We start from the raw sequence: 141,514 nt of genomic DNA on the forward strand, positions 1-141,514 counted from the left end.
CTCTTCAGCCTAGAAAAGAGGCGCCTGAGGGGGGGGCATGATTGAGACATACAAAATTATGCAGGGGATGGACAGAGTGGATAGGGAGATGCTCTTTACACTCTCACATAACACCAGAACCAGGGCACATCCACTAAAATTGAGTGTTGGGAGAGTTAGAACAGACAAAAGAAAATATTTCTTTACTCAGCGTGTGGTTGGTCTGTGGAACTCTTTGCCCCAGGATGTGATGATGGCGACTGGCCTGGACGCCTTTAAAAGGGGATTGGACAAGTTTCTGGAGGAAAAATCCATTATGGGGTACAAGCCATGATGTGTATGCGCAACTTCCTGATTTTAGAAATGGGTTATTTCAGGATGCAAGGGAGGGCACCAGGATGCAGGTCTCTTGTTATCTGGTGTGCTCCCTGGGGCATTTGGTGGGCCACTGTGAGATACAGGAAGCTGGACTAGATGGGCCTATGGCCTGATCCAGGGGGGCTGTTCTTATGTTCTTATGAAGACATTTGTGGTGGATACTGTTTCCATAAATTATCAGCAAACTTGTAAGGAGGTTTGGAGGTAGGTACAGACCCAACAAGAATTATGGAAAGGGGGAGGAAAAGGGGAAGCATAGATAAAGCAGGAGCTATTGCATCATTTCTATGCTCTCCCCCCTGTTCTAGAAAAGGACATCACCATGTCTATGTTTTTATTTCACAGGAAATAGGAAGTTGGTCACTGACTTAATTATATAGCTCAGTTCTGAACATCAGCATTGTAAATTAAGGTCAGATGAAATTCCCATGAAATCCTTAGTCACCACCTTTCTAGGCAGCTAATATGTTGCACAGACCATCCTTATTAACTGAGGATCAGAAGGACTTGTTGCATTTTGGAGGGGTGAGGATGCAATGTCTTTGAAAAGGCATCCTTGGTTTTCCCATCTTCTTGTAGCAAAATGTGAAACAGCACGAATACTGAATTCCACTTCCTTTTATTTTATTGTTTTTATTAATGCCACCATTGTACATCGGAGCAACAGGTATCAATAAGGTGCCATCTCTACTTCCCTTCCTACACGAGGGGTGACAAAACCAAAGATAGCCAAGGTTTTCTCATGCTGTGCCTCTATGAAATCTACTTGCAGCACTGTAGAGAGATTCAATAAGATGCCACCTTCAGACAAGCTTGGGTCTAGGGAAGGTGGAAAAATAATCTTTCCATCCCCCAACTCAGCTTATTTCCAATTTGATCCCTGTCACATACAGTATTTTAGTTTGTATTCTCAATCCTGAGAAATATTCCATCTATTAGGGTGTTCCCACTGTAAACAATCAGCAAGTGCTCAGAGAACAGATTCCAGGGCAGTGGGCTATGCCCAAATTTGCTCTCTGCCTGGGTGTGCAATGACCTTCCCCCTGTTCTGAAGTGCTGTTTTCATTCCAGGCAGCAAATAGCAATCCCCAAACAGGGCACATTCTTTCACATTGATTTTTTTAAACAATCTGGTTTAGAATATAACTGCAAAGAGAAAAAGGTTTAAAAGTTTGTAATTTCCCACCCCACTTTTGTTTTTTACAAATTTTTTCTCAAAGGGCTTCAGAGAAATAGCTCATGGTCACCTGATCTACAGGAGTCCTTATGACTCAGTGTATGTGTGAGGGCGCATACATAAAAGACTCAAGAAGTCATTGGTGCTTTATGACAAATGCCAGGCAACCTTTCAACCACCCAGCAAGGTTGTCTTTAGCTCCTGTCTCTGCCCATCATCTTGGAAGAAGAGCCTGACACTAAAGAGTTCATCTTTAAAATGTCTTAAGAATAGCTAATGTAATCTGCACTTTAGGCAACGGGTGTTAGATAACCTGGACATAAATGACCATACATAGAAGACTGTCTGCTACAAAGAGTGTTTGGCTAATTCATTCTAAGAACTAGTTTCCCCAAGTCACAGTTTAGGAGGAATGAGATCAATGCCTCCTTCTTATGTCCATGCAGATCCTTCTCTTCTGAAACTTGGCGCAACTCATCCCAAACCAATACAGCTCCTTCAATTGGCCAGGACAAAACAAATGTAAGAGGCAATTCAGCTCAGCAAACAAGGAAGATGGAAACAGACAGCTCCCAGACACTTGCATGGTCAAGGCCTTTGTTGGTAGATGTTTGGAACAAGAGGAATACAGTTGCCTTCTGCCTCCACCAGACAAAAGTCTGGATATTAGTCCAAGAGAGCACATCTCCTAGGTTACATCTCCTACCAGGAAATCAGGAATTGTAAGCTCTACACATGTACAAATTACACAGCTCTCCTTTGGAAGCAAATTCTCCAAGATGGCTTGAGTTAGAGCACACTAGCTCCTATCCCAGCGATAAGGGTTTAATCTATTGTTCATACCCACCCCAGATACCTTCCCACCCCAAGTTCTTCTGAACATGTTCCTTAAAAACAAAACAAAAAGCATTGAAGAAGTCCATTAAGAACCTCACTGATGATACCTCATCCTGCAAAGTTCCTTCTCAGCAAGTGTTCTATGTCCCATTTGGACTCAAATTATTGGTACTTCTTAAAAAAAAAATTAAAATATCCCAAAGGAAAAAAGAGGCCCAAATGTCTCCCCTCCCCCACTGTAAGTCATTGCTCCCTTGACACAAGGTAAATGTATAAAAAGATAAGTCTATGGCAGCCATTTCAAGTCATAATAGTATTTCCTATCATGACTCAACCACAAAATGCTCACTCTCCACAGGAAATTAACCCTTCATTTGCAGAGAAACAATATATCCATCCTTCTTTGCAGGAAACATAAATCCTTTCAGATACACCAGGATACAACTCCTGGAACATGCACCAATTCCCAGGGATTTCCATGGGGCCAGAGTGGTTCCAAAGACACTGTGGCTGCCTTGTTGCTCTTCACATGGTCCTGTGGCTCCTAGAGCCTAATTCAAACCAGCCCATCTTCTCCCGTGTCAGATCCAGGTCCCGTAGTCGAATAATGACCTCCCCAAGGAGGATATTCTCCCAGAAACCCTCTTCACTGAGGACACTGAGATGCAGCTCCCGCTGGTGGAGATCTCCTTTGGGAATTCCATCATAGACAAGCTGCAAGATACAAGAAAGTTTTTGAATGTGAGTAGACTTCTTGGAAGACTGGAACACCATCTGTCTGAGAAGATGAGAAAGTGTGACAGCCTTAGGCTTCAAAAACATCAGTCGTCAGTTATCCTGTATATTTTTCAATTATGCATATATCTTGACATACATGCAGTACATGTTTCTAGCATTTAACCCTTGATATGTATCATCTGTCAGACAGACAGACAGAGAGATTGCTTATCCAAAACAGTAAGGAAGTGCCAGAACTTACAGATGTTTTGACACACTGAGTAAATGTGCTTTAAGTGTAAGCTGTAACAAATTCTCCATACATAACCTCCACAGTGAAGCAATAGTTTTTAAGAGATACATACAACACACAGAATCTGTGGGAGATAAGAGATAGATCTCTTTTAGAAATACCCACTGGCCTCATCTTTTTGGACTGAGGTTAGAGTCAGTAAAATAGTACTTTACACCTCTTTTGCCATTGAAGTTGTGCATACCATTCTTGGGTGCATTTAGCTCCAAGCCAGGGGACTTTTAGCCTTACTGGTGGCCCCCTTCCAGACTCCCTACATTTTCAGCAGCCATTTCTTTCTGCCACTCCATGGCTTTAACTACTTTAGCACCTGCCCTTCCTTATCATGTCTCTATTCTGTCCCCATCTTCCCCAACAAGGCAAGATGTGCAGGAGCATACCATTTCATTGTAAGTTGGGTTGCAGGTTTTGCGAGCGACTTTGGTTTTTCTCTTTGTAGTCTTCTGGGGATCAGGCAGAAGATAGATCTTAACATAAGGGTCAGGGTCACTGCCATCTTGAAGAGGCTGCTGAGAGAGAGAAAGAAATGAAGCCAATCCCAGCTGTGAGGTGCTGGCACAACACAAGGTTTCAGAGATCTAAAATCGCAACCACTGGGATAGCCACTGATTAACACTTACCAGACCTCGGATGTGCATCACCATGATAAAGAGCTTGTTGTTCTTGTAAGAAATAGACAACTTGATCTCCCCACCCACTTTTCCAACAGGCCGAGACCATGTTGCATCTAGGGGGAAAAAAAGTTACCAGTGCCAACATTGCAGAATTATCTTGCCAACTGGCAAAAGAGGGACAAGCTACAACACCCCAAACAGAGAGGTTTCTATACCTTTTCATAAAGTGTGTTATGCTTTCTTAAAATTTATTCAAAACTGCCTTCTCCCATAATAACACACTAAACCGCGTGTCAGTTCCTGATAAATGTACAAGCACCACTAAAGCAGGAAGTGGCAGATTTTTTCACATGACTAATACGCTCTAAGCAAAATTGCTGGCAGAGATCTAAGTAGCCCCATGGGGTGGCTGGTCCAGTTGGCCTGCGCTGTTCCAGTGCAAGTTAAGATTGGGATGCCCATTTCTATTCCAGAAAGCATCGTGCTTAAGATGAACAAGACCATTATCTTCCCCTCTTCACCTCCATACTGGCCTCTGTGCAAAGGGAGACTGTCCAAGAATGGTACTCCATTCCAGAATGCTGAATGTCACTCCAAGTGCTTGTGTTCCACAGACACTTACCGGATGCTTTTGGAGCTGGGTTTGTGCCTGCAGCAACTTCATCCCTTGGAAGGGGGTGGAAAAATGTATACACCAAGTCACACTGCAAGAAAAGCACAGCACCAGGCGACTGTTTTACTTTTCCAGTGATTAGTCATCTACTGTACTTCCAATCTCCATTCTAATATGACATACATGATTTGGTTAAGCATCTTGTCTCAATTTATAATATGCATGCTATCTACAAATAATTGACTCACATAATACGAGTAATTAATTCTTCCTGGGACTTCCATCACAAAGTATCCTAAAGCTCCTTGTTACTTACAATGGTTACATATCATAAACACACACCAGCATAACAGGAGGGATTCTATCTCTATTATAGGGATAGATTAATGAGGATACATCACTGGTGAAACCCAGTTGCCAACCCAAGTTCCCTGCAGAGCACAGAATATATCCTGGATGATGGTTCCCTAACCTCAATTCTCTCTAGTACAGTTATTGTGGAAGCTGTCCTGCCTCCTGCATGCTAGATTTTCTCCAGCAGTTTAAGATGGTTCCCAGATGGTCCCCAGACAGTCAGTAAGAAAAAGGGATATTACTAAAGCTTCTGTACAATTTAGCCTGAAGCAGTACAGCAAAGAAGAAGCAAGTAGTGTTTGAGATTTGCAGAATGGCTCTGAGGTAGTTCTGTTATACATGGCAGTTCTACCCACAAGTTCTTCTTAGCCTTGCTGCTGCCACCTCTGACCCTCTCCATTTGAAAAGGTGGTCCTTACCTCAGCCACCTCACGGGCTGCACGGATCAGGTGCCAGATGTAGCCATTTAGTTCCTCTCTCCTCCTCTCAGCCGCTGCCTCTCCTCGTGACCGTCCAATCACAAACCTGCTAGGGAAGCTGGAAAATTGAGTTGGGGTGGGGGAGAAAAGAGGAGACCTTTAAGAGGAGATCCCAGTCATCAAGTGAAGGAAAATTCTTAACCAAAGTAGGGCGCAATCCTAACCCCTTATGTTAGTGCTTTCCAGAACTGACATAAGGACAATGCAGCTCTGAGGTAAGGGAACAGACATTCCCTTACTTTGAGGAGGCCTCCATGAGTGACACCGAACTGCAGGATGCGGCACATGTCCCATTGTCACCGCTATGCCATTGCTGGAAAGCACTGACATAAGGGGTTAGAATTGTGCCCGTAGTCTCTCAATGCTACTGTCCATGGTTAAAAGCTCGTACTCTTTCAGGGAATTTTGGATAATGATTGAAAGTGGTTATTTATTGTCCAATCAGAACTGCAGTTTTACTGGACTATCTAGAGTCCTAGCACACTTAAATCTCCTCAGTTCTGTCACCTTTGAGTAGCTGGCGTACATTATTGTGACAGACAAAACTCTGTCCTCTCTCTCCCTGAGCAAGGTCTGTCAGCAGTAAGGTCCATATAGTTTATCCATTTTCTCACCAGTCTCCACCAGCTTCACTTTCATCCAACAGTATTTTTAAAAAGTTAACTCTGAATCCTATTTCTTCGCAATCTGCATTTTGGAGCTTAAATTTCAGTTAACACTGTGTCATGATGAATACACACAAGTTCAGTTAGTTATGTGACACAGACACCACTTTACGCAACATGGGCTTCTTGACAGGACAGTTCCCTCTTACACACACCCTGCTCTTACAAGGCACAATTACCTGTTTCAGCAGAAAGACAGGCACTACATGAGATATGCACTTTGACGCATGCTGTAGAGCACTGGTTCTCTGCCAGGGTGTGTGTGTGTCATGATCTTCCAGAGGTCTCCTCTGGGTAAGAGGTAACATTTGTGCCCTTACCCAGAGCAAGCCTTCATTTTTGTGGAGGGGTCTACTCAGACCTTCAGGTCCATGTAGACCTGATCTACCCATCCCCCACTCTGTCCTATTCCACCCTCCCCCATCCTCATTCTATACTCCCACTGTCTTACATGCCTTGGCTAGTGGCCAAGTACCTGATGCATGCGAGAAAGCTCTGGCTCCTTTGCACACTGCCAGAAGCATTTTTACAGTTGCTGTAAGGCAAATAGTACTGGTACTATGTTCTGCCAGCACTACGAGCCCATAGGATAAGGCTATCACTTACTCATTCATGTCCAAAGTGAAAGGACTGTTGGGAGGCTTTACCAAAGTGAGACTGGTTGTGTGGCAAAGGAGCCTGTAGCTTGTTAATAAAAACAAGGGTGTCCTTGATTATGCTGAAAGCTGCAAGTCCAGGAAGTAAGAAGCCTTAGTCTAGGGATAGAGGAACCAAGGATACAGGAACCAATTTATACAATCACCATCTGTATCCTCAAGTTTCAACACAAGAGTATGGGGCTGCAGAATTCAGAAGCTTTCATTCAAAAGCTGGTATATATTGCAGGAGATGTCAGTACACAAGCAAGAGTACTGAAACGACCCAAGCAAGAGAACTAAGGGCACAATCCTAACCAGGTCTACTCAGAAGTAAGTCCTATTTTGTTCAATGGGGCTTACTCTCAGGAAAGTGTGGTTAGGATTGCAGCCTAAGTCACATGAGATAGAGAAAGGCAAAAAATACAGTAGGTCACTAGTCAATCTGACCAAAGAGAGAGGAGATTCTTCACTCCTGGTCTCTAGTATGGTGATCATGAGTATGAGCAAAATTGGTGCAACAAGCCTTCCCAAGGGAAACTTTATTTTAGTAAAGAAAAACAGGAGAGTGGAAATAAGCATCCAGTTTAAATGAACTGCTTAAACAGTTTCGTATAATTGCATACCAGTGTAGTTTGCAAAGTAGGACATCCATGGGAAAAGAGGCTTGTCAAGTAATTTGGCTAACCTGGGTAGATGTGAGGAGGGGAAAATGAGGCGCAGCTTGTTGTGCAGCTCCTGGAACTCTTCAAAGGTGCGCTGGATGTAGGTGACCTCAGAAGGGTTCTGCCGCTTCACCTTCACAATGTAAATCTGCAAGGTAAAGTAAGAAGATCTCCTTGCAGTCCAAGTGGAGCCTCCTGAGACTTTGCGCTACAAGTAGGACACACTGCCCCTTGCTTGACACCCTGTTTCTAGAACAGACTCATGATAACTTGTCAATAGTGCCTCTTCCCCACTGCCCACCTGTTGTACCAAAATGGCTTACTGACAGCACTCACATAGCCCTTGCTGGGATTGAAGACTTTTTCATGGCGGCAGAGGTAAACATCAAGGATTTGGCCAGATGTCTTGATTGTGTGGACACGGGGAGCAAAGGAAAGCACTGGTCGCGAGTCTGAGGCTGTGAACTTCATCTGCGCTAGATTGTGAATGAAGAAGTTGAGCTTTGTGGCTACACTGCCCAGGCTGGACTCGATCAACCTGCACCAAGGGATGAAACATCCAGATTGTAAACTGATGTAGCATTAGCTGTTCTAACCCAAACTTTTCAGAAACCACAGTAGATCTCTCACAGAGGATTCCAGAGCATCAAGACTTCCTTGGGTCTCTTTGTGAAAGAGACTGAGTTGGTTGGTGGCTTCCAGCCTGAGTAAAGACCTCTTACCTGGTGAAATAGGTGGTGGCATCTGCCTCAGAGTCCTGTGGTCTCAGTGCATCATAGACATACTTTAGGTCCTCAAGATCAGAGAGTTCAGGGATTCCACAGGACAGCATCTAAGCATCAAAGGACACTAATTAGCATCAGAAAACAAGGCAGTGCAAAAGATCCTAAACTTGAGATGCAAGTTATTCCAACATTCTGGGATGTACCACAAACAATCTGATTGGCTGGGAACCCTGCCTTTCCTTTGAAAACATAAAAAGACCATTTCTAATTCTTGTGCTTGTGGTGACAATGGTCAACGAGTGCCCACTTAAGTCTTAGAAACAAGGCAACAGTAGGGGCTCTGCACTTGTCATTTTCCAAGTTCCTTTCTCGTGTCTTTATCCCAGGGACTCTCAGAAGGAGGTGGTGAAGGAAGTTGGATTTACGTTACATTACTACAGTCTACCATCACTGATTAGGGCCCAATCCTATCCATTTTCCAGTGCCGGTGCAGCCATGCCAATGGGACATGCAGTGCATCCTGTGGTGGGGAGGCAGTCACAGAGGCCTCCTCAAGGTAAAGGAACATTGTTCCCTTATCTTTGGGCTGCATTGAAGCTGCACTTGTATTATTATTATTATTATTATTATTATTATTATTATTAACAGTATTTATATACCGCTTTTCAACAGAAAGTTCACAAAGTGGCTTACAGAGAAAAATCAAACAAACAACTAATGGCTCCCTGTCCAAAAGGGCTCACAATCTAAAAAGATGCAAAAGAACACCTGCAGACAGCCACTAGAAAAGACAGTGCTGGGGTGAGGAGGGCCAGTTACTCTCCCCCTGCTAAATAAAAGAAGAGCACCCACTTAAAAAGTGCCTCTTACCCAGTTAGCAGGGTTAGTACTGGAAAGTACTGGTACTGGAAAGTTGGATAGGATTGGGCCCTTAATCATAAATTGGTTCCAGAGGGACAGTGGCATTAGTCTGTTGTGGCAAATAGTGTCAAAGGTTTTGAGGCACCTTAAAAGACTATCACATTTTTCCCCAATATAAGCTTTCATGGGCTGGAGTGTACTTTGTGCATCTGATGAAGTTTCAATCAATGTAACGTTTATGTTTCATTAATCTTCATGATGTCACAAGGCACTGCTTTTTATTTAGAACGTTCAAAGCATATGTGCAAAGCAGCAAGGGCAAAATGGATCCCCCAACAATCATGAACCCATAGAATTCCTAGCCTGTTTACTATGAGGAGCTTCTGCAGTGGCTTATACATTGCGTACTTATACAATTGCTTGTATACAGGAGCTTATACATTGTGTACTTGTACAATTGCCAGAGTTTAATCCAGAGAACAATGGCTGCCTCTTTTAAAACTCTGTGATTTCAGTAGCAAGAATGCTATGTTCTTGCTCCTGCACCTCCTACCTATTTGCCTCTCTCACCAGCTGTAGCAAGCAGGATTCTAGTTTTACCATACAGCAGGTGGAGAATGGTAGAACAGCAGAAAAAGAAGCATGCTGGCTACATGGTCACAACTGAACACTCAGCAACCCTATTACTTATTTTGGGCTTTCCCACCATGCATTTCGACCCTGCATTATCTGCAGGAAGAATGTAGCCAAAATTCTCCCCTGCTGGCTGGAAACGAACATTAGGTCTCACAAAGACAAACGTGTGTCTTATACCCTTAGGAAGAAAGGTCTAAACCAGGGGTGTCAAACTCGTTTCATACCAAGGGCAGAACAGCATTCATGGTGCCTGCTGGGGGCCGGAAGTGATGTCATTAGGCAGGAAATGATATCATTAAACAGGGCATAACAAAAAATAAGCAATTTTTCTCACTTAGGAACTCACTAACTGCAAATGACAGAAAAGAAAATACACAAATCTTGATTATATTTCAAGATATGGGAGAGCCCAATCTTCATGTGGGCTGTCCTTATAGCAGTAACACCTCAGCACTGCTTAGCAGCTGAGAGCCTGAGGGCCGGATAAAAAGCTTCCGCGGGTCGCATCCGGCCCCGGGCCTTATGTTTGACATCCCTGGTCTAAACCAACTGAGAGTACAAAGGATATAGGGCATGGCTCTTCATGGAAAAACAGCAGGCTTGGATGACAGAGGGCAGTATTTCAGGTCAAGTCTGATCATCACTATGTTCTATCCTCCTATGCAAAACTGTAACTGCAAAGAACTGCTGGATATTTCAGCAATAGCAAAGGGTTTAGCAAATAGAAAGAGTTATGACAGCATTTTTCAACCTTTTTCATCTCACAGCACACTGGAATGGCACTAGAATTGTCTAAATTGCACACCATCAATTTTTTGACAAATTGACAAGGCACACAAATTGATAAAGCACACCACACTCCCAGCCAGAGGATCACATCCCCCAATGCCCTACTAATACATGACACTTCCCCCAAACTCCCATGGTACACCTGCACGTAATCTGCAGCACACCTGCAGACCATTTGTGGTACACCAGTGTACCATAGCACAGTGGATGAAAATTATTTATGATGTGTGGCCTGGACAGCTGCAGTACATTGGGGTCTCACTTACCAGGCCCAACAGATTGAGGAAAAGATGGGTATGTTTGCGGATCAGGTTATAGGCTTGGCAGCAGAGATCAACAAAGTCATGGAAACGACTGGAGGGTTTGTCACCACCATTGATGACATAAGCCATGTCTGAGGTAAAGACAAATGGAGCCCGGTCCCTGAAAAAAGATACATATATATAGATATATCACCAGATGCTACTCTCAGGGACAAAGAGTTGTTGTGCTTTCAGTCTCAAGAACATCACAATCCATTCACTGAGCATTAGGTCCTAGAAGATTCACACAGCACCTTATCTTGAAAGCTCTTGAAACAACTAGTCTCTCATTAAAACAGTCACATGTCTGATGCTGGCTGTGTAACAGCATAAAAAAAAACACACACACAAGAACCCAAGACACTTAATAGGGAAAATGGGTATACTTGTTTTATATTCACAAACAAGGGCTTCACAGTAGGCAAGCAGATGCCTTGTACTCTGTCCCAAACTTTTAGAAATGCTAAATTTACTCACAGCCCCAAAAAGACATTATTGCATTTAAAGTGCATAAATTAGAACTTCTTTACTGACACACATTATTATTAATAATTTTATGATCCAATCCTAACTGGGCCGAGCACTGGTGCAACTTTATGGCAGTCCTTTATGGTAGTTACAAAGAAGCCTCCACTGGCACGTGTGGCCAGACCATTGGTGGGGAATCTGGAGCGGCCTCTCATGTGCTGGCGGACATCTGAAGACCCACTGAAGCAGGTAAGGTTGTGCAGGGGTTGGGACAGGGAGGAAGGAACAAGGTGGTGATGGGGGTAGGAAGGTGGGTGGATTCAGCAGTGGCAGTGCATGCAGAATCCTTTCCCACTTTCCCAAGCCTGATCTACCTGTTCAGATAAATTCGGACTTGGGCCAGCTATTGAGCTGATGCAGGTATGACTGCATCAACTGGTCCACCAGTGTTTAACCTGGGACAAGGGAACAAAACATTCCCTTACCCCAAGGAGGCTCTAGAGGCTGACAGCCCAACCCTATGCTTATCTATTCAGAAGTAAGTCCCATTACAGTCAATGGGGCTTACTCCCAGGAAAGTGTGGATAGGATTGGGCTGTCAGCCCAAGCAGAAACAGTGGTGTAGCTAAGGAGGTGCAGGGGGTAGCAGTTGCATTGGGCATCAAGCTTTAGGGGGGCAACAAGCTGAATTAGACACTAGTGACCAAAATTGTGAAAATCTTGGTATGTATGAATAATACTATCATGTTATATATCATTGGAAAGGTAATTTAATGTAGAATGCAATGAAATGCACTGTATTGGAATATCTGTATTCTATCAAAAGTTATGGCCAATTAACCAGAAAATGAAAACACAACTGCCTTATGGAACAAAAAGTGGATTTGCGTAACTCAAAACTGATCTATGATACTGACTGTTCTGAGAACCAATAACATGTTATTATGTTATTGACATCTTGCAATGACATGTTATTATGATACAGCATGGAACCAATAAGGTATTAATATGAGTCAACTCTCATTTCCATTTATCTTAATATAGTTACTCCTGCTAACTGGGTAAGGATACAATTCTTCAAGTGGTGCTCTTCTTATGTTTCACAAGGGAAGAATAACCACTCCTCTTCACTCAGCACAGTGTCTCAAACTAATCAGAGGCACACTTTTTATTTATTTATTTAATTAAATTTGATTTTGTCTTGGGGGGGCTACAAATCTTCTTTGATCCCAGGTAGCAGATAGATGCCTTAGCTATGCCACTGGCTGGGGGGAGGTGACAGAGCAAGTGGGTGGCAAGCTGCTGGGGGAAGGAGGCAGGATTCTCCCCAAGTTCCACTTTTTTAAAAGTTAGGGTGTGATGGCACTTGCGGTTGTGGCATCACTTCCGGGCCATCATTTTGAGCTTGGCACCTGGTTATTAGCTACACCACTGAGCAGGAGGCCGTCCCGGCTCTGCTGCATCACCATACAGGCAGTTATGGTGGACCGAGCAGTTACACCCTGTGTTTTTAACAAAGTAACACACAGTGTCTTAAAAAAGTACCAATACAATAAAAACAAAAGAAAATCCACATAATACGAACAAGTTCACAACAATTTAAAATAGCAGTGACAGGGCCAAATATTTCTCTCGGGAGACTGTTCCTAATCCTCAACAACATAGCTGGAAAGGCCCACCCCTGGTACCCACCACCATAACTCAGAGGGACCCAAAGGAGGGTCTCTGAAATGGAACAAAGCCGTTATAACCAATTCCCAACTGAACAGATGAATGGGTGCAGTCAGATGTATTGGTGCACCATAATAAGTGACACGTGGCAGGTAAACTCTTGGACTCAAATTCAGAGCTGGTCAAAAAGATACAAATGCCATATAATTATTTTTTTCATAGAAATGGTCATGAAGGTGATGAGATTGATTCCTGAACAAGAAAGAAATATCATGTGAGAATGGAGATGAATGAACTCCAGTATTGTTTCATCTATCCACTCACCAGCGTACTCTGACATTGCTTGCACACAACAAACAGGCATCATACCAATTAAACAGCTACTGCTGGAGGGCATGCATTGGTACAAGTTCCATAGAAATGCCAGTGTATCCAAGCGCATAGCCCACAAGACTCTCCCAACATAAGTAGTCATATTTTTCTGATTAGTTTCCCCAAAGGAATCTGTTTCAGAATTGAGCAATAAGTTGCATTAGATTTTTAATTATTCTATAACATCATATGCACTTAACTGTATGCTACAAATTTGCCACTGTTTTACATTTAATATTTCTGTTCTTTCTTTGCCCAAGTTTCACTATGTTTAATGGAATGTTATTGAATATTTTTATTGAGTTTTCAAGGTATTAGATATTTTAATTGTAAAAGATAAAGATGTGGAAAGAAAAGCAACAACAATGTAACAGCCAAGACAAAGCATTTGTATAATAAGCACATCATAATTCTCTCATCATAATCATAAACATCATAAATTCTCATCATAATCAATGTTAGATTTTCCTCTGGGTGCAACAATTCCAGACCTCATTCTTGGGCACAAACAGTTCAATTAGCAAACTCCACACACCTTTTGATGTTGCCAAACATCTGGGCATGGCCCAAAAATCTGCCAAAGTCAATGTGGAACATGTGGCCAGTGGTCTTGAGCATGATGTTGTCATTGTGCCGATCACAGATTCCTAGCACATAAGTGGCTACACAGCAGCCTGCACATGAGTAGATGAAGTTCTCCACTGCCTGAAAGATGAAGGTAGTGGTTATTGGATCAGCCACAGTTGGAACAGTGGAATAGGGCAGTCGAGCCAGGAGCAAGATGTCAGACAAAAACTTCAGCAGTGTGTCAAAGGATGCTTGGGGAATAACAATAAATACCAGTTTGCTTTCTGGAACAAGTTGTACACTGGGGTGGCAGAATGATAGCTTGAAACAAGATTGTAAACTACCTTGAAGAAAAGCTACTCTCTCTCCTTAGCTATATCTACACTGGCATTTTTTCCTTACAAATTTTTCTTGTGATTTGATATTAGCTGGTGAGTCCTTGTGCCAAGGGTTATCTTTGTCTGAAGTTAGACCTTGTAGTCCTAGGGACACAGCTTTTCCATCAAATGGAAAAGCCTTATATAATTTTAGATAACCAGTGAAAACATGTTTTGTTTACTTAAGCTTCTGAACAGTAGATTTACAGTAGAAACACTTTCTGTTGTCAATTTTCAGCTTGTTAATTTTGTGCTGCTTTTAGAAATTATTGTTAATATTTAAATCCTGCAGCCAAAAAACACAAAATGTTTAAAATGTAACCCAGAAGTTTGCTAAAGAAACAACAACAAATGTTTCAGGTTCTACAAGAAAGGTCAGGTGCACATGCATGTACCTTCATCACAATGCTTCCATTCTGTTTGACTTACATAAGACGCACACAAGTGCGTCACTGCAGGTGCAAGTTTCAAACCAAGTTGGCTTTGACATTAGTGCACTCCCTGAACAGAATTCTGAGGGTTGCTTGGTAATTGACCCTGGGCAAAGAAAGTTACTTTCTCTTTGTTCACCAGACCTTACCTTCTCATATTCATCCTCCTTGGGATTGTGCTTCTGCAGCCAGTCTGCAAGGGGACGGTCCTTGAAGGAACCCGTCACCCCATGCTCCACCTGGATCTTTCGCAGGGTTTCTGCATTGGGAATCATCTCCACCATCCCTGCAAAGCATATTCAAAGGCTGTTAGGCAATGAACTTCTTTGCCTCCACTTCTTAATGTTAACTAACCAAGACGTTTGTTAATCGTGGGCTGGGATTTACCATAAAATTTTGAAACATCTTCCTCTTAAGGATAAAACAATGCTTACAAATCAGGGAGTAAAAGAGTAGCTACTTTCTACAGCTAAGAATTTTTTTGCTAATTTGGTTCCAAGGTCCAGGCTGAATTTCCTATCATGATCTTTCCACATTCTAGAATTCTAGAGACCCTCTCACAGATATCCTAAATGGCACCCCATTGCAGATAAATAAGACACCACTAGCACAAGTACCTGCCCAAAACAATTGCCTTACATCATTTTTTGCTAGCAGATGTTGTGATGGTTACTCACATAGATGGTTTTTTTTTTAAACTGCCTGACTCACATAGATGTTTTTTTAAAACTGCCTGACAAATGTACTGTAGATAGTCACAATTGCTGACATGAAAATTTCATGCTTAGAGATACATAGCACTGATTACCAGATGCTAAGCACTCTAGGGAGACAGACTAGGAAACTAAGCACAAGACTAGGAAACTAAGCACTTTGGTCTGATTCACCAAGAAACTTAATTCTTAGCCTTCACCACTGAGCTGTTTGCTTCCAGATTCTCACATTCCCATCCTTTTCTGCATTCACTGCCTCACCAAATCGTTACAAATTCCACTAATTTGAGAGCATTACAGCTGTAGCAGAGCAAGAGGAATGCAAAGAGAACAGAAAAAGCAGATCAAACTTGGATCTTACCACGACCGCGGCCTGTGGAAAAACAACGGAATATGACCATGCGCATGTCCAAACCTTCTTGCACCCAAATCTTGTTCATTATGCGAATCATCTGCAAGGTTAGCATGTCTTGCCGGAGGTCGTCTCCACACTATGGGGAGCAAAAGAGCACAAGTAAAGATAAGAGGTTTCTAGTGATTTACCATTGTTGATTTGGAGATGTAGGGAAAATCCCCGATTTTTCCCTATTTGGGATCATTCTAACCCTCTCAAAAGCATCTAAGATGCCTCAGCATTTTAAAAGGCTTCTGAGTCATCTCAATGCTGTAGCTGTTATCCTGAAGTGCCACCCTTTATCTGAGCATCTTCATCTTTCCCCTTGACCACTAAACAAAGAAATGTGAATCTGAGCCAGTTCACTGGACTATGAAGCCCACTTGATGTCCAAGCGTAGTAGATTCAGAAACCCAGAAACTTCCAAGTGACCAGAAATGAACCACCAGATTTTTTACTGAAAAGGAAGAAGTGGTGAGGACTTTTGGGCATCCACTTTTCAAGGGGCCCCAGATTTGGAAAGGAAGGGCAGTGACTTCACTAGCAGTGACTTCCTGCTACAGCTGACACTGGTGAACCATGATGTGGTGGGCATGAACTGCCATCATCTCTTCCGGCTCCTTTCCGAAGCTGGAGAAGTCTAGTTATGAGACTAGAATGCAAGCCACAGGAACCCACTATTGCTTTGCTCTCTTGGATGCCCACAGATTCTCACAAGTCTATCTGCCGTAGTCTAAGTAAACTCAAAGCAATTTGTGCTAATCTTGTTTCTTGGAAGACACAAGAGCCAGGGTTGAGGCTGACACATCACAGGTTGAGGCTGACTGGGCACATGCTGAAGGCCCATGTATCTGAATGGGACCACCGCCACGTCTGCCCATACCCAAACTATCTCTGGTGACAGGGACCCTCTGTGGCCACTATTCCTATTGTTTAAAGTATCTCCATCACTGGGCAACAAGGACATAGCAGCAACAATTTGTTCTTTTTCCTGGGTGCTACTTTGTCCCATCTCCCAATGCAGCATTGTTGGTGGGCCATGCAGGAATTTTAAAATAGGGCCTGGGATGACAGTGCTAGAGCAGCAGCAGCTGCTTCCCCACTCATTATCCAGTAAGCCAGGGGAGCCAAGACACTTATGGAGCAATGGGGGGGGGCAGTGGCTGCAGCAGATAGAGTTCTTCTTTGTTTCCTGCTCAGTTTCAAGGTAGATGGGGAAGGGGATAGCTGGCATGTGCACACATCACAAAGTTTGGGCCACCTGAAAGATGGTGTGGATCCTAACAGGAGTAGCTCATAAGATAAAACTATCTGGTCACCAATGCAGCCTGAATGATCACAGCATCTTCAGAAATCTTTGGCAGAGAAGGGTAGGCACAGCCATAACTGAACAAACAACCAGGTTCACCTTAAAAATAACACGGATATTCTCCCCAAGAGGATCAACATTCTGGAAAGAGAGCTTCAGGGGAACAGCGTTGGAGTTGAAATATGAACAATCCTGCAGCAAGAAGAGAAGGAGATGGGCACAGGGAGTCAGACAAGTGCTGTGATCATGCATCCTCTCAACAAGAGAGTTGAGTGCTCCCTGGCAAGAGCCATCAATGAACACAGGCTCAGGGTCATGCTGAAAATACTCATGTTTAATCCCCTTCAGGAAAAATCCAATCCAGTCTAGATACCCAAGTTGCCTTACTTTCAGTTGCTCCTTTTTGAAGAGCTTTAGGATGATGCCCCTTTAAAATGTGGAAAGCCACAGACTGTGTGGCAGGGCTGTCCTCTGTTCTGATAACCTGGTCATGCAATAGTGGGCACGGGCAATATTCTGTAATCACCTCAGTCAGAGCCTGTGATTTCTCCTATGAACTTTATTCAAACCCGCCTAAGACTAAAAACTTGTCTGATAAGCTAACCAAACCACCACTAGCCAAGGAAGACAGTGTCTGAAATGCATGCACTGAGGCTTTTCAGGCTAAGATTTTTGTTGTAAAAAAATTGGTGGCCACTAGAATCCCTGCACAACAAAGCTATTCTCCCTGCTGTAAGGTTCCCACTCCTTCAACCCATTCATTCTGTTGCAACAGGACATTGCAATGGTGAATAGACATTAGAATAATTCAGGTTCAAAAATAATTTGGAAAGGTTCAAAGCCAAGAAGGTAGAGCTGGATGATGACTGGAAGGCTGATGCCAATGCACGGTTGAAGGTCAACAGTGCGTCTGATAATACTGGTCTGGCAAAACAGTGACAGGTGGATTGACTAGCCAAATAGATAACACAGAATCAGTGTGGCAGATTATTGGATTAGGATGCTAATGGATGTAAACCAAAGGTTTACATTCAGCAGAAGCTGGCCAGCTGTGTGGTAGCTTCCTATGGAAGGAGGAAAGCCTAAGCTTATCTATGGAAATTGTGCTGCTAAGTCTGGGCAGCTTCAATATTTGCAACACAGGACAGTTCAACTGAAGGACTCCTGAACTATTAAGGAAAAACAATTCCATTTTGGTAAGCAATTGCAGCCATACCCTGGGCACAATTCCTTTCACCAACAGGCTGGGACTAAGTGGCAGTCGACAGGAGCCATTGACATTGAAAAACTGCTTTACATCCTCCAGCCCCTCACGAAGAATTGCCTGAGAAAAAGCACAAAGATGTCAATGAACAGAAAGTTATTTGATTTTGAGCTTCTGCAGTTGTCTCCAAATGCCTTTCCAACCACTTTCTGCAGCAGGTTGAATCTTACAAACCATCCCAATGTAAGTCATCACATCACCAAAAATCACATCCCAGCAGGTGTGTTCATGCTGTATCAATCAGCTCTTCCAAATTCTGCACCAAGGAGCACCCAAATTCTGTATTTAACTGCGTAGTTAAAGTAAATTGCATCAATTTTGTAGATAACATTCTTTATTTAAATATGCAGTCAGAAGCCCCCATCTTCTGTAGCATTTGCAGCTGTATTTTGGCACCAATTAATTATGATGTCGCAATACAAAAAGAAAAGGCAAGTAGATCTCAGTCTGTTTGCCTTGTAGTTCAAAAGCCTGTAGAAAAAAACACAGACCTCAATGTTGGCTACAGAACTAAACAGGCTCATTGAGACGCATCCCAGAACAAGCATAAGCAATAATTATTATTTAAGAGATAAATCTCAATGACTTGCCATCAGACTCTTGTAACACCAGTGGGGTACCTCCTTTTAGGGAGAGGCTGAAAATTTAATCCAAATCATGGCCATTTGCTCAAAGAATCTGACAGATTTCTAACAATGTTAAATGATGAGCTTAATGGGTCAAGTTAGCCTCCAAAGCCTCTCCTTGCCATTTAGGAAATTCTTCCATCAGCCATTATATTCCATAAACAAACTAGTCTTGAGGCACTGTACAGCTTGCTGCTCTGATCCCCCTCCCCACAACTCCCTTTCCTGATTACAGTGAAAGACACAAGATGTACACAACCACATGTACCTGTCGTGATGACGGGGTAGCCTCACGGACCTGCTGAGCCAACTTAGCCAGGGTATTTACAAGCCAGCACTGGCGGTCAAATTCCTCTCGCAAGCCTTTCCCGCAACAGCACAGCAGAGCTGCTAGTAGGTACTGGTAACGGATGCTGAACTGAGAATCCTTCAGGCCATCCTTCAGCAGCCTGGGGAAGATAGGAACATTGTCACCAGAAGTAACAAGGTTTGTGTATATGGATTCGTGTCCCCTCCATTCACAACACCACAAGTGCTGCTGAGCAAAGGGTCAAAAATTATGTTAAACCTGTGATTAGAGCTGAAGGGGTTTACTTTTTCTTTAAAAACAGCTGCTGGATCAGGAACATGACAGGGGGTTGGGAGCTTTAAATCTACTCTCCTGCCCCATGTCTGATCTAATCTCTAGCCCTGCTGTGGCTTTTTTGACAAAAAAGAAAAAAGTCTCCAGTGTGATCAATGGGAAGTTTTTTCCTTCTCCACTAGCAGCCACAGAGTAAGGGAAGTCAGGATTGGGACCATGCTGAGGGCAGAGTTAAAGCAGCTGCTATCAATCCATCTTCTAGTTTTAAAATAAAAGTTAAGCCTTCAGAACTACATGGACTCAATGAATCATGTACAGTTTAGTCCAAGACCTTTCCTTGCCATCTCTTACTTTGACCAACCAAGGGCCTAACCCTATCCAACTTTTCACTGCTGATGTAGCTGTGCCAATGGGGCATGCCCTGCATCCTGCAGTAGGGAAGCAGTCATAAAGCCTCCTCAAGATAAGAGAACATTTGTTCCCTTACCTGAGGGCTGCAACACCACTGGAAAGTTGTTTAGGATTGGGCCCCAAGTCAACATGCTCTATCTTCCTGACTTAGTCAAAAACTAAATTTCAGATGTTGCCAAAACAAGTCCACCCCCAAAAGCAAAAAAAAAAAAAAAAAAAAAAAAAAATCTGCAAGGAAATATTAATAAGTGAAGGGTAATTTGGCTGTTTGGTTAGTGGAACATGAAAAATAACTCATGAGGGAGAGTCAGGTAGTCATTCAAAGCACTAAGCTTCTGCCTCTTGACACTGACTGTTCATTTTCAAATAGTTAACCAGCAGATGACTAGAGACTTGCTTTAAAATAAAAAAAGAATGAAAGCAGAGATTATTGGCAATGTATTCTGGACCAGGTTATCAGATTTGGTATAGGTGGATCTCTAAACACATACACAGATCAACTAGGAACAACAAACATTCAAACTGGATGTTCATAATTCCTGATCAGGCACTTATAGATGTGCTACACCTCTGAGTAGAATCCATATCATAGATCAACAGCACATGCACCAATATTACCAGAAGAAATAGTGGGTGACCCGAAGGTCACAGATGGCTCGCTTCATGAGAAACCGCACCAGGGGACTGTCCAGGTAGCATTCATATTTGAGGGCCTAGAAGATAAGAAGAGATTATTTCACTACTGGACAGAGATGAGCAGTGCAAAAAGACTACTGGTTTCCTAATTGGTAAATAGTTGGAGAGGCCAGAGAGTAAGTTTCAAAAAACCAGGCAGCCTTGCAGTAAGGATATAGTTGTCCTCTAGGTGAGGGACAAATACCTGTGCTGCACCCAGAGTTGCATTAAGAGACTTCTCTTCAAAAGGTATGTGAGGATGGAAACTGAATGGGAACTGACCCAGTGCTCCAGTAGCTGTTTTGAGACTTTATCAATGCTATACTGACAACAAAAGCCCTATCTAGGTCTTATTGTAACCATGTATAGTGTACCCTAGATGAGAGGTGTTCGAAGTGGGTACAGGAGCACTCTGGAAAGCCTTGTTCCTAGAGTGTACCATAGGATCACCCCACCTGTTCTTTCCCAGGAGACAGAGTGCAGAGGCAGTTTGGGAAAAGAGGTGACTACAGAGGCAAAGAGTTCTTTTCCCAGAATGCATGGGCGTATGGTTAAGAAAGTGAACACTCTGTCCTTGCTTTTTCAGCAAGTCTAGCCAAAGTTCTTCCAGTCCCATTGCAACTCTGAGAATGGCCTCAAGCAAATGAATGAGGAGACAACTATCAACAGAGCCAAGAGAGAACATTCCTACAGGCATGTGCTAAAATGCAAGGCTGGGGAGAGGGACACCTTTTCTCTACTTTCCAATGACCAGCCCATTATGAACAAAACATTCAAACATATATTGGAGTAATTAATCTCTACAATTTAAGCTTGTTTAAAATAATCAACCTAAAACATGGAGAGGTAACTCTAGACAGCATTAATGATAAGACCAAAGGATAGCAATTGTATCCAGCTGCTTGCTGAATTCAAGAGTGTGAGCTCAAGAGCATGACCCATGGCAGCTCTGACCTATGACAGTTCAGAGTTCAATTGGGAGGACTCATTAATGAACCTTGCCCTTTGTTTTAGAGTTCTTCTGTCAATATCATTCTCCTTTAATTATGTATGCACTGTTATCTCTAGCACCTGGGGCTTATGGTCATCCAGCCAGGGTCTGCTGCTGTTCCCAGTAAGGCAGGGCCTATGGGGATGTATCTGCCATGTCTGCCATGACCCCAATGTGTTTTTGTCCAGCTTCAGCTGATCTACCAGCTGCACCCATTTCTAACTCAAACCTGGCTTTGATTATTAATGTCTTACAGCCCAATCTTATGCATGCCTGCTCAAATAAGTTCCATTGTGTTCAATGAAACTTACTCCCAGGAAAGTATGGCTAGGGGTGCGCAGCTGCAGTGGCACAAAAAATGGCTGCTGCCGTATCCTGTGTACTTTGGACAGCCGCTGGCGGCTCTTTGGAAGAAGGGGACTTTTGACCCCTTCCCCCGTGTAAAGAGAGTAGCCCCGCAATAGGGCTACTCGATTCACTGCCAACCAAAAAGTCAAATTCTCTTGCTTCTGTTGCCCCCATAATACAATGTTTATTGTATTATGAGCCAAAATGAGTCTTCAGAGATAGGGTATAACATTTAAAGTAAATAAATTTAAGTTATTGGGTGATTGTTGGGAAGCAGCAGCAGCAGTAAAATGTCTTCTTTTTCCCTCCTGGCACTATTACAAATTCCAGGTGACCCACACCCCCAGTGCAGAATCAGGGGCCAGAACACCTAGGAATCATTAAATGGTACAGGGGAAAGAAAAAGGAGGGTCCACTCCTGCAGTTTGTTCCCAACATTGCCTAAATGGGCAAGAGTCCTCCTTCACTGCAATTGCTGTATCTGCAGGTGGCAACAGGAAGAAGGACCTATCTCCATGTACTGCCTAGCTCCCTGGCACTGGTATCTTATGTATAGGGTTACCAGATACAAACTGGGACAGAGGGCCTATACTTTTAACCATTGTACAGAAGAGGAAATTTTGGCAGGTGCAGCTCAACATGGAAGGGTTTAAAAAGCTACACCTGCCAAAATTCCCTCTTCTATACAATGGTTAAAGGTATAGGCACTCTGTCCCCCTTTGTGTCTAGTACCCCTACTTATGTGTGCACATACTTTCTAAAGCATAGGGGTGGGTAGCATTGGGGGCCTTCAGAGGACTTTTGTCCCAGACCCCTCCCAAACCCCTAGCCACCACTAGTTGCACCCTGAAATAGCAACTTCTTTACAAAGTGCAACTCTGCCTTTAGGACATAAGCCATTGGTATATATGTTCCCAAATTGACCTGAAAGATTCCAGTTAAAACGGCACATCTAAGGACTTTCTCCCACTCAGAGTTACTCACCTGTACCAGCTGAGGCAGATAATCCAGTAGTTCAGCATCAGATATAGAATCAATCCATTGCACAGCTGTTCTTCTTACCTCCTGGTCTGGAAACCTGTAGCCATATGCCAGCAATAGAGGTGAAGCTTACAACAAATGCTCACCTGAGGATCATGCTCCTTTTCCTGTAGTTAAGCACATTTATGGTCTCTGCAGCCAAGGGAATTCTTAGCATCCTTGCAAGCAAATTCTATGCAGTTTTGCTTTCAGCAGGACTTACTTATTTATGCAGAATTACAGCCTCAAGGACTTCTTGCACAGAACTACAGGTTGAGACTAATTATTCCTGTGGGTTCACTAACGTGGATAAAAACGCACTATAGCAAATCAATTTAAAAAACAAAGTTTCTTTGCTCCAGTGATTGAAAAACAGCCTTGTTGACCTTTTGACTCTAAGATAAGAGTCATTAAGAAGATAATCCATCAGCACTTCACTCAGCCCCTGGCTTCACCAATGCAAAATGATCACCTTTCTTTCACATGCTGGGGGAAGGAAGGGGTCCGCAGGAGAGAGAAGGATTGATGGATTGTTAGCCTGCTGCCCCCTCTCTCTCTCATTAAGGAGGCTGTTGTTAAAGGACTGTTCAGTTTTTAAAAACTGATTTTAAAGGGATGCATTTTTCCCCTTCTCCAGGGATCAGCACATTCTCTCTCATTTGCAGGGGCCATTTATATTGAGTCAAATCCGTGTATTAAAAATCCGTGTATAAATAGGCTGGACCTGTATTTTGATCTCGCCACTAGCACTGACAGAAGGCACACAAGAGGAAGATGGAAAAGCTGGAGGATCTAAGTGGCCAATGTACAGTGTTTTAACAAGAATTACATCCTCAGCCCATTGTAGATTTTTCTGTTTTTCATGTTGTATTTTTAAATTGTTTGTTAGCTGCCTTGTGTGCCCGTTGGGCAAAAAGGCGGGGTACAAATTAATAAAATAATAATAATAATAATAATAGATAAGGGTTTCCCACCACAGATTCACATGTAGATAGGAAGACTACTTACGCTGCATGCAGGAGCCCAAGGGCATCCTGATGGTTCATGTGGGTCCATTGCTTCAGCAGGGCATAGATATCAGGCAAGCAGGCCCACTCCCAGCTTGGGGCACTAGCAAGCAGCAAAGGCAAGGAGCCTGGTTCAGAGTGGCAGTAATAACGCTTCTCCCATAGCTGCTTCCGGTCAGCATCTGTTAGCCTAGGGCAAATTGAAACACATGCATAAAACAGCACAAAGGCCATTAGTCATGAAGGGTTAAGCCTAGAGGTGTTTGAAAATTGTGTTACTTATTTAACCCGTTGTGTTCCTTAAGACTTGAGCTGTAAACCTATCTTACTCACTGGAAACAAACACCTCTAGTTATTCCTTGAAATACTACACCCTGCTTGTAAACTTGCTAGAACAATGTTTCTCAAACTGTGGGTCGGGACCCACTAGGTGGGTTGTGAGCCAATTTCAGGTGGGTCCCCATTCAATTCAATATTTTATTTTTAATATTAGACTTGATGCTCCCATGGTATGTGACTGCATTTGGGGAAATGTTATAGATCTGTGCTTTGAACAGGCTACCGTTTATATGCTTTCAACAATGATAGTCAAAGAAACTTACTTCTGGGTAAGTGTGGGTAGGATTACAACCTAGGATTCTTAAAATTTTCCTGCTTGATGATATCACTTCTGGTCATGATATCACTTCTGGTAGGTCCTGGACAGACACTCATTCTAAATTGTGGGTCCCAGTGCTAACTGTGTGAGAACCACTGTGCTAGAAGCATCTGTTTAACCACTGTTGGAAAGATAACATTGAGCAAGAAGAGCCCCTTTGGTGTGATCCATCAAAACTCCTATGTTTTTAGGAACATTTTATGCAGCAGAGGCCAGGAAGTGAGGAGAAAGTGGGAAATCTACTACTATACAATGTGTGCGTATTTCACGTGTGCAAGAAAGAGAGAATATAAAGACAATACATTCAGAGCCTAAGTACACTTCTGTACTGCAGCAAGTCATGGACTCTTCACTCACAACAGAAGAGGAAATTGAACGCTTTCCACATGTGCTGCCTCCGGCACATCCTTGGTATCACCTGGCAGGACAAAGTTCTAAACAAAACAGTCCTGGAACGAGCTGGAATCCCTAGCATGTGTGCACTGCTGAAACAGAGACGCCTGTGTTGGCTCGGTCATGTCGTGAGAATGGATGATGGCTGGATCCCAAAGAATCTCCTCTATGGAGAACTCGTGCAAGGAAAGTGCCCTACAGGTAGACCACAGCTGCAATACATCTGCAAAAGGGATCTGAAGGCCTTAGGAATGGGCCTCAACAGGTGGGAAACCCTGGCCTCTGAGCAGCTCACTTGGAGGCAGGCTGTGCAGCATGGCCTTTCCCAGTTTGAAGAGACGCTTGGCCAACAGTCTGAGGCAAAGAGGCAAAGAAGGAAGGCCCATAGCCAGGGAGACAGACCAGGGACAGACTACACTTGCTCCCAGTGTGGAAGGGATTGTCACTCCCAAATCAGCCTTTTCAGCCACACTAGACGCTGTTCCAGAACCACCATTCAGAGCGCGATACCATAGTCTTTCGAGACTGAAGGTTGCCAACTAGCACATTCTTGTACAGTCACTTCTCTTTATGTGTGAACTTGCTATCCTCGAATTCACTTATCCGCAAGGGGCAGAATTGTCACCTACCTCTCATTATATGTGACTCTGTTCCATTATCTGCAAATTCAATTTGATGATAAGAGTTCTCTGAAAGGCTACCTGAGGGCTGCTGTGGGGCTGGAGCAAGCCAAAGGAAGGAGCCGACAGACAGATGGGAGAGGATGGGTGAAGCAATCCCTTCCCCACTGCTAAACACTGAGGCCTCATCGTTAAGCCAGCAACCTTCAATGAGTTGAAGGATAGCCAGCACAGAGAAATAGCCATGGCCACAACATTAAATGCATCGAGGGATACCAGCGTGGAGGAGGAAGCAACAGATATTGGAGATGTTGATGAGCCCTTGCTATCACCCAGCCCATAGACTTCAAGTTAAGATTTAGGTTCATAAGGTTCATAGAGTGTATGATGAAGAGGGTCCCCTGGAACCTAACACCATTTTCCTCAGTTTCTATGATTCAGTATCAGCTAATTCAGTATCTGCTAGGTTTTCCAGGAACCTAACCCTAGCACAGGGTGTCCAAACTTTTTGGCAGGAGGGCCACATCATCTCTCTGACATTGTGTCAGGGGCCGGGGGAAAAAAGAATTAATTTACATTTCAAATTTGAATAAATTTACATAAATCAATATATTAGAGATGGAACTTACTAGAATGAATGAAGGTCTTGCAATAGCTGAAGGCCTATAAATGGCCTTGCACAAAGCAAGACAAACCTTTCCTTCACTGCTGCTGCATCACAGACATGAAACAACAAGCAGTGGAGGGAGCCCTCGTCCCACAGCTCACGCAAGAGGTCGAACAGCTGACAGAGCTGAGAGCAGTTGCATCAGGCCAGCGCGGGCTTCAGCAAGTCTCTGGAGGGCCAGAGGCTCACTGGAGACTCCCTGAGGGCCGCATTGGAGTCCTTGAGGGCTGCAAGTGGCCCCAGGGTCAGGGTTTGGGCACCCCTAGTGGATAATTACTATATATAGCCACTATAAAGGAGCCTTGCACTTTGAAATAGGTTTGAAATAGGTTGCAGGTTCCCATCTGGCTACCTTCCACAAAAAGACTGTTGCTTTATGTAGCCACCAGAGAGCAGTACAATCACTGCAAAACCACCAGTTAATCTCATATGACAGGACAATGCTGGGTGTTTCAATTATCAGTCAATTCGTTTTTCTCCATGCAGAGGATGAGATCAGGTGGCTAATGAGGAAACCTGAAGCAGTTCCACTACCCAAGTCTAATGGGATCAAAGGGTCTCCTGCCCAAAGGCAATAAGAAGACTAGAAGCTTCAACCAGTGATAAAGTGTCGAAACAATGGGAAGGGCCATCTCCCATTAGGAGTGAAGGACTTCTGTTGTTACTTCAAAACAAAACGCTCCTTGCATTCTCCCACTCCATAATCAGGCTACATGGGAAGTGCAGAGGTTAGATTTTCTGAAAACGTGTTTCACATACAAATAAAGTGCAGTATTAGCCTAAAACGTCTGGGATTTAAACCAAGATGCCTGGAAACAACAGAAGGAAAGAATAAAATAGCAGTGGTTAATTCCAAAATAATGAAGTAATGGGGCTCAAGAATGTCTGGAAACCAAACCCTCTGGTCCCCTAATTCCAGATGTGTGGCAAAGAGCTGCAGTACTCAGTGATGAAGAGTGCTCTATACATGCTCAGAGACAGCACTGCTTTACACACTGGAGATATGAAAACAGGGCTAAGACAGTGAGCTGAGAAAAAGGGGCTTGGTTGCCCAAGCCCTAACCTGAAAATTAGGCTTCCTCAGTTGTTTTTGCTCCAGTGTGAAATGTGTTTTTCCATTCTGCTGATCAATTAAATGAGCAGCTCAGGAGGTAATTAAACTGGACTAGCTGAAAGGTCAGAAAGCAAGCCCTCTGGGAAGATGGAAGTAGTGGACAGGCTCAAAAGAAATCTGAATGGGAGTGGTTCCCCCATTTGGTGGCAGAGAAGAGAGAGAGACTCATTAGCCTATCTGCAGGGAAGAGGCATGAGGTCAGGGAAGAGGAGCAACTGGAAGTACCCAGGACAGGAACAATACAGGGAAAAAACTTTTGTTGTCTTGAAGAATGTGGGAGGGAGATGTTCAGAAGAAGTGAAGAGGTGAAATTTGCAGAGGAAGTAGGTAGGGAATCCAAACAATCAAAGACTGGAGCACAAAGATCAGTTTCTAGAGACAAAGATGTGTTCGGAAATGAGCTGCCTGGGAGCCACACTTCTAATCCTAGGTACATGGAAGTGGTCTACAGTTACTCAGTGCTAAAGAAAAGACACTGTCTTCTTATTACCTACTGATACATGTTGAAACTTAGGAGCAAAACACAGTTTCTAGAGCAGAGGCCTGGCTCAAATCAAGACCTGCTCGGCAGGGCAGTGCAAGATGTTCAGCAATGTGTCAAAGGGAAATGGTTGTGTGAGAGGCTACAGGGAGGACCTAGGGCCATCAGGATCAGTCCAGCTGCACTTTCACCCAACTAGCAGGGTGTGGCGACATTGGCATTGCTGGACGGGAGAGGCACTTGCATAATAGGACTAGCTCCATTCCCACAGATTTCCTTTAGCCACCCCCAGGGAATCAATTCATTCGGATCAGAACAAAGCTGCCAGAGTGTGAAAGTGCTGCCCGCCCGTGGGAACCTCCCACCCTAGCAATGACCCAGTGCAGACAGGAAAGAAACTGGCACTGCCTCCCAGACAATGCCAGGAAGGGCCTGCCTGCCACTTTATAGCACTGAATAGCAAGAAGGCGTTCTTGCTTGCCAGGCAACTGCCAGAGATGAAGGAAAGGGTGTGAGAGGGCAGCCTGACGCCTGATCTAGTTACATCATAAAACCAGCACACAGAATGCAATTGGAGATAGTCCAAAAAATTAATGGACAACATTAATTTTCAAAATTTTCACCTCTTTCAAAAAGCACAAAACGTAGCAGTTGTGCAGGCTATGGAAACAGAATTAAAACTTTCTTCTGTTTTTATTTGCTTACAGAGAAAGGAATAGTTTTAATATTTTTAAATATAATATAGATGTGGGTATAGCCTGACTGCAGGCCCTACTAGCACTTTTGGAATTCAGTTACATTTTACCACCCTAATTGCCACTGCAAGTCATATAAGATTTTCACTATGGAGACACCAGTGATAGAGGAACATTACCTTGCATATGAAGGCTCCAATTACTACAATGCAGACAGTCATCTTAGCAGAACTCCAGTAAGCTGTTTCCCAGACAACAGGAGACAAATAACTCTCCTTAAACCTTAAAATAGCCACACAGTTTTGATTATGTAGTACTACGCTCTCCAGCCCTGAAAGTTATTTTTCAAACAGCTTCTGACAAGCAGCAGAAGGTACAGGGGTGTACTGTGAAGAGGATGACATCACTACTACTACTACTACTACTACATAGTATTTATATTAGGGCTTAGAGCAGTGATTTTCAGCCTTTTTCTCATGGCACACTGACAAGGGTGCTAAAACTGTCAAGGCACACCATCATTTTTTTGACAACTGACAAGGCACACCATGCTGCCAGTGGGGGGCTCACATCCCCTAATGGCCCTATTAATAAATGACCACCACCAAACTCCTGCAGCACACCTGCAGACCATTTGCAGCACAGTGGTTGAAAACTACTGGTTTAGAGAATTTAAAGAGCTTCGCATATATTGTAAATATTCCTGCTACCCCACTGAAGATGCCAGGAGGCAACACTGAGAGAAGCATGGCTTGTCTGTGGTCACCAAATGAATTCATGGCTGAGGTGGGCTTCCAGCCAGCCATCACATGCATATAGCCTGTGCCCAGCGGGTGTTCCTCCACCTCTTGACATAGTTCTGCATCATGCTTTGTAGTTTTCCTTTCATCTGGTCCTTTTCCCAGCACAGAGCACATGGTTGCAGAAAGGTTCTTCAGAACAGAGCTCCAGCTCCTACACTACTTCCACTGCCCTGATGGTACCCATTCACTGAAGGTTCTTTGCTGCTCCAGATAATCTGAGCACTTTGGTTTTAGGCTTAATATAGAGAAGGATTACAGTTATGTGCCAACAAAGCCCCTTTTAAGTACTAGGGGCAAAGTACTAGAGCATATGAAGTTATATCAAGGAAACGGAGCTCATGTCCCACCCTTGGAACCATAACCTTTCCCCATAATTTAGGCTTAAAGAGTAGGGCTTCCAAAGAAGGTAGCATGATAGCCAGGAAAACTGGAGTCTTTTTATATAGCTACAGGTGCAATCTATTTATCCACAGATTTTTTATCTTCATAAAAAAGATCTGAAGATTTTTTATCTTCATAAACAACACTTTATCTTTTTATCTTCTATCTTGGATTTGTCTCAGTCCAAATGGGTGGGGGGGAACTGAAAGTCACACACACCTTTGCCGGCTTATTGCTCAGTTTCAAGGCAGCCCAAAACACTGCAAAAAGGCTCCACCTCACCCAGGCAGGGAAATAGCCCTGGGGCCCTGCAAGAGATTCCCCTTGCAAAGGAACAGTAACACCCTTGGAGCCCCAAGCCGGGGAAGGGGGGTGGGGCGGAAAACCTCTGTAGCCAGAGCACATGCAGCAAGGTGGAGCATACTCACACACACACACACACAGGGGCAGGTACAGTAGGAACAGAGGGGATTGCTTTAAAAAACCCAGGGAGTGTTTGCCAAATTCCCCCCTATGGTACAGGCTCTCCTGCTCCAGCCGACACAAACAAAACAGCCCAGCAAGCCAAAGCATGAGATTTAGGCTACAATCTTCTCCAGACTTTCCTGGAAATAAGCCCCATTGACGAGAATGGGACTTACTTCTGAGTAGGATTGGACTCTTAAAAGCTCAGCATCCCACCTATGAAAGGGAGAGGAGAGGGGAGGCAAGGGGGTTGATAACAGCTGCCTTAGTTTCCTTTCAGCCCCAAGTGTCAGGCTGCAGTGTATCTGCTTAACTCTATGGAATTTAGCACAATGCGGTTTTTGTTAATTGCTTGGAAAGGAACCAAGGTGTATAAATAGGCTTCACCTGTATTAACTTTTTAAATAAGTTTTGAATATACAACTCGGTACCTCTGGTGATACAGGAATAGCACCAGCAGAGATGTCTAGACTTCTGGAAGAAGATATCAGAGGAGCTGTAGCTTTGCCTGACATAGCAGTAAGACTGCTGATAATGATCCCCAGCACTGTTTGTGGGCATGTTCCCTTATACAAGTTAATGGTTGTTTTACTAACTGGTTGTATACAACAGGTCATATGTCAGCACAAGAACTCTCTTCTGCATTATGGCACTTTGTGCATGAACTACGGTATTACAACTATTGTCATGAGCAGACTGTATACGTGAGGCTAGAATTATACTACCTTGCTACCCTATTTCCATTGGGCAGATTAGACCAGCAAAGTTGCTTATTTATTTATCATATTTTTATACCACCTTTCCTGTAAGGAGCTCAGGGTACATAGTTCCTCCCCTCCTTTTGCCCTCACAACAGCCCTGTGAGGTAGGAGACATAGGGCACAATCCTAACCAGGTCTACTCAAAAGTAAGTCTTATTTTGTTCAATGGGGCTTACTCTCAGGAAAGTGTGGTTAGGATTGCAGCCATAGAGACAGTAACTGGTCCAAGGTCACCCAGGTATCTTCATGGCTGAGTGGGAATTTGAAAGCTGAATCTTCCATGTCAAACTCCCAAACCACTACACCAGTGGTTCTCACACATTTAGCACAAGGACCCACTTTTTAGAATGAGAATCTGTCAGGACCCATCAGAAATGATGTCAGGACTGGAAGTGACATCATCCAGCAGGAAAATTTTTAACAATCCTATGCTGCAATCCTAGCCACACTTACCCAGGAGTAAGTCCCATTCACTATCATTGTTAAAAGAATATTATTATTATTATTATTATTATTATTATTATTATTATTATTATTATTATTATTATTATTAACAGTATTTATATACCACTTTTCAACTAAAGTAAAGCATAGTAGTATAGTAACTTGATAAAAGTACAGGTCTGTAACATTTCCCCAAATGCAGGCACATACCATGGGAGCATCAAGTCTAATATATTAAAAATAAAATATTGAATGGGGTCCCACCTGAAATTGGCTCTGGGTCCCGACCCACAGTTTGAGAAACACTGCACTACACAATCCTAGCTCTCAGGCTCTTATCCAAGGCCACATAGAGTGTATGCATTAAAGAAAGAAATAATCTCAGTGTCCCATTGGTCCTTGAACCATAACTCTTGGATCTTTCTTCTCACTATTTGCATCACATTATACAGATGCAAGGAAGTTAACTACCTTGAGAGCCTGAGAAACTGGCCTCTTAAGTGTTGAGATGTCCCCTGTTCTTATTTGACATAGTTTAGGTTAGGGCCAGAAATATCTCTGTGCTGACAGAAGGTTAGGTATGCAGAAAATGGATAATAACAATTGGTAGAGCTGTGACTACAGCAGTTACCCGCAAAAGAGTATATTGTCTATTGGAAAACATATTCTGAACCAAGACATCTGGATGAAGATTCCATGTCTGGGAATGGTTATACACCAGTTGTAGCAGAGAGTGCTTGAAATTAACAGAGGCAAGCCCAAGAGATAAGAAGCCTAGATGAGATTTGGGACTCCCACAGGAATAGGAAAGGGGCAAAGTGTACATGACTGCAGAAGCAATTATTTAAACAAGAACGATAGCTGATGAGTCCAGCACTTTTCTCTCTTTCACTGCTACCCTTGCCTTTCTCTTTTGTCCTTTCCTTACTCTACTATCAAATTTTGGACTGCATTCTCCTTGGAGCAGGGAAATGCCCTTTTACTTATGCTACTTGATAAAATTCTGTGTACAAATATAAACAATCTTCTGTCATGGAAGGTAAGAGGGAGACACAGTAGATGGGTGGAAGATCAGTGACTTAAGCCCATGATTAGAGAATGAATGGATCCTTTGGATTCTGTTTAGTGGATATTTATTTTCTCAAATATACAGCTTGAGAGGGAAGGGTTACTACCTGATTCAGATATACTAAGTGAACTGGCAGGGATGGCCACACATGCAGCCAACATCACCGGATCCTACATATTTACAGTTACAATTGGAAGACCATGATGCTGCAAGACTGAGATGGATTGGCCCCTTGCCTTGGGTTTGACTGAGGATAAGCTACACAGATGAGAAAAGCACTTACTGGGAAGGAAGCTTCTTCTACGTCAGCTGTGCTTGTAAACACAGTCAATGAAAGGATGGCACACATTCAAAGCCCAACTATACTTTATCTTTGCGCATCATTGGTCCTTGTGTGCTTGGTTTTAAGTTTTCTAAATAGCAGCTGCACAGTGGGTGGTGGGAGATCAGAATCGGAATGCAATGGGGAGGGAGGGAAAGAGGAGATTTAACCCTTTCGTGCCAATAGCAACTTCCCTGCCAGGGCAAAGAGGAGCAAGATGGGGAGAGACAAGTTGGGGGTGGAGCAAGATAGGGGTGACTTGGATCAAGACTATAGGAGGGTCAAAGGCTTGAATTCCCTCTCACCCCACACTGTGGTCCTGCTGTTATTTAGATAGCAAAAACCAAAAGGGTTAAGTACCATGCATAACACAAAACTTCAATCAATGAACCTTAGAAAACTTACAATCTAGCACTACAAGATTCTGAATACTGATGCTACAGAGATCTGGTCCAGTGAATGGCATTAACAAGGATCAAGCCTTAGATTCCTCACAATTTCTGTGGTAAGAACAGAACACACCACATGACTATAAGCTGGCCATCTGAACCAGTTGAAGGGCCTCCTCAACAGCAAGACAGACATGCAAGGCCTGATTTTTAGGAACCAACAAACTGAACAAAAAACTAGTGCCACTGTCAATTTAAATTGGTCTAGTGGTTCATACATGATGCTTGAAAAAGACAAAGCTCAACCAGGGTTAAAATGTGTAGTTTTGCATGGACCTGCCTAACTACCACTCAGAGATTCTTTTCAGTAAATAAAGTTAACTGTTTATTTATAACAATGCAACAGTAAGAGGACACTGACCAGAGGACAATATGAACGGCTACTTATGAACATATGGAGTCACCTTATACCTAGTCAGTCAATGGGTTCATACATCTCTGCACTGTCTAACATGACTGGCAGAAGCTCTCAGGGAAAGGGTTTGCTTATGTCCTTTTAACAGAGGACCGAACCTGGTACCTCACACAGGATGACAAGTATGTGATCTGATGCTAAACTGAGAAGGGTTGCCAACTAGTCAAAGAAAAAAACATGTTTTTTCCCTCCCTTTGGGCTTGTCACCAGGCAAGCAAGGGAAAAGACTTTCTTGCCAGCTCTTCACTTTTGTTCAGCTTGGGGTCAACAGATTTTATACTGGACTCCATCCCTAGACCTGCCTAGACACATGGGCTTGCTCTTTATATTTTACAATTTTAAGTTACAATTAGGAGCGTGGTTCTCCTTTTCCCCTTAACCTTTCCCACTGAGGTGCTCCTCTTGGTCACATTGGAGGGGGTCAATGGCCAGCAGTCTTCACCACTCAGCATCATTGCTCCAGTAAAACAAAAGGTATGTGCACACCCTATCCTCTCACCAGTAGAGTGATTCCTTCTGCATCACCTCCTTCAGCTTCCGCTGATCTCCTTCAAAGAGGCTATTGAAGTTGTATGTGGGACTGAACTCTGCTGCAGGTGGGCTGGTAAATTTGACTTCAAAGGCTGAGCTAGGGAAATCAATCTGGAAGAAAACAGAAGACAACAACAGCCTTTCAAACACAGCTTTTACCACAATCCTGAATGGGCAGGCAGATACTGGGGAATATCTTATCGTACATCTCCATGTGGAACTAGTTACTAGCCTGAAGGAGTCTTAGTGTCCCAGTTGTACCTATATTATTCATGAGACTGATGCCCAACTCAGACATTACACAAAAGCAGAGGCTTGTGTGATTCACATTTCTGGTTTTCCCCACATCTGTGTCATGAGTGAACCTGCTAACTAGCCAAGATTTTAGGGCCATTTGTGTGATGGTGTGTATTTTTTTAGTAGTGAAAGCAATATGGTTTTCCTTCCACTGCAAGGGTCAACAACTGCCAAATCATTGGGGCAGTGGCAAGGACCTATCAGACCACTGAATCATACCATAGACTCACATACAGTGATTTGCATTATCATCACACAAGCTCCAAAAGTGAGCTGAGCAATGGTGTGCCAAACCACAATCCGAATTCAGTGCAGAACCTTCGGATTAGCCTTTTTTGCACTATGTTCAGCACTCACCCCTAGCCAAATATTCCACCCCATGCTGTGCTAAAAAGGGAATCTGAATCAGCCCTCAGTGAGGTTCTCACAGAACTGGCTCCAAGCTAGATGCAAACCTTATTCCACACCCTCAATAGTTCCTATAGGGCTGGTCACAAATCTACAGTTTATTACTTTGCTGCATGTCTTAGATGCCATGAAGTATTATGAGTTTCCAAAAATATGCACCATTCCTGAGCAATACAGCTTCTAGAGAGTAGCTTAGGCATTAGATGCATTACTGTGTGTTTTACACACACAAAATACATCCATGTCACCAGTTAAAACAGAGGCATCTCAACTGGGCCCAGAATGAAAGGGTGGTTCAAACTATGGTATATCCCAGTGGCTTTCAAACCCTCTGGGAGAGTTTGATCCACTCGAAGTCCTTGTGGGGACGGGGGGAAGGCACCAAGCGATCCCCAAGATCGTGTCACTCAGGGGGCTGCAGGAGCTTGGCTGTACTTACCAGAGCCTCCTGCAGCCTCCCGGGGGTGCAGGGAGTCCTGTGCAACCATCTTCAGGGCTCCCCGAAGCTTAAGAAGTGAAAGTGGAGCAATAGTGCCCTGCCTAAGCAAAACCAGAAATGGAGCATGATCATTCCGCTTTCACTTCTTAAGCTTCGGGGAGCCCTGCAGTCTGTTGCGCAGGGCTCCCCACACCCTCCTGGGAGCCTGCAGGAGGCTCCGGTAAGTACAGTCAAGCCCCTGCAGCCCTCAGGCTGGGGCGTTGCGACGCCCCAGTTTGAAAAGCCCTAGTATATCCATAAGTATGTGAAGCAAAGGAGCAGTGCTGCTTTCTTGCAGTCTTCCACAATGACCTCAAAATTCTGGAAGAATCTGTACTTATTAATCCATGATTTTTAACAGAGGTTGAAGTCATAAAGCAGTTAACTGGCTACTTTCTTTAAACACTGCAAGTGGAAAGATTGAAGTCAAGTATCTTGAGCTTTAAAAGTTACAACCACACCCAAACCTTGGACAGGAAAGGCCAAGGTGGTAGAGGAAGCACAGGCACAGACATCATTCAAATAAATGCAGTCTCCTTGCAACAGCAATGCTCAGGGGATCACCAGCCATCAGAGTCTTTTTTTCCCTTCATTAAAAACATGTGATGGATTTGTAAGTGGGTTTGGAAAAGAAAACCAGCCTTTTGATTGCACGCCAAAGAAATCAGTAGTGTATAAGCAGGTCAGAGAACTGCAGCAGAAACAGGGAGAGACCAGAGAGAAGTAATTGGAGATCAGGCAGGGCTGGGATGTTCAGTAATAATCCTCCTTCCTGCTCCAAGTCAGCAGAGAAAAAGGATGTGCACCCAATATGACCCACGGGAGAAGATTCCCAAATCCAGCCCCAGCTTGATTGCTACCCTCCTCCCCAGTCTCCATTTAAGCTTCACTCTCTCCATCCCTTCCTTTAGCCCACACCCTAAGCAGCAGCCTTGGGGTCTTGCCATCTACTCTGATATTCAAAGCACTATTAGTAAGTGTAGAGAAGGGTGGAGAAAAGCTGAGCAAAGCCAGTGGAATTAGAAGAAAACATATAATGGAACCGTAGACCAAGGAAAATTATCTCATGTGCAGCGCAATTCTATCTTGCACTGTATCCAGCCCAAGATAGATACAGTGGCTCAGCTCCAAAGTGGCTCAGCTGAAGGTAAGAGGAAACTCTTCCCCTTACCCCCGGATAAGCCACTGCAGCCTCTATGGGTCTCCTCAGACCTGCACCATCTCAAGAGGTGGCATAAGTCTGAGGAGAACAGAGAGTCTTTAAGCCGGTCCACGCTGTTCAGGAATGCGGGTTGGTATCTGGCATAACCGTGGGTCCCAGCCCTGCCTACTGCTCCCCGCCCACCCCCGGGACCGCCAGCCCTCCACCCGCCCCAGAACACCACCCTCCCAGCTCCTCTCCACTTCCCCCCCGCCCACCCCAGAGCCTTGCGTCGGCCGAGCTTGGCTAATGCAAAACTCCCACCCCATGTCAGCATGGAGTCCGGATTCAGCCTTCATGTGCTGGCCCAGCCGACTCTCAAGGAGGCGTTTGTGACCCTTACGGCATGTTTGTGACCTTCCTGGGCCAGTGCAAGGGACTTGCACCAGGCCAGGGTGCTGTTAGGATTGCATCCTTACTCTATACTGGGACCAGGTAAGTGGTTGAGGTTGCAAGAACCTTTATTTAACAGCACCTATAAATTCAAGAATTTGAATCCAATTGCAAAGGATTGCTGTGAAAGTAAATAAAACTCTCCAAATCTTTCCAGCTGTAGAGTGCACATTGTAGAAGTTTATATTTTTAAACAAGAGCAATCAGTGAACAACTGTGATCCCATGCATTAGTGCTACCCTTCCATAATGAGACTATTCTCTTCCCAATCCATTATGTGGGTCCAGAAAGTTGCATCACCAGCAGTGGACTGGAACCAATAGGCTCAAATATCTGTTGCTCAGAAATCAATTTGGCCCTGACTCAATGCATATTGAAAGAACAGCCTAAGCAGAACTGCCTCAACCAGTGCTGGATCTCCCATCTCCAGACAAACATTATGAAGTTCATTAAGAGTTGTTGACCATCTCCAAGTATGTACGTCAGATATTAGACATCTCAACATTGCTTCTTGCAGCCTGAACGTTCACAGAGAAAGGATCCAAAGGAGGGAACTCACCTGCAGAATAACACTATCAGGCTGGTTGAAGTTGGGAGCACTTGACCTGGCGCTAGAGGGGTCTTGAGTTGCTGGCCACAAACCCAGGAGTTTCCGTCCACAGGTCAGGACCCTGCACAAAAGGTAGAGAGAAACCTTCAGTGCCAGCACCAGGTTCTAAAACTAATTAATGATACCAGTAAGCAAAAGCAGTGTTCCAAGAGAAGCCAATGATCTGGTACACAAAGAGCCAGTAGAATACTGGGATTGTCTTCCATTACCACACTCATCTCTTCAGGAACAATACCACAATATGGAAGAAGTTTGTTAGTAGCTAGCAAAAGTTTTAACTAAGATCAGATGAGCAAAATTCTTACTAGACTGTAAGGAAAAGAGCATTGCAAGGCAACACTATAGATGCTTGTTAAACATAATTGTGCTTGTATTACCAAGAAAGTGGGCAAACCGCTTCCACAAGAGCTCACTCTACAGATTGGGGGCAGAACCTATTTTTACAACTCTCTAGCAACTTTTCTGGGCAACTTTATTTTTCTTAAAGGGACTCTTAAAAGACCCACAGAGTGGACTAAATGTTAAGTATATAATGACTAACACCTCTACACAGCCCCTGGGATGAGTTATGAGTAAGTTTGGTTCTGTTTCTTGGGACTGCATTGAGATCAATGTTTATATCTCTCATTACAGGTGTTAAATTAGCACTGCAAAGTTAATAAGAAAGAGCTATCACTAACTGTTATTGTGAATGGTTAAGGTGCTTATCTTGCCTACAATTATTCCTGGAACGGGCTGTGGCAGAGCACATAGTTCGCATGTACAAAGTCCCAGAGTCAATCCTAGATCTCTCTAGGTAGGGAAAGTATTATTATTATTATTATTATTATTATTATTATTATTAACAGTATTTATATAAGTATTTATATTAACAGTATTTATATAAGTATGTGAGAGGCAAGGTTCTGGTCTGCAAACCTTAATAGCCAGTGCTAGTCGGTATTGACAACATTGAATTTAGATGTACCAATGGAAGAAGGCAGTTTTTTAGATACATTTAAGATTTCTGCATAAGAATATCACAGGCTGCACAAAACTGGTGACTTCTTTAGCAGCAGCACCACCAAGAATATGGAATCTCCACCCCTGGGAAATCTGTTGGCCCAGTCATGCCCAGTCTTCTAGGAGGCAGGCCAGCAAGTACACATTTTGTCTAGTCTTTCTTTGATTCTGTTCTGTTACCCTCAGTTTCTGTTTACTTGCCCAACTCCGACACTGAATTTTTAAATTTTGTTCTGGCTTGTTTGCTGTCTTTGTTTTTACTTCGCTGTAATTCTTAATTGTATTCTTGGAGGGGGGGGGGGCGGGGAGATTTTAGTGATATTTTACATACATTGTCGTTAGCTGCCCTGATTGGCTTTTAAATGGAATGGAAGCTTGCAGGATACAAATAATATTTTTTTTAAAAATCAGCCAACAGATATTGCATTTCACAGACTTTTGGCTCCACTGCACACAATTTTCTCTCTAAACTAAAGTGCTTGTATAACTATCAAATGAAATGGTGAAGTGTGGCATGGCTGGTGTCAGGGACTGGGAGTACTGGGTGGCAGACTGAGGCCTTCAGAAGGTCCCGCTGCTGATTCCCAAGACCATCTCAGTGCCCACAGCCTTGGTGTAGTGGTGACAGAGAAATTCTCTTGTGGCCCACTCAGGTCCAATGGAGACAATTTACCAAGGATCCCCTAAGACCTGGAGCTAACCCTGAAGTGGGCTCCAGTCCACAAAAGGAAATGGCATCATAAATCTGTTTGGCTTCAGGGGCCACAAATCTCTTTTTTTGTGTTTGCTGCAAAAGACTAACATGGTTACCCATCTGGAATTAATCCAAAACAGATGTTCTGAAAAGCAGCATTGTTTATTCTCTGTATTGAGAGCGCTATTCTCCCACACACAATGACAAGAGCAGGCACACGTACTGCCGAAAGTTGAAGAGCGGGGTGGTGACCCAGCCCAAAGCCTCTGGGACCCGGCGCTGCTTGTTGGTTTCTGAAGAACTCCCAGGAGGTGGGATTGGAGTGGCGTAGAGCGTGGCTGTCAGAAGAGTCTCTCGTGGAAGGCGGTTCACTTGAACCGGGAAGCAGATCCTACAAGAAGTTACAGAGAATCAGCTATAATGTTGGCTCTACTATTTCCCACTCATGAAATACAACATATGTTATAGCACTTTCAGTATGCAAAGTTTTCTAAAATAGTTATTTCATTCACCATCCACAACACCATTCTGTAAGGTAGACCATGGCGATTTCTATTTTGCTGACATTAAGCAGACAATGCCACTTGCATGCACATCTCTGAGGTTTGAGTCTCATACTTTATATAGCAAAAACATCGGCTCTTCTCTTTTCAGGAGCCCACATAGACAACACTCAACTTGGAGCTGACAGAAGATGTTCTCTCCCCCTGCCCCCCCCTGTCTTCCCTTATTCTGTTTAGTCTTCAGCAGCTACCTGAAACCTTCCAGATCCAATCAGAAGTAGTACAAACAATTCAAATATGCACAATAATCATTAATCTTTCTCACACTGCTAATTGTTAAAGGGAAAAAGCTCCCACTAGCACCAATGGGAGCTTTTGTTCCCTTGATAAATAGCAGCCACTGCAGAAGGTCTATTAAACCTTTAGAATCAGCAGTGTAAATATGCCCTATAGGCTTAGACTGCAGTGAGCCATTCTCCTCCACTTCCTTCTCCACCCTAGATTCTTCTCAGTAACAGCCCTACTTAGTCTCTGTTTTGTGTTTGTGCATTTCATTTCTTCCTTCATGCAAAAATGGACAAAAAAGCAGCAGGATACCAACCCAGGACCCCTTTCCTAGGATCATATTATTTCTCTGCTTGCTAAAGCAAGTTGCTTTTCTGGAAAGACCTTGGAATGGAGAAACAGCCAAAGGAGAACTAGGTCAAGCTGAAAGACTATCACCGCCTTAACTTTCAGCATCTCATTTGAACTCCTGCTGTACAGCAATGGAAAGAAAAACTAATGCAATGACACGTAAGCCTCTGGCTCAAATCATTTCTGGCAAGGGAAAGAAGAATGCTGGTCTTCCATATGGAGAGAGGGAGAAAAAGAAGACTAGGGCCTAGGACTTCCTATTTCAAGAGAGGCTCAAGAGATACCAAAGGAAAAGCACAAATGAGGCGGACATCAGGGTCCTACAGAAGGAGCAGAAAGGTGGAGTTTTGTCTTTGGGTGCCTGTTGATGGCTAAACATTTTTTAATTCATCAAAAAACATTAGCGGTTTTCAAATTTTATGGCCGGTATACACAGAGATTTTAACTATGAGAGCAGAAAGGCAGTCAAGGTACCATGTCTATCACAAGTCTGTTCTGAGTTAAGAGTGAAGACTTCTCTCCCTAGACCAGTGGTTCTCAAACTGGTGGGTCGCGACCCACTAGTTCGAGTAACAATGCACCGTTCCCTTTAAGGGGTGGGGGCAGGGGGCAGAGGCAGCAAAGCGATCCCCAGGATCGCGCCCCTGCAGGGGAAGGGGGGCTATTTTTCAACTAACCTTACCTGTCCCAGGGTCCAGGGGGTGTGGGGAGCCCTGCGGAGTGCTTTCGGGGTTCCCCGTGGCTTCTAAACAGCGAAAATTCCAGGCGTGACGAAACTGGAAATTCCACTTCTGGTTAATCGCGCTTGGAACTTTCACTGTTTAGAAGCCTTGGGGAACCCCGAAAGTGCTCTGCAGGGCTCCGCACACCCCCTGGACCCTGCGAGCACGTAGGTTAGTTGAAAAATAGCCCCCCCTTCCCCCACAGGGGCGCGATCCTGGGGATCACTTTGCTGCCTTGGCCCCCGCAAAGACTTACCCCAGGAGTAAATCTCCCGGGAAGTTTGAGAAACAATGCCCTAGATACTTTATACCCTAAAGTTCTGAAATCTACAGGGAGCATTTATGAAGAAGGGCAGGAAATCAAGCCAATGGGCCTCTGTTATAAATTCCAACAATAGCTAATATTTATTATTTGTTTAATTTAGTAAATTCCAAGGCCACTTTTCTATTAGGGAAAAAAAAGAAAGAAATACTGTACAGCTAGCAGCATACAATAAAAGAACCAGATATAGAGTAAAAGTAACCACAGATTTAAATGGTACTATGAAAAATTTAGTTCTAAAAAAGGTCTGGTAGGTGTCTTTGCCTGATGCCTAAAGGACAACAATATAAGTACCAGGCAATCCTCCCTGGAGAGATAATTCCATAGGTGGGCCTCTTCCCAATGGCCACCTATCTCAGCTCTGAATGCACCTAAGAGGACAACCCCTGAAGATTACCTTAACACTATATAAAACAGTTTAATAGCTGCTTCACTACAGTTTCTGAAACAAATGCCTCCTCATCCCACAAACCCATTCTCCCATGTATTATTTGTTTAATATATTTAGACACTGTATCATCACAAAGATTTTCAAGGCAGCTATAGTTTTACTACGCATCATGTGTGAAAACACCTTTAAAGTTAAAAGGGATTTAGATCTCTCTTGTTTATTCTCACAACAGTCCTGTGAGCAAGGCTGATGGAGTTGGAGACACTGGGTACAAATTACTGGGGTACAGTGGTCAGGAAGGGGCCTGGGGTACACGGCATATTTTTAGCCAGTCCACCCTTGCTGGGGCCCCTGAAAAAAATTGTTCACTGGGGCCCAAACCCATTCTTGGAGGCCCAGTCCGTGAGACAGATCAATAGGACCACTCCAGGAAAGTCTGTGGCTAAATAGGTTGAATCTAGGTTGTTCTCACTCAAAATCTAATAGTCTGCCTACTGAACCACACAGGTATTAAATTTCTAAAATTAGAGGTGCTCGGGCCCTGATTCAGTTGGGCTCTGATTCAGAGGAAGCCCTCCAAGGGAGTCTCTAGTTGCAAGAGTGAGCATAACTGCCCTGCTTCCAAATTTCCATCTAGAGCTTTCCTGGCTAGAAGGGGAGTGGGGGAGACAAGCATACACTAACCTTGTCTAAGGTCTTTCCCCCTTTATATACAGCCACCAGCTGTATACAAATGCAACCAGCTGAACCTTGTGCCGATCCCGTAGTAGCAGAGCTGGAGATTTTGTCAGATCTTTGCAGCCTCATGCCCACACAGACTGCTTCAAAGGTGCCATACAAATCTCTCATGACTGGAAGCCCTTCTTGCTGCTAGCTAAGGGCCTACAGGAACAGCTACATGGCGGACTCCTCGCGCAGGTTGTCCCCAAAACTAGGGTTTGATCCATTTTGGTTCACAGCATGAAATGATCACTAAGAAGAGTTTAGGCTGTACTCTCCATGTCGTTTCACTTGGCATCTCCTGGCGTCCTTCTGCGAGAGAGGCAACATCTAAAATTATCCCTTTCCCACCCCCCTCCTTGGCCTAGTAAAATGCCAAGTGTTACTGCAGCTCAGAAGAGGGCAGCAGCCTTCCTGCTGCCCAGGCTATTTTAGGATCAGGTTCCCTCCCCTGTCCCCACAGCAAATACACAGCACTGAGTATGAGTTTAGGAGAAGAGATCCTCCTCCCCTGCTTTGGAATCCAACACCGATCGGAAGTTATTTTGTCAGGATCTCCAGTTCAGACTTTCGCCCATGGAGGGAGGAACTTGTCCAGGCATGCAGGGCTTGTTCTATTGGAGTCACAAAAGTGGTGAGGGTTGAGTTACATTTGACATAGGAGATGAGCCTGCTGCTTTCCCACCACTTGTCTCCCAAGGAACAGCAACAAACAAAGAAGGGGATCAAAGACAGCTGTACTCTCACAAAAAAGAACAGGCAAGATAGGTGTCATGTTGGGCATTTCCAACCCATTTCAATATAATTCCTTACTAAGGAAATATTCAAGTCAATTATGAACCAGCTGAATAGAAATGCACTGTGGTGACTGTAGTTTCATTGAGCTGGTTTCACAATCAACTTAAATATTGCCTTGATACAGTTTTATTTTAAAATGTATTGGTAAACAACAACCCTGTTTCACAATGAACCCCCATAAGGGCAGAAAAGCAGTTACAAGTGTATCCACACACAATGGACACAAGCCAGGGAGCCACAGTCAGTTCTCAGTCACTTTTTTAGTGATATTGGTCACTAGTATTGTGCCTTTTTAGATATAATTTATTTTTATTGCATTGTTATTGGTATGCATTTTAAGCTGTTCCTTTTTGAGACTATTTGTGTTCAGAAGCTACTTACAAATATTTGAAATACTAAATTGGCTGATGGTACTTTAAAAATAAACTCAAAAATAAGAACAGGAAGAATCAAGAAGATTCAAGAAGAATCTAATTTGATCAGGAAAGTGGGAGGCAGAAGGGGATCTAGTCTGCTTCAATTCCTTCCATCCCCCACCCCCAGGAGGGTTTCACATGTGTACTAGCCATGTGCTGGTCACGATTTGGAGTGGGAAAATGATGTGAAAGGAATGGATTTAGCACTTCTCTCCCCTCCCACAGCATTTCTCCACTCCCTATTTTCCTCCTATTGGTTGGCAACCTTTCAGTCCGAATTTCCTATTTAAGAAACGATGCATGAGATTCAAGTTAGCATTATTTTCATTTGTATGCAATGGAAAGGTGTTCACCAAGGCTGCAATCCTACACACATTTGCTTAAGAGTATGTTCCACTGAACACAGTAGGACTTGCTTCTGAGTAAACAAGTATAGGATTATGCTTTACAGGTAGGAAGGCAGGAAGGTTTCTGCTAAAGGTCAGTTTATACGATGATATTTTATTTATTTATATTCTGCCTTTCCCATGCCAAAGTAAATGCCCAAGACGGCTAACAAAGCTTATAAACAGGTACAAAGTTTAGTAACAGGTAAAAACATCAATTAAATTTTCACATTACGTAGTGGAACGTAACAGAACTACCAAGTCCAGGGAGGCAGTCTAGTTACAGTAGTATTATTAGAGGCACAGAGGGCAGTATCCATTCAGCAGCCAAATGCCAGACAAAACAGCTATGTTCAGTTTAATACGTAGGAAGAAAGTGCACATAGTCATGTAACCAATATATGTGTCTGTTTTGCCATACATGTACACAATGAGAAGTCACAGCCAACAACAACATATGTACATATGGCTAAATAGATACATGTGTGTTTGTAATGCATGGGCTGAACATGCTTTTTCTATGAAAGTGGTATCGTACATCAGTGGTTCTCACATTTAGCGCTGGGACCCACTTTTTGGAATGAGAATCGCTCAAGACCCACCGGAAGTGATGTCATGACTGGAAGTGACATCATCAAGCAGGGAAATGTTTAACCATCCTAGGCTGCAATCCTACCCCCACTTACCCAGGAGTAAGTCCCATTTACTATCATTGTTAAAATAATATACATAGTAGCTTGTTAAAAGCACAGGTCTATAACATTTCCCCAAATGTAGTCACATACCATGGTAGCATCAAGTCTAATATATTAAAAATAAAACATTGAAATGAATCGGGACCCACCTGAAATTGGCTCACAACCCACCTAGTGGGTCCCGACCCACAGGTTGAGAAACACTGTCATACATAAAAGCTGTCACGTGTGAAGCGACACCATGACACACTATCAGGTACATAGTGGAGATCTTCTGGAGCAAACCAGGAAGTTGAGAGAAAAAATGGTGGAAAGGCCAATTCAACAATCAGGGAAACCTGAGATTATCTTAGGTTAATAATTAATAATTATTATTAATTTTAAATAATAATAATAATAATAATAATAATAATAATAATAATAATAATAATAATAATAATAATAATAATAATAATAATAATAATAATAATAAAGGTTATTATGGTGGAGGGTGTCACAAATGTGACATAAGGAATATTGCGACACCCAGAGAGTACCACAAGTAGTGCTAGTGGGGAGGCCTGCACCCCCCCCCCGCGCGATGCTCCATTCAAGTCCCTGGACACCAGCGAAGGTAAGTGAAGCAGCAAGGTAAGGTGAGCGAAGCACCAAGTGGCACAGGTGAAGACAGGGTGATTTGGAAATGAGAAGGGGGCGTTTCTGTGCAGAGGAGGGCGGAACGGGGATGGATTGAACCTGGGAGAGGGCAGGATCAGTGAAGCAGGCCTCCGCCATATATTAACCTCTTTCCTGGGCCTGCCAGTCTTACACAGGGCTGCTTGGACTTGCGCCTGCTATTTGCAATCACAGATCCGAGTAGCCTCATAGTGCAGGCTGGGATGTTACCTGGCGTAAGGGGAAATATATATCCCAAGGAGACCTCTAGCCTGCTCAGAAGCTACAGCGGATACAGTGGATACATTGGATACTCACTGCGCCAGCACACCTTAGAATTGGGCTGCCCAATTCTAAGCAAGATACCAGATTCCCTCTTTCCAGCTACCTTCCCATCCTTTCTTCTTATATACCCACCCCAACATAGATAGGGGAGATGCCTTACTGCTGGTCCCAGATGATGAGATGGAAGAGGTACTTGTACACATGAGCCTTTCTGGTTTGCAGGGGGGTGCAGAGCTCCTTGCCACCATGGCTGAGAGAGCAAGAGAGGTAGAAATCTTCATAGCTGCAAAAGACAAAATAATTGGAAAGGTGAGATGGAAAAATTCTTGTATCTCACAGCACAGAAAGAAAAGGCCTAGATTTCCAAAAAAACTGAAGACAGAAACTGGAAGCAGCCTGCTGTCATTCCTAGCTGCATAGCGAACAGGAGGAACACATGAAAGGAATACTTTGACTTGATTTATTTCGTACTCAGCAGCTGATTCACTGGTGAGAATCTGTTTTAATCCCAGGCCTGAAAAAGACTTATCCAGTTTCTTCCCCCAAGGGGAATGAATGAATGACAGGCAAACCCCAGATGGTCTAGGTCTGGTTTATATGCTCAAGCCTTGTCCATGCAGCTAAGGTATTCTAACTTGGCAAATCCCCCCCCCACTCACTATTTTAAAAAAAACCTGTACCAAATATTCATGAAAACCAAGGATTTTTCAGAAGCTTTGTAAAACCTCTTCTCTATGCTGGATAGTGGTGGTGGGGGGAATAGACAGATAGGGTTTTAGCATTTGTTCTGCTTAGTTTTTTCAATATAATTTTAACATGAGATTTTATGTTTGCAATTTGATCCATTGCTAGCCACCCTTGAATCTTTGTCTTTGAGCAGGGTCTTGTCTCCATGTTAGAAAAAACTTTGCTCCTGGTCTGCCTAGGTGCTGGGTATGGCCAAGGGAAAGGCCAAGCAGAAAGACAAAATTTGGGAGTTTTAGCCCACTGTTCAAAAGTGTTCCAACTTTACCTATTTACATCACTAAAAGACTTGAGAAAATTCAGATGTAGCCATTTTTTGGGCAGAACTCACCAGACTTCTATAGATGTGTAAGTTCTTAATCACCTTCATCAGATCCCTGGGAATTCCAAAAGTTCATTTCCTGCCACCCAATAAGCTTTGGACTGAAGTTACATGAATCAAGCTCTTCTTAAAACCCAGGTTGCAGACAAGATTGAAATTTGCAGTTAGTCTAGTGTCTAAAGCTGATTAAGAGCTGAATCATAGTAACAACCCCTCTGTCTCAGACAGAAATCAAGTTTTCACTGCCAATTCACATTGTTACCCCTGCTAACTGGGTAAGAGGCACTTTTTCAAGTGGGTGCTCCTCTTTTTAGCAGGGGGAGAGTAACTGGCCCACCTCACCCCAGCAGTGTCTTTTCTAGTGGCTGTCTGCTGGTGTTCTTTCGCATCTTTTTAGATTGTGAGCCCTTTTGGGACAGGGAGCCATTAGTTATTTGATTTTTCTCTGTAAACTGCTTTGTGAACTTTTAGTTGAAAAGCGGTTGTTAATAATAATAATAATAATAATAATAATAATAATAATAATAATAATAATAATAATAATAATAATAATAATAATAGTTAATCAATGGGGGAGGACAGACCAGAAGAAGATAGTTCTGCTACAGATTTCCACCCCTACCAAGAGATCAAACATGGGATCTTTTCTACAGGCTGTTATCTTTTTTTAGAGAAACACTCCCTGTTTCCTTCCGAGCCAGCTGGATGGACATACGCAACTTAGAATGCCATCACATGGCGCTCTGTCAGAAGGGCTGGCCATGTGACAGGTGCCAAGCTATGATGCAGGGAGGGCTACGGGTCAACAAAGGTCAAGACAGTCCTGGATTTCCCAGGCTATTGCCTTTGTTCAGAGTCACTCACACATTGGAATACATTAAGGATGGGACAAAGGCAAGAGGTCCCTGGAGGGGTGGCAGCTAATGTTGCCATCACATCCCCAACCACCCCCCTCCTGTGTTCCTGCTGCTGGGGATGTGGATTACCAATGGGTACCTCCCAGACATTGCCTCCCTGCCTTTTGTGAAACACAAACACACAAGCAAAGACAGTTTACAAAGGAATGTCCCCTCCCTGCCCAGACTTCTTATTGTCTCTACATCCATTAAGTGATTCCTCTCCACCAGCAATCATTGGCTGAAGGGGCATGAGCCAAGGCTGTGAAGCAGCCATCTGTCACTGTCTAGAGGCGTGAGCCAGAGAGGCAGGGTGCCTAGACCAATGGACTCTCCTGGAGCATTCCAGGGAACCTACAGAATCCGCATAGAGAGAGGCAGAATGTTGTTTAGCCAGATCAGCTAACTCCCTGATGTAGACTCCTTCTAGCAGGGCCTAGGAGAGGGGGGGTACAAGGGGTAATTTGTACCCGGGTCCAGGGTCAGAAAGGGGGCCCAGGAGCCAAAGGAGGGGGCCCAGAAATTTCCTGGGATCTTACATTTTCTAATCTCACCCCATCTTACATTTTCTCACTCACTGTCCACACGGTATGCTGGGGGCATTACCATGGGCACATGGCAGCAACTACAGCCACAAGACATACACACACCAGGCCCAGGAATGCATACATTCCTTAACAGTATCACTTCTGGGAGGAAACTGACCTACCACAGTAGCTCTTTGGTTTGTGGATCCACTTACATGAAGGAGTGTAGAGGAGCTCAGTGATACAGTTGCAGGCCTGCAGCTGCTTTGGTATACACAGGACATTTTCCATTCTAGTGTGAGCCTAAATACAATGATACTAATCTCTTGCAATGATTTTCTATATTTGAAAGATTTTAGAGAGACTTAGGAGTGTGTTTGGTTTTCCATATTACTGTATCTAGCTGTCAACGTCGGGCAGGCAGGTCGACCTGAGCTCTGCATTGGGAAAACTGGTAAACCTGGGCTCCAAAGACCATTCCAGCTGTTGCCACTTTCCCCCTGCCTATTTTGCCCCCATTTTGGCCACCCCCCAAATCTGTGGTAAGGGGCCCAAAAGGAACTTTGTACCCCCGATAAAATTCCTCTCAGAGGCCCTGCCTTCTATGTACGGAGCCTTCCAGACTCATTCCTTCAAGAGAAAATTCTTTATTATACAAAGTGTTGCTTTCCGTACTTACATACCCTGTTTCCTAAAATGTATCTTCATTAGGAGGAAAGCATATGCTATTCAATGCATGTAGCTGACATTAAAATCCCAGCAAGCAAAGGGCAGCTCCTCAGTCAAGTTGACTTTGACTCGCTAAACTGTATTTGAAGTTTAACAAAGGAGTCATAATGTTCTTATAAGGAGCATGGACAGAGTGGCATAGTACTTGCTAGGAGATCATTCCAGGTTAGCTCCCTGGGGTGAAGACACACCACTTGTGAATCACCCATCTTCATGCTTGGTTTCAGCACAAAATGAGACTTCTCACCTGCCTTTTTCAAACAAAGGCAATCTACTTGCCAATTCATTTTAGTAGTTAAACGACTCCACTTCTATAGGGGAACCTACAAGGCAAATAGCCAGTGGTAGCGGTGGGGAGGGGGAAGAAGGGCAGAAGAGGAGGAAAAGAGCACAGGGGGAAAAGGGTTAAACCCTCCTTCCCAGCACTGCAGACCTGATCCAAATCCCTCTTCCCCATAGTGACTACTAACCACATTAAAAAAAAAAGAAAAAAAGAGGGTAGCCACCAATTCCTTCCATCATGTCTGGTCTGACCCTCAGCGTTCATAATATAAATGTAATATATTACACCTAAACCCTACACACATCCAATACAAAGTGTCAGGTGTTCTCTGCCACAGAAAAGGTGTTGCTGCTTACCTTGCAGCCCAAGTGATGGGTATACGATGAGTAGCATAGACAGTGAAGGCGAGGGGACAGGTGAGGAGTCGGGCCTCTTGGGAAAAGTAATGCTTCCTGTTCCCATGTACCACCGTCTGGAAGTCTGCATTGAATGTGTTGCAGTAGAGCTCCACTAGATCTAAGATGGAGGCTGTCAAGGCCTCCACAACCTTCTCTGTAAGACAAAAGAATCAACACAGTCACCAATAAACCCCTAAAGAACACACATGCACGGGAGAGCCCTGATCATAGCTAAGCCTTGCCAAGTTTGGTCTCCAATGCTCCTGACCCATCATGGACATTCTCTATTACTCCTAGAGAACATACACAGAATTGTGTGTTACCCTGTGCTTAACACCCCCACCCCTTAAAAACCAGAATTCAGTACAAGGAAAAGTTGAATCTCAAGTCCTATACAGATTATGCAGACTCAGCTATTTGTATATATTTACTTATTCTGCATAATTTATTCTGATTCTGTTATTCATAGGAAGCGCAGGGCTACAAGTCACTGATGCTCTGCTTCCTATTCCCTGAAAACCCTGCTCAGATCCCTGCCTTTAGGTTTTTGGGATGTCTCTGTGAATTGCCTACACACTGTTCTGTTTTCCAGCAGGTTTATTGCTTGAAAATTTGCTTTAGAAAATAATAAAGCAGCTTAGCTTCCATAACTGATACAAGATTCAGAATTCAGTGTTTCTTGAAGTAGAATTTGGATTAATTTAGCAAAGAATTTTGGTGTGTATAATGTAGGGGGAGCATACAAAGCATGAACTGCTCTGCTAATATACATAATTGATAATGATTATCAGTTCAATCAATGTACAATAACAAAGCAGAATTAGAGAAGTGCTGTAGAAAGAGAGCAGAACAAAAACAGCCCCAAGAGGTTAAGAACAATTGTGGAAGCAGAAAAATTACCTCTATTTTCCCTCATGGCTAGAATGTTTGGATCCTGTTCAGGAAAGAGAAACCAGAATAGAAATATTTTATGATAGTCAGACAGAACTAAATGCAGCTCCCAGAGCCAAGCACCTTATATAACTTCATGGCGAGTTTCCACTCCCTGCAGCTCAAGTCCCTCCAAATGCGGAAAGAAAGAAGAAGCAACTACATTTTCTTAGCTTTTTAGGAATTCTAACACTTCAAGTAAGGTAATAATGGAACATGACCCATACAAATAGCTATATATTAAAAACTTAGGGCCCAATCCTATCCAACTTTCCAGCACCGGTGCAGCTGCAATGCAGCCCTGAGGTAAGGGAACAAAAGTTCCCACACCTTGAGGAGGTCTCTGTGACTGCCTCCCCACCAAAGGATGCAGTGCACGCCCCATTGGTACAGTTGCACTGGGACTGGAAAATTGGATAGGATTTGGCCCTTACATAGGTACTGTATATATCTAAATACATACTTTCAGCATGCAGCAGTCACATGGTTCATTGTGAAAATGAACAGTGGGTTCTGTACTTTTCTAATACATGAACAGTCCTTATTCTATTTTTTTTTCTTTTCTAAATTTAGGGCTTGGGGAGTTTTACAATAAAGCAGACAAATAAAAAACTGTGCTTAAGCTTATATATGAATCTACACACTTGCCTCAATCATCTTGTCTCACCCAATGCCTCGACTCTGAAATTGCATACTAAAGGACCAGAAAACTTTCTAGCCACATATGCATCCCGTCTATACAGCAAATGTAGGTGAAGGGAGAGAAAATGGGGTGGGAGAATCACAATTATAAAAAACATTAAATAAATTGTATTCTGGGCCAAATCATGGTAATAATCTGAAGCTCAGGCTTCACCAATGTCAATAGTACTGTTTTAAAGTAAGTGACTTGGGAAGAATGACTTCAGCAGTACAAGTGATGGGATGCTCTCATTCTTTCTTACTTTGTCATTCCACACATTGGATTCCCTACAGAAACATATGTAACAATTTATTATTTGGTTTATTTTTTTAATGCATTCTCTGTTTTTATCCCAAAGGAAACAAACTGGCTTACAAACATAACCAGCTATCAATCAAATCAAATTACACAAAGATACACACAAACTCCCCTAAAAGTTGCAAAAGCAGCGTCCAGTTTCCAAAATGAAATTGGCAGAAAAATATCATTAAAATCTTTTTGGAAAAGGAAAAACCTTGAAGTGTTTTCTGAAGAGGAGATGCATAAGATGCAGAGTGTACAAAAAAGTGGGGGCCACCACCAAAAGTGCTTTCTTCAAGCTCTAATTTGAGGAACAGCTTCTTTCTGAGATCATGTGGGATGAGAAGGGCCATTTAGAAAAAAGCATTGTCCACATATCCCAGAAACACACAAGAGAAAGCTCTTTCAAATAAAGATTTGACTATTTATTTATTTTAGAAATTTATATCCTGCCTTTCTATCCAATGAAGGACACTCAAGGTGATATTCCAGTGATGAGAACTGCAAGAGACTAATATCCTGCCATCACTAACCCCGTTTCAATGTGGTTTTCTGCCATGGAGATAACAGTTCAGTTACCCTCACTGTAAATTCCTTTTTTTTTCCAGTTCCCACCCTGACTCCGAGGTGCAGATAATGTGATGATTCCAATTTATCATCACTAACCCTCAAAACAATCAAGACAGCTCAGGGTTGCATTATCCACCCCATGTCTGATCCAGCACTCAAAGTCTTTGAAGTAGATATTGCACCCGTTGTTTACGGTCTTGCCTGAGTTGAATGACCGCTGGAGACTGGGCTGTGACCCATTTTATCAATCCATTTGCCACAGGGGGTGCACAAAATTCTTTCTTCTTCACCTTCCCTACCACATTGAACTTGGGAACTTGTAATACTATTTAACCAATATCATACCAGTTCCTTCAGTCTAAAGTAGGCAAAACAAACAAACAAACAAACAAACAAACAAACAAAAATCTCCTCTACCACAAGCCACTCAGGAGAGGAGTAGTAGTAATAATAATCTTACCTTCTGGATTTTTGGTTGCATACGAGATGGGCAGGGTGGTAACTGATTCAGGGCTCCTGTGATCTCTTGGGACTCCACAGCAGCCAAAGCATTGCAAATGGCCATGACAGACTGGATCACCCGCTCAGCCTTCAGCTGGAAGTCTCCCTGAACAAGAAGCGGAAGAAGGAGCCACGTCTTAGGATAGCAGAAGATGGAGCAATTCAACAATGCAGTCTTACCTATTGCTGAAAGCACTTATGGCCTGCAAGCATTTTTCAAACTGGTAGCATCGATAAAGCAAAGCACATCTCATACCCCACACACACATGGACCACTATCTTCAGCTCTGTACAGTCCCAACCCTATCCAACTTTCCAGCACCAATGCAGTCTTACTGACGGAGTTTGTGCTACATCCTGTGGAAGAAGGGCAGACACAGAGGTCTCTTCAAGGTAAAGGAATGTTGATTCCCTTACTTCTGGAGACATTGCAACTGCATCAATGCTAGAAAGTTGGATAGGATTGGGCCTTTAGTTTGAACAATGTTTGGGGAGTGGATATGGTTGGCAGTGCAGGCTCTTCTTAAACGCTCACCAAGGTTAGCAGAAATGATAGAATTAGCTTAATCAAAACCCTTTTTCAAAATATGACTTGCCACATCTCTGTGCCCTAGAGACTGCTCTCTCCCGGTTATGAAGCTGTCAGGAGAAAAACGCTTCTTCCAAAGTAGTATCAGCAACATCTGTGGATTGACGGCAAACCAAGCATGACCAGTTTGAGAAATGAATGAAAATGAAGGTGCTATCGCTTATCTACTCATACAGTTCTCATCAGTTGTAGGTCTTGATCCTGGTCAAAAATTGCTGCTGAATGGTTCTTGACTCTGAGCATCCTCTTCTTTCCAGGAAGCTTCGCTCTTGCTGAACTTGGCTTTCTCAGTGAAAAGCTGAGTGACTATTCAAGCAGGTGAAATGCCCTGGGAGCTTGATCAAGGAGAGAATAAAGATCATCCTAATAACTCCAGCAAATAAGAGCTGCTCAAGACCTTGGTCTTCCATGTTGCTTATTCTGTAAACTTGGCAGTTGTCCATCAGAGCTGAAAATATGTGGTTTTTTACATTTCTGATTAATCTTCTGGTCATAATCTCTGACTTGGCATTCAAGATAACAGGAGTTATCTTGAAGCCATTAAAGATGCTTCTCTGAATTCAAGCATGCCTAACTGCTAATGCACCAAACACACACACACACACACACACACACACACACACACACACAGAGAGAGAGAGAGAGAGAGAGAGAGAGAGAGAGAGAGAGAGAGAGAGAGAGAGAACCAAAACCTTGGAACCTAGAAACTTTGATAAGGCCAACTCCTTCCATCAATATAGTTCTACTCTTAATGCCTTGGAATATGCAGATGGCACTGCCACTAAGGGGCACTGTTGCTCATTGTGTGCAGTCTATAAAATACAAGCAATCAATTGGAAAGGAACCATGAGACGGTTCTACAGAATATGGTTCAGAGAAGGTGGGGAAGTTATGGTCAGCCACAAATGCAGGTGGTGGGGAAAATGGGACCTACATTTTAACTTTACAGCACAGAAGGGACAGTGCTGAAGGAACAGAAATCCACTATGCAATTGAGTCAAGCTCCAATGGAGGATGGATTCTGTAGGGAGGAATAAAGTGAGTGGGGAGGGGGAAAAAAAAGAGACCTTGGAGGTAGATGTAGAGGTTTTCAAAGATGAAAATAAGAAAAGTTTTGCGTGACTACTGGATTCCCCCCACGGGCAATTTCTGAACCCAACCCAATTTCATAGCCCAGTCCTATTGAGAACTGGACTGTCATACGGAGCCCACTGCGACAACGGAAGCTATTTCCACTGTTGTAAAATGGCCATTGATGAAGCACACAACGCTCCAGCAGTGGCCATTTTGAGCATGTAATTGCAAAATGCAGTTGCATCACAGTTCTGCCACCAGACCCTGCCACCCCCACTAGACCAGGTAAGGCAGTAGTGGGGGTGGGGAGGGGGCAAGGAAGTGGTGGATCCAGCAGCAATGGCACTAAGTGAATGCTATCCCCTCCATTCAGAAGCTCCCTGCTCCTTTCTACTCCTCAGACTTGCAGTGACTAGTCTAAAGAGCTAGCACAGGTTTATGGAGACCCACTGATGAGTTAAAAGGCATTGGAGGGGTAAGGGGAAATAATTCTGCTATGCCATTGCTCAGGTGGCTCCACTGGTTGCCTATTCCTTACCAAGCCGAATTCAAGGGGTTGGTGATGACCTTTAAAGCCCTATACAGCATAGGACCAGGATATCTCAAGGATCGTCTTCTCCCAGATATTCCTGCATGTTCCCTGAGGTCATCAGTGAGGGCCCATGATACCACCACCATCTGAAGCCAGAGGGATGGTGGCAAGGAGTAGGGCCTTCTTGGTTATGGCACAGTATATGGTTTCAGGCGGGGTTTGAAGACCCATCTATTTCACCTGGCCTTTGGGGAGGGAGGTAGTCCCTAGGAATCCCTTAATTTTTAATTCTTATGCTGGTATACATTTTATCTGCTATCTGCTCTTTTATAATTATTTTTCAATTGTTTTACTATTCATTTATTAAAGCATTTTTCTGCCTAATTTCCATGAGATATAACAATTTGCTCTTTTAGAAAATGAAACTTGAGATTTTCTGAATTCTGTACACATTCTGAGATTATGCACTAGAACAGTGTTTCTCAAACTGTGGGTCAGGACCCACTAGGTGGGTTGCGAGCCAATTTCAGGTGGGTCCCCATTCATTTGAATATTTTAATATATTATTTTTATTTTTAATGCTACATGGTATGTGACTGTTACATACCAGGGGGAAATGTTACAGCTCTGTACTTTTAACAAGTGACCATGTATATGCTTTTACCAATGATAGTAAATGGAACTTACTCCTGGGTAAGCATGGGTAGGATTGCAGCCTAGGATTGTTAAATTTTCCTGCTTGATGATGTCACTTCTGGTCACGACGGAAGCGAGAGCCAGGGTGGTGTAGTGGTTTGGGAGGTGGACTTAGACCTAGATGATCCAGGTTCAAATCCCCCCTCAGCCACCAAGCTTCCTGGGTGATCTTGGGCCAGTCACTTTCTCTCAGCCTCACCTACCTCACATTTTCTAAAATGTAACCTTCACAGTCCTTGTAGATGTAACTTTTTCACTATTGTACATATCAAAAGGCAGGGAAACTGAAACAAAGAGTGGAAAAACTTCTTAGGAACTTGCAATCAAAAGCTGCTGACCATGCCAAGAATAGAACTTGGGGATCACTTCAATACGCCCAGTTTGTTTTCTGATCAGACTGATAGCATATGCCGTTCTGCAGGCCAGCCTCTTGGCTGTTATCCCAAGCACACTTGTGGCTAGCCTTATCCTCACCTTATGTTGGGAAATCTGATTCTGATGAACAAGACTGGAATGAGGAAGAGGAGCAGCAAGCAAGCACTGAACTGCCAGATGAAGTGGGGCAATGCAAGGTTCAAGTACCGTTCAAAATATTTCTGGTTTAATAGGTAGTACCAGCCCTAGTGAAGCAGCAGAAACTCCCATCAGCTTCAAGCAGGAAACTAAACAATATGTGAGCTTGGGAAGGGCTCAGTGGAAACTGCAGCAGAGACAAATACTTGCTTCGTGTTTTCATTCTAACTGATGGGCTCATGTAAACTGAAGACTATAGTATCATTATTACATTACAGTAATACTATTTTCAGCATCTTCTGAAGCAACTGCAAAACACAACAGGTGTTGGGTTGCCACACCATATTTATTTACATTCATTTTTAAAAGATTTCTACACTGCTTTCCCCAGAACTCAAAGCAGTGCTTTTATGGAGGCTTTTATATCAAAGGGGATGCAGGAAGAATAACTGTAAACTAGCAAGCTTTTTATTTTGCTGTTGGTAAGCTCAAGACAAACTGTGATGGGAACTGGGGGCCCAATCCTATCCAATGTTCCACTGCTGATGCAGCTGTGCTAATGGGGTATGTGCTTTATCCTGTAGTGGCAGTGAGGCAGTCACGGAGGCTTCCTCCAGGTAAGGGAACATTTGTTCCCTTACCTCAGGGCTGCATGGCAGCTGCATCAGCGCTGGGAAGTTGGATAGGATTGGGCCCTGGGAGTTGCAGTCTTGAGAACTTGTGGCAACTGTACAGGTTACAAGAGGAACAGAAGGGCTTGTTCTGGTAGAATAAGAAAGTCAGTGGATTAGCAACAGTGAAATAGGATTGCCAGAATTCCAACCACAAAGTCTTTTGGATTAAAGTTATTTTATGTCTTAAGAGGTGCATTACTTACACCTACTAATACTCAACAATACAAATGTATGTGCACATACATACAAACACACCACAGTCCAGTGTCATGTGTTGTTCTAGATCAGGGGTCTCCAAACTTTTTGGCCAGAGGGCCGCATCAAATATCTGGCATGGTGTGGAGGGCCGGAAAAAAAAATTAAATATAAAATTTAAATAAATTAGAGATGGAACTTCTAATAATGAATGAGTGAATAAATGAATGAATGGGCTCATTCATTCAACCTCTCTGGCCCTCAGAACACCCTACAGACACAATCGGAGCACAGTTCTGATCATGTTCAGTTGAGTGAACCAGAGGCTTTCAGGGGACAACAGGTTGGCCACTGGACGGAAAGAGGCTGGCTGTGGGCCACATCTGGCCCCCGGGCCAGGGTTTGGAGACCCCTGTTCTAGACACACTAAAAGTACCCTCTTAGGACCCTGTCCACCCACTCCCACATACAACATCAATCCCAATACTGCCCTCTCACCTCTGCTGCTAGGAACGCATCAACCTCATTGTGGAAAGTATCAAAGAGAAGGCTGAGGGCCTGCCTGTTGGAAGAAAGAGCAGCAAAAAGTTCAGTACAGAAAATCAAAAGCAGGCCATAAGTAGGGCTTCTTTTCCTAAATAAAAGGAAAATTTTATTAGAGTTCTAAATTATGAATTCCAAATGCTGGGTTTATTATGTGGTTCTTCATTATTTGGCAATACCTTGCATATGTGGTAAAAATCTCTAATTATTTTCAGTCTCTTTTTCTCTATTTCTGGACTCCTATAATCCCTACAGATACTTTGCTGATGTCTCGGCATCTAAAAGCTACTGACTCCTGAAATAGCCTGTTCTTTTTTCAATTCAGCGCCATTGCAAAAGGATCCTAAGGCATCCCAGACAAGTAGTTGGGTTTCCTCATGGCTGGATCTTCCTCAAATGAAGGATTCTGGCCAACCTTCCTGCCGAAATTGGCATGTGCATTACAAAGTGGGCAGCCAAGCCTACTTTGTCAGGTTAAAGAGTGGGATGAGATGTCCAAGTAGTCCTAATTCATGCAGACAACACTATGACATCAGGAAATCGAGGTTTCATAAATTAATGCTCAGGGATGCTCTGGGTTGTTTCTCCACTGATATGCCATGTTCTTGCATTAACAAGGGACTTATCACAGGAACCAAACCCCAGTCCTCTTTTCCTGGAAAGAGTAAATAGCTAGGATAGGTCAGTATCCAGCAATTTGCATTCAAGGAATTCATTTTATATTTTTATGTATTTTATGTCTTTTAAAAACTTTGTGACCACTTTTTGCCAAGCACCTGCCTTGCAGAACCTGTTTTATTTTTGACATGAGTCTTGTAGTGTGCGTGTGTTTCGTCTTGTTTCTTTAGTCCTTTTAATAAACTCCTTTGTACTGTTCTTGGTTACCTGCCTGGTCCCAGTTCCCATGGGATGGGTTGACCACATTTCTCCAGTCTGCCCAGATCTCACTTTTGGCTTCAGTGAAAGTAGATTCTGGGAACCCCTTTTTGGATCAGGGAGATAAATAATGTGGCCACTTTCTGTCTGGATTCCCAGGCTAGATGATGGCAGCAGAGACCTAACAAAACTCCATACAACCCCAGACCTCTAGGAGAAGAAAGAACGAAAACAAGGGTGAGAGGGCTATCACTAGATGGTAGGTTTTATATTCGTTTCACCCTTCACCAGCGCTTCCTGCCCATGCTCTCTTCCACCACAACCTATGGGAGAAGGTCTGTGGCTCAGTGGTAAAGTCCATGTTCAATCCTCAGCATTTCCAGGGTGGCAGATACAAATTCCTGTGTGAAACTTTGGAGGACAGCTAGGCTGCATTAACAATACCGATCTGATTGGATCTATGGCTTGACTCAGCAAAAGACAGATTCTTACAATCCTGCATTCCATGAAAGCAATCGGAACACCTCCCCCACTCCCACATTTGTACTTTTCTCATCCATTTTTACCTGGTGATGGTCTGCTTAATTGGCCTCTCTTGAATGTGAACATAATGGTTGAGTGTAGAAGGACTCTGATCATCATTCACCTGCACAGAGGAAGGCAATTGCTTAATTGCATCTAATGTGTCATGGTTAACCCTGCTGACTCTGGCTGGTGCCAAGATGCTTGTGTTCACTAGTGATGTTGTGTGCACTTTATCAAAAATAGTATCTGGATTAAAATCTGTCCTATTAACAGAAAATGGGGAATAGGCACCAAACTCTTCTCTGCCTGTTCCCTCCCTTGTTTCCCTTATCCTGAATACAGTTCCCACTTAATATCCTGAGTGGTCTCTTAGGTACAAACTGAAAACCAAATCAAAGGTTACATTGCCCAATGAATGTGATGGCTTCTCCAAATGACCCTATAATATATGAATGTATTATAGACATGAAACAATTTTCAAACCACGAACTGCAGGTTTTCAGATCCAGCATAGATTAGCAAAGAAGCAATTTGCCTGCTTGCCTGAAGCAATATAACCTGTTTGCAGGCTATGTTTCCTTGGCAATCCAGACATCCTGGATCCAGGAGCAATCCTGTTCCTAAGAAACAGAGCTTCTGAATTCAAGCCTAGACCGCTACAGGGAGTACACTAGGCCTCCTGCAGCACCACTACCAAGACAGGTCCCTGACTACTTGGTATCTTAGGACAATCTGCTCAGCATCTTGTCATCTGCTATGCAGAGGTATTAAGGCACAGGATCTAATATGCAGCTCCTAGAGCTAAGAAAGGGCGTACCAGCAGTGGCAATTAGCCTCATCCATTTTGTCAAAGCAGCACTGCAAGAAAAACAGGTTTTTTCATAGTAGAGTTGGTAAGGGGCACCCTGTACTAAGGGCCTTCAGTTCCCATGGTTGGTACAGCCTGCAGTAGCCAGGAGCTTCAGCAAGGCCAACACCTTGTATGTATCATCAAGTTGCCTTACACAGGATGTCTCTGTAGCAGTTTCAGTATAAATAGGAGCTTTCACCTCTTAAACAATTACAGTCAAGGATAGAAGGCGGTTAACTTACAGTAGGAGTGATCGTCTCAAAATCCAGATCAGCTACCAAATACTGCTTACTCCCCATGCACCTAAAAGTTATTTTTGCTACCCCATACCATTCATCACTGCATCTAGCAGAAGAAATATTAGATGTCAGATTTGGGGTCTGAATCAAAGGAGGTATTGCTGCAAATCTTACAGTAAAAATGAATAAGGCAACAGCTGTGAACCGAGCTTTACAGTAGGACTAGCAACAGCTTTGAGTGCTGTTCTCATGAAATACAAACAGAAGTACAAATGCAAATGACAATGGAAAATGACATGTTGGTAGGGTACAATCCTATTTCTTTAATAAGGCAAATAGCACAAGATGATTGAGAGATACAGGGCACAATCCTAACCAGGTCTACTCAGAAGCAAGTCCTATTTTATTCAATGGGGCTTACTCTCAGGAAAGTGTGGTTAGGATTGCAGCCACAGTCAAAGTTTCTGCCTCATTTCCAACATACAAGCATTTTTGCACCCTTCACACCATGGTAGCAACCAAAGATCAGACAGAGCATATACTCCATCTGAAAGAGCAATAGCATAGATAACAACCAGTTGGATAACTGACCATATCTGGTGCTCATTGCTACTTACTGTCCTAGCCAAGTCACTGCGCACAGCCTTCCTCTTCATCAGCTGCAACCGGATATCAGTGTCAAACTTCCTGCAATACTGGATGTATTCGTGGCTTCCCAGTGGGTGTTTGCTGGAAGGATGCAAACAAATGAAGAGTAAATAATTCAAGGCTACTCAAGCCTCTAGTATCCTGCACAGGAGAACTATAATATCCCAGCTCTGCGATCTTTATTAGCCTCCACTGACCCTAACATCATTTTCCAGATAGCTACATTTATTTCACAAATAGTGGCGTCCACCTTGAAGCGTGTCCTTAGTTCCTGAAGTGCGTGCTTTATAATTGTCAATTTTAGTTTGGTATGTTATGGTTCTCTAGTCAGCTCTTTTAAGTTTTTTTTTTTCTTGTATATATAAGTGTGTATGTATTGTAACTGTATGCCAATAAAGGTACTGAAACTGAAACTGTAATATCCCAGCTCTGCAACTGGTTTAGAGACATCTGTACACCTGTTTTTCTCCTGAGAAACAGCAATTAGCAAATTCCTTAGTTGGGCTTCAGAAAACATGCAAAACCATCAACCAGATAAAGCCCTTTTCACTCATTGAAAAAAGTCCATAGAATATTTAAGAGCATCACAATGAAAGCTTGCAAGCATCATGAGTTCTTTGCATCTGTCTTCACGGTAGAAGACCTCGGGCAGATACTGCTGCCTGAACGGCCCCTCCTGACCAAGGAATTAAGTCAGAGAGGTTAAAAGAAAAGATGTTTCAGACCTCATTGATAAATTAAAGATCAATAAATCACCGGCCTGGATGGCATTCACCCAAGAGTTATTAAGGAATTGAAGAATGAAGTTGCTGATCTCTTGATATGCAACTTGTCCCTCAAAACAGCCATGGTGCCAGAGGATAGCAAATGTCACACCAATTTTTGAAAAGGGAAAGAGGGGAGACCCGGGAAACTATAGGCCAGTCAGCCTAACATCTATACCGGGTAAGATGGTGGAATGCCTCACCAAAGAGAGAATCTCAAAACACATAGACAAACAGGCCTTGCTGAGGGAAAATCAGCATAGCTTCTGTAGGGGTAAGTTTTACCCCTCACGAACCTTTTAGAATTCTTTGAAAAGGTCAATAGGCATGTGGATGTGGGAGGACCCGTGGACATTATATAGCTGGACTTTCAGAAGGCGTTCGACACGGTCCCTCACCAAAGGTTACTGAGAAAACTCCAGTCAGGGAATTAGAGGACAGGTCCTCTGAGACCTGGCTGAAGACCAGGAAACAGAGAGTTGGTGTTAATGGGTAATTTCACAATGGAGGTGAAAATCGGTGTACCCCAAGGATCTATCCTGGGACTGGTGCTCTTCAACTTCTGAATAAATGATCTGGAGGCAGGGTGAGGAGTGAGGTGGTTAGTTTGCAGACAACACCAAACTTTTCCAAGTGGTGACCAGAAGTGATTATGAGGAGCTCCAGAAGGATCTCTCCAAACTGGCAGAATGGGCGGCAAAATGGCAGATGCGCTTCAGTGTAAGTAAGTGTAAAGTCATGCACACTGGGGCATAAAATCAAAACTTTACATATAGGCTAATGGGTTCTGAGCTGTCTGTGACAGATCAGGAGAGAGATCTTGGGGTGGTGGTGAACAGCTCGATGAAAGTGTTGACCGAATGTGTGACGGCAGTGAAGAAGGCCAATTCTATGTTTGGGATCATTAGAAAAGGTATTGAGAACAAAACAGTTAATATTATAATGCCGTTGTACAAATCTATGGTAAGACCATACCTGGAGTATTGTGTCCAGTTCTGGTTGCCACATCTCAAAAAGAACATAGTGGAAATGGAAAAGGTGCAAAAGAGAGCGACTAAGATGATTACGGGGCTGGGGCACCTTCCTTATGAGGAAAGGCTACGGCGTTTGGGCCTCTTCAACCTAGAAAAGAGGCACCTGAAGGGGGACATGATTGAGACATACAAAATTATGCAGGGGAAGGATAAAGTGGATAGAGAGATGCTCTTTACACTCTCACATAACACCAGAACCAGGGGGAATCCAGTAAAATTGAGTGGTTTTTTTTACTCAGAGCCCAATCCTGTGGTCCACACCGCGCCTCCACAGCGTGGACCACAGTCGCAAACGTGCCATAAGGCACGTTTGCGGGTTTACCGTCGGGCTCCCACCAGAGTTGGCTCATCGCTGGCTGGCACTGAGCCACTGCCCGGCGGGTGCCCGAGTTCTGTAGCTCGGCGGTGCCTGCGACCACTGGGCTGCGGAATGAGGAATGGGGGCGTTCCTGTGGGTGTGGTGGAGGTGTTCCAGGTAGTTGGAGCCGTTCCCAGGGGCGGGGGAGAGGCAGGTCCCTGGGCTCCCCGTAAGGCACGTTTGTGGGGCTTACCGCCGGGCTCTGGTGGCTTAGCCACCAGACGTGGCTCATTGCCGGCCGGTGCTGAGCTACTGCCCGGCAGGCGCCCGAGTTCCACAGCTCTGCGGTGCCTGCCACCGCTGGGCTGAGAAACGGGGAATGGGGGCGTTCCCAGGGGCATGGGGAAGGCATTCTCAGGGGCGGGGGAGAGGCAGGTCTGTGGGGTCGAGCTCCGCAGGATCCCAGGCACTCATGGAGGGCTGTGCACCCTACACGAGCGCCTTCACTTTAGTGGCGACCAAACAGTCATCACTAAAGTGAGTAGTCCCATTGTGGGACTGCTTCCCTTACTCGGGGGAAGGGGACGAACGTCCCCTTCTCCTGAGGAGTCTCCCATGGTAGCGTGGGAGGCTCGGGATCCGGCAGGAGCCCTTTGTGGAGCCGCCAGGTCCCGCAGCTCCGGGCAGCTCAGGATTGGGCTGCCCACCTGTAGTTGGTCTGTGGAGCTCCTTGCCACAGGATGTGGTGACAGCATCTGGCCTGGATGCCTTTAAAAGGAGATTGGACAAGTTTCTGGAGGAAAAATCTATTATGGGTTACAAGCCATGATGTGCATGTGCAACCTCCTGATTTTAGAAATGGGCTATGTCAGAATGCCAGATGCAAGGGAGGGCACCAGGATGAGGTCTCTTGTTATCTGGTGTGCTCCCTGGGGCATTTGGTGGGCTGCTGTGAGATACAGGAAGCTGGACTAGATGGGCTTATGGCTTGATCCAGTGGGGCTGTTCTTATGAATGAAAAACAGGATGGCAGAGGAGTATTTAAGGAAATGCAAATTTCATTTTTATCATCTAGCTTTTAAAAAGTGTTTCTTACTGAACTGTAACAATCAGCATGACACACTGAAGTGAAAGGCTTTCTGGAAGTAGGTTAACCCAGGCATCACCTGGACAGCCTGCCTGTCCCTAATGGCATAATACCCCTGTAGCTTCTGATCTGTCAGCACAGCCTAATGATGTCTATCCACACATTTCTACTGTAAATTCAAGCCAATACTGTACAGTATACACACTGAAGCCAAAGTCTGAGCCACTCCTGTGATCCTAATGGAACACACCAGAAGGAGCAATGCTATGGAGAAAGGAAGTAACAGGGGGAAGTCTGACCCTTTCAACTGCTAGTTCAAGAGGAAAGGTTAAGTCTTATCACAGCAGAGCCTACATCCTGGCCTGAACCAGCACTGCTGCCATCACATACACAGGACGTTTTCAGAGGAAGGGAAGGAGGTGGGTGCTCTGTTTTTAAAAAGAAAATGGAAATGTAGAATAATTACAAAAAAAAAACCCATGAACAAAAGTCTCAAAGGCTGGAAAAAGGAGATAGCAAAACGAACCAGAAGTGCCCGCAGTCAAGTGTCACTAGGAAGGGTTACCCTTTATTTTCAGGAAATGCTGCAAGATGTTATTTGAGTTCATTTTTAACTGTTGGCATTAAGCAGGCATGGGGTTATTTATTTAAAAACTTTTGATTCTGATACACAGTGGGTGTTTTAAATTGGGTGTTTTAAAACAAAGCTAGATATAACAGTAACCACATCATTAGCTTGAGTGTACTTGCTTTTTCTTGTATAATTAGCATGGGAGTGTGTGTTTACGGCTGAACTGGCTCAAGACTATGGCAGGGTTAGGAGGCTTTAATGCTACCCCAACTATATCCTGTTTCAGATTTGGCCCTTCTTTGCGAGCTACAAGAAGAAAAGAAGAAGACATAAGACACACTTACGCAAGAAGAAAAGCTGTCACTGGAGTCAATGGGGGCTATTTTTCTTGTCTAGAGAGCACATGGAGGGACTGATCCAGATTAGGACCACTGCAGAGAGTAGAGTCAGAGCCCCACTCCCAACCCTCCTCTACATTCCTTATGCAGGTAAACAACTCCCATGCGTACTATTTATACCATAAAAAAGCAAGCACACCAAGACTAATGCCCCTTATTCAATTCTAGTTTTAATGTCAGTATCTGCTCCTAAGTATAGGCCCAATCCTATTCAACTTTTCAGCAGCAGCAATGCAACCCTGAGATAAGGGAACAAATGTTCCCATACCTTGAGGAGGCCTCTGTGACTGTCTCTCCACCACAGGATGCAGTGCATACCCCTTTGGCAAGGCTGCACTGGCATTGGAAAATTGGATAGGATTGGGCCCTATGTCATCTTAGAATTCAAACTAACTAAAAACAAGCAAGCAAGCAAACAAATCTGTCAGGGTTGGCCCATCCACAGGTTAGCAAGCAGGTGGGCCTTTTAGGGGCACTGCCCCTCATTTGCTTCTTCAGCCTCTTCTTTGCAGCACATTTCCGCCCCAAGCTATTTTGTAACTCCCATGGAAGAAAGGAATACATATGTTGCATTTGCTGAGTAAGTGTGGGATGTACTCTCGAGTTATTATCTGACCAGCTCAGGGAGGGAGAAGGACATGGCATAATTACCAGAAGTGTAAAGGAACCAGGCCTTGACTATTTCCCAGAGCAACCAAATAACTAGGATTGGAAGCGTTTCCACTCCGTAATCTAGCTTTCTCTTCATTCAATTCCTTTCCTCTTTCCAACACATTTCTGCCTGGCAAGCCAAGCAACTGGTGCTTGAAAATAGGTATGCATGTAACATGAAATGAAGGAGCTGCCACAGCTATCTGTGTTTGAAGCAGTGGCATAGCTAAGGGAGTGCAGGGGGTAGCAACTGCATCAAGCAACAAGCTTTAAGGGGAGCAACAAGCTGAGCTTTTGTGAAAACCTTAGTATGTACGAATAATACCATCATGTTATATATCATTGGAAAGGTAATTAAACGCAGAATGCAATGAAACAAACCACACTGGAATATCAGTGTTCTATTAAAACTTATGGCCAATTAACCAGAAAATGAAAACCCAACTGCCTAAGAGCCCAATCCTGTGGTCCGGGACCATAGTTGCAAACGTGCCATAAGGCAAGTTTGCGGAGCTCACCGCCAGGCTCCCGCCGGAGCTAGCCCAGCGCCAACCGGAGCTGGGCTAGCGCACGGCGGTTGCCCGGGTTCCGCGGCTCAGTGGTCTCCTGGACCGCCGGGCTGCAAAACAGGGGCATGGCAGGGGACATGGGGGAGGCATGCCAGGAGGCGAGCGGGAGGTGTGTTGGGGAAGGGGGAGAGGTGGATCCGTGGAGCTGAGTTCCGCAGGATCCAAGGCACTCGTGGAGGGCTGCGCGCCCTACACGAGTGCCTTTACTTTAGTGCCGACCTTTTGGTCAGCGCTAAAGAGAGTAGCCCCATTGCGGGGCTGCTTCCCTGACTCGGGGGAAGGGGCTGAATGTCCCGTTCTCCCAAGGTGCCTCCTGCAATAGCGCGGGAGGCGCAGGATCCAGTGGCAGCCCTCCTTGGAGCCGCCAAGCCTGGGCACTGCGGGCAGCTCAGGATTGGGCTGTTATGGAGCAAAAAGTGGATTTCTTTAACTCAAAACTGACCAGTGAGACTGACTCTTTTGAGAGTCAACGAGATCTTATTATGATACAGCATAGAACTAATCAGGTGTGAGTATGAGTCAGCTCTCATGTGCATGTATCATAATATAGTTACCCCAACTAACGGGTAAAGAGGCACTTTTTCAGGTGGTGTTCCTCTTCTATTTAGCAGGGGGAGAATAACTATCCCTCTTCACCCCAGCACAATGTCTCCAACCAATAAGGGGCACATTTTTTATTTATTTTCTTAATTAAATTTGATTTTATCATGGATCTTTGACCCAGGTAGCAGACAGATGCCTTAGCTATGCCACTGGTTGGAGGGAGGTAGCTGAGCAAGTGGGTGGCAAGCTGCTGGGGGGAGGAAGCAAGTTTCCCCATGATTTTCCCTTTTTTAAAAGCCTGGGCATGACATCACTTCCAACTGTGACATCACTTCTGGGGCATCATTTTGAGCTCGGCATTGGGCTACACAATCATTAGTTATGCTATTGGTTTCAAGTATTCTTTCCCTGCAGGGTAGGTATGTTAACCTGAATGGAACAGCATTTTACTTTCTAAAACCAATGAGAAGCATCTAGATACTTCACGAACAATTTCTCTCCTTATGTGGCCTTATGTTCAATTCCCCATGATATATTCCTGTCTGATATTAAGAACATAAGATCAGGCCAAAGGCCCATCTAGTCCAACTGCCTGTATCTCACAGTGGCCTACCAGGTACCTCAGGAAGTACACAAGACAACAGGAGACCAGTATCCTGGTTCCACTCCCTTGCCTCTGGCATCTGATATTGATCAAGCCACACAAGGAGCAACTTGTCAGGGCATGTAGGAAGACGAGATAATTACAGGAGAATGGTGGGTTTACCTCAGCTCTTGACTGTGAATTGCAGAAGGAGGTAAATATTTGGTGGGTGGTACCAATAGGAATAGAAAGTGAAAAGAATTTCAGTGACAATATCAATGAATATAGTTAGAATCCATGTGAAATTAAAACTATTCACTATAACAGAAGAGCACTTCCATTAACAGTTAAAGGAAATTGACAGATCTTGAGGTTGAGGTTTCCTTGAGGAAACTAAGGTTTGAGAAATCCATATCTGATCACAGATAGGTAGATTAGATTTAGAGACCTTTATTGGCATTAACTCATGTTCCAACAAATGAGTCAATAAAGTAAAAAGAAATAATGAATTAAAAAATAAAGTAAAGATAAAATAAGATAAAGGTCACACAAATTTTAGGGTTAAAAAGCAAACAAACCATACAACTAAACATTACACCAATCTCTTTCCATGCTTTTCTGCGACTGACAAAAGAAAATTAGCAGTGCCATGCAACACATCTACTGGGCCGTCATTTAATAAATATACAAGTTACATCTGCTTTGGGAGCTCATTCTTCTTAGCTAGATTAGGTTCTATACAAATAAAGCGCATAGCTGAATGAATTGGACAAGAGAAAAATATATGGGAGAGTGTCTCGACCTGGGGACCTTTTGGTACTTTTCTGAGGTTACTGCCGAAGAAACAACATTAAATCTGGCTTGTGTAATTACACGATGTTCCTAAGGATTAATCAAAAGAGTCCAATAAGGAGCTATCTGATTGTGGGGCAGATAGGTAACTTAGGGAGGGGAATGTCACTCAGGGGAGAAGCACATATTCGGTATGTAAAAGATGGGAAGGACCCCTGCCTGAATCCCTGGAGAGCCACTGCCAGTCAGTGTGTAGTCAATACTGAGCTGGATGGACCAATGGACCGATAAAGAGTAAGACAGCTTCATGTGGTCCCTATATAGCTAAGAGCAGCATATGTTCATAAATAGCTAAGATATGTATAGATGTGCATATCTTGAGCAGTGAGCCTACTATGGATCCCCAGTTGCCACTTTTTGACAGCTATCAAATGGAATTTACCCCAGAGCAACCAGCATTTCCATTTATCAGGAGAAGATGGCTGTATTTATCAGGAGAAGTGCTGATTGGCTGTCTCTGTGGGAGTCATGAAGCCACTCCCCACTCTTGTCCAAAAGAATGACTTGAGGTTCTTTTTGTCTGTTTGTTTACTGGACTGGCTTTTCTTTTCTTGAAGGCATCAAATAAATTGATGGACACAACAAGTGCTTGAAAGGAGGAGGAGGTTAAACACAGATAAAAGTCTGCCTGAAGCACTAGAGGAGTGGCAAGAGAAGGCATGTAAAACTGCACCGAGGTCAGAGTCAGGTTTGTATGTCAGAGAAAGGAGGGCAAGAAAAAAGCATAGCTGCAAAACCTGGAGGGAGGCCTGTCTGCTTCAGCCCTAAATCCCATTGAAGTCGACAGGATTTAAGCAGTCTTACAGTTTGAAGATTATGGGCCCAATCCTATCCAACTTTCCAGATCCGATGCAGCAGTGCCAACAGGGTGTGTGCTGCATCCTGCAGTGCAGCCTGCAAGGAGGCATCCTCAAGGTATGGGAATGTTTGTCCCCTTACCTCGGGACTGCATTGCAACTGCATTGGTGCTGGAAAGTTGGACAGGACTGGGACCTATGATAGTTAAATCAGTTTATTGTGATAATATGAACTCTATTTCCACATCTATCATATGATGTTGGCAAAGTCTTTCAATAGACGTTGACAAGCGTTGTGGGTGCCAGTGCTTCAAAAACCATTCGTTAAAACTGGACTTTAATTATACCGCTCAAAAATATTTTTTTCCCTTCCTGTTGAGAAATTACATGACTAAAACTGTCATGAGAAAATATTTATTAGTATAACACAGACATTATGATAGATCTGTATGATACTGTCAGAACAAAAACTCAAAATTACTTTTTTCCGTTCCAGTATTATTTGTTTGAACTTTACTGTGAACTTTAGCGAAGGTTAGACTTTCCAATCTAAACATGTATGCATGTTTTTTTTTCTCTCTCTCTCTTTCTCTCTTCCCTTTTTTTAAAAAATTGATAACAGGGTTCTTTCTCTGTTGTTTCTCAGCCTGTCATCAGCACATTCAAAATGGTGTAAGTTGTGGCTTGAGAATAAAGGCAATTTGCGAGCTAACTGCTGAGTTAGCAGATGAGACAAAATTGTTGCCATGCGTCAAGCCAAAACTGCAGCAAAGTTCTCCTGAGGGAAGCTATTTAGAAGGATATTCCAGCGGTTTGGAGCATTATGTTAGGGAGCATTGCCTTGCTTTTCTGCCATATAGTTCCTATGCAACAACTGGACAGGGTGCAGAGACTCTCTTAATCAAGTGATTGCATCTATGTAGGATTTTAACACTTTACTACCGATTTTACAGAAATGTCCAGAACTGTAAGAAATGGAGGTCATTTGTGCTAAGATTGACAGAATATGGGGGAAAAAATACACTGTCACTTGTGCTACGTTTGTAGTACAGGGTTTCAGTGTCTGATAGGTGTGTTGCATGGAAGGGACTTAGGGCCTGATTCTGAGCCCTGCTCACCGGCTTACTGCCGGCACACAGTGTCACAAATGTGCCATAAGACACATTTGCGAGTCCTTACTGTGGGCCTAGCGCTGGAGCCAGCCTAGAGTGAACCCGCGCTGGGCCAGCTCCGGTGCTGGGCCTGCATTTTGCCACCCAATGGTTGCCCAGACCACTGGCTGGTAGAGAGGTGAGTGGGAGTGTGGGAGAGGCAGGAGGAGGTGTTCTGAGGCAGTTGGAGCGTGGGGAGGAGGCATGACAGGGGGAGGGAGGGAGTGGGGTGGGACCGGCGGAGGTCTGCTCCACTGAATCCTGAGTCCCATGTCGGGCCACGTGGCCCGACACGTGACTCTTTAATTCTGCGGTGGCTCCAGAACCACTGCAGAATCAAGTACCCCCATTGTGGGGCTACTTTCCTTACTTGGGGGAAGGAGACTGAAGTTCCCTTTTCCCCAAGGAGGTGGTGGCATCTGCCCCGGGCACGCAGGATGCCACAGTGGCCATTTTGGCACTGCAGCAGCCCCACACTCCAGACAGCTCAAGACTGGGCTGTTAGCCCTTTTCTAGTTTATATTTGCAACAAGAACAGAAGTCAATCTAGCAATGTCAAGAAGGGAGCAGTCCTTCTGTCCAGCCCAGCAAGAGATTTTGGCAGTCTTGTTTTGGGAACAAATAAAGCAGAGAGAAAACAAAGCTTCTGTGCTAAAAATGCTTCTCGAATGTCTTTGATGGCACGGTTGAGATAGTGCAGGGTGTTTGCACACCAGCTCATTCGAGAGATTTCCATCTGGGTTGAAATGGGGAGCAGTTTTCCTCTCTGCACCGAGCACTCTGTGTTCTGTCAAAAAAGGGAAGGGGATGCATAACAGGGGCAGAAAAACAGTAAGGGCACAATCCTATCCTGCGCTGGAACAGGCAAGCCAAAAGGCTTGCGCTGTATCCAGTGCAGGATTGCGGCCATAAGCGGCTCAGCCAGAGGCAAGGGGAAACTTTTCCCCTTACTCCTGGGTAAGGGCCTCTTGAGGTGGTGCAAGTCCGAGGAGAGCGGAGTGGCTTGAAGCCACTGGGAACAGGGGTTGTGATCCAGCAAAACTGCCGGATTCCAGCCCTGCCTCCTGTTCCCTGCCCACCCGTCCCCGGGGTCGCCCTCCCTCCTCCCAGAATGCCTCCCTCCCGCCTCCCCCCCACCTACCTTTTGTCCTTGTGTTGGCCCAGCTAGGCTGAAGCAAGAGTGGAAGAGGAAGCCAGTGCTGAGGCTTGCATTAGTCTCTGTAGCCCGGCACTTCTCAGAACGCTGGCCCGGTTTCCTCTCAAGGAGGCGCAAACATGCCTTATGGCATGTTTGCAACCCTCCTGGGCCAGCGCAAGGGACTTGCGTCGGCCCAAGGACGCCTCTGGATTGCGCCCTAAGTCATCTCATTTTAATTTACATACACAAAAAACCACAGCATATGAATAATTTTCACAGGGTGCATGTAGGTGTTTGAGATTGTCGGGTGTTTTATACACGCCTGTAACCACTATGGAATTCAGGCATTCCTGGGTTATTTATGTTAAGGTCACCTTTGCAAAACACTGGGTTATTGTGCTCAGAACAGATACAATAAAAGACCTTACTCTACAAAGCTTAAGGTAGAGACTCTTAATTCTTCTCCTCAATAGGAGGAATGAGACAGCTTATGCAGCTCCAAAAGGCAATCCATACAGGAAAGCAGAGAACTGTAATGTACTAAACTACACCAATAAAATTCTACTGATTCCCAAGAACCACAGATGGTGACTTAGACTGGGTAGTACTTTCTTTGTGTAAATGCCCTGCAGAAAATCTTGGCCCTCCAGATGTTGAAAGAAGTGAAAAATCTCCATTTCAGGAATTCACTGGGTTTCATTGCCCTTGTGAAACTGTTTGTATTTTACCTTCTGCAAAGGTAAAAAACAAAAGGTAGAAAGATTAAGATTAAGGTAGAAAACAAAACATTACTCAACAAGGATTAAGAGCTAGAATTCACTGGCCAAGCTACAACTCTTGGATCTTAATGTTGCTTGTTTAAATGACGGAACCCTGAGACTGGTTCCTGCAGGCTACAGAAGCAAATTGTAGGTAAGACAGAACCCAGGAGAATGATTTATGTATCCAGAAAAGAGACGCATAGAAAAAAGCAAATATGAAAGCACAAATAAAAAAGCTCATGGCTGGGGACGCATCATTTGTGAGACCTAAACACCCTTCAAATTACAGAATTGAACTTAAAATGGACATATCCATAAGCCCAGTCCAGTTGATTAATCAAACCATCCTTCCAATAGTGAAGCTATTGTTTATTCAGTTTATTCTGCAGACTTTATAGCTTCAGAATTGCTTTTGCCATGTCCCATTTAGGATATATAATGGATTACTGGTAACTTTTTTCTTTCCATGTATTTGATACCAGTTTCTAAGGAAAAGGAAAAGAAACAAAAATGGGCCTGCAAGTTCTAGATTGGCAATATTACTTCTCCCATCTGATGCAAATTTCTTGTTACTGTTTTTACTTACTGCATGTTACATAAAAGAAGGAAGATTTTTTCTGCTGATGCCAACATCACCATTAAAACACACACACACACACACACACACACACACACACACACACACACACACACACACACACACACACACAAAGCAAAAACTGTAGAAACTAAGAAGAAATATTGCAACAGCTCCTACTGGTTCTCTGGCTCCAAGTCCAGGACATTCTTCTACAGTTGCCCCTGCAGTGGCTGGCTTTGTTCTCTCTACAAGACCAGCATTCCCTAGAATCCATAGCAGCCACAAGAGATTTGCTATGCACATTGTGCATACTGAAAGGTGTTAGGGGATCCAGCCGTGTGCATACTGAAAGGTGTTAGGGGATCCAGCCGTGCCAGAAGAGATATACTTAGACCTCTGAGCCGTTTAGTCTCAAACACAGACCCACTTACTGACTTCCATTAATGCAGAGAAAGTCAGACTGTGGTTTAAGTCACTTTGCTCACTGCCAAGGCTCCACAAGAGCAGGAAATAGCCCTGAGACTACCAAAAATGCTCATAGTTATTCATACATCAACACTGAAATCAGTCTGGGAGGTTTGTTCCCTTGATCTGGCTTTCAGAGCACACACACATACAAGAAGTGGTTCTCCACAGAGGCCTCTGTGGTTTAAAAGTCTGTTCACTAACAAAAAAGTCACAGTAATAATCAGTTTGCACTTGCCAGCTTGCATTCCCAGTCGCTGTAACTGGACCACAAGCTCTTAAGATCAAAACTGTAACATGGTGCCCCAATACATAATGAATAATTCATTTGGTGGAAATACAACACACTGCGGTCAAGAAGGGCAGGTCAACTGGCCAAGATGCACTGCTAAGAGCCGGAATGCTAGCCCCTGGTTGGCTGACGGCTAGCCAATAAGCAAGGTTTATTGATTTTTTCCCCTTGAAAACAGATGGTATTTTCATTATTCTTCCAGAAGAGACCATTATCAAAACGACATCATTACAAAGAGATGACAAAGGAGTCTAACAAGATGGGGCTGTGTATTCCAGAGACAAGAAGCACATGTGGGAAGGAGACATTCACTTTGTCCGTTTTAAAATACGGCAACTTGCTAGAAGCCTGTATGAAGAGGGTAATGCAGTTCTCTAGCAGCATTAATTTCCCACCATCTTAGCAGTCCCTGCAAGAGTGAAAGAGGCCATGGGAATAGAGGCCGACTGAGGCAATAATCTTGGATAGTATATTGGCAGGAACTGCTTGCCATTCTCCTGCCTTTGCCATTCCTCCTTCTCCTACCTCCTGGATTCAAAAAGGAAGAGGGGAACAGAGCAGGAAGAGGAAGTGTAGAGGAAAGAAAAGCAGTGGGTTAGAATGCAGGAAGAGGAGGTGCAGTGGTGGTGACTGGGGTGCTGCCAAATAAAGGGTTGTTGGTATTTGGCACACTGCCTCTCAGGCTGGGAGGTCTCAGGCAGGCCTTGGCAACAAACCATTCTTGCCTTGCAATCATGTCTTTTCAGGACTTCACGGAGCCATTTTCAGTTAACTTTGCTTGATTGTTAAAAGAAATGCACCAGTGTTCAGCACAATCTATCTGACAGCATGACTCTACCACACCCCCTTCTAATCATGTCAGATTTCATAGTACAATGTCCAACACTAAAAAAAAATATCTTTGACTCATTTCTCAAAATATTAAGCATCATTATCATCAAAGAACTTTTCTTGGCAGCTTCCTAAGTCTTGAAGCGACACTTCCACAAAACATGAATTTCAAGGCTTAGACTCACTGTGACTTACTCATAGTTTTCCATGGGCAAATAAGGCCTTCAGTGGGGTGCTTTGGCAAAAAGATCTCAGTGTTTTAAGGAATTAGAAAATAGAACAACTCATACAACTCCAGCCATGCTCCTAGCAGGTGCTAAAATAATCCAATGTATTCAGTAAAATCACCCCCTTCGGGAAGAAGTGTACCTTGTGTGCCAAACGATGATTAAAGGGGTGGAAACTGTGTGCACAGCAAATGAATAAAGCCACAGAAGCATTCAGCATGGAGGTGGTGTAACTATGATTAATGTTGCCATCTTGGCAAATATCGTGGGGACTAGCCTGGAGTTTTTTTAGTCTTCAGCAAAACAAGTCTACAATATGGTCTACACTGTGAAGGGGGTGGTAAAATACAAATCCTTTGTAGATTGGAGAAGAGTCTACAAACACATCTGCAATTGAGTTAAGATTCAGAGATGTTAGGGAAGCACTGCATGTTCACTCCCCACCCCCAAAAAGCAGCAGTGTCTCACTCCTGCATTTCTCTAGCAAACAGGGTCCTGTGAGATAATGTAGTTAAAAGGTATAAGAAGCAAAACATCAGACAGGTTGTCTAAACCAGTCCTGTCAAATTCTTCATACAGAGGGCCAAAGTTAGTATTCATGGTGCCTGCTGAGGGCCAAAAGTGACATCAAGAAGCAGGAAGTGATTTCATTAAGCAGATGATGGCCAGAAATAAGCACTTTGTTCTCACATAGAAACTCATTAGCTGCAAATCACAGAAGAGAAAATGTGCATAATATGAACTATTTCCAAGATATGAGAGAGCCCAATTATCACACTGGGAAAGCCCAATTATAACGGGGGCAGGATAAATTGTTTCTAGGGGCCTCATTTAGCCCACGGGCCTTGTGTTTGACACAAGGCTGCTCTACACCTTTTGTACAAGCACTACTCACTCACTCACTTTTGCAAGAATTCCTCCAGACCACACAATTTGAGGACAAAGTCATCCACATCGATGTCCCGCAGTTCATCATGAGTGTAGCATAATGTCTGATAGATGAGTAAGTCCACCGTGGAGGAACCTGCAAAGATGTGGAAAAACCAATGGGCACAAGAAGAGTCTCAGGACAACATTCTCTGGAGTTATCCATCTTGGCCCTTCCAAACTCTAACTGGCACAGTACATTCATCTGAAATAACTGAAGTAGTTGTGCTGCCTTTTTCAGATGCTGCTTGTCTTTCCTTTCGTAACAATGGAAATCTGCAATGAAATCTCCTAAACTTAGTGTCTTTTTGTTGAGGCATAAATGAGGTCATAAGGCCACAGTATCCGAGTGACTTGACTAAGAAGCCAATCCTGGGTTCAGTGCACTGGCTCATCGGTGGTGCACACTTTCACAAACGTGCCACAAGGCACATTAACAAGCCCTACCACCAGGTGAGTGCCAGTGGCATCCCAGCGCTGGCTGCCAACGGACTACCGCTGGGCGGGAACCTGAACTCCATCGCTCAGTGGTCGCAGAGACCGCCAAGCAGTGAAGAAGTAAGCAGGGGTGTGGGGGGAGGCAGGGAGGAGGTGTTCCAGGGAGGGGGGAGGTGGGCGGAGGGAAACATTTTAAAAACGTCAGAAAAATAAAGAAAAAAGTCAGTCTTGCTTATTCTTTCCTTTGCCCAAGGTTGCCCCAGAATGCATAGCAATTTATTGTAGAAAAGTGGAATCATTGCGGGTGGTCCATTTTCCTCCTTCTCTGGTGCTCTGTAAGGAAGCGTCTCCTGAGTGAAAGCTTCCCCATAGACTACCAGAGAGGGTAGAGAACAGACTGCCCACTCAGCCACAGCTGACACTTCAGTGTTGGCTGCGGTCCATCCATTCTGCTGATCCATGGGGAGCACATGCTCAGTGAGAATCTAGAAGTGATCAAAGGCTATCTTTTTTTTGAGACCTCACAGACCACTTCTCAGGGTCTTGCAGACCACCTGTGGTCCATGGACCACAGGCTGGGAACCTCCCTCTCCCCAGAACTACAATTCCCAGTCTCTTGGAGAGAAGGAACTACTCTTAAGCCAATATTGTATATCCTGAGACAGACATAAAGAGAAACATAAACTTTAGAAAATGGGATCTCATATCGTAGGTTGGGGTTAAAGGGTCTAGGGCAGGGGTGTCCAAAGTTTTTGGCAGGAGGGCCACATCAGCTCTCTGACACTGTGTCGGAGGCCGGGGAAAAAAAGAATTAATTTACATTTAAAATTTGAATAAATTTACATAAGTTTACATAAATGAATATATTAAAGATGAACTTATATGAATGAATTAAGGTCTTGCAATAGCTCAATGCCTATAAAAGGCCTTGCACAAAGCAAGGCTGGCCTTTCCTTTGCTGCCACTGCTGCATCACAGATGTGAAAGAGAAAGCAGTGGAGGGAGCTCTCATCCCACAGCTCACACGAGAGGTCAAACAGTCGCCCTCACGCTGAGAGAAGTTGCGCTGGGCCAGTGCGGGCTTTAACAAATCTCCGGAGGGCCAGAGGCTCATTGGAGACTGGGGGCTCCCTGAGGGCCGCATTGAGATGCCTTAAGGGCCACAAGTGGCCCCTGGGCAGGGGTTTGGGCACCCCTGGTCTAGGGTCCAAAACTGTTCTAGAAATGTATCTGATATATGTTTACACAAAAAAAACCCTGTTGATTATTCTCTTGCTAAATAGAGCTTTTCTTATACTGTGTTGCCAGAAAGTGTATGTGTACACATACGCACACACAGATTAACATACACCATTCAAACTAGAGAGTGACACAAACTAGAGAGTGACTCACGTAGCATTGTGAGCAGAGCAAATAATACCACATGATTGAAACCAGGACACCAAGCCACAACACACTAAAAGGGACCACCTGGGTCCTGATTAATGTGAAGCAACTGCCTATTGCAGTCCATCAGAATAGCATTTCAATTAATCTAAAAGCAATATCATGGCATGGAACTAGAGTGTCTCTGCCCATAAGCGGTGAAGATTCCCAAGTTTCCTTTTGTTTTGCTTCTGTGTATACAGTGTTTCTAACCTGTATTGGACTTTACTAGCATCTGCTAGTATACTGTGCATACTGACTGAGGTGATAACTCACAGCCCAATCCTATCCACACTTTCCTAGGAGTAAGCCCCACTGAATGTAATTGGACTTACTTCTGAGTAGACATGCATAGGATTGGGCTGTCATTTGAGAACAAGGACTCATTTGAGGCTATGTTTGTCCTATTGGGGTATTTACTATTTGAGCATCTTTTTCTTCCTCAACTGACAAATAAAGAAAGGACTTGACTTTGAGCCAGCTTACTAGACCATGAAGCCCACCTGCTCATCTTGCTTCAAATGGAGTTCAAGGACTACAATGCTGGAACCACACAAGTAAGTAGGACAAGGATCATACCCAGATAGTTGGCTTAGCTTGTTTGTTTTGTTTGATTTCTACTTGTTTTTTAACATCCTTGCCAACCTTTGTCACACACACATCCTTTCTTCTTCCTTTTCTTAGGTTACTGGTGAATGGTTTTTATCCCTCCATTGTTTTGATTTTACAGTCTTTTAATAAACTTTTTTAAAAAACTCTTACTCTTTACCTACAAAGACTTGGTTCACTTTGAAGGGACTGGGTTCCCATGTCTATCAGCCTGCCCACATTCTGTTCTAATTGGTTTTAAGGGAACCCGTGGCTTTGGGGGCTCTCTGTTTACCAAGGAGTGAGGTTTTTCTAAGACAGATTCCTTCTAACTGGACTCTTTAGCTTTGGGTGCTGGCAGTGAAAATTACTTTTCTCCCATTCATTCCCAGTTTACCCAGTGAAATGGAGGAAGTGGGAAGCAGGACAGTGAATGCTGTAACTAACCCGGAAATGCTGTGCCCGTTTTGCCTTCCACATTCCCTTAAGATATAAGAAAGGGTTAACATTGGTTCTCTTACCCTTTGTCAAGCCCCTGCAGTCCCTATAGGACTACTTGGAACAGCACCACCTATTTAGCAGGTGCGGAACTGAGCAGACCCATTTAGGGCTCCAAGGCCCAGGAGGAGAATAGGATTTGGCCGCGGCCTCTGCTGCTGCCCCATCCACTCCAGGCAATCATTTTTAAAATTACAACCTATCAGGACTCACCTAGCTTTACAAAACTTTTTAAAAGGGTGATCTAGAAAGAAATAATATTTTATTCATTTATTTACAGGTGATATTTTATGTATTTGTTTGTAAAAAAAAAAAAATTCAATTCGTTTCTCTAATGAATGATGAATAGCCGTAATGAATAGTCTCAAGGCTTGAGGGGCTTAGTAAGTGACCCAGGGCCCAATCCTATCCAACTTTCCAGCACTGGTGCAGCTGCGGTGCAGCCCCGACGTAAGGGAACAAATGTTCCCTTACCTTGAAGAGGCCTCTGTGACTGTCTCCCCACCAAAGGATGCAGCATACGTCCCACCAGCACAGCACCGGCACTGGATAATTGGATAGGATTGGGCCCCCAGCCTTCATCTGCCCCCACTAACTGTCATTGATGAATCTGGAAAAAAAAACCCAGAAAAAAAGATGCTCAAACATGTATCTCCTTATATTTTCACAAGCTTGGAAACTGCAGGGGCTCAGCTGTTTGCAGGGCAATTAGCAGCTCTCTGAATTTTTAATAGCATCAGGGCTTAAGGCAATTAGTTTTCTGATCTTTCCATCACCTGTGTTTTCATTGGAGGCTCTGCAAGACCCACCAGAAGATGTTGGGTCTGTGACCGTAAATAAAGAATGAATGAATGAATGACCCACCAGAAGTCGGGTCCCGACCTACCAAGTGGGTCCCGACCTGCAGTTTGAGAAACACTGGAATAGCTATATTGTTTTTTCAAAAATCAGGGGAGTATAAATTTCAACTTACAGAATTTTAAATTTTTTTTAAAAAAAACTTCAAAGCTCTACAAAATGGCATGTGGGAACACAGCCATGCCCATTTTCACCACACGTTGTGAATTCAGTCATAAAAGACAAATATATAGTATTACAAAACCACTTAGACATTCCAAAAATGCACATAATGCTGCAGGCATGGAAAGAATTGTGTTGCTCGTCCCTAGTGGTTATTAGTACTGTAAAGTAGGGGCACGTGCAGCCTTATTTTGCACAGCTGTCAGTCACAGAATACATGAAAATTGGAAGGGGAGGGGGGAAATGACATTTTTCCTCTTATAGCAAAATATGGTTGAGAGCTGGGGAAATAGGATGCCCCTGCAACAGAAACACTGGCCTGAGGGAAGATGACTGGATTTTCTGAAGGAATTTAGTAGTAAGACTGCATTCACTGTGCGCAAAAAAGTCTGAAGAGAGGTTATGCAGGGCAACTACCATTTGCACTGAAAACCACAATAGTATCCAATAAAACTTATTGTAGTGCTTTCCTTGCCCTAACCAAAAAAAGCAGACTTCCCCATCCATAGGAGCTGAATGTACTTTCCAGTTCAAATCTACAACTTACAGTCACAAGTGAAAGTGAGAGGCTCCTGCAGGCTGTCGTAAACCACGGTCACTTTCAAGCTGATCCCATGGCCAAGGTGTTCAGGGCCAAGATTAACAGTGCTCCAGACATAACCAGTAAGGGAGTAGTCCTTGGTGCTATAGCCAGATCTCAAACTATGAACAAAATAAGACAGGAAAGACATGTGCCATTAGTTCCTATCACCATCCCCATTTATTCTGGCATCTGAGAGGATCTCCACTTCACTTTTTTTTTTTAAATTAAGTTTAAGCAGGCACTAGGAGTCTTTGAACTTTATCTCCCCATCTTCTCCCTGTTCAAGAATTCAGATCATTGCATTCAAGATACTAAATTTGTTCTCTGATTGGCTCAAAGATCTCATATGATCTTCTCCAAACATATTTACTTGTAGTAATATCAAATCTAAGGTTCCTGTTTAAAAAGACCCTGCATTATCTAGGGAATATTAAATATCTGAGAGGCAGAGATATAAAAAAAGAGTGGAACAGGTTTACTATGAGCCTCTTGGGGTACAGGACTACTTATATGCAAAAAAGAAAATACTGTAAGCTGCCTTGGGCACCTCCCAAAGGGGTGGTGGTGGAAGGGAGGTAACATAAATATTTTAAATAAATAAATATTCATGAATATGGAGCCATAAAAAGAGTGGATGGGCAATTGCCAGCCTCTGCTTTACTTCCTGGTTGGCTCTTCCCATCCATTTTCCCTTGGTCCTCTCTTCCTCCCCCTTCCTTGAGACTCATCTCTTTCTACTGTTTCATCTACGCTCTCATTGTATGGCACAATCCTATGCTGGCCTCCGCTGGTGGGATGTGCATGTGTGCTGTCACAAATATGCTTAAAATGTGGGGGGAGGGGAATGAATCGATCCCAGGGGGGGGTAGGAACAGCATCAGAAGCCTCCGCTGTACTCTATCCCTCTTCCTGGGCATGATGACTGCCCAGATTTGTCTGCTCTAAAACAATGAAATAAAATTTCTGCTTCCCTATTATTATATTGTTTGTCGCTCACCTAGACTAGTCTAAGCTTAACCCATTTCTGCCCAGCCCACATGTGTACACATTTGATCCCTATTGCACATATGCAATGTTGGGTAGAAATGGCTTAAAGTGGCCAAAGGGGAATGCAAAAGTATTGAGGGGGAAGGAAAACATCATTTACACATATAAGCAGAGAATATTTTTGAGGTGTGCTTTGCGTGGCTTGGGGAAGAGGCTTGTGGATTGGGAGCAAGGATCACACTGACTGTGTGTTAGAGAGATGGGTTTGTCTTAACAATACTTAGCATTTGTATAGCACTTGACATGTATTCTTTTGATGCTGTCCTTACAATATCCATGTAAGTACTATTATCCTCATATTGCAGCAGAGGAGCACCTTGGGCTGAAAGGGAGCACCTTGCCTAGCCAGCATGGCAGAGACAAGATTCAAATCAGCAAAATCCTGATTCACAGCTCAACCTCTTCACCACGAATGCTACATAAGCTCTACAAATCTCCTCTCCTAGAACAGCAAAACTCTTATCCAGACCGACTGATTGATGGAACCCTGTACTGATCTGAACATGTTGTGCAATTCACTACTGTGGATTTGGGCTATTCCTCAATACTTCATGTACAACTTTCAAAACCCAGAAAGAATACCTCCTCAACTTTCAGTGGCTTTACTGTAAACTACAACAGGCATTGTAATCTGTGTTCAATCTCCTCCAGTCAATTGTGGGCTTAGAATACTCTGGAGCCATTAAAACACAACACAACATAAAAGCTAGCAACAAAGAGGATTTCTTCCAGTTACCAAGGATTACTTAAAGAATAGTAATGAATTGCTGGAGGCTGTTAGGTTATTGCCTCACTATATCTACTTAGATTCCAAGGGAACTGTTAGCCAATGGGAAGGCCAAGAAGGATGCCCTCATGAGTTCTTTTCTACCCTGGATAGGTACTTACACATCCAGCATATGGCAGAAAGCAGCAACCTCTTCATCTTTCTCCTCGGAGACCTCAAACAGCTCATAGCCATTGGCCACAGGACGGTGGTAAGAAGTGACCTGATATGAAACAACACATAGAACCAGAGAGTACTGTTAGGATCTTTGGCAACAACAGATAATGAAAGATAGGCCTGTCTATCCATTCCCATTAGAATGACTGGCCAGTAGAAGGAAGTTTTGTTTTATGCCCATGAGGGTTGGAGCCTAAGAACCATATGTGGAATCCAAGCCTGACACAACCTTTCAGTGTGTTTGAAGCAGGGAGTCACCCAGGGTGCGTTTGTGCATCTGCCTATCACCTCTGTCAAAGAGATGTGCTGCCAGTTCCTACTGGGTCCCCAAACTCTGCCAAAGTGATAGTTAAAGAATCAGCTGATTCTCAGGCTGAAAGAAGCCTGAGAAGAATAGATTCTCAAGTTGTGGTTACTGTGTGTTCCCATTGGGTCTCCATGGTTCTGCCAGCCTGGGAAACCAGATCAAACAGGAATTGGCAAGTGTTTTTAGCTTAGTAGCGGATTCTCAAGCTGAGAGGGCAAGCAGCCTGGTAGGCTGGTGTAGGCTGCCCTTGGGCACTGTTTACCAGTCCACTGCCTCCCGCCAGCTCACTGCCTGAAGCAGTTGTTCACTGAGCCTTAGAAGTGGGCTGGCCCTGGTGGTTGTTCACTATTGAAACAGAGCTTTTCCAACTCTTCCCTCCTGTTGCAAGCCTTCTGTCCCCTTCAAGCTTCTCTTGAGTGTCAAGAATCCATGGGAATGGCACAGAATGTTATAAGGGGAGTTCCACTTGGAGATGAGAATTGGCAGAGCCCTCCCTCCACTTGCATGAATAGATCTGCATAAACAGTCCTTGAGATCCAACCCAGGAGACAATGTGCCAATTCACTCAAACAACATGTTGAGAATGTAACCTGGGGTAATAAGCATGAATACCTGCATGTGATAAGACTGCTTCCCAACATGCCTAGTTTTCAACTCAACCTACCACTTTTGGGTTTGGGCAGCTTTGCAGGGCTGTGATAAATGTGGTTAAGTTGCAAGCAGGGTTCATGCTGATCTGTAGATTTAATAAGCTTACTGTGAAAGGGAAAGCCCTTGGTTTATTTTCCAGTTCTTCATACAAGGATATGTAGATATCACCCTGCACTACCCTTGAGTGCAGACCCTATTAGTGCTGCAAATGACTATGCAGTTGTTTCCTGCTTGCAAAACTGAAAAATGGAACACAAGCTTGAGATCTGGTAGGACCTCACCAACATGTCAGTACATGACTATCCCTTAACATAAGTTTTTCTAGGGGTGTATCTATACAACAGCTTTAAGGTAAAGTAGAAGTGTACAGCCAACAGTTCACACTGGTCAAAGCCTGACTTCCATCTCTATCAGTGGACTTCCATCTCTATCTCAACAGTGGCAGCTGCCGAACTCTGCATAGTAGGAATTATGCTTTAAATTCAGAGGGGAAAAGAATCTGTTCTATCAAGTACCCTCTTTGTCCTTGATCTTCCACCTTGAAATTCATATGCTGAGCCAAAACAGCACAAAGAAATTTTTCTTCCATTTTCTTATTACTTTAAAAAATAATTTAACAAGTAATTTCTTTATTCCTTTTTAACAATATTCTCTCAATTTTTGCAGATTTGGGGTGGCAGTGTTATCATTTTGCATCTTAATGTTTGCTGAACTGTTAGTTGCTTTTGAAGTTTGCTAATATCAAAATAGTAAATCATGAAAGTGCAAGCCAAAAAAAGAGAGGAAGAATTCTAAAAACACGACATCTCCTATGGCTTTCCAAATGCCACCATAGGAAGGAGGAGGAAAACAGCGGAAGAAACAATCTGAATGCCAGGCCCAGCCAAAGGGAGTGCGCACACATGGGCTCAGCACCTCAATTCACTCCTTCAAAGCAAACAAAGGTCCCACTGTCAGAGCAATTAACCCACCAAATAATTAGGAAGGGGGAAAAGAGGGAGAAAAAGAAAGGGACAGAACACAACAGACACTAAAGGCAATTTTAATGATCTTTTATAATTAGTTTCGTGTGCAGCAAAAGCAGAGAGTGACTTACATCATTTCTGCCAGCAGCTTCCGACATTCTCACTGGGGACACAGGAAGTTGGTCCCATGAAAATGTGACTGTGATTGAGATTTTGCTTGTATTTATATTCGTTAGATTCTAGAAGGTAGTCAACATCTATTCTCATGCCCCCAAAATATTTCCTGATTCATTCACAGTTCCAGATAAGGTGATAAATGATATCTCCATGGTCCAGGCCTGGAATATTCTGGTGTTCCCCTTTATAGGGAATCCTGCAGCAGCACTACAAAAAGTCCCAGAACTCTTCTTGCAGAGGTTGATGAGGAAAGGAAAGATGAAAAGAATATTCCTCAGCCCTGCTTGCTCACAGTGCCTGTTAGTGCCTGGTGCGCTGCTCCTTGCGTAGTTTGTTTGTTTCCCAAGGGTCTTGTGACATTTCAGAAGCTGTTGGCTTCTGAGAAACAGGAGCGCTAACTGCCAGAGGGAACTCGGATCCCTTTCGGAAAAAGTTTTGTGAGACACCGCCTTTTACTTCACTCCTGCTGCACAGTTCTTATAAATAGCACGACAGACGTACACAGGCCTTCCAAAGCAGGGTGTCAAGACAGCTGGCAAACCTTAAAACAAGCAACATGCAAAGGGGGGAGGCAAACAAATCCTGGTGGAGACATTTAGGTCAGGGTGCGGAAAAGGAAATAAGCTCAGAATCTGTTTTTCTGGGAGGATCCTAGGCAGATGTTAAGTGAGCATCTCCACAAGAGCAGCGCCTGCATTCAGTGAAGTATTTTAGTGCCAAACAGGAAGTTTGGGAGGTGTCCATCCCCCTTCAAAAATGAGAAAAACCTTGAGCTCATTCCAAAGGCTCACTCCATATGGAATGAACACACGAGGGTCAGCGTGAGGAGGTAGGCTCTGCCACCCAAAGCACAAGCATTTACTGTTATGTCGTACTGAACCCCTGTACGCACAGTTGTATATAAGGAGATTCCCTGCAGATGTTAAAATGAATATGCATAGGCTGGGAGTGATGACTGCTGCCAACATGCTGCAGCCCTCCTGTCCCTGCCTGCCTTCATTCCATCGGAATAAAAGCCCAAAGAGGGCTAGTAGGGCAAGACTGAGCACTGAGTATAATTACACTGACAACTGAACAATGAAATAGCTAAGGCATCTGGCACCCAGGAGTACAAAATTTTTTAGCACCAATCCCCCCCCCGTAACACCCCTCCCCGAATTTTTAACACCCCCCCCATACAACATCTGAGGGGCCTCCAAAAGGCACTTCCAGTTTTCTGAGGCCTCTGAAATGGGAAGTGCCTCTTGGAGGCCTCTAAGACATCCTCTCAAAGCATGATGGCCAGGGCAATGTACCCCCCGCCCCCCCATTAGCTACACCACTGCACCTGAAGCTGCTCTCTGCCGAGTCCCGGTTCATCCAGAACAGAATTTCCTACTTTACTTGGTAGCAGCGTCCTGGAGTTTCAGGCTCAGGTTAGGACCTTCTGCATGCAAAACAGCTGCTCTACCATCTTGTCCCCATCTGGGATGCAGACAAGCAGAGCAAAGGGCCTGGGGCTGGTGGAGGAATGATGAGCTTGAGCAACCACGTGGACTGAATACTTCTCCTATTGCCAAGGAGCTTTGCAAGCACATGCCAATGAACCACACAGGATACCATTCTGCAGACTGACTAGAGTACGAATTTCAAATGCAGTCTTTGAACACACAAGCCACTTAAAGCATCCCATGGCAAGAGCAAAGATCCCTGCACACAGTGGAGGTATTTCAATATGAATTCTATTTTTCATATAGTTCAAATACTGACAAATTCAAATGTCCAGAAATTAAAAGCTGATGTTCATTATACTACACAGATAGTCTTATGAATCACAATGCATAGCATGGAATCTTTATTTTGTCTCTGGCTTTTGATCCTTTTGAGAACACTTTACAGTTTTTGGTTGTAATTAGCTGGGCTTACATTTTTATGAAGGCAAGTTATTTTGTTTTTACAAGATTCTTATGGTTTTCTGTTTCATGTCAACAATTGTTGTGGAAGCCACAGGGTTATTATATAAATATTAACAGCTGGAGGTGCCAAATCTGGTTTAAACAGTATTTTTAAAAAACCCTCAGAAGTGGTTTTCAAGGAAATTGTGCTGCATTGTGTGGCAAAACGTGGCTTCTGACCCACAAACGTAGTTGTGAGAAGAATCCCATGCACTCTCTCTCTCTCTCTCTCTCTCTCACTCACTCACACACACACACCACTAATATGCAATCTATGATGTCTCTTGAAATTTATCTTCACTCATAGCCACAATCTTTCACAGGGGTGGCCAAACGGCGACCCAGGAGACACATGCAACTCTTTGACGTTTAATTTGCAGCTCTCTGAAAAACGTTGGCCAAGCTCCTTTTTGCATCATAATTAATATAAAAGGTAAATTAAAAAATTTCAAGCTTTGTAATTATTTACCAGATATAAACTGAGAGTTCCCTGGATTAAGACACAAGTTTAAGGTTTACGGTGAGTAAATATACTTAGGGTGCAATCCTGCAGTGGCATGCCCAAGGGAAGCGCTCGCCCGCAGGGATGCTTACCCTCGTCCCCCGCTATAGTTGCGCCCCAAAGGGCTGGTGCTCTCCTGGCTGGCCTGCTGCAGCTGCTGCTCACAAGGCAGGGCCTGTGTCGAGCAACCCACGAACCTCCAGACGCTGCCCCCAAAGCGGGCCCAGTCCCTGCCTAGGACTAGGAACTGGGTAGGGAAGGGCAATGAGGGAGAAAAAGAGTGGGGATGGAGGCCAGGGAGAGAACTTCTGGAAGAGGAAGGAGGAGAAAGGTAGACAAGGCTAAGCTCTCTGGAGCTAGCAAAAACCCAACCTGTCCTGTAGCAAGTCAGGACCGGACTGGGACTGGGATGCCCTGCCAGTGGAGGAGACAATGTCAGTAGTCCGGCCCTGTCTCGTGCAAAGGGGGGGCATCCCACTCACTACAGAATGAACCCCTTCCTCTTCCAGAGAACATAAGTTTAAGGTTCATGTTGAGTAAATATACTTAGGGCGCAATCCACAGGTGTCCTTGGGCCGGCGCAAGTCCCTTGTGCTGCCCCAGGAGGGTTGCAAATGTGTGCTGTAAGGCATGTTTGTGCCTCCTTGGGAGTTGGGAAGGCCGGTGTGCAGAGGCACGCCAGCCTGCAGTGGCTAACACAAGCCTACGCACCGATGGAGGCAGTGAGCCTTGCATTGGCCCAGCTGGGCTGACGTAAGGCTCTGGGGGTTGGGAGGAGGCGTGGAGGAGGTGGGAGGGACGTGTTCTGGGGTGGGGGAGGGTGGGCAGTGGGCAACCCCAGGGGCAGGCCGGTGGGGAGCAGGTGGCGGGGCTGGGATCCAGCACTTATGCTGGATCCCAATTCTCCTTCCGAGCGGCTTCAAGCCGCTCCGCTCTCCTCAGACTTGTGCCACCTCAGGAGGTGATGTGCCTCCTGTGCCTCAGGAGGTGGCACATGTTTGAAGAGTCCCATAGGGACCAGCGTGCCTTACCAGAAGCCGCTTTGGGCCCCTATCCCGGGCTGGATTCAGCACAAGCCTCTTGGCTTGCCTGTTCCAGCACAGGATAGGATTGTGCCCTTAAGAATTTAAATGCTTCTTAAACATTGTGGCTCTCAAGCATCTCTCTTGTGGCTCTCCAACATCTGAAGTTTAACATATGTGGCTCTTACATTAAGCAAGTTTGACCACCCCAAGCTATAACTTCACACAAACCTTGAGAGGAGAGAAAGAGGTAGCACACAAACACCCTAATGGAAAATTGTAACCTGACCTGCCTGCCTGAGAGGGAGGAGCTTCCTAGATGACAAGGACTGACCCTACCACAGGGATCCCTCTGGAGAAGAAACACATAGCATACAAATACCTAAATGGTAAAACCCAATACAGGTAACACATATACACTCACACTATATCGTGAAGACGTACTTGAAAACTACACATATTCCTCTCCCCATAGCAAAGAGCCAGTAGGTGTATGTGCAGGTACAGTGTTTGGAGATGTGGCCAGCATCCCTAATATGTGTTCTGAAAATGTTATGCCATCTCCAGTTCTCGCACTGAAGTTTCTCTAGTGCCAGGGGAACCATGTAGTCTAAAAGAACAGAACACTAGAACAAAATCCAGCCTGTTCATTACCAGCTTCAGATTAGGTGCAGTCCCTTTTCATGTTTCACCCACATACGGCAGTAAGAAAAGAGATAATGTGTTATATGGATTTCATCATGCGTGACAATTTATTTGAGAATTATAATAGGCTCTGCAGCAGGTGCTAACCGTCCTTACTCCCTTGGAGGAGACAACAGCCACTGTCTTTTCCTCCTTCTGAGCATTCCCATCTTGACTCAAAGCCATAGATCCCCTTTTCAGAGTCTAGGCTTCTCCATTTCTATCCCTGCTAAAAAGTAGTCAAGAAAACTCTGAATTATGTTGTCTTCCTCAAGCTGCAAAATCTTGGGACTGACTTTGCAGCCAATGTTCCAAAGGGGGTCCAGCTAGTATACTGAGCCATGAAACCCTTTGAGATCAGTTTTGCTCCTCCCTTAATCAATCCACTGCTTCTCCCAGTGCTAGAGGTGCCAACAGGAAAGCACAATAGCCAGTGACATGCCTCCCTCTGGTTGTGCCACCAATCTGCAGGCACCATGAGTTCTCTTGCCTCATTCAAGGAGATGAGACAAACTCACTACACATCTGTTCACTGATTCTTTTCATAAGCAGTGTCTGTCTCTTGGCAAGTAAGTAGCAGAGATCTTTTAAAAAAAATTGTGTATTTTAAAAGACTTATAGCCTGCCCTTCCTCTGAAGTACTAAGGGTACAATCCTAACTGCACCCCGGGCTGGCACAAGTCCCTTGCGCCAGCCCAGGAGGGTTGCAAACATGCCATAAAGCATGTTTGCGCCTCAGTGGGAGTAAGCTGAGCCAGCGCATGAAGGTGCGCTAGCCCACGAAGAACAGAGCTGGCCTCCGCAGCAGCAGCAGCAGGTGAGTTTGTGCCAGCCAAGCTCGGCTGGAGCAGGAGTCTGGGGGGGGGGCATGGGGAAGAGGCAGGAGAGAGGCGTTCTGGGATGGGGGAATGGTGGGGAGTTCCTGGGGGTGGGGAGCAGGAGGCGGGGCCAGGACCTGGCAGTTATGTCAGATCTTAGCCCTATTCCTGGGCAGCACAGTGCAGCTCCGGGTTGCGCCGTTCTGCTTGGATCTGTGCCACCTGACAAGGTGGCACAGATCCAAGTAGATCCATTGGGGCTGCCATTTTATCCGGGGCAAGGGGAAAAGTTTCCCCTTGCCTCAGGCTGAGCCGCAGCCAGCCCCAACTTTGTGCTGGACACAGTGCAGGCCTCCTGACCTGCCTGTTCCAGCACACGTTAGGATAGCACGGTAAGATGCCCAAGGTGTATAAACATGCAGTTCAATATTATAATATGTATGTACAAAGAGATAACCTTTCTTGAGACACAGTTAAAATATAAGCTTAGAAGAAGTAAAAGAAAACCTCAGAGGACTATTTGACTATTAACACTTGGCAGTAAGGAATATTATGGAGGGTACCAAGTATCTTGTGTCCTGGAATCTCTGCACTGTATCTGAAAACATGAGGATGTTGTTCATTCAGTAAGGCCCAAATCCTAACCCACTTTCCAGCACTGCCATAGCTGTGTCAATGGGACGTGTGTTGCATCCTGCAGTTGGGGGGCACTCACGGAGGCCTCCTCAAAGTAAGGGAATGTTTGGTCCCCTTACCTTGGAGCTGCATTGCCCTTATGTCGGTGCTGGAAAGTGGGTTAGGACTGGGCCCTAAGTTGTAGTGAAGATCCCTCGTACTGGAGTACTACTGAGTTCTCCAATATTCCATCTCTTTGGAATTCCCAGAACTGCTTCCGTCCCACTGACTCCGTTTTTATTTAAAGGGACTATGGAAATGAAGGAGCTCCTTTGTTTGTGTAGTCCCTTAAGTAAAACCAGAAGTCCCACACTTCCAGGTTTGAGAAAAGCACACAAGGAGCACAGTAAGGAAGCAGATGATCCAGACTGATACAACTCACATCCAAGGCAGGGAGGCAGCGGTGGCTGCCTTGTTACCAAAAAGGCTATTTTGTTTAGGGGAATTAGTATATTAGCCTTTTGGAAACTTTTGGGACCATAGGCTGGATACCAAGACAGCATAGAGCAAAGAAATCCCTTGTTTAGCTTAAGGAGGAGACTGGGAGGAAGGTAACTTTCAATCAAAGGATTATATTTTTATTGCAAAAACACACAAAGGTAAACATAATACACATGGAGAATTGATAAGTATAGATTTCTAGTACTTGTGTATAGTGTACCTAGCTAGTGGTGGATGCATGTGCTATGTATTTGGGTGCATCCGAAAAGGAATCAGAAATGGATAGGGTGTAAGGAAATATTTAGGGGTTCCTTAATCTGCTAAACCCAGTAGCTGACTCAAGATGGGGGAGAAGGGAGGAATAGATAGGGAAGAAGGGAGGGAGTTTAGACGCAAGATATATTTACCTGTGGGGGGGGCAGTTGGAGGAAGAGTCCCACAGGACCACTCCCGCAGGAGAGCAATCAGAGAGAGAGAGACATGTGCTCTGAGTTCTCTCTTATAAGGGTTGTCTTTGACCTGGAAGTTGACCTAAACTGACCGGAAGTATCCCAGAGCTGTGCACATGCTCAGTACACACAATGGTGAAAGAAAGGTGGAAGGGTCCAGAAATCAGCTATCAGCAAAACCTGACTCTGGGGGAGGGGGGAGTAGCTTGCTTCCTGTTGCTACTGGATTTTGGAGTCTGGAGGTGGTTTAATGGCTGTGATTTAATTAACAATAGGTGATAGACTTTGCTGCCAAAGTCCTCCTCCTTTAAGGTGTTTGCATATTCAGTGATTGACTTAAACAATAAAGACATTTCCAGTGTCTCTAGAGAAAAATGAGTCTTCCCAGACTGACAAACAACATGAGAAATGAGTGAGCTTAAGATTTGACTCCTTTTGTGGCCTGAAAGAGAAGTTTTAGACCTGCATTTTAGTCCAAAATACATAACTAGATATAAAAACACAACTTGGAAGGGAAAAGGGGATTTTCACAGCCTTCCCTCTTTATAACACACTTTTCAGCCCTGTCCTGCCAGAAGGACACAGGCTCTTCAGGCATACATCATTTTCACTATAGAAAAACAGCCTTACCGGATCTGCTGAGATCCTTCGATTCTTATTGGGTGCACCATTCTTCCGTTCGCCAGACCTGGAGACATAGGTCCTGGGAGGGACCTGAGGAGGCATGGTCTTGCTGCGAGCCACTGGTTTCCCACTGCTTTCTTTCTCAAATATACTTCTGCCTTCCTTCCAGCTCCACGCAGCTTCTCTCAGAAGGTCAGTGTCATAAGTGGACTTGAGGTTGAGCCGTGTTATCGCATCATTGATGCCATCATAGTCCACTGTGCTATATGGGTCCTCCTCTGAAATTCTGCGGCCCAATAGTTTTCCATCTGCTCTTTCATGGACTGAGGAGAACATATTGATATCATTAGGCTGGGACCCTTTGAAGGAAGCTTGATTCACTTCAGAGGCATTCCAGATAGCAATGCGAGGAGGCAATGGGGGTGGAGAGAGTTTCTTGGGAGAGATGCTGCCTCCGCTGTTGTGGCAAGATGTACTATTAAGGGGATCAGTGAGGAAATCACGACCTGTGCTGTCAAAAATGTACAAGTAGTCACTGGAAAGAGGCTCCTTCAACCAAGGCTGGGTCTCTGGCTCAGGTAGCAAACTGGATGAGGTTGTGTTGTTGGTCCCCAAAGCTCTTGAAACCTCCTGGCCATTGTAATTGAGGGTGGGATCTGACCCAGAGAGGCCTCGCATGACCTTGATATTGCGACAATCATTTCTAACAGCAGGTATGTTGTAATCCAGAATTGGATCATCCCAGGAAATGAGAGGTTGATCAGTATTTTGCTTTGCCTGACTCTCCTCCTTGTCCTGCCTCAAGCGGGATAGGGCATCATACTCCATTTGCAGGGCTTCTGCAAGAGCCAACTCCTTACGGCTGATCCCCACGGATTCCAAGGACTTCCAGTGCTCTCCATTGCCTCTGGTTGCAGACATCGCTTGGTCAACAAACACTGAGACCAGTGACTATTTGATGATTGGTTCAAGGGTTAGAAACAAAGGCATGCTGTGCTACCAGCCACCTGTAAGTGGAGAGACCAAAACAACATGTAAACTGATTGCATCTCCTTTACACACTGTCTGTTTTACTGACAGTTTCTGACTGAACTGCAAAGGGGGGGACACCTCAGGCCTCAAAGGAAGCCTGGAACTTTAAGTATTCACCTGTCCCTCAGGAAGACCAGAATCTAGTCTGGAAAACAGAGCAATCTAAGTGCCTCATGAGCATGGGTTTCTCCACTCTTATAAAGTGTCTAGTACAGGACTGTTGTTAGTGAAGTTTATCTCACAATTACCTCCAAATAGTCACATTGCTTTCCTGCAGAAAATTATGGGACCAGCAATCCCAGAACCTAAATATACATAGAAACTATGATCAATGTACATGGAGGGGAAGAAGACAGAACCTTGCCACAGTGAAGAGGACAGATCCCTGCCACAAGGGCCTACCATTTAGCCATTGACACAATGGAGACAACCAGAGAGGAGAGAGGGCAAGGGAGGGGATAGAAGCAGGGATAAACAGGGAAAGTACATGCAATTGCTTCATTTACACTTAATTAAATGTAGTTACAGTACAGAATTCAGGCCAACACACAGTGCCAAAGATTCAGAATACTCTAAAATATTTTTGATAGGCTTTGATAGTGTGCATATAAAGCAATGGATACAGTCCAATACATACTTACTTGGGAGTAAATCCCAATGAACTCAACAGGAATTCTTTCAAGTAAATGTGCACTGAATGGGGCTATAAATAACCTTCAGCAGCTGTCAAAGCAGTCTGCTATCTGAACAGACAAGAGTTAATCACTCAGTGAGTTATAGCAGAACCAGCACAGTTTCAGCCTGCTCTGTCTTTTCCCCCTCATGATTCATATGTGAAAAGAGGAGGAGAAAAATCAAATTTGGACTATCCTTCTGGTTGGCCTCAGTCCAAAATATGTGAACCACAGTGACCACAGAGTTTTCCATGCCAGTCAGATTCCACTCATCTGACAGATCTCCTAGCCTGCAATTCCATTTGCTGAAGTACAGACTGAGTTCTCTGCCAATTAGGTCAGTAAGACTGCTCCAAGGAAGATCATCTCAGCGGGCAAAAGAAATAAAATAGGTGTGTGAGAAATAGGAGATCGCAGGGAACAGAAGGGCCTCAGGAGATTCTTCCAGCTTTGGAGATCCTACGTTCCTGAAAAAGATGGTCGGCTCAGCAGTTTTGCAATACATTTGGGCATGCCTACTGGAACACAACAGTGGATCCTTAGTAGAATGCTACAAGACTGCAATATGCTTTATTTGATTGCTCTTCAAGAAAAAAGGGAAAATATTGATCTATTTTTTAATGGACAATAAACTCGCAAGAATTTGATCCCCAGAGAGGGTAGTCAACCAAATGCCCCCTTCATCATCTCACTCCATTTATTTAGTGCACATCTGAAAGATCAAAACTGTAGCATATGTTTCTCAACATCAGTCCAAGAAATTTTTCTGGGACAATACAGGGGAAAAGACTCATTGGAGCTGGCAAAGTGCTGGTCTGATGCAGAAACACAAAGAAAACTTGGAAATTTTATCGGTGAAGAAACTACAAGCATCCATCACGTGCAAGTGATTTAGAATGCTGAAATGTGTTTTTTAGATATTAAGTGAAATATGTATCGTTGTTCATGTTCCGCCTGTCATAAGAAGCACATATAAAATGTAATTTATATTTAATATATATGTATTTCTGGTTCACATCTGTTTTACTTATTTTGCTAAGTAGAGTGAAAGGAGAAACCATAAGTTACTTCCTTTGATTTGTGTGCCTCATAGGCCCCAAGGCTTAGCCTAAAAGGTTGCACTTCTGAGAGCAGAACTGGACTGTCTGGGAGTTTGGAGTCTTACATGCTGGGCAAGGGGCTCTTTATTACTCTGGGAGAAAAGCTTTCGTAAGGAAGCCTCTTGCCAGCTTAACTTCTTAGCCTTAGGGCGCAATCCAGAGGCACCCTTGGGCCAGTGCAAGTCCCTTGCGCCGGCCCAGGAGGGTCGCAAACGTTCCAGGGCGACCCTCCTGAGGGAGGTGTTCCAGGGCGGGGGGAAGGCAGGCAGTTGGCGGCCCCAGGGGCAGGCGGGTGGGGAGCGGGAGGCGGGCTGGGACCTGGCAGTTATGCCAGATCCCACCTCCACTCCCGGGGAGTTCAGAACAGCTTCAAGCCACTCCGTTCTCCTCGGACTTGTACCACTTCTGGAGGTGGTGCAAATCTGAGGACACCCATAGGAGCCAGGGTGCCTTACCCAGAGGTAAGGGGAAAGTTTCCTTTTACGTCTGGCTGAGCCACTTTGGGCCCCTGTCCCATGCTGGATACAGCACAAGCCTCTTGGCTTGCCTGTTCCAACGCAAGATAGGATTGCACCCTTAGCTGGATAGTAGTGAAGGGACTAACAGCCCCATTCCAGTCTTACCAGTACGAAGAATGGAGTGGGGAGCAAAGGGGAAAGGGCTAACTGCTAGACGCTGCACTTATTCTGCTCTCCAACCCCTTCTTTTCTTCTTCCTTTATACCTCCAAAACCTATGAATGTATTTTTTCCCCCTGGAAGTTGTATTTGGCTCTATCAAGCAAAAGCAGTAGGCCTGTAAATAAACAGGAAAAAAATTGGCAATATCACCATTTTTACTGCTGCCAATCTACATAATATGACAGTTTCAAAGAGATGACTGTCTATAATCAGTACCCTGTACTGTAATTATTCTCAAAAAGATTACTTTAATCTTTTGAAATCTTAATTTCCACACATTTGATTTCCATATCTTTCATATCTTTCTGTAGTACCCCTCTCATTACCGATAGCTTGTTTTGACTAGATAAGACCTCCTGCACCATTTTAACATTAAAAAGAGAAAGGGGGGGAAGGAGTACAGAAGATAGTATTTATGAAACTGCATGGCATAGTATTTTGTGCAACTTTCACCCACGCGAACATTCACCCAGATGTCAGCAGTGCAAATCCTAAAAAACTGCATTGTGGATCAGACAAACATCAACACAAATGCTGTGTGACCTGCAAAGATTAGATAAGGGTTTTAGCAAACTGGAAGTGCCTTTCAGAAGTCTTCAGGAGGCCTTCTAAGGTGCAGGAAGGTCACGTGAGATCACCTCATGCCTCAGAAGATATCCTGGATGTGACTGGAAGGTACTTCCAGCATGAGGCCCTTCAGCATGGGCTAGGAATCCATGCTGAGTCAAATCCATGGATGCTGAGTCCATGGACAAGGAGTGCCTGCAGGAGGGCCCACAATCATATGAGAAGTATTGGACTTGGTCGTGATCTTGGCACTCTCTCCCCCTCCCTATCCCAGAGGTAGTCAAGAGGGAATAGTGGTCATAACTCCAGGATTTCTACTATAGCGGGAGTGGTAACAGCAGAAGCACCTGGGTGCTGCCTTTCAAATATTTTCAAAGGACCTTACCAAAACTGGGACAAATTTATGGGACAAATTTAGAAATTTACCTAGGGGTGTATGTTAATGTCTCTAGTTTAGGCCATCATTATCCTCATTAAGAGTGCAATGCAATGCATGGCTACTGAGAGGTAAGGGCGCAATCCAAAAGCGCCCTTGGGCCGACGCAAGTCCCTTGGCGCCAGCCCAGGAGAGTCGCAAATGTGCCATAAGGCACGTTAGCACCTCCTCAAGAGGAAGCTGGGCGGCACTCCGAGAAGCACCGGCATGCAGAGGCTGACGGAAGCCTCTGCGCCAGCTTCCTCCTCGAGTCTTGTGTCGGCCCTGCTGGGCTGACGCAAGGAGAAAAGGTAGGCGGGGGGAGGAGTTGCTGGGCGGAGGGAGGGCGGGCGGTGGGCAGCCCCAGGGGTGGGCAGGCAGCCCCAGGGGTGAGCAGGGGTGGGCAGGTGGGCAGCCCCAAGGGTGGACAGCCCCAGGGGTGGGAGGTGGGGCTGGGATCCGGCAGTTATGCCAAATCCCAACCCCCATTCTCGGGGAGAACGGAGCGGCTCCAAGCTCCACTTTCCTTGGACTTGTGCCACCTCAAGACCCACAGGGGCCAGCGGCCCTTATCCAGGGATAAGGGGAGAAATTTCCCCTTGCCTCTGGTTGAGCCACTTTTGGCCACTATCCTGCGCTGGATATAGCACAAGCCTCCTGGCTTGCCTGTTCCAGTGCAGGATTGGATTGTGCCTTAGTCTCACTGAGTTCAATGGGCCTTACTCATAGGTAGATGTGTATATAATTGCTGCAATCCTATGCACATTCTATGTAATCCTTTGCACATTTAGCTGGGAGAAATCCTACTGAACACAGTGAGACCTTACCTCAGAGCAAACATGCAGAGGCTAGCAATCCGATTTACCTTTTTTATTGGTAAATATCTGGAATATTTTTTTTAATTGCATATTTTTTTTCAAATTTTGTACATTTGTTTTAAACTACTGCCACCCACACCAAGAGTTTGGGATGTAATGAGCACAATCTTTAAATGAAGTTCGGTAAGTTTCAAATAAGGAATAAACGGCAGGAGAACACCGCACTAATGAAGAAATTTAGAACTGATTTTTGTCATTGTTGTTGTAGTAGTCTTAGTAGGATAGCTTAGTGCCCCTTAGCTATGGGGCACGGCCATGGGGGTGTCATGACAAGCTCCTGGAATTCAAAAGTTATCCCTACACTATTAGTCTAACCTAGTTTACAAGAGCCGTTGGAGGGAAGGCAAGGGGAAAGAGACTGTCTCTGCCATCCTGAGTGATGTGGAGGAAAGGCATGATAAAAAGTATATAAACAATATTTGTCTGAAGATGAGAGAAGAAATCTTGCAAGCAATATTTCACCAGGATTTAATTATAAACTGGAAGGAGCACTTTTTAGATGAAGGTGCTCTCAAAATGTTGAAGTCAAAATTCATATCACTTCACTAGAAGCCAGACAAGGGCTTTGAAGAGTTGTCCTATTTTGCTGGCATCACTGGGACAGCATCTTCCTTCATTCCCTCACAACATCCCATCAATCTGCGCTTCAGGCACTTAATTAATAGTATTCTGCCTGATCAAAGCAGCTTGCTGTGATTTGCATAGGCGGGGGAAAAAAACAACACAACACTCAACATTCTGTTACTGCTGTGTTCTTAGGCAGTCAAATAGCCACACGCTAGCGGATCAGCAGTCCACCATTTACCACAACAAGCAATGTAGGACAAATGACAGCAAGAGAAACAGAAAACAGAAAAAAAAAACCCAGAAAAAAATGGAAATGCCAGATGACAAGCACTGCCACATCCCACACAAACAAACCACATGGTCATGGCCTCAAAGGAAAATAGAAGGATGGCTCCTTCTAAAACAGCGTGGTTTTCACACACTTGAAAAAGCCCTCCTGCCTGCTTTGAGCCTTTTACCAGCATTTGTTGCAACGTATCTGGCCTCCTAACCTGGAAGTAACTGGTGATGATGTTATCATTGAGAAATGTCAACAATGATGTCAATGTTGAGAAATGCTGCTCTAGAAACCAAATTTCAACCAGGATTGTCATTGGTAAGGGAAGTTTGCCTTCAGAAAGTCCACTCTCTACCTCAGCATTACTGTACAAGAGTGAGGGTGCAATCCTAACCAACTTTCCAGCACTGGCATAGCTGTGCTAGTGGGGCATGTGCTGCATCCTGCAGTTGGGGAGCAGTCACAGAGGCCTCCTCAAGATATGGCAATGTTTGTTCCCTTACTTCGAAGTTGCATTACCCTTAAGTCGGTGCTGGAAAGTGGGTTAGGATTGCACCCTGAAGCTGTCAAATGGGTTGCTCTACATTTGACGGTGGATAAGTTCTCAAGCAGTGGAGAACTTAGTGCAGATGTAGACAGAGGTAATTATGCTCTGTCCACTTGCAAGGGTACATCTCTACATGGTTCATTCAAGAGGCGTTCCCTTTGGGGAGACATTTAGTTCATCAGATTTTGGCCCTGCTCTTCTTCCAAGTAACTGTGACACTACACAGGAGGCTCACCCTCATTTTAACACCTCTATGGGAGTAGGTTAGATAGAGAGAAATTTTTAAAAGACAGAAAAGGAGTGGGCCCTACGTAATTAATTGGCGTTATCAAGCCCACCTGGAGAGAACAAGGTCAGGTGCAGCATAGTGAACCATAGCAAATTTCTATAATAATGTGTACTCAGAAGACAGTTCAACTGAGTTCAATGACATTTACTCCCAGCTAAATGTCCATAGGATCGCAGCCTAAGACAGACGGAGCTACAAATCAAGACGTTCCTGGTTAGACTCTTGCCTCCATCATTAACTCACTCGGTGGCCTAAGGGGTGTCCAAAGTTTTTGGCAGGAGGGCCACATGGTCTCTGTGACACTCTGTCAGGGGCCAGGGGAAAAAAAGAATTAATTTACATTTAAAATTTGAATAAATTTGTGTAAGTTTACATAAATGAATATATTAAAGATGAACATATGAATGAATGAAGGTCTTGCAATAGCTCAAGGCCTATAAAAGGCCTTGCAAAAAGCAAGGCTGGCCTTTCCTTTGCTGCCGCTACTGCATCACAGACGTGAAACAGCAAGCAATGGTGGGAACCCTCATCCCACAGCTCACACGCGAGGTCAAACAGTCGCCCTCACGCTGACAGCAGTTGCATTGGGCCAGTGCGGGCTCCAACAAATCTCCGGAGGGCCAGAGGTTCATTGGAGACTGGGGGCTCCCCGAAGGCCACATTGAGGGGCCTCGAGGGCCACAAGTGGCCCCAGGGCCGGGGTTTGGACACCCCTGGCCTAAGGCAAGCCACTCCTGCTCAACCTCCCATCTGCCCAGGAGACCATACTCTGTCTTATGAGATTGCTGTAATGACTGCAAGAGAATACACATGAAGCACTTTTAGCACTCAGGAGAGCTATTTAAATGTTAAGAATTACTCATTGTTAAAATGGAAAGTCTGATTCTAATCCTTTCTGCTTGAAGCTCCTTTCTCAAAGACAAAGGAAGAAAACCACTCCAGGTAACAAGCATGCAAGCAGCAAGCAGAAATTCCCATTCAGTCCAAGGTGATGGCTTTCGTTTTAGCCTATTCTGCACACACAAAAATGGGAGTTCAGGAAGCCGAGAGGTTACCTCCACAGGAAACATGTGCTTGTCGCATCTCCAGAACATAAGGATATACAGGATATAACTGTGAACACTTATTCCCAACTTACCTAACACTGTTTACTTTTATACATACTGCACAGCTGCCCTTCAATTAGAAAGTTGCTTGCAGTAAACGAAACACGATCCTTTGGTCCTCCAGGATTTAAAAAAAGCTTGAAAGAATACGCTGTGTGCTTGAACACAAACAAAATACTCAGACCTTGTACACATGATTATAGTTTGGGTTCTCCCTCTCCATGTCCTTAGCCAATGTACTAAGAATCAAATTCAATTTTTTGGTTCACTTTTGCCATTGACTCCTAGCAGTGAGAAAGCTACTTGTGTTATCTGTCAGGACTCCCCATTTCTTTCCATCCAGATGGAAAACCTGCCTGGACTGATCTTGGCACCCACCAAAGTCTCTCTCACTGCAAGCAATGAAGGAGTTGCTAAATTTTCATGGACCCCTTGATAGCTGTTCATACGATGCTATTGAACAAACACTTCCATGACATTAAAAGATCTGCTGCAGAGGGGCAGCAACAGGACAAGAGGAGGTTATTACAGAATGGCCTTTTGGTGAAGCATATTGCCAACTTTATTGACATTTGTCTTTAACATGTTGTGAAACTAGTTGCTTATAGTGGAGCACAGACCAAGCAGTGAACACCAGCAGTTTTCTCTGCGCTGGGTCATTCCTACTAAACAATTTTGAAAATTTCATCTATTAAGTGTACAGTTCCTCTAGAAAACATATTTGTATACCTAGAAAACATATTTGTATATTTTTAGGACCAGTTCACTCAAGCCCACTGCTCCATGGTACATACAGTACAGTGAGATTACCTGTTTGAAAACAGGAGATTTTCATACAAAACTGGTTTCCAAGTTCTGTGATTTCCACAATTTCAAGTATACACTAGCAGCGGTGCTCAATCTGTTTCCAGATCCAAAGCAAGAAGACTGGTATTCTACTAGCAAAATAGATATGTCTAGAGAATATGCTCCATTATTAGATGCAAAACAGATAAACAGCAGCAGCTGATATGCAAGTCAAAAACAGTGTGCTTAAAAGGTACAGCTGGAATATACGGTGATGTTTGCCTGATTGTACTTGCTTCCCAAGGTCAATCCTTTGGCAGTTTCCTTACACTCCAAGACAGTCTTATTCTAATTTTGCTAAGGGATGTTGAATCACTACAGATGAAAAAGTTATTGTGCAAAGAACTGGAGCTATAGAGATAGGAAAGTGCACATCCTGTCCAGTCATGTCCCAGCCCTGCTTTGGATGTTTGAAAAGGGAATTGTGCCTATAATGCTCCTCCAGTCCTTTGTCCTTTTAATTCAGAGGTCAAACTTATTTCATATAGTGGACTGAATAGCATTAACGGCACCTGCTGAAGGCCAGAAGTGACATAATTAAGCAGGAAGCTATGTCTTTTAGTAGATGATGGCCAGAAATAAGCAGTTTGGTCTCTCTATGTGAGACTCAGTAACTGCAAATGACAGAGGAGAAAATGTGCAAACCTTAATCATATTTTCAAGATATGAGGGAGCCCAGTTACAATGCTGGGAGAGCCCAATTATCACGTGGGCCACCCTTTCATCAGTGCTGCTTCTGCTGCATTATCGCTTCACAACTCAGCAACTAAGACGTGGTCTGTGAAATGACACCTTGGCAGAAGAGGAAGTGTTGAAGGGCGTCCCGCATGATAATTGGACTCTCCCAGCACCTTGGCAGCATCTCATCTCTTCAGGTCTGTCCCTTTCCCCAGTATTCCTTGCCTTCTGAGGCCTGCTTCCATTTCTCCCTCCCAGAGCCTTGGCAGAATTGGCATATAGTCATCATGGCTTCTAACCTGTGATGGACTTTTCCTTCATAAATCTGTCCAATTCCCTTTTAAAGACATGTAAGCTAGATGCCATCACAAAATCCTGTGGCAAGGAGTTCCACACAAATGAATTACAGAAAAGATCATGAGAGCAAGCTGTGTGTGTGAAAAATGTGGTCGCATTTTTATTCTTCCTTTCCTCCAAGGCTGGGATCAGTGGTGGCGGTGCAGGCCATATCCTATCCCCCTTCCCAGCCCAGATACGCTGACACATGGCAACACAAACTAGCACCAGCTGTTTAGCCAGTGCAGGTCTGAGTTGCCCCACTGTGGCAGCTGGGTTTACCCTGGGGCAAGGGGACAAATGTCCCCCTCTTATCTCAAGGAGCCTGCCAGTGTTGCAACATCCCACATAGGATGCAGTGGAGTTTGTGCTGGCCCCGCTGTCTTGGTGTAGGATAGGTTAGATAGGACCGGGCTTCCCATCTGCCATTTTTCCTAGCAGCCAGTGGACACTAATGTAGTGGCAGAAAGAGGCATAATCAAAGCAACTGTAGTAATCTGGATGGAGGATAACAGAAGAAATACTCTTGAGAAGCTCTGCCTGCAAAAGTCTAAAGCAGCAAGACAATGTCTCAGAGCTTGTCACTGCACTTAGTACAGTGATTTTCAAGGTTCACCTCCGTAGTACCACTTCACACGGTCCACCTATTCAAAGTACCACCAGAGGAAACTGGAGATGACATCATCACCAGTTACTTCTGTGTTGGGAGGCCAGATACAACACAACAAACACTCAGGGTGGACAGGAGGGCTTTTTCCAGTGTGGAAAATCAGCCTTTGCAGCTCTGCCTACTGAGCCAAGCCTCCTACCACTGTTTGTTGCATCGTGTTCCTAGTCTCTGCAGGGCAGCAGAGGTCCAGGAGGTCCAGAGGTCTTGCGAGTACCACCAGACACCACCTCAAGTACCACCTGAAGTGCCACTGGTGGTACCCATACCGCTGGTGAGAAACACTGATTTAGTACATTCCTCATAAGCTGCTTCACTCTTTGTATTATCCCCCCCAAAATGAGCATGTGAATAATGGGCATTCCAAAAACGGGCATATGAAAAAAGGGTTTGAGTCCACTCCCCCCCCCGAATGTTAATACTGGAAACACACAACGAAGGCTTCTGTGTGCATGCACAAGTAGTCTTACTGACAAAGAGGAGACATGTCATACCACAGGTCTATGGTCACTCATCATCCTGTGGTTCAGCTCCAGCACTTTTCCTCTTCCAATGTTTGTTTTATTTTGAGAATTTCCCCTCCCACTCAGGACATTCCCAAGGTAGCCAACAAAACAAACTTTAAAAAAAAACACCACAGTAAAATCACAAGGAATAATAGGCAGCACCAGAATGTAGTGGAGAGAAGCAAATAAATGCATCCACAAAACTAGATCAAAACAGCACCAAATTTAGGAAAAGGCCAACTGAGATAAGAAGGTCTTTAGCTAGCGCTGAAATATATGTAACTGCAGGGTAAGAAGGTAAAAAGTGGAGGATAGCCTACATATATCTTTTAATTAAGCCATTTATGCCCAATGTTGCATATACGCAACAGCGATCAAATGTGTACACCTGTGGGTTGAGCAGAAATGGGGTAATAATAAAAAAAACCTGCAGTGAGCAAATTATTACATAAGAATGCAGCAAGAGATATATGTGAGTCAGATTCATTTATGGGTCTGAGACACAGAGTGGTTTCACACACATGCATAATATGTCAAGGTCCATAAGAATGAGTGCCTGACAATCACCCTCAGACAGATATTTTTCCAAAGGGGTAATTTTCAATAGTATAGACACCAGGCTTCTGAAAAGGAGCTGGGTTTTGGTGATGTGTTTTTGGGACATACGTTATTGGCCACTACCTTTCATCTGATGTGTGTGTTGGCTGGGAACTATACCTAAGCAAGTTTGCTTCTTCATTTTTTCACATTTCTATAGAACCCTTCCTACAAAAAGCTCAGAGTGATGTACATACTTCCTCCCATCCTTTTGTCCCCACAACACCCTGTGAGGTAGGTGAGGCTGAGAGATAGTGACTGGCCAAAGATCACCCAGGAAGCTTTATGGCTGAACAGGGATTTGAACCTGGATCTTACAGGTCCAGTTCTCAAACCAAAAAAAATTTTTTTTTTCTCACGCTACAGTATATGCAAGCCCACTGTTCTGTGGTCCCAATCTTTACAATAGCATCAGATTACTGAATGATAGACAGTAGCTACAGAAAGGCGGTCAGATCAGATTCAAACGAACAGACTTATGAAAACATTGTTAGCCTACAACCTTAAAACTCCAATGCACACAAATCTGCATCACAAAGCCAACTGCAAAAAAAGAAAAAAGAATCAATATGGGATAAAAAAATGGATTTCATACGTGAATCATATGTGCATTTCATATGTGAACAAGTAAATTGACTATTGCAATCTCCTCAGAGTGGGGAAAAGCTGCTGACTCTACTCACAAAATAGTGTTTGAATTCTGAGGAAGGCTGCATTGTATGTGTGTGGGCAGCAACTCAAGATCAAAGCCTGCTAGGAAGTCACATGAAAGGCCAGTGTGGCAGGTTTCTGGTTGCCCTTCAGATCACAACTGCGACAGTTAGATTACATGTTTATTTGGAAGTTCTCCTCACTCAGGTCCAACATTTTGCCTCCACATTTATCTGCTCAATACAAACATAAGAACAGCTCCACTGGATCAGGCCAAAGGCCCATCTAGTTCAGCTTCCTGTATCTCACAGCAGCCCAACAAATGCCCCAGGGAGCACACTAGATAACAAGAGACCTGCATCCTGGTGCCCTCCCTTGCATCTAGCATCCTGACATAGCCCATTTCTAAAATCAGGAGGTTGCACATATACATCATGGCTTGTAACCCATAATGGATTTTTCCTCCAGAAATTTATCCAATCTCCTTTTAAAGGTATCCAGGCCAGATGCTGTCACCACATCTTGTGGCAAGGAGTTCCACAGACCAATCACACGCTGAGTAAAGAAATATTTTCTTTTGTCTGTCCTAACTCCCCCAAAGCTCAATTTTAGTGGATGTCCCCTGGTTCTGGTGTTATGTGAGAGTGTAAAGAGCATCTCTCTATCCACAAAGCCATGAATCCAAGAACTGTGTACCTACTCTGTCAAGAAATGTAACAGGAGCACCAGGTGTGAGAGCGGTTTCCATTCTGCTGGGCAGCATTGCATTTTAAAGCCAAGAGTGACAAGACTGCAGAGTCTAGGGTAAGGCCTTTTACTTTTACAAGAAAAGATGATAGTTGAATCTGGTGGACAGAATGCTAGCAGGCCATCAAGGGAGACAGAAGATCTCTATTCATTTTGCTGTTCTCCCAAATATTCTGAATCTTACACCATACAGAGTTCAGTGGGATTTACTCTCAAGTAAATTGATTGCAGCCCTAATTCCATAGGGCTTTTCCTTGGAGAGATTAAGGGTCCGATTCTATCAGGCCCACACTGGCCCAGCACCAGTGCTCAGTGTCACAAACGTGCCATACACTTACCACCGGGCCGGCATCACTAACTGCTGGACCGGTGCTGAACCAGCGCCAGGAGGAGACCAATTGAATGCCACTCGGAGCTCAGGGTGAGCTCTGGGTGGCGGAACGGTGAGTCAGGGGGAGGGGGAGGCTTTCTGGGGTGGGGGTGGGAGTGGGCGGAGACATCAGCAGGCTCTGCTGCCATATCCTGACCCCCCTCCCAGCCCGGGAGACCCATTGGCAAGGCCTCTGAGAGAAGTTTTATCAGGGGGTACAAAGTTTCTTTTGGGCCCCTTTGCAAAAGGGGAGGGGTGAAACAGAGCAGGGAAGGGTGGTGACAGGCAAGCAGAATAGGGGCAGGGAGGGGCAAAACAGGATGGGGGGAAGGTAGAGACAGCTGGAAAAGTCTTTGGAGCCCAGGTCTACCCACCCATGTGGCATCAGTAGTGCCCCCAGCATCCCCAATTGTGGTAGTGTTGCCAGCATCCCGTGCAGGCAACAAGTCTGAGTAGATAGGAAAATGTAAGATCCCAGGAACTTTCTGGGCCCCCTCCTTTGGCTCCTGGGCCCCCCTTTCAACCCTGGGTCCGGGTGCAAATTATCCCCTTTACCCCCCTCTCCTAGGCCCTGCCCATTGGGGCTATCTGGGTCTTACATGGGGTAAGGGAGTGTAAGCTCCCTTACCCTGAGGAGACCTGGTACTGCTTCTCTGCCCCACTGGATGCAGCAGTTGCCATTTTAGCACCACAGCAGCCCTGGGCGCTGGGAAGCATTCGATTGGGCTATAATTTGGCTGTGTTTCACAAAGAGGTTGTGGCAATACCCAGGCTAAGGATTCCTAACACACTTTAGAAATAGAGGGATGCACGTAGTGTGGTTAACATAGGGAAGCAGAGTGATGACTCTGATCCAAGTGCGGCTTCCATACAGGCTCCAATGCTTCACAGATGAAAACAGGGACACACTAGTTTCACAGCCTGCCTGTCCCTATCGAACACACACTCTCCTCAGCCTGCTGCATACCGCATTTATTTCCTCTGCAGTACCCTGTCCTTCACTGTTTGAGAAGTCGAGGGTGTGTGTGTTCTTTTAGTTAAAGATATACTAGAAAAACACAGCAGTCCAACATGTTATCAAGAGTTCAAAACAGAACAGAGCAGCTGCTGTGTGTGAAATTTACAGCATGATGCCTTAGTGCTCATGCATCGTAAAAAAAGATGCATCCCCCCACTCAGATTTAACTTCTGGGAACCAGGGGGAAGTAGCTAAACTCTGAACATGATAATTCCAGCACCTCACACAAACAACACTTTCAAAAGGGAAAAAACAGGCAGGGACTAGTACAAAAGGAAATACTGTATTCCTGATAAATAAGAGCATTTGTTTCTACACCATTAAGGGCACAGTCCTAACCCCTTATGTCAGTGCTTTCCAGCAATGGCATAGCGGTACCAATGGGACATGTGCTGCATCCTGCAGTTGGGGGGTCACTCACAGAGGCTTCCTCAAAGTAAGGGACTGTTTGTTCCCTTACCTCGGAGCTTCTCTGGGAGAGTTTGAGAACCAGTAAAACTTTGCAGGGGGGGGAGGAGGCAGCGGGGGCGGGGGGAAGGCAGCAGCGCGATCCCCAGGATCGCACCGCTCAGGGGGCTGCAGGGGCTTGGGTGCACTTACCCAAGCCTCCTGCAGCCGCCCTGGGGTGCAGGGAGCCCGGCGTGAATTCTGGCAGGGCTCCCTGCAGCAGGGAAAGTGGATGCGGAGCGATTGCGCTCCACTTCCGCTTTAGCGGGGGCGGGGTGCGATCACTCCACATCCACTTTCCCTGCTGTGGGGAGCCCTGCCAGAAGTCACGCCAGGCTCCCCGCACCCCAGGGAGGCTGCAGGAAGCTTGAGTAAGTGCACCCAAGCCCCTACAGCCCCCTGAGCAGCATGATCCCCAGGATCACACCGCTGCCCCCCCCCTCTAGGCTACCCCCTCCCCTTAAGGGGGCAGAGACCAGGGCCCTCAGACTGGGGCATTGCAGCGCCCCAGTTTGAATAGCACTGACATAAGGGGTTAGGATTGCGCCCTAAGTCTAGTTTCATTCATTTTTCAACTATCATACAGTAAAACTAGATCAAGTTATACTTTAAAAAGACTGTGTAATGGAAATGTGCAAGTTCCCTCAAAGAGCTAGGGTGTGGTGTCAACAGTGGCCCCTTCTCTGGCAGGCAAGCATGGGGTTAACACTGGGCCTTATTGCAGTGAGTGTGCTGCACAGCTGCAGCCACTTGGAGGTAAAAAAGGCCCACAGGGATAAAAGCAGCACCTGGAGGAAGGAAAAGGGTGTGGGTGTAGCAGGAAGGAATTTGGAGAGACTGAGAGAGCAGAAGAAAGGAGCTTGGAGGGGAGAGGACTGGCCAATGGACTAGCTGATTGAGGGATGAAACAGACTGACTGATGCATTATGTGACCTGCTGACTGATAAACAGACTGGTTGACTGACAAACGGACTACTGAGGATTGCTGGAACAGAGACTGCTGGACCCTGGTGTGTGACTGCCATGTCCAAGACCTGCTGAGGACCACGGTGTTGCTGTGGTGGCTGGAGAAGCTGCTGGCAAGAGAGAGCAAGAATGAGGACCTCTTCAGGTTGAACGGGTGAGCTATCCTGGTGGTAGGGCAGTATCTAGCAGTGCTTTCTTGAGAATTAGGGCTATTTTGAGTGAAGAAGGGGGAACTTATTAGCTTAGAGTGGGCATAAGTTCTCTATAAAATGCTTGAAATGGGAATTTGGCAAAACAGAATGTGCCTTAGAACAAGAGGGTGCATGCTCTAGGTCAGGGGTCTCCAAACCCTGGCCTGGGGGCCAGATGCAGCCCACGGCCAGCCTCTGATCCCTCAAATGCCTCTGGCCCAGTTGACCAAACACAAGTAGAATTGTGGTTGTGGGGTGAGGGAATGGGGGTCCGTTTAAGTGTGTGCTTTATTTCTTGGGCTGTGTTCGTGCTTGGAGTAGTCCTGGACATTTGATCCCATTCATTTATTCATTCATCTAAGTTCCATCTCTAATGTATGTATTTATTTAAATTTTATATTTAATTTTTTTTACGGCCCTCAACACTGTGCCAGATATTTGATGCGGCCCTTTGGCCAAAAAGTTTAGAGACCCGTGCTCTAGGCAGTTCTACTCAACGCTGAGGTCCTTGGACCTGTTTTGATCTGTGAGCCATTGGTTTCCAGTCCACAGTGACTTTCCAGGAAAGAAAGAAAAACTAACAATATGGCACAGATATGGTACCAGTCTCTGGCACACTGGGGGGGGGGGGAAATTGCCAGTCCGCCACATCAGATACTTTGAGAAACACTGCTCTAGAGGAACTTCCAAATAGCCACAACTTCTTATGATATCTATTTATACTGGAATAATTGCAGCTTCCACAAATATCATGTGAAATGACACGAAAAGTAATTTAAGCATCCTTTCTTGCCCACATTTCTAAAATCTTTGCTCCTCGTGTAACTATACACCATCCTATAGACCATACAGCATATTTGCACTGGTGAGAACAACCCTAAGTTCATCTAGAAATTGTACTTGCAAGATTTCATTCATGGATGAAAATGCCTTTCATTTTTCTTGCACTAGTCAATTAAGGAGAATTAAATAAGAAACTATCTGTGCATTCCAGCTCTCTCTCCCCCATGGGATAAAGAAGCCAGATTCAATCCTAAAAAAAGAAAAGTCATAATGGACACTTTTTGCATCCTTACTGGATAACAATATAATCATCCTACCTGATTTAGTAACTCTTACCTAAGACAGACATCAGGTAATGAACTTCAATGTGGTCTTTTCAAAAGGTTGCATCAGGGTCACTTTTATTTCACAGCATCATAGCCTTGTCCTTCACAAAGAATGTGGCGAATACATTCTAGTGGTACTATTTGAGAGTACCACTTACCCACAGAATTGTGAAGAATGGGCATGAGATTTTCACAGTGTCCTTAATTTTAAAAGTGTCAGTCCAACAACTATGGTGTCTAGCTGCAGAAGAATGCTTGTCATTCAATGGATCTCCAAGATAGATGCACACCACACCACACAACACAAAATCTGGCATGGGATGCAAATTGTAATTTTTAAAGAATCTAAATTTTAATTATAAAATATTTTAATTGTTATTGTAAGTAAAAATTAAGATGTATAGAAATGTCTGCATTATACACTCAGCAATTCTGCAATTCTGGCATCTACATAGTTCACTATACGGCCGATGGGAATAGGCTTACATCCTCCTACCCACGGCTGTGTAGTGAATATTGATGTCTCAGGCTCATCACTCAGAATAAAGATCTCATTATCTAGGGCTGAACCTGGGGAGATGAACACCCAGGGTTAACAAAGCAAATTGCACTCATGTATGTATTAATACACTATATTCCAAAGTACTCGGCTATTGCTCAACCCCACTCCCCTCTGCAGTCTCATTATTCATAACTGTCACTGTGGTACAATAGCAAACTGCAGTTCATCACTTCACGTAAAACACACATACAAACCCATTACAAGCAATCGCCAAGTCAGGCTAACGCACTTGTTTAAAGCTTGAGGAACAGACTGAAGAAAACTAGACAGTGTTTTGAAGGCCAGACTTGTACCAAAGAAATACAAACAAGGGCAACTGAAGGCCTCTTCACACAATATATGTTTAAAGATACATGCAAGTTATCTTAGGAGCACACCTAAACATTTAAAGTGCAACTGTGACTAACACAGATCATACAGCTAGATTTGTCAGGGAGCTTGCTCTGGGAGGCACAGCCGCAGACCTGAGTTTGCTCTGCATAATGTGTGAAACTGGTCATTTTTAGACCACAGGCAAAACAAACCCAAAACAGCTAATGTGAAAAATGGGAAAGAGAAACTGTTCAGAACAGCTTCTATTGTTGCAGCACCGATCAGAAGGGAACTGAAGGCACTTTACAGCATCCTTTCCTCATACTTGAACATACTCTTGCCTTATTTAGAGTTCTAGAAGGTTCCATCCAGCTGTTTGTTCCTCTCCAGGAGTCTCCTATATGCATGGAAGCCACACAAACCATCTTCCATAATGCCTTTTGTTCCATTCAAAATGTAATCAGCGGTTTTGGTCCAAACCCCTTCATCAGGGGTTGCTGCCAAACCAAAAGCCACTCCTTTCCTCTTAGCAGCATGGATGATCTTTCTGTTCCAAAAGCTTTCAAGTAGACTCCAAGCATACTGAATTCTCTCTTCTTTTAAGTCAGATTTGCCATAGCTTTCAGATCTACCTAGTGATATGAAACGCAGCAGCCGATAGGATTATTGCTGCTGCTGTTTTATAGGGTCACAGACAACTTCTCTTCTCAGTCAGCAGGCTTTCGTTAAAGACTTTCTATCAGCACCTGTGATGCTACAGGTTATGCAGTCATGGCACAATTTGCTTTGGATTGTAATAAGGTAAGGGATGGGTATAGAGACTACCAAGACCCCAGAAAGAGCAGGAAAGGCAGGTGAAGGATGAAGAGGATCTGTCTCGGTTGTCCACGCCCTTCCCATGCCCAAGTTTCTGATTACAACTACAAGAAACCTCATGCAGAGAGAGTGCGGTTGAACATTAAAGGAAAACCAGAGGGGGGGAAGGGAACCCATCTGGTATGAGGGACATGTGTCTGCACACTTTAAGGGCTACAGCAGCCCAAATGTGAACAGGCTGCAGCTTGCGCTCTTGTGTTTGTAGCAGCTGAGCACCACCTGCTCGGCTCTGGGGACAGACAAGGGAAATCAAGCAGAAAGATTGTGCTCAAGTCTGTGGGAATTCACAGGCGAACCCTCCCTCCTCCCCCACCCATCCTGAAAACTGCAGTGTAGGAAGATGGTTCTGATAACAGCTAAGTGGGGAGGGGGCTGCACTGCAGGCTGATCACCCTGCAGAGGGAGGGATGCAGGGATGCTGTGACACATAGCACAAGCAGTTTCTCACAGGCAGCTACTAATGCTTGGACCATTTGGGAAGGCTTCCGATTCCCAAGAAACACAACAAGTCCCAAATGAGGGAGTCTCCCATATTATTCAACCCAGAGATAGGGGTTAAGCTTGCAAAGGGGAGAGAAAAGGCAGGAATTCAAAGGAGAAAACATCAGCTTCTGTCTATGGGTAGCAGCTTTCATCACGCCTCGTCTATGCCTCTTCCTAATTTCCCAGCTACTGGTATAGCTTCACCTGCACTCTGCTTGGTCCTGGAACAAGAATCTCAGTATCTTCCTGTTCGTTTTCTCGAGAGGGGTACATCTGTTGCCCATGACACATGTGTTTAATTGGCTAGAACAGGGGTCTCTAAACCCCGGCCCGGGGGCCAGATACGGCCCGCAGCAAGCCTCTTTCCGGCCCACAACCAACCTCTTGTCCCCTGAAAGCCTCTGGCCCACTCAACTGAACATGACCAGAACTGTGCTCTGATTGTGTCTGGAGGGTGTTCTGAGGGCCAGAGAGGTTAAATGAATTGGCCCATTCATTCATTTATTCACTCATCTAAGTTCCATCTCTTATTTAAATTTATTTTCCTGCCTTCCACACCACACCAGATATTTGATGTGGCCCTCTGGCCAAAAAGTTTGGAGACCCCTGGGCTAGAACACCAGGTTGGGATTCAGAAAAGGTGGCTTCTAACCTTGCTCTCTGTTAAGCTACTCCATTCAGATTTCCACTTCATGGAGTTGCCATGGACCAAGGAATGCTCTTTAAAGATTCGTGTTCCACTTTTTGATCTAAAAGTTCCCCAAGGCAGCTTACTGTAAATTATACAATAGAAATAATGGTGCTGGAACAGCTAAGGGAGATGGTGGTTGCTATCCTTTGGGGCCTGTGGCAAACCCAGGGGAAGGGCCCCTTTGGCAAGTGTGCTGCCAGGTGGCACTAGATGATGCAACTATCACTCTGGGGCCTCTCTTAAAACAGGCCCAAATAGAATGCAGCTCCTGGCTTGTCTGCCGTACTGGGGCAGATATGAGATGCTAACCAGATCAGGCATTTAAAAGCCTCTCCCCAGCATGTATAGAACTCCTAACAATTAAGGCATAATTCATCAGCATTAAGCAATCCTGAGTAACTAGCCTAGATTAAGAACTTGCCAATTATCTCATATGAAGTGTGTTGCTGGATCAGTGCAAAGGTCTGCCTAGTCTAGCATTCTTTGTAAGAATTCTAGCAATAGGTGGTCTATTGTAGATTGTAATCTACCATCTGCCCTAAAAGATCTTCATGGGATATCAACTCCCCCTCTCTCCCAGTAGACTCCTGTGCCATTCTAACAATGGTCTGACTTGCAGAAATGTAGCAGGGGAATTTTTCTCATAATCTCTACACTAGAAAAATTTTTGTTGAAGGCACAGGATCACTGCTAGACAGATAGCAGTCAACTCAACTCAAGTTCCTCAAAATCAGACCTTAAAGTCAACAGGGATATGGACAAAATTCTAAGGATACAAACTCTGCTTCAGGAAATGAGATGAGGCAAGGCTCACCAACAGGCCCGATGAGCATGGCTAGATTGTCAGGGGGCCCTTACTTCATGCAAGCAATCACTCTAGTGGGAGGGGGCCTCTTCATGCCCCTTTTAGACCTGGTTAAACTTTACAAGCTAAAGGAGGGGTCTTTAGCTTGAATAAACAACTGTCCAGGGCTCAAGATAGAAAAGTAGTTCCTTCCCATGCTGTCTCACATAATGGTGAAGAGCCAGGTATTATTGGCACAACGGAATCAGAGACAGCAAGACACTGAAATTTGCCACATCTTGACTAACATGTTTTGCTGTCCACTCTGGCACACAGGAGAAAAACCAGAATAGTTGAGAATGTTCATTCCTTGCATAAGCAAATGATCAAATGTCTTTTCCTTGCTTTCCCCTCCATTTTTTGGTATCTGCAGGGAGGAAAGCCCCACACAATTGAAAGATTAATGGGGCATTTTCTGACTGTCTTCTAGGCATGCAAGTTTATTTACATAAGATGCACACTAGAGGCTTCCTGGATTTGGAAAACCAGGATATGGCATCCCTAAAACCCAGTCTTTCTGCTGCTCACACACACACACACACACACACACACACACACACACACACACAAATGCCCTGACTGTCTCACACTTCCTACTCTAACCTATGGATGGGTAGGAGACTCCTAAAAGTCTTGCAGCATCTTCCTTTGTCCAAAGTTCAGTAGCTTCGGACAGGCTGACCTCCCCAGATGCCAGGTTTGGGCTCTGCTGTGGCCTTGAGACCTGTATTCTGTTCCTGATTTGGACAAGGCTGCTTAGCATTTCTTTCCTGCTGCTTCCCATATGTGAAGCATGGATAAAAACTGATTGAGAGAATAAGCCATCGAGCCTTTTAACAAATTGGGTGGGCAGATGTCCTACATCCAATTTGGACTCACTTGGTCTCCCCCTCCTGCTCTCTTGGAAACTGCACTTCTAAGGATGGAAGAGGAACAGAGCTAAAGCAGCACATGCTAGCTGTGCAGTGTCTTCTGCTATGCCTTCCTCTCTCAGCCTAAAATGAGCTTTTGACAGCTCAGGGGAGGCAGGGGGATTGAGCACTTTAAGGAAGTGTGGGCTACACTAATTCTTCTTCCCTAAGAAAGAAACAGACCCCACAATTCATAGATAAGGATGAAATGCTATTTTCTTACTCTGGCACCTGAAACTGGTTAGTACATGCCAAGTTTTGAAAGCTCCAACAGTTGGAAAGGAGACTCCATAGCACACATAAATAACATTTTCCTTGGTGGTACAAAATTGTTCATTTGGAGTTAAGCCTTACTAAAGGTACTGACGTTTTATTTTGTAAACTGCTTTGAGTGCCCGTGAGTGTGGTAGAAAGGTTGGGTATAAATTTTTTTAAATAAATAAAATCACTTCCACAGGACGTGCCAACCACCAGACCCCACAGACATGGTCTTTTCACACTTAGGATTTTCTAGCCCACTGTGAAGAGCTGCTCTTTAACACTGTGTTCAGCAACATATCTCTCCTTCATGTGCTGCATGTACTCTGCAGTCCACAAGCATGAGCCAGAAGGATTGAGGAATCAGCGACTCTCCAAAGTGCCTTGGTACTGCTTGCCTTTTTCCTGCTACAGCCTACACGTCTGCTCTCCAGAAAGTTGTGTAAAACATGGGTGTCTGTTTTCACTGTCACCAGAAGAATAACTGGAGGGCATGTAGGTGTTACGATTAATTATTTCTACTGGTATTTGCTGCGTGGGGAACAGGCTGCTAAAAGAAAACCTACTTACTGAAGCAGTAAAGCATGCACAGGCTATTTGAATGTGACATGCAAATGAGTGCAGCATACAAGCCACATACAGAGCACCATTGTCATAAGTAGTGAAGGAAGAATTTTGTGCAGCATTGGCACCTGCATATTTGACCACTGATTGGATGAGTTTTACATTCAACTCTTTTTCTCCACCTGTATTTCCATAAAGGCCAAGCTGGACATTATATAAGCCAACTGCTAGATAGAGCATGATTAAGAATAGAGGCTTACCTTGCGGAGAATATAAACTCCAGCACAAGATCCATGCTATTGGTTCAGTTGGAATGGCTATAGACTGTCCAGTTTCTACTCTCTTGCAAAGGCTCTGTTACAAGCACAAAGACTACTGAAGACAGAAAAGGGAGTGATGGTAGTGGGGGGGGGGGGTAGAAGGGAAAGCAGGGAGGAATGGCTCTGATCTTGTGTTAATGAGACCGTCTTGTACAGCCGTCAGGATAATGGTGTTCTGTATTGTGGAAGTGAGGCAGGGACAGGCAGTATGTTCAGTTTCATTAGCATGAGGAGGATGTCTCTACGAGACCTTCCTATCTTTTTTCTGCACTGCATCCTTTCAGCCTTGCTTATCTGAAGAAAGCAGATCAGGTATTTGCAAAGGGTTGCACACACCCTTTGCATCTGCTGCAGAATTCTCCATATACTGGGCAGTTTCCATTTGCTCTGATAATCAGTCAGTGAATAACATGCTCAGGCCCTGAGAGACTGATGCCTGACCAATGTTGACTCATCTGTGTTAGTGCCAGGATAAGCAAATTTTCGCCACAAGCTTCACTGCTCTGCACAGCTATCTCTCTCTTTCTCCTCTCTCTCTGTTCCTGGCCACCTGGTGTAACACACCAAAAACCTTATCAAACAAAGCAGAATTCTGCACAACCTTTCATTTCCTATGCAGAAGTTTCAGTTCTGCAGACTCGACCAGCAGTGCATGACAATTCTCTACTGCAGACGTGGGCTGCTGCAGTTCTAGGGTAAGGGCACAAAAAACAGCATGTTTAAGATCAGGCCCCCAACTGAACAACGTGGCAGTGACAGTCAAATCCTACTTTGCCTCAATATCTCTAAGCACTAAAATTGTGGACATTTTTCCCCACTGAGCACAGCACAGGATGAGGAATCCATAAAGTCTGGTTCTTAACCAGCAAGAGGCAGGCGAGTTGCACAAACATATAGGTAACCATGCATTAATATAATCTAAAGAAGCAGGTGTAATTGCATCAATGCCTGATCATCAGCATGCAATGCTGTATCCCATTTTTTCAGCATGCAATGCTTTGTTTCTCTGGTCATAAGCAGGAGGCTTTCTGTGTGAAGGGGCTCAAAAACAGAAATAGCACAAGTAGTTACTGTCAGCAGCTTGCTGAAATCAAGTGATTTTTATGCTTCTGTGGTACGACTCTCACTCCCAAGTTGGTGTTTCTGTGTCTTCCATTTTTATTAGTGACCATCGTTCACGTTGCCTCACCAAATTGGCCTGGCCATGCAGCAAGTTCAGTAAACCTCAAGAGCCAACTTTACAGCCAAGCAATCTTCTGATTATTCTCAGCCACACGATCAGGTTGATTTTCAGTCTGCAGTGAGGTTCTGGTAACTTTCTCTAGGAAAAGTTAACCTCATCTCATTCACAATCTTGAAGGAGCTTAGGTTCCGTTCAAGCGTGTCACTTGTTTTCTTCACGTACACACAAAGACAGCCACAGTCATTCAGGCGATCTCAGTGACTTGAAAAGAAGCAGCAGCAAACGTGTCAGTGGCTGCGGTGGAACCTGCATAAGCAGCTAGTATGCGCTAGCATTTATCCACAAAGTTGTGCACATGAGATCCTCTTTGTGTGAGTTGCCTGTCCACCAAGTCCAAGGTAAAAGCATCCAAACTAGGAGCATCATTCTGCCACTGACCTGATCTTCCTCATTTGCATCAGTGCTCAAGGTAGCACAGCTACATCCTTGCAATGTTCATCTGAACACATCAGATGGAACAAGCAGCATGGAAGTACCACCACAACAGGTGGAGCCACGACAGGTACAGCTTCCCTCCCAGGACAAACAGCAGCCAAATGGGCCAGCAATCCAGACTGAGATCACAGCAGTGACAAAGGGTTAAATTTCCTCTCTTCCATGCCACAGACCTGATCAGAATCATGGCCCCTGCACATTCTCTATGACATCATCTAGTTTGGTCCTTAGTTTTCTTAGCATGAAATACTGTAATGGGATTTATATCCAAAGAAAGTTAGCTATGACTAAATGTCACTGAAGCAAGTTAGTTCTGATTTCAGTGGGACTTAGTCCTAGCTAACTTCCTTTGAAAATACTGTAATATAATGGAAGAAAAAAAGATCATCTTATAAGAAGTCCTTCTCACTTCCTGAATCACTAGAAGTCCAGCTGCCACTTCCTATCTTAGAGTGACATGCTTGTGTGTTTCAGAGACACAGATCCTGGCTCATCCATAATCATACTGACTCTAGGCTATAGGACCAGATTTTACCACCTGCTAGAAATGAGGATACCTCATACAATTTGGTAGATTACACTTAAGAGGGATGGTATATGCCACAATTGTGGTGCTCTTTCTTTTGCATGGCCTCCTTTCCCTCTGTCTTATAAATGAAAGTGAACTTTAATTCTTTGCAAGTATGGCATTCCTCAGGCAGAGCTCTCTAGGATCTATTCTGTTTCTGATTTCAGATTCATTCCTTGGCAAATCTTTTGAGGGCAGGGGCAATAGCCCAAGAAATATTATGTTGACCATCCAGCAGTGGGATAGCTAGCCACCCTGGGGCAAAGACTGAAATATTGCTCCCCATGACATCACACCTGGAAGTGATGTCACACCCCCACAGTTAAAAAAATTTAAAAGTTGAAAGCTAAAGTGGTAATCTGCTTAGGGGGGAACTTGGAGGGCGGCAGAGCAAGGGAGTGGCTGATGAGCAGCCACAGACAGTGATAGCCACTTTCCCCCAGAAAGGGGATGGCGATTGCAGAGGGGGCAATGCGGAGGAGCACCAGGTTGCCCCTGGACAGCTTGTAGCCCAGGGCAATTGCCCCCATCCCCCCTTAACTACGTTACTGCTATCCACAGCTTCTCCCTTTGGGCAGTCATGTTTCTCCCATCCCCAAGCTCGGCTCTAGCCTCTGTTCACAGATACCTGGCCTGATTCAGCATATTTATTCAGCAGTTATTAATATTGTCCAAACATCCTACACCAGTGGTTCTCAAACTTTTAGCACTGGGACCCACTTTTTAGAATGAGAATCTATCAGGACCCACCGGAAGTGATGTCATGACTGGAAGTGACATCATCAGGTGGGAAGAGTTTTAACAATCCTAGGCTACAATCCTGCTCACACTTACCCAGAAGGAAGCCCCACTGACTATCATTGTTCAAAGCTATACATAGTAGCCTGTTAAAAGTACAGATCTGTAATGTTTCTCCCAATGCAGTCACATACCATGGTAGCATCAAATATATTAAAAATAAATATTGAAATGAATGGGGACTACCTGAAATTGGCTCATGACCCACCTAGTGGGTTCTGACCTACTGTTTGAGAAACATTGCCCTACACATTTCAAGCAGAATCTCTAATTTTGGTGCTGAATAAATTGCATTATGCATGCAGAAAATCTGATATTCAATCCCAGGCATTGCCAGGGAGATCTTGGAGAGACCCCTGCCTGTAACCATGGAGAGCTCCTGCCAATCTCTGTAAACCACGGATGTCAAACGCATTTCACACAGCGGGCTGGATAGCATTCATGGCACTTGCTGAGGGCCAGAAGTGATGTCTTTAAGCAGGACATTACATCATTAAGCAAATGATGACCAGAAATAAGCATTTTTTTCCACTTAGGAACTCATTAGCTGTAAATGACAGAAAGGAAAATACATAAATCTTGATCATATTTTCAAGATACAAGAAAGCCTGGTTATCATTCGGCTCCCCTTTTAGTAGCGCTGCTTCTGCTGAGGCATCACTTCACAGCTCAGCAGCTAAGAGATGCTCTGCAAAGTGACACCTCGGCTGAAGCAGTGCTGCTGAAAAGGTGGCCTGCATGATAATTTGGCTTGTCCGGTGCATCCACAGCTTCTCACCCCTCTTGGTCTGCCTCTTCCCCCATATGTTCCTTGCTTTCTGAGGCCTTCTTCCATCTCTCCCTCCAAGCACCTCAGCAGAAGCAGCGCTGCTGAAAGGGCAGTGATAGGAGAGCCCAATGATAATGGGAGCCACCCTTTCAGCAGTGATACCTCAGCACTGCTGAAAGGGTGGCCTGCATGATAACTGGGGTCACCCAGTGCCACCCTTTCAGCAGTGCCACTTCTGCCAATGTGCCACTTTGCAGCTCAGTAGCTGAGAGCAACTAATGGTGGTGCTGGGAGAGCCCAACTATCATGCCAACTGGATAATGAGCTTCCACAGACCACATCTAGTCCATGGGACTTATGTTTGACACCCATTCTATAGACAATGTTGACCTTGGTGAACCAATGGCCTGACTGAGTGAAAGGTAGCTTTTGGGCTAATTAAGACCTCCTGATGCCTAAGGAGGTGTACCAAATGCTGCCCCCCTCTTGCCTAGTGATGTGCAGGCTCTTCTCACTCCCTGAACTGGAAAAGAAGAGGGGAATAGAGTGGCAGTGTTGAGGGCAGTGGTGGGCTAGAGCACTACTGTCCTCCTCCACACTTCCTCTTTTACTTCATTCCTCTCTTTCTCTTCCAATCCGGGGGGGGGGGAAACGGGACAAGAAGCAGCAATGGAGGCAAGTGGAAAGTGGAGTGGGTGTGCCCCCCACTAATATGCTGCCTGAGGCAACCTCATCAGTTGGCCTCATGGACAGGACAGTCCTGCTTCATATGAACTTCCTCTGTAGCGGTTTTTAGAAGAAACAGCTGTGGACCTCCTCCTCACTGCAGACACATTACTCACCACACCTGGTCCCTGAAAATATCTACGGTACAAATGGAGTGCGTGAAATATGCCCCATCATTTTCTGGATATGTACCAATATATTCTTTGGCAGGATATTAACTTGCAATTTTGGGCATGGAGCTTTTCTAGTTGCTATCCAGGCCTTCGAATGTCTTTCTGCTTCAGGCCAAAGGCTAGCCACCTTCCCCCGGGACACATGCTGATGTGTTCAGCCTGATCCCAACCATTCTCTGTACTTCATTTTGTACAAATCCATGGTAATGCAGCTAATGAGCCCTGACCTAGACAGCTCTGCCAGCTGGGTTGGAGACCATCCTTTGCCAATCAGATTTCAGTGCAGCTAAATCTACCCTGGTTGACATTAAAATGGGAAAAAAAAGGATGTTAGTGCTGCAGGCTTCTTCTATAACCACTGAAAATCAATAAAAAAGCTCCCAGTTATTCCAATAGCCCTGGAATTCCAACCTATCTGGAACAGCCTCATTACATTTGGTGGAATTACAATGCTCCAACATACCTGTGACACTCAGGCCTTAGGGAGAAGTGAAGCACTGTGGCTTATCAGACAATACAACTGCAATGTGACAAAATGACTAGTTTCTAAGCCACTACCCAAGAAAGAGCCACACAGCAACTTCTCTGGTCCACTAGCACCACATCCCAGTTTGCAGTCACTGGAGAGAAGATGAGCATAAGGAGCACATCTGTGAGCACAGCTTCAACTTGGTAGCTGTTCAGAGCGGCAGGGAATTTGGTCTCCTAGAAGACACAGCCCAAATGCAGCGAAGTGACAACCAAGAGGCACATTTTCCAGTTTGCTATGGCATCTTTGTTTATTGCTTCTAAGGGAAACGGCCTTTTCAAAGAGCTGCCACCCATTTTGAGCCCAAAGGTGGGGCCTTTTCCATCAGCCCTTAAATGTACCGTCTCTTCTTTTAAATCCAGTTTTATAATTTGCTTTTATTTTTTAGCAACAGAGTTGGGGAAAGAGGAGGGGAGGGAAAAAACTAAGGCTGGGCTGGATGGCACAAAGAAAACGACTCGCAAACAATCCTGTTTCTGGTCCAGAAGGAGAGAGGAAAAAAAATCATTCTTTTCTTAGTAGGTCAAGGGCTTTTTTGGCCCCCACCCTGCTCCTGAAGAGAAAAACAGGAATCCCCCTCTAATTAGGGATTTTGCTCTCCTGCTCATCATTTTAACCAGGATTACTGTAAGATCCCTATAAATTACAGTCTACACATAGAGAAATCATAAGCTCCTTATGTTTTCCTAAATGCAAGAGGCGAACTTTTAGAACACAGATGCATGAGACAGAGAGCAGAATGAAAATAGAGAGAAAAGAAAGAAATGGGGCTCACAAGGCTGGTGTTCAATGTGGGCAAAGGATCCATGAGAATTGCCTTTGAGCTTAGACGTTTTGCAGAAACCAAAACGTCAAGACACACCAAAAAAAGGTGCAAGGGAATTCTGCACCAGAGATGCATTCGGTGCCTTTGGAATGGGAGGGGGCGGGGAAGAGAACGCTGAAACTTTCAGAAGAGTGCTGGCCAGGAGAATATGGAGAGTCCTGCTTGCTTGGGAGGCTTCAGCAGAGGGGGAGGCACTGCTGTCAGAGGTCCTGGAGTCTCTCTTCCCCCCCCAGCCTTTTTGTGATCTCCCCATTTCCCCCCCCCCAACAACTCGTTTCCTTGTCAGGAGGTGGAATGCAATACAAACGCCTCTGAGCACATGTTATAGGCACAGAAAAAAAAAAACCCGTCCCGAGGGAAAGATTACAGTAAAGCCAGCTTTAAAAAGAAACTGTATCACTGCAACGAGGTGGGGGGGGGGGAAGAAGAGAGATTATTAAAGGAAGAGAGTCGGATTCATCCCTGCAACATTCCTCTGCAAGCCAGGATCAGCCTCCATGCCTGCAACCTGCTCTCCCAGGCTTTTCCTGCTGTGTTGTATCCAAGGCTGGAGACTGCAGTGGGGGAGCCTTTGCTCTCCCCCTCCGACTCTGATTCCCATGTTTTCAAAGAGAGATTCCCTTTATCCCACCCTAGAACGCCTCCACCTCTTCCTAGTCACTTTCACACCCAGGCACCCGCTGGCCCCCTCCAAGCTGCTAGTCAGTTTCTTACCTGGTTGTTTGCACTGCGATTTCCTGGTTTTGTTGCTGCAGCAGCAGTTTCCCAGGCGAGACTATTTTGCTGGTGCAATGCCTTTCCTCTCCCTGCCCTCTGCCTCCTCCTGGGACAATTCCAGGATGGCTCCTTGGGGTGATCAGTTTGCTAGTCCTAGGGCATCTGGCGTTGAAATCCACGCAGCACAGGCACGAGTGGGCGCCTCCTTGGAAGGGAGCTGCTGAATGAAGCTGCTGAATCCCAACAGAGCGCAGACAGCTTGGCTGGCTGAGCGAGACGATGCAACCGAGCAAGACAATAGAGGGAAGAGGGGATGGAAAGGGGCGCGCCATCTCCTGGAGACCTTGTGCATGCCCGCGATGAACTCTTGCTTTAAAGAGCCTGCTGCTTCACGCACCCTCGTTGCTTTCTGGACTGTGGACGAGTCCAAGGCAAATAAATCAGCTTTCTGTCTCTCTCCAAGCCCCTCTGACCCCCCAGCCTGGGGCTAGGCAGCTTGATTTGGATGCCTCCGCTGCTGCTCCTACTGCATTGCAGGATGTAGAACAAAGCAACAATTTCACACACGCTGCAAAATTCCTTGCACCGATTTTCCCTAAGGAAGGCGACTGCTCCAACCTATGAATCTGTTATAGCCATACTTGCGATGCGCACTCATCAAAGGAAGAAATGCTTGTCTCCCATGTGTTTTGTAGAATCCTGTCGAATTGGGGCAAAACTCATGCAATTCTGTGCAAGGGACATTGGAATGAATGTGAATATGGGGAAATACAGAAAGTGTCTGTAGAAAGATGGGGAATGGGAGCTTCTCTCCATTGCTTCAGGAGCTTTGGAAATTTTATACTTCGGTCTAGGAGCATCTCCCCCCTCAAAGTGCTCTTGTGACAAATATTTTACATGCATCAATGTGAGACTGCAATCTTATCCTGCTTACTTGGTAGCAAGTCCCCATTAAGCACAGTGTGGTTTGCTTCTGAGTAGACATGCCCAGGATTGTGTTCTAAATCAATAGTTGTCAAATATTTTATCACCAGGACGCACTTTTTAGAACAGGGGTGTCCAAAGTTTTTGGCAGGAGGGCCACATTGTCTCTCTGACTCTGTGTGGGGGGGGGGCCAGGGGGGGAAAAGAATTAATTTACATTTAAAAATTTGAATAAAGTTGCATAAGTTTACATAAATGAATATATTAAAGATGAACTTATATGATTGAATGAAGGTCTTGCAATAGCTCAAGGCCTATAAAAGGCCTTGCACAAAGCAAGGCTGGTCTTTTGTTTGCTGCCGCTACTGCATCACAGATGTGAAACAACAAGCAGTGGTGGGAGCCCTCATCCCACAGCTCATGCGAGAGGTCAGTAGCCCTTATGCTGAGAGCAGCTGCATCTGGCCAGTGTGGGCTCCAACAAATCTCCGGAGGGCCAGAGGCTCATTGGAGACTGGGGGCTCCCTGAGGGCCACATTGAGAGGCTTTGAGGGCCGCAAGCGGCCCCAGGGCCGGCGTTTGGGCACCCCTGTTTTAGAATGACAACCTGTCGGGACCCACCAGAAGTGATGTCATGGCTGGAAGTGACCTCATCAAGCAGGAAAATTTTTAACACCCCCTAATACAACAAAATCGAATTAAGAAAGTAATTGTGCAATCCTAACCTTGGATTAGGCTGGCACAAAGGACCCCAGGAGGGTCGCAAATGTGTTTTTGCAGCTCCTTGGAAGTCGGCTGGGCCGGCGCAGGAATGCGTGCTGGCCTGTGGAGGCTGGATGCAGCCTCCACACAGACTTGAGGAGGGAGGGTTACGTAGGTTGCGTGGACTGCCAGGAGGCGGAGAGGTAGGTGGGGGCATGGAGGGAGGGGGAGGAAGCATTCTAGAGTGGGGGGGGAAGTGGAGGGAGGTCGAGGAGAGGTCAGAGAAGAGGTGTGCCAGGGGAGGGAGCAGGGCAGGAGAGAGGCGAGCCACCCACTCGACATGGTCACTCTTTTCTATGCCTACCTTTCGGTTGTAGAATTGAGTAGCGCCATTGTGGGGCTACTCAATTTACCTGGGAGAAGGGAATGAAAGTCCCCTTCTCCTGAGGAGGCAGCAGTGGCTGCCTGGGGCGTGCTGGATACAGCAACAGCATTTTTGGCGCCACTGTAGCCCTGCGCGCCAGACAGCTCAGGATTGGGCTGTCCACCAGCCATTTTCGACCACTGTGCTGTGGCACACTGGTGTGCTGCGAATGGTTTCAGGTGTGCCACAGGAATTTGGGGGAGGGTCATTTATTAGTAGGGCCATTGGGGGATGTGAGCCCCCCACTAATAGCATAGTGTGCTTTATCAATTGTAAAATAACTGATGGTGTCCCTTGACAATTTTAGTACCTTGTCAGTGTGCCATGAGATGAAAAAGGTTGAAAATCACTGGTCTAATCTTTAGACTAATACAAACCATTATTAGATGCTTATAAACAGGAGAGACGATACTGATGATGATTCCGGAGATAGCCTTTTGGCACACTAAAGGCTAGGACATTTACTGAAGTATGTCATTTATGATTTTGTGGGTCAGTGGGAACTTCATCAGAGGATGACAGTAACCTACTTGTCTCAAGAATCAAACTACAGTAAGCACTCAAGATGTCCGTGTTTTATCTTCTGTCATTTGCAGCTAGTGAGTTCTTGCAGGAGACCAAAGTGTTTATTTCTGGCCATCTTAATGATGCCACTCACTGGTAGAATTGTGTCTTCTTGCAGCTAAGGGCTGTGCCTTAGGATGTGGCCCCCATACCTAACCCAGAAGTAATTGTGGTGACATGATAACATCACTGCAATTACTTCCGACATGCTCAGAGTGGTTGCACCCCACTCTGAACAGCCTCCTGCCTTTTTTTTTTTTTTGCTTGAAAAAAGCGAAAGAAGCAAGTGGCTGAGCAAGTGGCTGCAAGGGGGAGGTAGGCCTCTTCACCGCCACAGTACCCTCTCCTGCACCCCTGAGCCATTCTGAGCGGCTGCCCCCTCTCGCTTATTTTTCAATTTGGCGGGGGAAAAGCAAAAGAAGCAGAGCAGCGTATAACCACTCCAAGTGGCTGCAAGGGCAAGGCAGGTGAGGGTGGGCAGGTTCTCCTGTTTCCAAGGTGACCAGGACAAAACACAAGAACACGGAAGCAGTCCAAGCTCAGCGCAGAGTGGGACGGCTGTGCAGGTTACGGGGGGGGGGTCATAAACCCCTCAGGATACAAATTAGAGGCAAGGAAGTAACTGAGAAGTTGCAGAGCTGGATAAACAACGGGTGACATTTTCAGGCAGGCTAGTCAGCTGTGCTAGAGGTTGCGTACAGCAACAGGATCACCATGGGGGGAGGGGATGGTGCCAACCCCAGGCATGCCACCAGGGGCCCTGTACTCCTTGGGTATTCCTCAACTACGTTAGTGCACTTCCTGCTGAATGATGTCACTTCCGGCCTTAAGCTGGCACCATGAATGCTGTTCAGTCCATTGTATGATACAGGTTTGACACCTCTGGTCTGGTCTTTCACAAGTGCTACCTCAGAGACAATATGTAGCGAATGGGCAGCCCAGTTTTAACGGGATTGCCTGTGCTGCAATAAGCTGCTGCTATATCCTGTGTGGGCAGGGAGGCAGCTGGAGGTTGCTTCAAGGTAAGAGAACCACTCTGCAGCAAACTCATCACCAATGGCTCCCGGGGCCTCTTCCTCACTAATAGTGCCTCCCTGCTCTGTGCCAGCACCTCCCACATTCCGGCCACTGTGAAATGCTTTACAGCAGCATGTAAGATCAGTGGTTCAGAAGAGTAAGATCAGGCCTTAAGATAATGTGAAATTTACCTGGGAACAAGTCCTGTTGAATACAATGGATTAAACATGCATAAATTATCATTAGTATATATATTAACATATTTTATTTATTTACATCTATACTTGGGATATTTTAATCCCATTGTTCCATTTTTATACACTTGTTTTAAACTATTGCACCTTAATCCAAGAGTCTGGGAAGAAATGAGCTGGATAGTTAAAGTATAATAACTAGTTTCAAAGTAGAAATAAGTCACAAGAAAAAAGCAAAAAAAAAAACACTCAAAAAAGACTTTTGAAGTTGATTTCTTTTTCCATTTTTGGTTATAGTTTTAATGGGACTTGGCTATGGGCAGTGTATGTCACAATGATCTCCTGAACTTCAACATTTACTACTACTGTATAACTTTTCCTCCTGGAAGCCTGTTGTTCCAGAAGTTACAGCAATGAGGAGGTGGGGTCTATTCTGCACTGGGTAGAAAGAGGAATCTACATTTGGGAGCCCACCTCATCCCCACCCATCGTCAAGGGGCATAGATGTCTTGTGCTTTGACCTATGATTTGAACTGATCCCAGTTAAGCTATATTCCAGGTGTGGTACTAAGGAAAATCTTGATCCTATATTGGGTAGGCCTGATTTAGAGTCCAATCCTGAGCTCTTTAGCACCAGAGCTAATGAGCATACCATTGGTGCTGGGTGTTACAAATGTGCCATAAGGCATGTTTGCGGCGTCTGGAGCGGAGGGGCTGCAGGTGCTGGGCCAGTTGGCACTGAGCCTCAGCCCTGCTTGGAGGGCTGACTGGAGCTCCAGCAGCGCCAGGTGGCGGGGTAGGGGGAGGTGGGGAGTGGGTGGAATGGGGCAAGGGAGGGCTAGGTGCGGGGAGGAACTGGGACAGGACAGGGATGGGACCGATGGAGCTCTGCTCCGCCGGATCCTGAATTCTGTGTTGGGTCAGAAGGCCTGACATGGAGTCTCTCAACTTTGCACAGGCAAAATAGCCAGCACAGACTTGAGAAGCCCCATTGTGGGGCTTGGGACTTTCCTTGGGGCCAGGGAACAAAAGTCCCCTACCCCGAGGAGACCACCACCAGCTGCCACAGGGCCACAGGATGCAGTGGTAGCCGCTTTGGCGTCGCTGCACCTGGTGACGGCACCATCTTTTGGATTACGAGTTAGTTATCCCATCCCTTAGTATGTATAAGCCTGATTGTGGTTATATTTGCAAACTGACTTATCATGATCCAGCAGTCATTTATGCCTACAGGCACAGCAGTGTTCCATAAGCAATTCATCCTTTTCCATGTTAGACAGGAGGAACTCTTGAGTACTGTGGGTCCTGGGACGCAGGTAGTAAGGCAGTTCTCTCTGATACTGTATTCACATTGAACAACCAGCTTTACTCTTAGCCCTTGACTCCAGAAGCAGATTAATTAAAATTAAAATGTAAAAGCAGACTGAAAAAAAATGAGCCCCCATGTGCTTGTAACTAAGTGCCCATTAATTTTGCTGATCTGACTTCCAGGCCAGCTGAGGTTGCTGTCATTAGCATAGCTGATAGATGGCCTGGCTGTGATGAGCACATGATGCTGCTCATTCGTAATGATCTTTCGAGTCCCTTCCCTTCTTTGATGTCCAGTTGAAAGGCACAGAGCTTATTTTGTTCACGAAAATACTCCATGTGAGTGCAGGCTTATGTATATTCACTCAGAAGTTTCTCTGAATCAGCCTTGCTTCTGCTCCATGTCTTTAGTACTGGGGTGGCAGTAAAATCAAACTTTGATCTTCATTATATTTTAGAATTTTATTTCATGCACTGATTTCTTTTCCAGCTTGTCTTGCCTTATGAACTTGGGGGGGAAAAATATAGCAACAGAGTGAAATCAACACCACAAACTATTTCCTCCCATCCAGCCAGCAGCAAGGAGCATGTTTTTAACTGCTGCATGACAAGCAATCCTGATGCCGCCTGGAGAGCTCCTTTTATTCAGGGGAAAAGCAGGATATAAATCATGCAAATAAATAAATAAATAAACCATGCAGCAGAGCAGGTTTTTCCCACTATAGCACCTGCGTGTTTGAAAAGCTTTACTGGCTGAATGATGGTTGTCATGCAACTGTTAAAAGACACAGGCATCTAGCTAGAGAAAAAGTTGGCTCTAAGAGAACTTCTGTGCCTTTATTAGAAGTATATCCTATTGATAAAAACTTACTTCACAGGAGGCGGGAAAAATGTATACTGATCAGGAGGATATAAAAAATAATAATTACAAATTATTATGCTAATTTATACAAAAGTCAAAAAATAGATCAAGTAGAAGTAAAGAACTACTTGGATAAACAAAATTTACCAAAAGTGTTTGAAGAACAAAGGGAAATTTTAAATAATAGAATAACTCTGTGTGAAGTTGTAATAAAGAAGATTAATATAGATAAAGCTCCGGGTCCAGATGGCTTAACAGGTAGATTTTATAAATGTTTAGAAGAAGAAGTAAGTTTACCATTGCTTAACATGATGAATGATATTTTGCAGACTGGGAAAATGCCAGATTCATGGAAAGCAGCAAATATAACTTTGATTCCTAAAGAAGGACAGGATTTGATGGATATAAAAAATTACAGACCTATTTCCTTGTTGAATAATGCTTGTAAAATATTTACAGCAATTTTAGCAAACAGAATGAAGAAGATATTACAAAATCTTATACATGAAGATCAATGTGGTTTTTTACCGAAAAGACACATGAGTGATAATATTAGAATAGTATTGGATTTGCTGGAATATTATGATAAAAGGATAGAGAAACAATTAGCATTGATTTTTTTGGACTTTGAGAAGGCGTTTGACAATTTGAGTTGGACTTTCTTGATTGCTGTCTTAGAGAAGATGAACTTTGGAGAGAACTTTATTCAATGGATAAAGTCAATTTATACATCACAAACTGTGCAGGTAGTGGTAAATGGACAATTATCAACAGTGTTTGAGATTCAAAAGGGAACACGACAAGGATGTCCATTGTCGCCACTTTTATTTATACTTGCCCTAGAAGTGTTATGTAGAGATATTAGACAAGATGAAAGACTACATGGTGCAAAGATTAAAAATGAATGTTTTAAATTAAGAGCATTTGCAGATGATATGGTTTTGATCTTAGAAAAACCTTTAAAAGACATAGAGTTGTTGATGGTTAAGTTGAAGAAGTTTGAATCATTAGCAGGATTTAAGATAAATAAACAGAAAACTAAAATTTTATCTAAAAATATGAACGAACAAGACCAATCGAAGTTGATGAATAAGACTGGGTTCAAAGTGGAGAAGAAGATTAAGTATTTAGGTATTATTTTGACAAACACGAATTGTATGTTATTTCAAAATAATTATGTTAAAGTTTGGGGTGAAATCAAAAAAGATTTTGCAAGATGGGAAAGGTTGAAATTATCTTTTTTGGGAAGAATATCTGTAATTAAAATGAATGTACTACCAAAAATGCTTTTTCTTTTTCAGAATATACCAATATTACTTTCTGATAAACCTTTTAAAGAGTGGCAGAAAGATGTGACAGGTTTTATATGGCAAGGGAAAAAACCAAGAGTGAAATTTAAGATTTTGCAAGATGCAAAAGAAAGAGGAGGTTTAGGACTGCCTGATCTGAAGATTTATTATGCATCATGTTGTTTTCTGTGGCTTAAAGAATGGATATTGTTGCAAAACAAAAAATTGTTGAAGTTAGAAGGATATGATTTAAGATTTGGTTGGCATGGATATCTTTGGTATGATAAGTTGAAAGTGAATATGGAATTCAAGAATCATTATGTTAGACATGCACTGTGGAAGTTATGGAATCGTTATAAGAAAAGGTTTTACAACAAAATTCCACTCTTAGCTTCACCACAAGAAGCACATTTTGGTTTGGGAACTGTACCAGGAGATAAATGGTTATTGTATAAGAACTTATTGAAATGTAATCAAGGTCAATGTATTTTGAAGTCTAGAGAGGAATTGATTGTAGAGGGTTTTGACTGCCAATGGTTTATGTATTTACAATTATTAGAAAGATTTAAAATTGATAAAAAATTATATGGTTTTGAAGAGGGAGAGACAATATTGGAGAAACAATTAAGATCAGATGAGCAGGTAATATCTAAAATATATAAATTGCTTTTGAAGTTTGAAACAGAAGATGAACAGGTTAAGGAATGCATGATCCAGTGGGCAAAAAATGTGGGCTATGAACTTTCAATGGACAGATGGGAGAAATTATGGATAAAACAGACAAAATTTACTTTGAATGTTAACATTAAGGAAAATATATATAAGATGATCTATCGTTGGTATGTGACACCAAGTAAATTAGCCAAAATGTATGAAACTATGTACAATAGTTGTTGGAAATGTAAGAAACAAGAGGGAACATTTTACCACATGTGGTGGACGTGTTCAAAAGTTAAAAAATATTGGTCACAAATTCACGCACAGATACAGTTGATCTTAAAAACAAATATACAATTGAAGCCAGAAGTATTTTTATTAGGTATGACAGATGAGTATGTGGAAAGAAAAAATGAAGTTTTATTTTTGTGTATGATAAGCGCTGCCAGAATACTTTATGCTCAAAATTGGAAGACTATGAATATACCTTCGGTGGAGGAATGGTGGATAAGACTTATGGATTATGCGGAGATGGATAAATTAACAATTTTGCTTAGGGAGAATTCAACAGAAAACTTTTTGAAGAATTGGAGTCCAGTTATTGATTTTTTGAATCAGAGAGAGGATGGGGATTTGAGGTATTTTGGATTTGAAGATTGATTTTGAAGTATTAGTGGTATAGATTAATATTTGTTAATGTTTGGACTGTATGTATTTGGATTATAAGTATGGGAATGATTTGGCTTCGCTCGTGCTGCTTTATTAGAATTTTGTTTATGTATGTATTTGTTTTTCTATTTTATGTTTATTATAGTTAAATAAATAAATGACGATAAAAACTTACTTCTGTTCTGAGTGAGGATGCTTAATATCATGCTTACCTGAACATGCCTCATGTTTATAGTTACAACTTCTGTTTACTAACTATTCTCTAGTCTAGTACAATGCTTGAGACCTTGAGTTTAGTGAATTGTATGTTTCATATACCAAAATCAGCCATCAATACATAAATGACTTCCTAGTATGAAAAGATACTCCTCAATTATTCAGTTGTGTGTGATGAGGTAATAGGCTGTTGCCTACAGAAGATTATGCCACAATCAATCAAGCAATCTGTAATGTGCCACAGCATGGTTTTTCCTTTAGCTACCTTCCACAGTTTCACCAGATATTGACACCTAACTAAACCCCCTGCCCCCCCCCCCCGGGCAACTATGGAGGGTTAGTTGCAGAAGTCATCTCAATGTAAGGGAACATTTGTTGCCTCAACCTGGGGCAAACCTCTGCGGTTGGGCAGCCCAATCCTGAGCTGTCTGGTGTGCAGGGCTGCAGTGGTGCTGAAAATGACTACTGCTGCATCCTGTGCACCCTGCGGACAGCACTGGTACCTCCTCGGGAGAAGGGGATTTTAGTCCCCTTCCCCTAGGTAAGGTGAGTAGCCCCACAATGGGCTACTCGATTCTACGGCAACCCAAATATCAGTGTAGAATTAAGAGCCTCCGTGTCGGGTGGGTAGCTCCATCAATTCCGCCTAACTCCCACCCCGCTTCCTCCCCCGGTATGCCTCCTTGCCACCCTCTCCCCGTCCTCCTTCCACCTCCCCCTGCCCTGGAACGCCTCCTTCCCACCTTCCCCACCGACCTCTTCGCTGCCCCGCAATCTGCACAACCGCCGAGTGGTGAAGCACCAGTGCTCCACCAGCGCTGAGGACTATAATCGTGCCTTATGGCACATTTGCAACAGTACATGCCAGCGGTGAGCTGGCGCGCACTGCATGGGATTGGGCCCTGAATGGGTCTTGATTGGGTCCTGAATGAATTGCATCAGCAATTTTGCTGGTGCTGAACAATCAGAAAGGGTAAGGGAGAGGAAAGAGGTAGAAGAATGGGAATAGGATTCAGGTGCTCTCTGGTGCCATCCAGGATCCATCTCCTCCCTCCCTAATCCACCTCCTTCCGGCCTCTGGCTGCTCAGACACTCCCCTGTTCCTCCCCTTCCACCCCTTTCCTCCCACCACCCACCTCCATTGTTCCCCTCTGGTCAATGCAAAAATAAGGACTGGGGAGGAGGGGATGTAGCATGCCAAAGTAAGCTTTGACCCAAAATCATACACTGCTGCCCTAAGAAGACTATCCCTTCCAGAGTGGTAGAGCATCTTGAAGAAGTAGCTTCCCAGTAATGGATGTGTATGATTTGGGGTGGCTCAAAGTTTATTTTGGAGTGCAGGGGGTGTGCAGAATGAATGTCTTTATTCAGGTTGCTCACACAATGTATTGAATAAGGATCTAGGAACGAGGAACCAACTTCAGTGTCAAGGAACCTAAGGTTAGCTGCACTGTCTCATTACCACTGTTTCCCTAGAGGTGCTTATATTTTATATTTTCCAGTGAACACCCAATCTGGTCTTGCAAAGTTTGAAATATGCAACACTAAACCAGCAATAAAGTTTAAACTGCTACTGTCAATACTGTCTGTATAACTAAAAGGAATCTTCACCACTGCAGGATAAGGGTGAATCAGACATGGTGCAGGAAAATCAAATCGTGTAAGCCACTGAATGTGGCTAAATGTTCCACATTTATTGCACTATAAATGTACTGAAGATTTAGAGTCTGTACTTGTTTGTGGTGTCTTTTTCGGAGCCTAGAAAGTTTGGATCTCATGCAATGAAGGCCATTCAATCTGTGGGCAAATACTGCTTCCTGGTGGAGAAAAGTAAACATTGCATTAAACAGAAAAAATGCTAGGGATGGGAGCTCAACTTGAGTCCAAAACTACTTTTGAGCATGTTTCGCTGACTCATGTACACTCATGTCGATGACTCTGGCACTGATTCAAGTCTCACTACTGACTCAGAAATGAGTCATGGATGTGAACCACTCAGGTTCGCAAGTTGGGGCAAGCAGCAGGGAAGTTTTGCCCAGGATGCAGGAAGCAGTTAACGTTTTGGTTTTGCATCAGCAGGAGGCAGGGAGGGATGCGGGGAGAAGGATCTCTTGTCTATCTCTGAAGGAACATCATCCATTGCTGATCATCATTGGATGAAGGATGGGTGGAAGGAGGAGCCCAGGAGTGGCTGGAGAAGCCCACAGAGGGGGAAAAGGAGGAGGTGGGGAAGCAGAGGGTGGAGGTGGTTCCTGGTGATTGAGAGAAACTCATGTCTCCAGTAGGCTCATTGAATGACCAGCCACAATGGGACTACTTCTGAGTAGAACTGCAAAGGATTGAGTTGTACTGATAACTGCCTCTCAGCTGCTGCACGTGACCCTCCTCCCACTTGCTGCTTCTGTCTCCTCACACTGTTCATCCTTTCCCCTCTTGCTTTGCCCAGTCCTTTTGGTTCATGCTCTGGTGTACCTGGCTGGTGTTCCTTTGGCAGTCATAATGTGAAGGGGGGGGGGTTGTCACTGGGGTTCATATGGAACTGATTGTTTTTCTGCATTTGCTCAAATGACAACAACAGCACGGCTTTTGTTTAAATAAATGAAGTGGTGGTTGAGTTTTCCATGGAGTCGTACCTGACCTGCGCCGCTGCTTGACTCTGACTCGAGTCAAAAGGACTTGGGAAGTTCTGGGAGTGAGTGGCCACAGGCACACGCTATGTCTCCTCTAGTGCATGAGTCAAGTCAAAGGGGGCAGGGCGCAGGGCTGGACTTGAGGCTTGCTGCTGTGACTTCAGCCCATCCCTGAAAAATACACCAAAAAATCATTAAATTAACAAAAAATCTTGGAGCACCTTAAAGACTGACCAGTTTATTCCAGCAGGCACCTTAATGAACTGCAGTCCACTTCCCAAGATTTAAAAAAAAATCATTGGAAGTTGTGTTACTCCGTTAGGAAAAAAATATTAAGTCATAATTTGGACCAGTCAAGATATTACAATGTTGCGAGCCAGATTTGGAGTTTTCCAGAATTCTTCAGATCAAATGTTCTATGAAAGGAGGGGCAGACATAATGACCTGCTAATTTTTCCTCCCTTCATGCCTTGTTTTGTTCAACATCCAAGGCCAGCTCTACCATGAAGAAGGGTGAAGCTGGCAGCCACATGCAACTTCAGTTGCCAGAGGTGGTATAGCAGCCCATTCAGCACCCTTCTTATGCATGGCCTATGGCAGAAGGAAGGCACACTGGCACAAAGCTACTTCTCCTCTTTCTTTCTGAACAGAGGAGGGAAGGGAAGGGTTGCCATGTGGCACTCTGCTTCAGACAGCAAAATGTCACAGGCTGGCACTGTCAGAACCTAGCCTGAAACAAATATCTGAATAGCTTGAAAACATGCTCATGATTGTGAGACATTTTGGTTTGGTTCAAATAACAGAAGAAAAGCATAAAGTCTATACTCTGACTGGAGATTGCACTAGGCTGGTACTGCAATTGTTCCTTTGACTATGTGTGGTATCTCACTGCTTCTCAGAGTTCCTTGGCCTCCTTATCAATGTTCTGGTTGCCTGAGAACAGAGGAATACTCTCCTATTCCCTCAAAAAGGAAGCATTTCTAATGGCTCATTTTCTGACTATCTCTGTCCATGTTAGTTAGTTGGCAACCTTCAGTCTCGAAAGACTATGGTATCGCGCTCTGAAAGGTGGTTCTGGAACAGCGTCTAGTGTGGCTGAAAAGGCCGATTCGGGAGTGACAATCCCTTCCACACTGGGAGCAAGTGCAGTCTGTCCCTGGCCTGTCTCCCTGGCTATGGGCCTTCCTTCTTTGCCTCTTAGCCTCAGACTGTTGGCCAAGTGTCTCTTCAAACTGGGAAAGGCCATGTTGCACAGCCTGCCTCCAAGCGGGCCGCTCAGAGGCCAGGGTTTCCCACTTGTTGAGGTCCACTCCTAAGGCCTTCAGATCCCTCTTGCAGATGTAGGGATCCCTCTGTCCATGGTAGCCATGGATATGGTTCCTTTTCAGGCCATCTTCAAGATGTAGATGGCCTTGGTCACCTTGGTGGCTGACCTGCACCACGGCTAGACAGGGGAGTGCATTGGTCCTGCTGGACCTCTCAGCAGCTTTCAACACCATTGGCCATGGTGTCCTTCTGGGGCAGCTGGGCGAACTGGGGTTGGGTAACACTGTTTTGCAGTGATCTACTCCTTATTAGCTAATGGGGCCCAGAAGATGGAACTGGTGGACACCTGTGCAGCACTCTGGCCATTGATATGTGGAATGCTGCAGGGTTCCATTTTGTCACCATGCTATCTGACATCTCCTGTACATGAAACTGCTGGGAAAGGTAATCCGAAGATTTAGATTTGAGTGTCATCAGTTCTATCTCATCTTTTCATCAAGTTCTGAAGTGGATGTCATGGTCCTGGAATGCTCCCTGGCAATGGTTTGGAACTAGATGTGTGTTTATAACCTGAAATTAAAACCAGACAAAATGAAGGTCCTACTGGTCTGGAAGTCCACCTCTCAGGTGCTAGACCATCTACCTGTTCTTAATGGGGTTGTGCTCCCACTACAGGAGCAGATGTGCAGCTTGGGAACTCTTCAGGAACCACAGCTGGTCTCGGATCTCCTAGAAGTGGCCAAGGGAAAGTGATTATTGTTTATGCTGCTTTGGGGCATAGAAGAAAAAATGGAATAGAAAGATTTCAGATTAATTAATAACAATGGCCCTTTGTGTTTTCAAGTGGAGATGGCAAATAGGACAACAATACAATTAATTTCTACTAAATGCACTCGTTAGTTTCCGCTCTGCCCACTTCCATGAGCGACAAAAACTTTCAGAGTTCCTGGATTTTGGTTTTCCTCGGAAGAGATATCACTGGAGTCTTATGGCGTCTTTGTAATGTTTGCTTTCTTTATCGCTATTAAAGTTGAGTATCTGGTGGAGGCCAGCAACGTGTGCATACCAGTTAAGCTATAAGAGGTCACATCAGAACTCCAGAGAGAAGCCCTGCATCCAAGGTGCGCACGTAAGAACATGCACCTTAAATCAGCCTCTCCCCTTAGCAGGGTGGATAACCTTATGCTAATGCTGGTTTTTCCAGATATTTTATATATCTTTGAACTATTAACCCCCACCCCATATTAAGGATTTATCTATTGGCTTTCTGGACTATTAACCAGAACTCCCCTAAAGTGAGTTCCTTCTTTAAAAAATCAAACCCCAGACCAACACCCTGCTGCTCTTTGCTTCTTCCAAAAGCCTCCCCCTTTTTTCTCTTTAACACAAAGGCATATTGATATACTTTTGTTCAGGGAAAGAAAGTTCTGTCTTTCTTGTAAACAGTTAACTTCAGTACGTTGTACGAATACTGCTGCTGAAAGATGAACAATCTAATGTGAACAGGTGGCAACTCTCTTCCCAGTGCAAATGGTGCAAATATTTGGAGTCAGGAAGCAGCCTGTCAACTCAACATTTTGTTTGCGTTTATTGAAGGCCTACATGTACATAAATGCTAACACATTGTACTGTGCAGGCTGCCATTGCTGGCACCGTAGATTTAGAGGCATATTTTGAATTGGTTTTGCTCCAATGCTTACAGAGCCTGGCTCGCCTTGGTGACATTGCAAGGAAATACAGAGAGGGTTAAGCAATCAACTGCAAAGCAGGGCAATACCTGCGGTTTACCAAAATCCTGGAATCTGGGGCTTAATACCTCAGAGTGTGCAGAGTTTCTCCCACCATCAAATTGATCCAAAAAGGGGTCCAAGGGCAAAGTGCCCAAGAGCACGTGCAAAGTGTGCATTGATATCTTGCATTATGCAAATTGGTGGTGTAACAGTAGCAATAATAATGTCTCTTCTTTGCTAAAGGAACACCTGCTTGTCTGGCAACACCAGGGCGTGCTGTGGAATCTGATATTCTGCAACCTAGTCTCAGCCAGACCATGCAGTGCGTTGGTGGCCAAGGACTCACAATGGCATCAGAGGAAGTTCTCTCTGAGATGGTAGCAGTCATGTGATTCGGGGAAACAATTCATGCTCTATTCTGGCCTGGTTAGGAGATCAAGCACACACAGATGTAGTTGCACCAGATGTATCCTAAAAAAATGGCACCAGCCATCTTAATTATCCTCTTACCAAGGAATGGAGTTCCAGGGGGAGTCAGTGGCATGGTTGCATTGGAATCCACAATGCTCAGCCCGTGCTGATCTGCATGACACTACGAATGCTGTTCCTCTCTGCCCCTCCCCGCCCTCATTTGAGGGTCTGAGTGCACAAAGCATGCATGAGGACCTGACAGATATGCAAGAAGGATTCAGCTGGAACTTTATCTAGCTTTCCAACTGCCAGACCTGGCAATGAGCCAAGAGGACCAAGAGGTCTGGTTAAACAACATCTGTCTGGGTGGCAAGCACCCTGAATTGTGATCAGAAGAAAACAGCAATCTTCAAATATACTTGTTGGGTAATAGGGACTTTGCACTTTTGTGTGGGTGTTGGAAGAGCAATATGAAATACAGGAGGGGATGCTGAGCAATGAAAATGTTGCTGGTCACTCATTTACTATACGTGTTACAAAGCTGCAGTACTAGAGACTAGTAGCATTCCTACATTTTGATTTTTCAGCATAAGAATGCTTGTAAAATCCAGTTTTACAGGAATCTCAACCACTGCAAACTAAGAAAATAAGAAGAACCTTGCTGGATCAGATGAAGGGCCCATCTAGCCCAGTTTCCTGTATCTCACAGTGGTCCACCAGGCCCAGGGTGGCCTACCAGTATTTTATTGCTCCTCCCTTGTATCAGGCATTCAGACATAGCCTACTTCAAAAACCTGGAGTTTGCATACGGTCATCATGACTTGTAATCTGTGATGGACTTTTCCTCCAAACTATTTATCTGTGTCTGTTTCCCATATTCCATTAAAACCAGTAACTGTGCCTATAGTCTATTTGATTTTCTAATACATCCACTTTTTGTTGAAATTCAAACTAAGGTCTTTGTCCCTCTCAAAGAAATATGTCTGCTCTTATCAAGAAAAGTCTGACCTGGATATCAGGTTAACTCTTTTGCTGAAGGAAACCTCAAAAAGCTTAATTTCTGAAAAGCTGCTTGGAAGGCCTTGTTTTGGTTAATCAGTGATAATAGTTTAAAAAAACAAAACACTCTTAGCATGCTTAAAGGTATATGACATTCATAACTCAGCCTGTGCAGTTCCTTCAGTTATGGGGACACAGACATGGTTGGTAGAATTGATGACTGACAGAGCTATAGATGGAGATTATTTTTCTCCAACATGATGTACTGTTGATAGGGCTGGCCCAAGACCTCTTGAGGGCCTGAGATGGCATGTCAAATGCTGCCCCTTTTCCATGGTGATGAGCCAACCTCTGTTTCTCCCACTCGCTGAATTTGAAAAAGATGAGGGGATTGGAATGGAACAGGAAGTGTGGAGGAAAAGAGTTAAGTGGGCTAGAGCGCTCTGGCTCATCACCATGCTCATCTTCTCTCTTCCTCTCTTTGAGGCCTTCCTTTCCCCATTCTTTTTCCAATCCAGGGAGCTGGGCTGGAGTCAGTGAGTGGATGCCATTCTGTGGCCCAATGGTGTAGAGTTAAACTACAGGGCAAAGTTAAAATGATGGCTCCCCCCCATGGCATACCCAGAAGTGATGTCACATCCAGGTGTGATGTTACATCCCGGGTTTTTTTAAAAACTGAAAAATTAAAAAATTTGCCACCTCCCCTCACCCCCATCCTGTTTTTCCCCAAGCCTCCCAGTTGCCCCCAGGTCCCTGAAGTAAGAGGAGCAAGTAGCCAGAGACTGTGATCTCTGCTGCCCCTCTTGGAAAGAGTGCCATTATTTGACCTGCACTTTTTGCAAGAGGCACGAGCAGACCTCACAGGGGGGTGGGCAGCCAGACTGTAGCCCCCAGGCAGCCTGCAGCCCGATGTATTTTACTACCCCTGCACCCCCTCTAGCACTGCTGTGGCCTGAGGAATCTGTCTTCATTGGCCTCTTGGATAGGCCAGTCCTGAATTTCAGGAATTCCTGGAGGCCTATTAACATGTCCTCTATTGCAGTGTTGGTCGGGACTGTGGGTTGAGACCCACTAGGTGGGTCGTGAGCCAATTTCAGATGGGTCCCCATTCATTTCAATATTTTTTAAACTGATTTCTGCCCAGCCTACAGGTGTACACATTTGATCCCTGTTGCGTATATGCAACGCTGGGCAGAAATGACTTAATATATTAGACTTGATGCTACCATGGAATGTGACTGCATTTGGGGAAATGTTACAGATCTGTTCTTTTAACAGGCTACTGTGTATATGCTTTTAACAATGATAGTCAATGGGGCTTACTCCTGAGTAAGTTTGGATAGGATTGCAGTCTAGGACTGTCAAAAAAATTTCCTACTTGATGATGTCAATTCCACCCATGGCATCACTTCCAGATTAATGACATCACTTCCGGTGGATGTCATTCTGGTTAGATTGTCATTCTAACAAGTGGGTCCTGGTGCTAAAAAGTTTGAGAACCACTGCTCTATTGCCTTCAGTAGTCACTTGGATGCTTATTGATGCTGATTCCTCAAGACTCCAGTCCAATCCTAGGACTTAGTGCAGCGATTTTCAACCTTTGTCATCTCACGGCACACTGACAAGGTGGTAATATTGTCAAGGCACACCAGCCATTTTTTGACCACTGACAAGGCACACCATGCTGCTGGTCGGGGGCTCAAATTCCCCAATTGCCCTACTAATAAATGACCCTCCCCGAAGTCCTGTGGCACCCTTGAGGACTGTTCGCGGCACACCAGTGTGCCACGGCACACTGCTGAAGCTTGCTGACCTAGGGAATTAGCCACAGGAATGGCAAGCCCTGGCTCAGAGAGATTTCACCTAGACGCTCACACTGGACTCAAGAAGCATCTGGAGAGCATTTGCGGTGTGCCTGGGTTCCATTAAGAAAGAGTACGTTGCAGAGCCTTTAGAAGCAGGGTGTAACATTAGCAAGCAAAGGCACAGAGCCCGCACTGGCAGAGACACAGTATTTCAATGGCTGTGGCGCTTGGAAGGGGTGCAGCGCCACGTGGCGTTCTTTGCACCGCTCTGTGGGATTCTAAAGCCAGTGCCAGGCAGTAATATGGCCTTATGGCCCATTTGCAGTGGCCACATGGCTGAGTCGCCTCCTGATTCGGCTCTGCAAGGGGCGTGTGAGTCTCTCCCTTCCCCCCATACTGCAGAACTATACAAGGCATGGCTGGAAGAGATCAACCCCAGCGCAAACAATCCCCAGTTCGCATCTTGTGACTCTTAGAACGTGCAGGTTGCGACTGCGCGCAAGCGCACACCTGGAAGGCGGAAGGGCGGACTTGCAAAGATCATCTACCCCGCGGAAACAAAAGCTTGCAGAGCGCCCGGATAGCTCAGTCGGTAGAGCATCAGACTTTTAATCTGAGGGTCCAGGGTTCAAGTCCCTGTTCGGGCGTAATGATTTTTAATAGAAAATTACAACCCAGGATTCTGGAGAAGAGGGCGACAATGGTGGTTTTCATTCCAAATTAGAGGGGGGGCTTTTTCTTTTTCATTACAATGCTTGCCTTTTGAAAATCCCTACAAAACTCCCCTGTTGCTTCTCTTCTGGAGCTCAGAAGCTGTCTAGTGTCAGCCGCATCCGTTGTCCAAAATCTGACTGCACTTTTTCCTGGAGGTTTTATTTGGTTGCAAATATGACATCAAGCAATACAGCCAGTTAAAATTTCCAGAATGGCTTTCTGTGGTCACCTAGAGATCGGTGCTGTGATTCCTGGAGCGCTGCACTTCCAAAGGCTCCAACTCTGCGATTGGGAGCTTCTAAAGAGATACAACCCAGAAGTTTAAGAACCAAAATAAAAAGTGGAACTCGCCCGAACAGGGACTTGAACCCTGGACCCTCAGATTAAAAGTCTGATGCTCTACCGACTGAGCTATCCGGGCTCCATGCTGTGTATCGCCGCCGTGGCGCTATAGGCAAGAAATAGCAAAAGAATTTGCACAGCAGCCAATGCAACTGCACCAATCGACGAGGCAGAGGCTTCCCCTTTGAAGAACTCTGAGCAGAGTCCCTGGGCTTGGGGAAACAAAAGGCCCCTTCTGCATTGCTAAGGAGGCAGCAAGCAGAATTCATATGTTGAGACCAGTATCAACATCATCATCAACAACATCATATATTTTAATACACACACACACACAACATTGCTATATTTTAATACATTAAAATTATATAATATATAATAACATACAATATATAATATACATATATTATATGTACATGTATATATACAAGGTATATATACATATTAAAATTATATATTAAATAAATATAATACATTAAAATATTAATACATATTACTACTACAACCACTACTACAACAACAGTATTTTTATCCCACCTTTCTCCTGGAAGGGACCCCAGGTGGGAAAGGGTATGCTTTGCACTCTAGCCAGAGGCTCAGGGTTCTTGAGAAAACGTCTCTATGCGAGGGTTAGCAGAATGATTTGTACTTTTGTGAAAAATACGTGCAATTCCTGCTTTCAACATTCAAAAAAAATTAGCAACTTGCTCATTCTCTGACAACACTTGCAATACTATAATCGTGGGTCAGGGACTGCCATTCGTGCCTTACATGCACAGAGTCTCCTTAATTTGCTTCATGGGCAGCACTAAACAGTAAGTGTAGAGGTGTAACTAGGGTGGAGCCTGAGGGGCACCTGCCCTGGGCACTACATGTGGGGGTGGGTGGGCAACATGCAAGACAGTAACTTCTGGATTCTCCTAGGAGGAGGAGGTGCTGGTGGCTTTGCATTCCCCATTCATTCTCTTGTGGAAGCTCCCCGCCTCCACAGAAGAAGGGGGGGGGGAACAAAGCCACCAGCCCTTCCTCCTCTGGGGAGAACCCAGAAGTGACATCATAATGTCATGCACCTGAACTTCTAGTTACACCTTTGAGTACATATCATTCTCCCGCTTCTACCATACCGCTTTTTCCACACCTCTCCCATAAGACAACATTATATATTTGGCAGAGTTCTCTGGACACTGAACTGCCAATGAATGGTCACTTTTGGCTCTAGTGACATGCAGGACAAGAGTGGAGGACCTTTCTAGAAATCAGCTCCCTTTTGTTGCAATCAGGCAAACCCACATAGTGACTGTAGAGATCACCTGAGCCATTGGATTAGTGGTACCTACCTCTGCACACCCACTCACCTTCACACTTATTTATCACATTTTATACCACCCTTCCTCCAAAGGGCTCAGGGTGGTATACATGGTTTCTCCTCCTTTTTTTGTCCTCACAACAACCCTGTGAAGTAGGCAAGAGCTTCTTCCCATGCCAGGGGGCTTGAAGCCGGTGCTGAATGCAGATGAAGCAAAAGGGCTAGCATGTAGGAGGCACTCTAGCCCACCAATCACCTTTCTTCCTGCTCACAGCTCCTTTTACTTTTCTATGCCTGAAATTCAGGGAGCAGAGAATGTGCATTATCAGGTGGGGAGGAAGCAGTATTTGGGGCTGCCTCAGGGACCAGCTGGTTTTGGGCAGGGCCTGATTGCAGTGCTTTGAAATAATCATCAGCTGTGTAAGTGACTTTGTTTCCTACATGGGACAGAGCCTTCACTGGTTGTTGGAACAGGATTCTGTTCTGTAAAGAAAGAAAATAAAAGGTGGGTGCTTGTTGTGAACAGCAGAAAGAGAGCAGAGGTACTACAGGCATTTGTGATGCAAGCTTAGTTATGCTTACTCAGAAGTATGTTTCATTATGCTCAGTGGGGCCCTACTCAGCATGCTTAG

General features: G+C 44.5%; 1 protein-coding gene and 2 non-coding genes across 3 annotated transcripts; 1 reads left to right on the forward strand and 2 right to left on the reverse strand.

Moving 5' to 3' along the window:
* Positions 1-960: 960 nt before the first annotated feature.
* Positions 961-121,097, reverse strand: PIK3C2B (phosphatidylinositol-4-phosphate 3-kinase catalytic subunit type 2 beta). The gene is made up of 33 exons (XM_066623568.1): positions 120,854-121,097; positions 90,998-91,998; positions 81,688-81,788; positions 79,717-79,871; positions 75,177-75,297; positions 60,651-60,762; positions 58,986-59,065; positions 57,499-57,562; positions 52,687-52,833; positions 50,645-50,678; positions 49,703-49,898; positions 46,006-46,128; positions 39,541-39,708; positions 37,571-37,682; positions 34,203-34,345; positions 23,968-24,156; positions 22,924-23,017; positions 20,544-20,638; positions 19,200-19,380; positions 18,258-18,365; positions 17,141-17,233; positions 15,700-15,829; positions 14,775-14,911; positions 13,786-13,955; positions 10,704-10,860; positions 8,149-8,258; positions 7,763-7,964; positions 7,450-7,574; positions 5,402-5,519; positions 4,638-4,719; positions 4,022-4,128; positions 3,782-3,910; positions 961-3,085 (listed from the first exon to the last, which is right to left on the reverse strand). The coding sequence occupies exons 2-33, from the start codon at positions 91,910-91,912 to the stop codon at positions 2,897-2,899; spliced, it is 4,887 nt and encodes a 1,628-aa protein (XP_066479665.1). The 5' UTR covers positions 91,913-91,998; positions 120,854-121,097; the 3' UTR covers positions 961-2,896.
* Positions 121,098-139,097: 18,000 nt separating this feature from the next.
* On the forward strand, positions 139,098-139,170 carry TRNAK-UUU (transfer RNA lysine (anticodon UUU)). Its single transcript has one exon. It is a non-coding gene; the product is annotated as a tRNA-Lys (tRNA).
* A 415-nt stretch (positions 139,171-139,585) lies between these two features.
* TRNAK-UUU (transfer RNA lysine (anticodon UUU)) lies at positions 139,586-139,658 on the reverse strand. Its single transcript has one exon. It is a non-coding gene; the product is annotated as a tRNA-Lys (tRNA).
* Positions 139,659-141,514: the final 1,856 nt, after the last annotated feature.

The sequence above is a fragment of the Tiliqua scincoides genome, chromosome 4 (genome assembly GCF_035046505.1).
Source record: "Tiliqua scincoides isolate rTilSci1 chromosome 4, rTilSci1.hap2, whole genome shotgun sequence".
NCBI lineage: Eukaryota > Metazoa > Chordata > Lepidosauria > Squamata > Scincidae > Tiliqua > Tiliqua scincoides.

Bases quoted from the DNA above. Each gene is read 5' to 3' on its own strand.
- PIK3C2B (XM_066623568.1), bottom strand. From the start codon at position 91,912: ATGTCTGCAACCAGAGGCAATGGAGAGCACTGGAAGTCCTTGGAATCC. The intron at 50,679-52,686 runs GTAAGATTATTA...TTTCCTGAACAG, and splicing joins TGCAACCAAAAATCCAGAAG to GATCCAAACATTCTAGCCAT. The intron at 49,899-50,644 runs GTAATTTTTCTG...TTTGTCTTACAG, and splicing joins AGCCATGAGGGAAAATAGAG to AGAAGGTTGTGGAGGCCTTG.